General features: G+C 41.8%; 1 protein-coding gene across 3 annotated transcripts; it reads right to left on the bottom strand.

Moving 5' to 3' along the window:
• Positions 1 to 17,087: 17,087 nt before the first annotated feature.
• NCK2 (NCK adaptor protein 2) lies at positions 17,088 to 106,323 on the bottom strand. 3 transcript variants are annotated; one of them, XM_063458231.1, is made up of 4 exons: positions 106,197 to 106,323; positions 51,414 to 51,655; positions 37,628 to 38,349; positions 17,088 to 18,151 (listed from the first exon to the last, which is right to left on the bottom strand). In XM_063458231.1, the coding sequence occupies exons 2-4, from the start codon at positions 51,637 to 51,639 to the stop codon at positions 17,957 to 17,959; spliced, it is 1,143 nt and encodes a 380-aa protein (XP_063314301.1). In that variant the 5' UTR covers positions 51,640 to 51,655; positions 106,197 to 106,323; the 3' UTR covers positions 17,088 to 17,956. The 3 variants fall into 3 exon arrangements, with proteins under 3 accessions (XP_063314301.1, XP_063314310.1, XP_063314317.1); XM_063458240.1 differs by lacking the exon at positions 106,197 to 106,323 and adding an exon at positions 85,178 to 85,256; XM_063458247.1 differs by lacking the exon at positions 106,197 to 106,323 and adding an exon at positions 77,091 to 77,123.
• Between the last annotated feature and the right edge of the window lie 37,856 nt (positions 106,324 to 144,179).

The following is a 144,179-nucleotide window of genomic DNA, read 5'->3' on the forward strand; positions in this document are numbered from 1 at the left end:
GCCCCCTGAGTCCGAGATCCCTATGCCGCCCCCTTATTTCCCTGTAGAGGAAGGTGATACAAGTACAGGAAGTTCCACACCCCCTCCCCCGTTGTCCCCATCTACTTCCACTTCCTCCGCCAGCTCAGAATCCACCCCACGCCATAATAAACCTCCCCTTCCGACACCAGCCCCCGTTAAGTCCATCTATTCCGATTTGGCGCCATTTCAAGCTTCCGGTCAGGTTTCTTCTAGCCCGGCTCGGAATATTTTATTCACTGGCCTTCCCCATGATAAAGCTTCTCTATCCGCACGTCTTATTACCCCCCGACCGGAACCTCTAACCGACGCCCCTCCACGAAGCCCTATACTAACCCGACAACTGACTGGAACCCAAAAACCTAAACATTACCAGATGCCTCTTCGTTTGAATCCTGGGTCAGCCTATCTTAATGCTTTAGGTCAAATGGTGTATGCTGACCCAGTCTTCGTATATGTCCCGTTCACGACTACTGATCTCTTGAATTGGAAGACCCACAATTCCTCGTATACTGAAAAGCCACAAGCCATGACCGACCTGTTCACCTCAATAGTCCAGACGCATAATCCAACTTGGGCTGATTGCCAACAATTATTAATGACATTGTTTAACAACGAGGAGAGGACTAGGATAAATCAAGCGGCTATTAAAGCACTGGAGGAAGAAGCCCGTACTTTAAACCAAGCAAATCCAGCAGCATGGGCCGCGACTCATTATCCTAATACCGATCCCGACTGGAATGTTAATGGCGCAGATATGGTTCAACTAAAAGCCTATAGAGACGCTATAATTGCTGGCATGAAAGCCGGAGGGAAGAAAGCCATAAATATGTCAAAGACGGTTGAGGTGATTCAGAAAAGTGATGAAGCGCCTAGTGTCTTTTATGACCGATTATTGGAGGCATACCGTTTGTATACCCCCTTTAATCCGGAAGACACTGAGAATTCCCGAATGGTAAACTCTGCCTTTGTCAGCCAAGCTTACGGAGATATTAAGCGCAAGCTACAGAAGTTAGAAGGGTTTGCAGGAATGTCCATCACCCAACTAATGGAGGTAGCAAATAAGATGTACATGAATAGGGAATCAGAAAGTAAGAAAGAGGAAGAGCGCAAGATGCGTAAAAAGGCGGATATGCTAGCGGTAGCGATCGCAGGCGTAGATAGACGGGGCCCAGATAGAGGCGATAGTAGGTGGAATAGGGAACCCCTGAGTGCGCGTATTGTAGAGAAGAAGGGCATTGGAGAAGCGAGTGTCCAAAAAGAGAGCAATACGAGAGAGACCCACCCAGGGCAGGTTATGGGAACTTTAGAGGCAGAGCGAGAGGTAGAGGAGGCCCCGGAGGAAGTAATGGTAATAGAGGGAGTAATGGTAACAGAGGAAGTGTAAGAGAAGACAGGTACTATCCAGCAGCGCAAAGGTCCCGCGATAGAGAAGATAGGGACTTTGGAGGATTGGCTGACACGGTCATGGAGAGCTATTGATACCGACCGGGCTCCATCCCCCTTGGTCGAGCGGAGCCTATGGTCGATGTATCAATAGGGGGAAAAAGGAGTGCATTCATGATCGACACTGGTGCTGAACATTCGGTGGTGACTGACCTAGTTGCTCCTCCATCTGGAAGAACTATTACCGTAATAGGAGCAACTGGAAGGAGTGCTGCAAAACCGGTTCTTAAAAGTCGACTCTGTACATTGGGAGGCCACGTAGTAAAACATCAATTCCTTTACATGCCTGAATGTCCAGTCCAATTGTTGGGACGTGATATGCTATCCAAATTACAAGCGCAGATTACGTTCCTACCAAACGGAACAACATCCTTAAAGTTTAATGTACCTTCAGGTATTATGACATTATCCGTACCAAAGGAAGAAGAGTGGCGACTTTATACAGCGTTGACTAGCCAAAACCCTAAGAGTGATGAATCCTTATTCAACATACCAGGAGTTTGGGCAGAGAACAACCCACCAGGACTGGCCCGCAACATTCCACCCATTCGAATTGAACAAAGCTTGGGGTTTATCAGGGCCGGACTGGGAATGAAAAGCAGCCCTGGAAAAAAATTCCATACCAGCCCCGTAATGCATCGCGCCAGCATAGTGCGCAGATATGGAAGTGGGAAAAAAACTGAAAACTAGCACTCAAACATGAAAGAAATCGTTTGTGCATGGAGGGGTGCTGTGTGCGTGAAGGGGTGCTGTGTGCGTAAAGAGGTGCTGTGTGCGTAAAGAGGTGCTGTGTGCGTAAAGAGGTGCTGTGTGCGTAAAGGGGTGCTTTTTATGTGTGGAGGAGTTCTGCGTGCGTGAAGGTGTTCTGTGTGTGTGGGGGGGGTTCTGTGTGTGTGGAGGGGTGCTGTTGGTGGGGGGGAGGAGTGTAGTGTGTGTATGGGGGGGGTTATAGCATTGATATATTTATATAAAAAAATAACTTTTTTTAATCCCCTCTCCCTTTACCTTTGGTCAGGGCCCAGGGGAGAGGGGGAACTTTTCAATCCCTGGTGGTGCGTGCTGTTCAGCCTGCAGCTCCTCTGGCTGCAGGCTGACTTCGCTCTTCTCCCGCGAGAACGGCAGGCAGGTCGGAGCGTTGCCATGGTAATGCACGGCAACGCTCCAACCTGCCTGCTCGCGGGAGGAGCGTTCTCGCTTGCAGGTTCCTGTCAGACCTCCCCTACCCAGTGGCATACACATGACCTATGGGGCCCCCCCGCACGCTTACTCTGCGCAGGCCGGGGCCGCAACACATGGCGGCGGGCACCTGGTCGCAGGGGTTGCGACCCCGGTATGTACACCAGTGCATGCAGATGCACACACATTTAACGTCCATAGGAAAGCATTGAGTAATGCTTTCCTATGGGCGGTTTGAATGCGCGCACAGCTCTTGCCGTGCATGCGCATTCGGAGCTGAGCGGCGGAGGGATCCCCAGCGCCAAGGGAGTCCGGCGCTGGAGAAAGGTAAGTGCTGAAGACACACACACACTCACACTCTCACGAACAGACGCATACACACTAGCTAACAGACACACACATTTACTGACAGAGACACACTCAGCGACAGACATACATACACACTCACTGACAAAACACACTCTCACTGACAAACACACACTCACTAACAGACATCAAACAGACTCACTAACAGACATCAAACAGACTCACTAACACAAACACACTCAGTAACAGACTCACTGACACTCACTAGCAGACACACACTCACTGACACCAACACTCATAGTAACACTAACACACACAGTAACACACACACTAACACTCACAGTAACACTAACACACTAACACTCACAGTAACACACACACTAACATTCAGAGTAACACTAACACACACACACTCACAGTAACACTAACACACACACACTAACACTCACAGTAACACTAACACACACACACACACTAACACTCACAGTAACACTAACACACACACACACACTAACACTCACAGTAACACTAACACTCTCACACACACACACACACTAACACTCACAGTAACACTAACACACACACACACTAACACTCACAGTAACACTCACAGTAACACTCACAGTAACACTAACACTCACAGTAACACTCACTAACACTCACACTAACACATGTTTTTTTTTATTTAATCCCCCCAGCCTCCTTACCTTTTGGAGTGCTGAGGGGATTCCCTGGGGTCCAGTGGTGTTGCTGGGCTCCAGGGGGGCCGGTCACCTGGCGGGCAGGCAGGCTGGCCGGTGCGCGAGGGAGCACTCTCCCCTGAGTGCTTCCTCTTCAGCTCCCTCGCGCACCGCGTACTGATACCGGCGCCGGAAGATGACGTCATCTTCCGGCTCCGGTATCATTGCGGTGCGCGAGGGAGCTGAAGAGGAAGCACTCAGGGGAGAGTGCTCCCTTGCGCACCGGCCAGCCTGCCTGCCCGCCGGGTGTAAGCAGGGCCAGCCTCGGGGGGCCCCCCAGGAGAAGAGGCTGGCCCAGTGCCACTGCCCCTACCCGGTCTGCCAGCTCGGCCACGCTGCATTCTGTGACCGGCAGGAGGGGAGCGCATCCCCTCCTGCCGGTCACCCTGTAATTGCGGCCCGGGCTGGTGCACACTAGGCGGACGCGCACCGGCCACCTAGTGTGCCGGCCCACCGGGAAATTTCCCGGTGTCCCGGTCGGCCAGTCCGGCTCTGGGGTTTATCCAGTGAGCCTACGGCAATATCACATCCCGCAGAAGGCTAAGAAAAATATTCAATCTTATCTGGATAAGTTCATACGGTATGGTATCCTAAAATTCTGTACTTCCCCCTGGAACACCCCATTGCTGCCTGTTCAAAAGCCCGGAACAGATGAGTATCGTCCTGTGCAGAACTTGAGAGCAGTCAATGATGCGGTTGTTGGTATACACCCAGTTGTGCCCAATCCGTATAACCTGCGTGCTTTAATTCCGGGCGGGGCTACCTATTTTACAGTCCTAGACCTCAAAGATGCCTTCTTTTGCCTCCGAATTGCCGCAGAAAGCCAATGTATCTTCGCTTTCCAATGGGAAAATGCTGTAACGGGCTCGAAACGCCAGATGACTTGGACAAGACTGCCCCAAGGGTTTAAAAACTCACCGACCCCATTTGGTTCAGCTCTGAGTCAAGATCTACTGGATTTCAAGTCCATCCCAGGAGAGTGTGTACTATTACAATATGTAGACGACTTGTTGATAGCAGCAGTTACTAGAGAAATATGTCAGCAAGCAACACACGATCTACTACACATTCTCTGGAAGGCAGGATACAAGGTGTCTAGAAAGAAGGCTCAGTTGTGTTTGCCAACTGTCAAATATCTGGGATTCCATATCTCTGAAGGTCAAAGAATAATGGGGCCAGAGAGAAAAGAAGCTGTGTGCCAAATACCAACACCCAAGAATAGAAGACAAGTGCGAGAATTCTTGGGGGCAGCAGGCTTCCGTAGGATATGGATTCCCAGTTATGCGATATTGGCGAAACCTCTGTATACAGCTATCAAGGGTACAGAACACGACCCCTTCCTATGGACTCAAGAACAGCAAACGGCATTTGAAGATGGCTTTGATGAGTGCCCCAGCATTAGGTCTACCTGATCACACACGACCATTCTACCTGTATGTACACGAGCAAAGAAGAATGGCTGTGGGAGTATTGACACAGTACTTGGGATCATGGCAAAGACCTGTTGCCTATATGTCTAAGCAACTGGATGCAGTGGCCAGCGGTCTTCCACCTTGTCTAAGAGCCGTAGCTGCAGCCGCCCTGCTGGTAGCTGAAGCCGATAAACTCACTCTGGGTCAAGAACTTTATGTACGAGTTCCACACGAGTTCCGGGGTTTATAAAGTGTGATGTAGAAGGGGTGCGAGGGAAAAAAGTGAAAGATATGGCGGAATGTGCATGACCTGAAGCTGGAATACCCAGAGGAAGGTTAGTGGAACAGTGTTAGACGTTTACCATATTGTAAGTCTTTAATTAATAAACTTAAAAGAAGACATAATTGTGGACATCATCATGGGCGTCCGCCCCCCTTCCCCCCCTTATTTTTCAGCTTGTATATTTTTTGTGTGAGATTGAAAATGAACTGCAATAGCTGTGCTGGCCAGAAGGTGGCGCTGTGTGTGGAGAGAAACAGGGATAGGAAACTACATCTTATCCCTGCTTCTCTCTGCTGACTGAAACCGCAGGGGAGCAGCTCCTGCAGGCAGCAGAGACAGCCTACAGATGAGGTAAGTGAGGGATGGGGGGGGAAGATAGCCTACAGATTAGGGAAGTGTGGCATGGGGGGGGGGGGGGGGAGGTGGGCAGCCTATAGATTAGGGAAGTGAGGCATGGGGAGGCAGCCTATAAATTAGGGAAGTGAAGGATGGGGAAGACAGCCTACATGAAGATTCAGCAAGGAGCAGGAAGGTAAAGTAAGATAAGGCGCAGAAAAGAGAAAGAACAGAAATGAGCAGGAAGGGGCAGCAAGGAGCTGGAAGGGACAGCAAGAAGCCCAAAAGGTAAAGTAAGAGATGGAGCAAAAAGGAACAGAAATGAGCAGGAAGGGTCTGCAAGGAGCTGGAAGGTAAAGCAGCACAAAAGTAAAGTAGAAGGAGCAGAAAGGGTCAGAAATAAGCTGGAAGGGGCAGAAGGAGCACAAACGTAAAGTAGGAGAAGGAGCGGAAATGAGCAGGAAGGGTCTGCAAGGAGCAGGAAATGTCAGCAAGGGGCAGGAAGGGTCTGCAAGAAGAAGGAAGGGTCTGCAAAGAGCAAAAAGGGACAGGAGGAGCACAAAAGTAAAGGAGCGAAAAGAATCAGAAGTAGCACAAAGGTAAAGTAGGAGAAGGATCAGAAAGGGACAGCAAGGAGCACAAAGGTAAAGTAGAAGAATGAGCAGAAAGGTAAAGGAGCAGAAGGAGTGAAGGATAGAAGACAGTGTCAGAAGAAAAAGAAGACTGTCAAATGAAGGAGGAGAAAATGAGATTGTAGCAGGAAGGACAAATGAAGTGAACCCTCCACTTTATTCTGGACACCACATCATAAGGCTTTGGTACCTGGGCCTGGCAGGAAAACTCTGGACCTTCTCATCTCGACAGGTAAAAAAAATATCAGTGTTAATGTGTTTACTTTTAGTTACTGAGTGTCAGGAAGCACAGAGTGCCGCTGGATAGGGGTGTTGCTGATTGGCTAGAGCGGTCAGCTGGCACTCTAAGCCAATCAGTAGCTCCCCATTCATAAAAAAGTAAAACATTTTTATGAACTGGGAACTAGCGATTGGCTTAGAGCCAATGCCAGACGTCAATCTGCACTTCCTGACACTCTGTTTCAGAAGTCGAATACCACTGAACGACCTGGAGCTGGAGGAAGCCTTTGGGGTTAAACCATTTGAGAGCGGTTTAACCCCTTAAAGGAAAGAGAGAGGATCCAGGGACTTCCTGGCATCATAGCATTTTCATTTAGATGGTGTTGTTATGGTGACCAGAATGTTCCTTTAATTTGTTTAAAGGAACACTATAGTGTCAGAAATACAAACATGTTTTCCTGACACCATAGTTGTGAAAACGCTATTCACCCTGGTTTTATGTGATAATGACTATGCCCCTTCCCTTTCATGACACTGTCAAAAAGGTCCTGCGGATGCCCATGGACATCATCCCATAATTGTTTTGGATATACCGTATATACTCGAGTATAAGCCGACCCGAATATAAGCCGAGGCCCCTAATTTTATCCCAAAAAACTGGGAAAACTTATTGACTCGAGTATAAGACTAGGGTGGGAAATGCAGCAGCTACTGGTAAATTTCTAAATAAAATTCGATCCTAAAAAAAATATATTAATTGAATATTTATTTACAGTGTGTGTATAATGAATGCAGTGTGTGCGTATGTGTGTGTGTATGAGTGCAGCGTGTGTGTATGAGTGCAGTGTGTGTATGAGTGCAGTGTGTGTGCATGAATGCAGTGTGTGTGTGTATGAATGCAGTGTGTGAATGCAGTGTGTGCAGGGCCGGTGCAAGGATATTTGCCGCCGTAGGCAAAACATTTTTTGCCGCCCCCTCCCCCCCCCATATGTCCTGACTTCCCCTCCTCCTCCCTCAGTGGTCCTTACCTCCCCACCCCCGTGTTCCTTCACCCCCCCCCCCCCCCAGTGGTCCTGACTCACCCCTCCCCTAGTGGTCCTTATCCCCCCTCCCTCTCATAGTGGTCCTTATCCCCCTTCTCCCTCCCATAGTGGTCCATATACCCCCCCCTCCCTCCCATAGTGGTCCATATACCCCCCCCTCCCTCCCATAGTGGTCCTTATACCCCCCTCCCTCCCATAGTGGTCCTTATCCCACCCCCTCCCTCCCATAGTGGTCCTTATACCCCCCTCCCTCCAATAGTGGTCCTTATCCCCCCCTCCCTCCCATAGTGGTCCATATACCCCCCCTCCCTCCCATAGTGGTCCTTATACCCCCCCTCCCTCCCATAGTGGTCCTTATACCCCCCTCCCTCCCATAGTGGTCCTTATACCCCCTCCCTCCAATAGTGGTCCTTATCCCCCCCCCCTCCCTCCCATAGTGGTCCTTATACCCCCCTCCCTCCCATAGTGGTCCTTTTTCCCCCCTCTCCCTCCCATAGTGGTCCTTATCCCCCCCCTCCCTCCCATAGTGGTCCTTATCCCCCCCCTCCCTCCCATAGTGGTCCTTATACCCCCCCTCCCTCCCATAGCGGTCCTTATACCCCCCCTCCCTCCCATAGTGGTCCTTAACTCACCCCCACCCTCCCATAGTGGTCCTTATACCCCCCCCCCCCTCCCATAGTGGTCCTTATACCCCCCTCCCTCCCATAGTGGTCCTTAACTCACCCCCACCCTCCCATAGTGGTCCTTATAACCCTTTTTTTGTTATTATTAATTTTTTTTTATTCTTATTATTTTTATATTATTATTTCTTATTTTATTTATATATTTTTTTTTTCGTCCCCCCTCCCTGCTTGATATATGGCAGGGAGGGGGGCTCTCCTTCCCTGGTGGTCCAGTGGCAGTTCAGTGGGGGGAGAGGGGGGCTGGCAGAGCTGTAACTTACCTTTCCTGCAGCTCCTGTCAGCTCTCTCCTCCTCCGCGCGGTCTGTGCAGCTCCCTCTGTCAGCTCCCAGTGTAAGTCTCGCGAGAGCCGCGGCTCTCGCGAGATTTACACTGGGAGCTGACCGAGGTGCTGAACGGACGGCGCAGAGGAGGAGAGAGCTGACAGGAGCTGCAGGAAAGGTAAGTACAGCTCTGCCAGCCCCCCTCTCCCCCGGTCTGTATTATGGCAATGCAAATTGCCATAATACAGACTCTGACTCGAGTATAAGCCGAGTTGGGGTTTTTCAGCCCAAAAAATGGGCTGAAAAACTCGGCTTATACTCGAGTATATACGGTACTTTGAATTTTTTTAAAATGATTTACGGTTTTGAAAAATATTTTCATATTTTTTGTTTTATTGAGACATATATATATATATATATATATATATATATATATATATATATATATAGTTTATTATGACATTATATTTTATCAAATGTAATTCATAAATAGATTAATTTAAAAGGTTGCTTATGATAGATATATATATATATATATATTCAGGCACGAAAAAAAGATTACATTTTACTCACGTGTGCCACATAGTGGCTGTTTTGTACTATGCAGGGATAAAATTGAAAAGGAAAATACACACACACACACATATATATATATATATATATATATATATATATATATATATATATATATATATGTGTGTGTGTGTGTATTTTCCTTTTCAATTTTATCCCTGCATAGTACAAAACAGCCACTATGTGGCACACGTGAGTAAAATGTAATCTTTTTTTCGTGCCTGAATTCTGAACCTCACAGGAATTTCCATTTCCATCTCTAGTTTATCTCAAGTTCACCTCTCTAGGACACATGTTCCTGTCGTCCCTTTTTATCTTGGTGTCTTTGGCTGTATTTTCCACAAAATATCAAATTAAAGAATAAATTAATATATTGGAGAATAGAGTTTGATTGTTTTTATAGTAATTAAACTGCTTAAGATTTACTTATACGTGAATGTTTTTTGATCTTCACACTAGACACTACACGGTGTATGAATAAAGATAAAAAGAACTCCATGGTTTCCTTCCAACACTGTGTCTGGGATTACTCCGAGTGGGAATCTGGATCATGAAGTATCTAGCCGCTGCGTACTTTGGGAACGCTATTATTTGCTTAGCACCTTTATCTTGGTTACAGGTTAACCCTTTTGGCAATATACTTGCCTCTGCAGTACTCTATATGTAACTTTGTATTTTGACACAGTGTCCAGATGGCACGTATACCTAACTGGTTTGTGATATATAATGTTATAACCATAACTTGATTTGAAATACATTGAGGCCGCAGATGGTTTTAACCCCTTAAGGACACATGACATGTCATGACACCCTTTTATTCCAGAAGTTTGGTCCTTAATATGTTAATATTAATATGCTAGTATGCTCTCAAATGTTTGATATGCCACTTATACTGTACTACAATATTATGCTGCTGTGGGGATCTGTGGCTATTTTGTGATGTTCAATCTGGACTGCCATTATTGCGGTCCAGATTGTACTCTCTCTTTTCCAATGGTATATTTTTCTCTCTTTCTGCTGTAGTGCATACATAGGAGATTCATTCAATATAAATTGTACTTCTTTCTTTTTCACTTCTTGTCTCTTTGTACTCTGTGGTGTTCACCAAATGTGAGGCTTAGTTGATGTTACTATAGGACAGGGTACTTACCTGTCCTCGTCATGAGATCGAGGAGTGTGATGTCATCATGCTCTTTTTCGGCTTGGAACTGGGCACCTATTTAAGTGTTGGTTTATTTTTTCTGCACTTTCTTGACAAAAGTCCCATTGATGACTAAAACGGTGTGGCGAACATAACCTCTCTATGGGCTCCTGGAGGAGCCTGCTTGCCAGCCTCCTGTCTCAGGACTATGGGCCTTGCAAGGTACACTGTAAAATACACTTTAAAAGGCTATGCTCGTGTGATTTGGGATTATATTGTTCAGGAACCAAACAACCGCACGAACCAGAGACCACCCGTGTGCTTGTTAAGCCCAATTGACACCTTGTAACAAGTTCCACCACAGTGTTCTAATTGTTTGTCTTGATGGAAGCAATTCGTATGAACGATGACGAGGTGGTGGCCATCTTGTTCGCACGAACGCAGGCAGCAGTGTTTGGTCGTTTAGTTCATGGAACTGAAACCGGACACAAACTCCCGAACTCCGCTGGACTTCCATAATCACCTGTGTTCGGTTTTATACAACTTAGAAGGGCACTGTTCGGTGGAATCGTTCCCACGAACAAGGTGAACAAGCTATACATGTTAACTATGGATTCTGTTCGGTATTTTATGCACTTTTATACTCCAGAAAGAGACCAATTGTTAGCACTGATTTCATGGAACTGTTTTGGGCATAGGACCATATGTGCAATCTGGGTCATTTTTGGATATGTTGGTCACCCAGATCGGGACTATCCGAGAATGTAACTGGGGTTTGTGGAGTTTCTATGGATTTTGGGGGTACTTTTGGGATGTTTATAAATTGTATGTTTTTTGTACCTGATAGATAATTTAATTATGTGTTTGCTTCTCAGATAATTATCTCTCAGACACAAAGGATCACGGGAGGAATTTCCCTGTATTCTTGTACTGAAAACCCCTTGCAGGGGCTTTTGCATAAAAGGTCATGTGTGGCCTCCAATAAAGCAGATTACTTCCCAGCATTAAGGCTCGGCTCATGTGTGGGGGGGATTGCGATACTGCTCTTTGGATTATTGTACCTGCTATACTCTCTTGGAGGAGAGGTCTTCCCACTGGGAGCTGGAGCCAGGTGTTGGTCCAGGGTGGGAAGGGACAGCAAGACCCCAGCCAAGCTGCAGCGGCTAAGGGGACTACAGTGCTTATAGTACTCGGTGATACTAGGAAGCACGATTGGCAGAGGTACCAAGTCGGGGTGCCAGGTGGTCTGCCACAAAACGGTGATACTGACTATGTGCTTCGATGCAAGTTGCTGAAAATTAAAAGCATTCTTGATTGTTATTAAGTCTCCTAAATGCGCTCTTACATGTGTAATATGAATTTGGTTGGAGATTTTGCACCTGGAACAAGTACCATTGTATTAGTGAAACATTGAGTGCAGGAACCTGTATGTAAATATACACATACAAACACACAGTTTTATTTGTGGTTATATCTAAAAACAGCTTGCATAAACTGCAGTCCTCTTGTTTGCTACCTTTGTAAGCCCTCCCATTCTTCTCCAGTCGAGACTTTTTGTGGCTGTCCAATCACAGACTTCCCATAATTCAGCTCAATGAGAAGTCTTTGCAAGGCAGGTGCTGAGCAATTGTCTGTCTCTTGAAGTTAGCTCCACTGTGCTAAACAAACCAGGACAGTTTCTCTACTTAAAAGTCATGTTGGATGTAACAAAAGTTAATTTATAAAAGTAAAGAAAATACAATATATATATATAAAAACCACAGAGCACTATTAAAGTGAGTAAAGAATACATAAATGTGCGTTTCCTGGTATACCTCACTAATACACCCAGAAAAAAATAAAATATAAAAGATATAGGAGTGTTTTCATATATATTTTGTATATTTAATTTATGAGTTACAAATTCTTTTTTAAATCTGCACTTTTTATAAACTTTAAAAAAGAAAAAAAAAAGAAAAAGACATTCCTAACAGACATTTCAGCATGATAAAATGCTTTTGTGATGTGTCAAAACCGAGGGTCAGATAGGACTGAAAAAAAGAGGACCCACCTTAGAATGGTAAATTGATAAGAATAATAATGAGGGTGGGCAACAAATGAACCGTGACGACCAGGAAGAGGAAGGCTACTACATACACACACACATATATATATATATACACACATACACATACATACATACATACCACCTGCATGGTTTCCAAAAAAAAAAATATATATATATATGTGTGTGTGTGTGTGTATAAACATGCAGACACGGTACAGTGCTAAAATCAGTACTACATTTATGAGTTGTGAAATCTGGGGTTGGAAGAAATTTATTTGGCCAAAATTACAATTTAGAGCAGATCTTTCATTTGTGGTATTTTATGTGTATATTGCAAAGACTTTCAAAAGTGACAATTTTGCTTAAGGTGCAGTGGAATGTAGGTATGCTTACTTGAATCTGTCCTTAGTGGCTGCCACCATCCTACAGACTATCTTCAGCTCCTGGAGCTTCATCTGCCAGGAGATGCCAGAGTACAACACTGACTTCTATAGTGGATCCCAGTAGCCTTCATAGATCACATATCATGATGGGCGAGACAATGCATCATTTCCACTGCCATAGCTTGCAACATCTGCTGGGATTTGACAGCGCAGCTTCAACTTTTGTCAACATCAGGAATACTCATATGAGGAAGTAGTCATATATCACAACACAGAAAACATGACCATCTTACATAGAGCATATATTTATAAAAAAAACTTAAGTGACATAGCTTCTTTATAGATGAGATGAAAACACTCAGAATGCATTAACCCATAGCAGGTCACACATGAGGTGGACGACAGCACAGTAACATGGTGTATATTACAGAAATAAATACAAAATATGTGAATACACACTAACTCTTACCTTTAAAAAATGTGGTCTGATAAGCAGTGCTTAGGATGAAAGAAACAGATATGCACAGTTGTAATCAAAATTAGTTTATCCAAAAATATTAAATAATTTGAAAATCTTATTCAGAAATCTTAAATCAGGGCCCATGTTATGTTATTCATGGGAAGAAAGAATTCCACACAGAGAGACAAACATGCCATAATAATAAAAAAACCAAAAACAAATTCAAGTAAATATACATTTGTAATCAAAATTATTCAACCCCTATTAGAAATCATTTTTTGTGTGTCAAACTTTACAGACTTTCAGCTGTTTGTAATGAACAAATCAAACAAATGCAATTGAAATAGCTCAACACAATGAATGTGTCAAGTAGTTTCCCTAAATTCAAATGAAAATGCAACTTATAATGACTTCTCCAGTCTCAAATTTATAAAACAGTGGGTAAAAGTGATAATTTAATAAACTATTTTATAAAAACCACGCAGTTGCAGATTATAGAAATGGTTTAACTGACACATACCACATTTATTATATTATTTATGTAGTCAAACCGTTTTAGAATGATTCACATACCTGGCATCCAACTGATGCCTCTACAACCTATAGGAAAGCCAGAAGCCTTCTGATAAGATAAACAAAGAGATGCAGGTCTAAGCTCTCTGGCTGAGAGTGATCAGCTGATGCTCTCAGCCAATGATCTAGCCCTACATTGCCTTCTCGTCGCTCAGGAGAGCTAACAGAAGCTCTACAATAGGGGGCAACAACTAAATCTGTCAGAGCGATCCCCTGGCTCGCAGGGGCCTGATTCCTCAGAGGGGGACTGCCTGGGATGTCATCATCTAGTCCCCCCAGCCCTCACACCTAGCCTCCCTAAATATAGTAAAATCTTACTTGTATTCAATTCTGCAGCTGCTGCCTCTGTCTGTGAACTGCCTCTGACATCATCAGAAGTGATTCTCTTCGCCAATCACAATGCTTTCCCATAGGATTGGCGGAGACGGTCAACGAGGCAGATCAGGGGGAGAGCCAAGACAAGTCAAACACAGCCCTGGTCAATCAGCATCTCCTCATAGAGATGCATTGAATCAATGCATCTCTATGAGAAAAGTTTAGTGTCTCCATGCAGAGGGTGGAGAAACAATGGCAGTGCTGGAGTAATCACTAGCCTGTAATGTAAACACTGATTTTTTTTCTGAGAAGACAGTGTTTACTGCAAAAAGCCTGAAGGGAATGAACAAATTCAATAAGCTAAAGTTGTTCTGGTGACTATAGTGTCCCTTTAAATTTGAAATGGTCTTTGAATTCACACTTTAGTGAATAATCCTGATAGTCTATCTTCTTCTTGGCTGCCAATAAATTTACATACATTTTTTTTATTGCATACATAAAGTTCCTAATGTTCTCCAAAAAAATAAATTGTTTTAGTGACATTGGTTGCAGGCAACATAACATTTGAAATGCACTGCAGATTAACTATATGCCATGTCGATGATTATACTGTTTGTTTATCACTCTTCTTGTAAATGCTGTTGTGGCTCAACAAGCTTACTGTTACTCCATGCACAATATAAAGATTGACAAAAAAAAAAAAACCCCGGTTGGGGAACAAAAATTAGCTCTTTTTGCTGATGATGCACTTTTATTTGTATCAAAACCTAAAGAATCATTACCGTATTTAGTTAAACTGTTGGAAAGATTTAGTATGATCTCCTATTATAAAAATAATGTTAAAAAAACCCAGGCGATAAATCAATTAGCAGGTACTTACTCGTTCGATTGGCGCAAAGATTTTCTAACATACCTGGGCATAAAACTTACTAAAACGAGATCTCTTTTAATTAAGCATAATCATATTCCTGTATTACATAAATTAAAAGATCAGTTAGAAAATTGGGGGACTTTGGGGACATCTTGGTTAGGGCGTGTACACACAATTAAAATGATGGCCTTACCCCATATATTGTATCTTTTTCGAACTATTCCTATGGCTGTGCCAAAAAATTTATTAAAAAAATTTCAACTTATGTTTAACTCATACATATGAAAAAAAAAAACGCCAAGGGTGGCAGCTAGGCTTACAGAGCTTCCATATCTACAAGGCGGATTGGGTATTCCTAACATTATTAAATATTATCAGGCATCTATGTTGTCCTATGCTTTGGCAGTACTTTTCCGTTTAAATTCACCAGTATGGTTAAAACTGGAACAAGCTTGCGCTAAACCCTATTTAATAGAAAAGCTTTTATGGGAGACCTTAATGAATGGTCAATAGGCAAAAACATGCTTTCTACGACAAAATTAATGCTCTATCATTGGTCAAAATGGACTCCTAAATTGCTAAAAGGTGTAAAGCGATTAGTCTTAGCACCATTATATGTAATAAAGTACTTTATACAAGATTTAAATTTGAATACTTGGGAAACTAATGGCATTAGTAAAGTGCATGTTATATAATGAGGCAGGGCTCAAATCATATCCTAGTTTGCAGGCAGAGTTTGCCCTTCCGAATAAAGAGGTATTTTCGTATTTAAGGATCAAGAATTTTTTGTTAGAAAATAAGCTGTTAAAATTAGATATGGCCTTAGTGACTTGGTTGGGTAAATTCTGTTTGAACCCTAATATGGAGAGTAAACCTCTTTCAATATGCTACAAAAGCCTTTTATATGTAAATGGGGAAGAAAAGTTGCCTTATATGATATTATGGGAACGAGACCTATCAAAAACCTTTGATCTATCCCATTGGTATCAAACTATAAAAATTACTAAACAAATATCTCACAGCCTTACATATTGGGAAGCTTATAGCAAAATATTAATGCGTTGGTACTTAGTTCCCGCAAAAGTGTCTCGAATGTATGAAGCTGCCTCTGACAGGTGCTGGAGGTGTCAAAGGGAGAAGGGAACTTTATTACATATTTTTTGGGGATGCTCTCGTCTTGTACAGTTTTGGAACGATGTTAAATTAGTAATTCAAATTGTAATGGATACAGTGATACCAAATTTCCCTGAGTTCTATCTTTTACATATATACCAAGAGTGGAGTCGAATAAAAAATAATGTAGTTATTATTCATATATTAATCGCTGCAAAGATAAGCATTGCTCAAAATTGGAAAAAATCAATCCCACCATATATTTTGGAAGTGCAGGAAAGAGTAGACAAGACGTATGAATATGAGAGAATAGTAAATAAAATAGAAGGAAGAGAAGGTGGCCATGAAAAAGCATGGCAAGATTGGTTAGCATATAGGTGTAAGGTATAAATAGAGGTTATAGCAAAAGGAGGAATAGCCTAAAACAGATATGAGGTTAAAGCATGTACATTATTGCATATTAATGAATAATTGATAGGGTATGACTGCAAAGCTGAAAGATTTAGGTAAAATAGTGTTAAAACTGTTAAAACAGGACGAATATGCTGAGCATTCCGCTTGTGAGTAAGAACTAATTGTCAATGTCAATTATTTTTACTTTGCATACTGGTATAAGTTGAATATAAGGATTATAAATTAAATCAAGGTAATAGCAAAGAAAAGTAAAATTGAATTTATTTTGTTTATGTATTTTTATTTTTATTCTATTTAGTTTTATGTTATTGTGTTTTGTGTTTATGGCTTGTGTTGTTTTTTCTGTGTGTGTAAGAAATAAAAAATTAACAATGAAAAAAAAAAAAAGATTGACAAAAAACAAAAATCTATATAAAAAAAATGTACGTCTTACCTGATATATTCCTTTCTTTCTTGATCGTGACAAGCCACAAGTATCAACATATGGTAACGACTCCCTGTTGAATGGATGATGTAGGAAAAACCACAATGCAATGCTTTTTTATGGGCATAGTGGCTACGGTATAATGGAGTGATGTGCTGCCATATTGAAAAACTATGAAATTAGACATTTGCATCACAACAAAAATAATACATCATTGGTCTCAAAAAGATCAGTTTTATTATTTATCTGTATTAGCATTGACAATCTGCTACACATACATATTACTTTCATAATTAAATACATAATTGTTTCATTATAACAAGCAGGAGGGCAAGAGAAAAAAATGTGGATGGCACATTTGGTTAACTTTTATTTAAAACTTGGAATCAAATAATTGTTTGCTCATGAACTATTTTTGTTGTAATTACATATCAAATACACTATGTACTACAATCAATTTTACCAAAGTAGTTTATAATTTACTGCTACAATACTTTGTGTACTCTGCAGAGAAGTCAAAAGAGGTAATGTGGTAGCAGAATACAGTACAGTGTAATAGTGGCTCTAGTGACAATGGACATTTGTATATACTACTTGGTAAGCAACAAGGCTACAGAATTCACAGCCACAACTGATACAGCATGTCTACAATATTAATTGCTGCAGCTTCAGTGCATATCAACTGTGCCCTAAAGTATTTCAATAAAGTATTCTTACATTATTAAATGTTGGAGTATATTAACACTGTTTCAAGTTAACTCCTACTCCTCTTGCTAGCTATGTACTGTAAACATATGCAGAATAGGAGACTTCAAACCAAGGCATGACAGTGAGTGCTTACAATGGTCACTTAAGTGAGGTTTGTAACCTGAGGGCAAGATGACTTACAAACAGAAAAGACAAAACAAACACAAATAAAAAAGATAAAGTACTATGCAGAGAGTGTCTGTGGTATAAGAGGAGCCATGATTCTTAAGATTGCTTCCTTTGTATGTAATAATGGCTCTGTTCCATGGAAGTAATATTTTGGAACTAAGGCTTGACGTTTGTGAGGCCAATGGGAATTAGGCAATCACTGGATTTGATGTCACTGCAGTGCTTTTACAAGATATAGTTTATCTCCATGCTCACTAGTGAAGATGGGTGCTTTTTTGTAATGTTCCACTAGTTCATCCATGCTCTTAAATCGTCGTTGCCCAATGCAATAAACATTGTCCACCAGCTGCACTTTAAAGTGTTTATTCTTTCCTGATGCTTTTAATGATATGGAAAAGTCACTGGGCTGTGGAAGAAAAGTAAGACCATATATTAAAAATGCAATATAAAAAAGTCTGCCTGTTACACAAACAAATGTATACACTACTTCTAAATCAAGAAGTTACCAAAACATGATTATTCCAAAATCATGCATGTCCCAATCAAGGTGCTGCTCCAAAAATAAAGGAACCCTAATAAATTATACATTACAAATGTAAAGATGGATGCACCTTTTGTCTTTCATATATATATATATATTTCTTTATTTTTGTCGTGACATATGCAATAGGAAATAAAACAGTCAGACACAGAGTGGCTTGCGCAGAAGCCGATATGATCAAAATGCTCAGTTACCCTCTGGGTACATGGCTAGAATATGCGTAAACCGTCACGATTTTTACCTTGTGATATAAAATTCTTAATAAATAATAAGAAATAGAATCACATAAACAAGACGCTGAGAAAAGGTTATGTACCATTGAGTGAGGCCGTTACCCCTCCAACTGTTCCCATAAGTCCCAAACTTTGTGGAAGGAGGTCATTGTGTTTCATACCTGCGCTGTTAGCTTATCCATCAAATAATTATCCCTAAGCTTCGTTATGATCAGGTCTGTGTGGAGTGTTTCTGGTTTTCCAGTTTTGAGCCAAGGCGCTGCGGGCTGCTATGTATACCGTATTTAGTAATCTTTGTGTATGCTTATCCAATCCTTCGGTAGGCCTGGACAAGAGGCATGCCCAGGGGTCTAGTGTGAGCCTTATTTGTAGGATATGAGAGCTGAGGTCCACCACACCCCACCAATACTCTTGGACCACATGTGAATGCAGCTGCCCTTGTCCCCGCACAGGCACCAACAGGTGTCTGTAGGGCTGGCATTCAGGTGGTGCTGTTTGGCGGGGGTGGTGTACCAATGGAATAGCGTCTTTTACGCTTGTTCCTGCAGTGTGGTGCAAATGGAGGCTTTCACACAGGCCTCCCATATGTCCCTCCACTCCGTCCCCCAGGTCCTCCTAACACCGGTTTGTGTATCGCAAGGTACCCTCCGCCTCTGATTCTGAGCTCAGGTGGTCATAGAGTAGGGCGATTAGCCTTGTGAGTTCTCTTTGAGGCATATGTTTTCGAAAAAGGTTGCTCGCTTCCCAGCTGTCGTCTTTGCGTCATCGGTTAGTGCAAAGTCCCTGAGCTATATGTAACAAAAGAAGTATTGAGGTTTCATGTCTGCTAGTGTGCGTAAGTGTCCATATGTCACTACCTTGTCCTTAACATAAAGGTGTATGTATCGTTGCAGTCCTGTGGCTTCGATGCCCTTAAAGTCTCTTGCCCTCATACTTGGGGGGAGGCTCTATTCTTCAGCACTGGGGTCAAGGGTGAGGGGTTGTGAGCGAGCTTGTATTTCTGAGCTACCTTGTCCCATATGTCCTAGGAGTTAAGGATGGACGGGCAGGTTGTTCTGGGGAGTGCCCTGTGTTCCCTTGGGGTCCATATGTAAAACCGGGGTAGGTCCGTGCACCTTAATAGGGATTCGATGTCCACCCACCTACTGTGTTCCAGAGGGAAGTGCCAGTAGGCAACCTGAGCCAATTGCGCCACCAGGTTATATAGGAATAGGTGGGGTAGCCCCAGGACCCCCCTCTACTTCGGTCTATAGAGTATAGCGTGGGCCACCCTGGGTCGCTTCCTCTGCCAGATGAAAGTGTCAATTTCCTTCTGGATGTCAGCCAAGTCACTTCTTGTCACCCGCACTGGAACAGCCTGGGACATGAAAAGTAGTCTAGGCATGATGTTCATTTTCACGGCGTGCAGGCGTCTCAGTCAGGATATTGGCTTGTCTGTCCAGTTGTCTAGGTCCCTTTTGAGTGTGGTGAATGTGGCGGAACCAACCTCGCCACTGGGCATTGGAGAAGCCTGTTTGCCCGCCTCCTGTCTGCTGACTATGGCCCCTGGGAGATTTGACATTTTAAATACAGGATTTGGGCATGTTGTATTGTATTATGCTGCTACTGGCCCTTTAAGAACCATCTGGGGACTTACTGTGGAGTTACTGGGTGGCCACCATTTCATGTATCAGAGGCACATGGTGAGAACAATGGATGAAGCACATGGTGAGAACAATGGATTGCGGCCATTTTAACTCACAGACACTGTTGTGACTTTTCTACAGGGTGCCATCTCGCGCGGTAGTTTTAAACTATACAACAGGGAACACATTATACAGTAATTATTTTTTATATAATCTGTATATCTTCTGCGGAATCTGCATTAAACTGTATCTTCCAAACTACTGAACGGATCTGGGTGAATTTTGGATATGTGGTTCACCCAGATCCCCCGGTTCTGAGGATATACTTTTTATGGGGCTATTGCATGTTTTGGGGTCCCTGTGATATGTTTTATAAAACTATTTCTCTGTCTGTGATAATTATATTACCCATTGTGTTCAGTAATCATATCACAGGCAGAGGGGAGGATTTTGTGTGGGAGTGTCTGTGTGTATTGTACATATTGATTGGTTGTTCTGTAAAACCCTGTGGGCAGTACTATGTTTGTGGATTGGGAATAAAAGAGGCTATATGTGCCAGTACAGTCAGTTCTGCTTGACCTCAAAACGAAGTGTCGTCTCGTTATTGGGGGAATTGGATTGTATGCTGATTCCTAGGAGTGTAAGCTGATTGTATGCTTTTCCGGTTCAGCTGTTTACACCCGATAGTGACCCGATAGTGTTTAACCCACCATTAATAAAACCCACCTTATTTCCAGCGCTGCGTGGGCCCATCGGCGCTGGCCCCCGATAGGAAAAGCATTGGATTGGCTAAAATCGGCAAGGGGGCGGGGCAAAAAAACATTTTGACGCTAATGCATCTATATAAAGAAAATTCAGTGTCCCCATGCAGAGTGTGGAGACGCTGAACGGCACTGCTGCCTACTGTGCAGCACTGAGCCGGGAAGCACCTCCAGTAGCCATCTGAGGAGTGGCCACCTTGAGGTGTTCCTAGGAGCAATGTAAACACCGCCTTTTCATGAAAATGCCTGCATACAATGATTATACTCACCAGAACAACTACATTAAGCTATAGTTGTTCTAGTGGCTATAGTGTCCATTTAACTGGAACCCTGTAATGAGGTGCAAACCAGAAGTTTGATTATACTCTCATATAATATATGAAAGACCTAAGCCGACGATGTATTGCTGACAATCACGGACCCAATAAGGTCCATGACCAGACTAACCACGCTGCCAGAAGAATACGGGGCGGTATCGAGTTATACAGTAAACCTCTACAAATCAATAGCAATGCCCATCAACATGACAGACCAGGACATAACGTGCATCAGACAAGCACATCAGATTAAGATTGCCACAGACGCATTCACCTACCTGGGGGTACAACTCACAGCAGACCCCGCGGCTCTTTACAGGCACAACTACACACCCTTATTCACTGTAACGGATCGACGGGCACCCTGACTGGGTACCTCCGATGAAGGATGCTCCTAGCGCTTCCTGAGGAATTAAAGCACTGCAGCAGACACCACAACCACCAAACCGGAGAAGCATATGAATGCTCTCAAGCATATGAATGCTCTCAAGCATATGAATGCTCCCAAGCATATGAAGCATTCATATGCTTGAGAGCATTCATATGCTTCTCCGGTTTGGTGGTTGTGGTGTCTGCTGCAGTGCTTTAATTCCTCAGGAAGCGCTAGGAGCATCCTTCATCGGAGGTATCCAGTCAGGGTGCCCGTCGATCCGTTACAGTGAATAAGGGTGTGTAGTTGTGCCTGTAAAGAGCCGCGGGGTCTGCTGTGAGTTGTACCCCCAGGTAGGTGAATGCGTCTGTGGCAATCTTAATCTGATGTGCTTGTCTGATGCACGTTATGTCCTGGTCTGTCATGTTGATGGGCATTGCTATTGATTTGTAGAGGTTTACTGTATAACTCGATACCGCCCCGTATTCTTCTGGCAGCGTGGTTAGTCTGGTCATGGACCTTATTGGGTCCGTGATTGTCAGCAATACATCGTCGGCTTAGGTCTTTCATATATTATATGAGAGTATAATCAAACTTCTGGTTTGCACCTCATTACAGGGTTCCAGTTAAATGGACACTATAGCCACTAGAACAACTATAGCTTAATGTAGTTGTTCTGGTGAGTATAATCATTGTATGCAGGCATTTTCATGAAAAGGCGGTGTTTACATTGCTCCTAGGAACACCTCAAGGTGGCCACTCCTCAGATGGCTACTGGAGGTGCTTCCCGGCTCAGTGCTGCACAGTAGGCAGCAGTGCCGTTCAGCGTCTCCACACTCTGCATGGGGACACTGAATTTTCTTTATATAGATGCATTAGCGTCAAAATGTTTTTTTGCCCCGCCCCCTTGCCGATTTTAGCCAATCCAATGCTTTTCCTATCGGGGGCCAGCGCCGACGGGCCCACGCAGCGCTGGAAATAAGGTGGGTTTTATTAATGGTGGGTTAAACACTATCGGGTCAGGAATACATGTTTGTGGTCCTGACCCTGTAGTGTTCCTTTAAACCTTGCACTGCAGAGAAGCCCAAGAGGATCATTGTACTGTAAGTGGGCTAATGTGATAATAGTAGCCATTAAAACATTAGGTTGGTAAAGAACAAGACTTGCTAAAAATGGCTTGTTGCAAGCATATGAAAGATATATTCATACCTTTTAACTAATAGTATTTTAACCCGTTCACGCCGTTACGGCGTGCTATGCCGTCCCGGCGTTTATGGGCTTAAACGCCTTCATGGCGGCATAGCACGCTGCGGCGTTTTAGCCCACCCACATGTCTCCGATCCCTCCCAAACTGCAGATCACGGTTGGGGGACCTGCCTGGGTCCCTGTGGCCAATCCGTGGTGATCTGCAGTTTGTGATCGCAGTGACAGCCAGTCACTGCGATCACTGTTACAATGTGTCAGCCAATGATTTTAAATCACTGGCTGACACATGGTCTCTGCCCCTCTCCTCACCTCACTTCGATCTGAGAGAGAGAGGCAGAGAGATCGTTGCTGGAGAGTCCTGTGTCCTGAAAATTGTTAAAAAATAAAGAAAAAGTAAAAAATAAATAAAAATTTTTTAACCCTTCCAGTGCTGGTCACAGCATTTAACACTGATCAGCCTGTTTAGGGATTTTAGTACATTTGTACTATTATTAATTGTATTTTTTTTTAGGGTCAAAACAATTTTTTACATTTCTTTTTGACCCTTCGTCAGCTGCAGCAACCCAAATCTCCCTTAACCCTTTCCCCGCTGCCGTGATCACTATACTGTACAGTATCGCTACTGTACAGTATTGTACCAGTGATCACTGTGATCAGAGGGCTCTCTGATCAGGCTGACTTTTTGAGGGGGTTATTTTTATTAAAAACAAAAAACAAAAAATAAAATAAAAATTAACCCTTTCTGCACTGGTCACAGCAGCCTAAACTGTGATCAGTACATTTATTTTATTTTTTGTGGGTTTTTGAGGGTGGGTAGTAGGGTGTTAGGCAGGTAGGAATTTAGTAATTTCCCCCCTCCCTTTTTTTAAAATTAATTATTGAGTAGTCCCCCCTAGAATGGCACGTCGCTACTCGGCCGAGGAGGCGTACGCCATTCTGGCAGGCAGTGATAGTGAACTCTATCACTGCCTCTGACATTGAGGCTATGACTGACTCCTCTAGTGATGGTGCCCCACCACCACCAACAAGAGGACGCTCAGCAACCCCAATGCCAGATGGAGACTGGGTGCCCCCAAACCCAACGGCCCCAGATATTCCCCCATTTACGGCGACCCCCGGTTATGGTGGATGCTTGGGAGCGCCTAAAATATTTTGATTTGTTTATGTCAGAGGACGTATTTCAGTTATTGGTTGAGCAAACCAATTTATTTGCCAACCAATATCTGACTGCGAATCCGGGGTCACATTACAATCGGCATAATATGTGGCACCCCACGGATCTCGCAGAAATGCGCAAATTTTGGGCTCTAGTTATGGGCATTGTCAAAAAGCAGAGTATCAGGTCCTACTGGTACAAGCACCCCATCCTGGCGACCACTCTTTTCCCTGGGGTTATGAAGAGGGATTGCTATGAGCAGCTGCTGCGTTTCCTCCACTTCAACGACAACACACCGTGCCCCCCAAGAAACGACCCATTGTTTGACAGGCTGTACAAAATTCGGCCCCTAATTGAACTCATGTCAGACAAATTCTCCCAAAATTATGTTCCTGAAGAAAATATTTGTATAGATGAGTCCTTAATGAAATTTAAGGGTAGATTACTTTTTAAACAGTATATCCCTTCTAAACGGTCCCGATACGGTGTAAAATTTGATAAATTGTGTGAATCAAAATCTGGATATACATGGGCATTTCGTATTTATAAGGATAGCCATCTTGACCCACCAGTATGCCCTGATTCTGTGGGTACATGGGGCAAGATAGTATGGGACCTAATCCTTCCCTTGTTAAATAAGCGATACAGGCTATGGGTTGACAACTATTACACAAGCATAGAGTTATTTAAAACTCTATTTTGCTTGGAGACCGTAGCCTGTGGCACAGTGCGTAAGAATCGTAGAGGTTTCCCCCAAACCCTGGCAAGAGGTAGACGCAGTAGGGGCTCCCTTTCAGCGCTCCGCCAGGATGAGTTGCTTGCCCTTCGCTTCACCGATAGGAAAGATGTGTACATGTTGTCTACAATGCACGACGAAACTTCAGTGCCAGTGTCTGTGAGAGGTGGAACTGAGCAGCTGGAGAAGCCGAAGTGCATTGTAGACTACAGCAAGTTTATGGGGGGAGTAGACTTGGCTGATCAGTGCATACAGCCCTATCTGGTGAACCGGAAGAGTAGGACCTGGTACAAGAAAATTGCAATCTACATAACCCAGATTGCAATTTTCAATGCCTATGTGCTTTATAAAAAGGAAGCCATAGGTAGACCATGCCCATTTCTAGAGTTTATGGTCCAAATTTTGTCTCAAATTATATTTGCCCAGACCCCAAATCCTAACCCTCCTTTGGAATCAGAAGATGTCCAACGACTTTTCAGCAAACATTTCCCTTCCCGAATCCCCCCCACACCCTGTAAAAGGTCACCCCAACGAAAATGCCGTGTTTGCTGGAAAAGAGGAGTCCAAAAGGACTCCAGTTATTATTGCCCCTCCTGTCCATCCCTACCCGCCCTCTGCATAACAGACTGTTTCAAAGTCTACCATACAGAGCTGAACTACTAAATCACTCTGTATGGTACTTTGGCAGTTTGTTTGCTTGATTTCCCTGGATTCCCTGACCTCGGCTTGTCCTGACTATGCTTCGTTAGCTGCCTGTACCGACCCATTGGCTAGTTTTATCGACTACTCTGATTTCTGGATTCCCCTGACCTTGGCCTGTCCCTGTTTATGCTAGCCATTCTAAAGTGGCTACACCAAACAACTCAAAATACTACATTTGTTGTACTTGAAATGTGCCTTCTCAAAAAAAAGCTCAAAACTAATCACAGGGTTAATGCTACAGTATCTGAGTCAAAGATCTACCTGCCTCTCTCTGCCTTCAGATCAAAGTGTATGTGGGGGTACTGTACTATTCCTGTGATATACTAAAAACCTGGAAACATTGTACATGTAGGTATCGTTATATTCAGAAGACAGTGTTAAATCAAAATACCGAGGTTTTAGTGCACTAACTAATACCAGGATTATGACATTTCTAGTGAAAATGCAATTTACCGTATTTTTTGCTCCATAAGACGCACTTTTTTACCCCTCAAAAGTGAGGGGAAATGTCTTAGCGTCTTATGGAGCGAATATGAAGCTTTACTTACCTGTCTTGCAGCGTTGGCCGGCAGCACAGGGCGCACCGCGGTAGTGGAACTTGAATTTCATGTTCCGGTTTCCGGCGGGACTGAAAGGAAGTGTGCACAAGCTGAGTGCGCACTTCCTTTCAGTCCCGCCGGAAACCGGAACATGAAATTCAAGTTCCACTACCGCGGTGCGCCCTGTGCTGCTGGCCAATGCTACAAGACAGGTAAGTAATTATGGGACAAGGGGAGGGGGACAGTAAGGGGAGGGGGACAGTAAGGGGGGGGATGAAGTCTATGGGGGGGATGAAGTCTATGAAGGGGGGGGATGAAGTCTATGGAGGGGGGGATGAAGTCTATGGAGGGGGGGATGAAGTCTATGGGGAGGGGGGATGAAGTCTATGGGGAGGGGGGGATGAAGTCTATGGGGAGGGGGGGATGAAGTCTATGGGGAGGGGGGGATGAAGTCTATGGGGAGGGGGGGATGAAGTCTATGGGGAGGGGGGGGATGAAGTCTATGGGGAGGGGGGGGATGAAGTCTATGGGGAGGGGAGGGATGAAGACTATGGGGAGGGGGGGGATGAAGACTATGGGGAGGGGGGGGATGAAGACTATGGGGAGGGGGGGGATGAAGACTATGGGGAGGGGGTGGATGAAGACTATGGGGAGGGGGTGGATGAAGACTATGGGGATGGGGGGATGAAGACTATGGGGAGGGGGTGGATGAAGACTATGGGGAGGGGGTGGATGAAGTCTATGGGGAGGGGGTGGATGAAGACTATGGGGAGGGGGGGATGAAGACTACGGGGAGGGGGTGGATGAAGACTATGGGGAGGGGGTGGATGAAGTCTATGGGGAGGGGGTGGATGAAGTCTATGGGGAGGGGGTGGATGAAGTCTATGGGGAGGGGGTGGGTGAAGACTATGGGGAGGGGGTGAGTGAAGACTATGGGAGAGAGGAGAAGACTATGGGAGGGGGGGACACTATGGGACAGGGGAGAAAAAAAATATTCTGTACAAACTGTCCCATAGTAAGAAACACTATGGGACAGTTTGTTCAGAATATTTTTTTTCTGGGTTTCTTCCTCTAAAAACTAGGTGCGTCTTATGGTGAGGTGCGTCTTATGGAGCGAAAAATACGGTATATGATTAAAAAGACAAAAATAAAAGTAGAAATTGCTACATGGGCCCATCATTTCTGTTAAAATTGCTAGACCAAACATCTCAAGGTCTGCCATTTGTTGTACTCTGGGTTGCCTACTTTTGAAAATGGTATGCCATAACGGTGGAAATGTTATTACCCAGGCTGCCATGCTCTTTAAATAGCCACATAGGCCCAGCAAATCACTTTGTCAAACTTACAAGCTAAAAGGGCATCTAATATAGTTTGCCTTGTACTTATTGGAAAAAATCTGAAATAATGATACGTGGTGGTACCGTTATATTCAGAAGACAGTGTTAAATCAAAATACTGAGGTTTTAGTGCACTAATACCAAGATTATGACATTTCTAGTGTAAACGCAATTTATGTGATTAAAAAGACAAAAATAAAAGTAGAAATTGCTACATGGGCCCATCATTTCTGTTAAAATGGCTAGACCAAACATCTCAAGGTCTGCCATTTGTTGTACTCTGGGTTGCCTACTTTTGAAAATGGTATGCCATAACGGTGGAAATGTTATTACCCAGGCTACCATGCTCTCTAAATAGGCACATAGGCCCAGCAAATCACTTTGTCAAATTTCGAACTTTGAAATGGACATCTAATATATCTGTCCCTGTGACTTCCCCCAAAAAACAGAAAATCCAGTACATGGGGGTAGTGTTATATTCAGGAGACAATGTTAAAAAAAAATAAAATTGTGAGGCTTTGTTGCAATAACTCATACCAGGAATAAGAAATGTCCTGTGAAAAGTGAGTTCATGTGTGGGAAAAAAGCACAAATAAAACTATTACTGCTATGTGGGCCCTTCATTTCTGATAAAGTGGTTCGACCAAACATCTTAAAATGCACCATTTGAAATACTCTGGGTTGCCTACTTTTGAAAATGGTATGCCATAATAGTGGAAATGTTATTACCCAGGCTGCCATGCTCTCTCAAAGGCGAAATAGGCCCAGGAAATCACCTTGTCAAATTTCCAACTTTGAAATGGACATCTAATATATTTGTCCCTGTGACTTCCCCCCCAAAAAACAGAAAATCCGGTACATGGGGGTACTGTTATATTTAGGAGACAATGTTAAAAAAAAAATTGTATGGCTTTGTTGCAATAACTCCTACCAGGAATAAGCAATGTCCTGTGAAAAGTGAGTTCATGTGTGGAAAAAAGCACAAATGAAACTATTACCGCTATGTGGGGCCTTCATTTTAGATCAAACATCTTAAAATGCACCATTTGAAATACTCTGGGTTGCCTACTTTTAAAAATGGTATGCCATAATAGTGGAAATGTTATTACCCAGGCTGCCATGCTCTCTCAAAGGCAAGATAGGCCCAGAAAATCGCTTTGCCAATTTTCAATGTGTAAAACCAAAAATGGACAAGCGTATATATGACCCTGTAACTTTTGAAAACCCCATAAAACCTATACATGGGGGGTACCTTAGCGCTTGTAAGACATCACTAAACAGAACTAGGAGTGTTTCAGGGCAGTAAACTATATACTGACGTTAATATCAGTAAAAGTACAGTTTTTATGTGAAAAATGCAAAAAAAAACAAAAAAAAAAACTAACACTAACTTTGGCTAGCATTTGTGCCCAAGTGGCTACTACAAAAGACTGGCCATACCCCATTTTGAATACACTGGGATGTCTACTTTTTCAAATGGTATGCCATTAAGGGGTAATTTTCATTTCTTGGCTGCCATACGGTCTCAAAGGCAGCCTAAACACAGCAAACTAATCTCACAAATTTCATTGTGAAAAAGCATAAATGGATAAGCCGTATATATGACCCTGTAACGTTCAAAAAACGCTTAAAACCTATACATAGGGGGTACCGTGCCGCTTGTGAGACATCACTGAATAGAACTAGGAGTGTTTCAGGGCAGTAAACTACCGTATATACTCGAGTATAAGCCGAGTTTTTCAGCACATTGTTTGTGCTGAAAAACCCCAACTCGGCTTATACTCGAGTCACTGTCTGTATTATGGCAACTTACATTGCCATAATACAGACTGGGGGCTGTGGGGGCTGTAGAGCGTTTACTTACCTCTCCTGCAGCTCCTTTCTCCTCCGTGCCGGTCTGTTCAGCACCTCTGTCAGCTCCCAGTGTAAGTCTCGCGAGAGCCGCGGGGTCATAGTGCGGCTCTCGCGAGACTCACAGTGTAAGCTGACAGGGGAGCTGACCGGAACGGCGCGGAGGAGGAGGGAGCTGACAGGAGAGGTACGTAACAGCTCTGCCAGCCCCCTCCCCCCCCACTGAACTGCCAATGCCACTGGACCACCAGGGAAGGAGAGCCCCCCTCCCTGCCATGTATCAAGCAGGGAGGGGGGATGAAAAAAATAAATATAATAATAAAATGTTAAAAATAATAATTAAAAAAAATAATATAACAAAAAAAAAAAATAATAATTAATAAAATAAATAATAATAGAACAAAAAAATGATTAAAATAATAGTTAATAAAATAACAATAATCAAAATGCCCACCCCCCCACCAACACATACACACACTGCATTCATACACACGCACTGCACACACGCTGCATTCATACACACACTGCACTCATAAGCACACACTGCATTCATTATATACACACACTGTAAATAAATATTCAATTAATATAATTTTTTTAGGATCTAATTTTATTTAGAAATTTACCAGTAGCTGCTGCATTTCCCACCCTAGTCTTTTTCCAAGTTTTTTGGGGTAAAATTAGGGGCCTCGGCTTATATTCGGGTTGGCTTATACTCGAGTATATACGGTATACACTGACAATAATATTATCAGTAAAAGTACAGTTTTTATGTGAAAAATGCAAAAAAAAAACAAAAAACGAACACTAACTTTGGCTAGCATTTGTGCCCAAGTGGCTACTACAAAAGACTGGCCATACCCCATTTTGAATACCCTGGGATGTCTAATTTTTCAAATGGTATGCCATTAAGTGGTAATTTTCATTTCTTGGCTGCAATATGGTCTCAAAAGCAGCCTAGACACAGCAAACCAATCTGACAAATTTCATTGTGAAAAAGCATATATGGATAAGCCGTATATATGACCCTGCAACTTTCAAAAACCCCATAAAACCTATACATGGGGGGTACCGTGGCGCTTGTGAGACATCACTGAATAGAACTAGGAGTGTTTCAGGGCAGTAAACTATACACTGACAATAATATTTTCAGTAAAAGTACAGTTTTTATTTGAAAAATGAAAAAAAACACAAAAAAAAAACGAACACTAACTTTGGCTAGCGTTTATGCCCAAGTGGCTACTACAAAAGACTGGGCATACCCCATTTTGAATACCCTGGGATGTCTACTTTTTCAAATGGTATGCCATGATGGGGTAACTTACATTTCTTGGCTGCCATACGGTCTCAGAGGCAACCTAGGTCCAGCAAACCAATCTGTGAAATTTCTATGTAAAAAATAAATAAATAGACAAGACGTATATTTGACCCTGTAACTTTCCAAAACACCATAAAACCTATACATGGGGGTTACTGTTTTACTCATGAGACATTTCTGAATACAAATATGTATGTTTTATTGCAGTAAAACCAAACAGTATTGTGACATTAACCGTTAAATTGACATGCAGAAATTGAAAAATATCAACATTTCTTAAATTTTTCAAACTTTTTTTTAGATTTTATTCATATAAAATGTAGTTCTATATATGAATGTTTGATATGGAATGAAAGCCCTGTTTCCCCTGAACAAACCGATATATAATAAGTGTGGGTGCACTTAGTATGAAAGAGGTAAATTATAGTTGAACAGACATAGAGCCAAATTTTGTGGTTTGTTTACGTTTTGTTTTGATCACAACTTGTACATTTGGCTCCATCCTTACCCCTTCAGGACCGCTGACGGTTCAGGACCGTCAGCGGTAAAATGTGCGTTTGGACCGCTGACGGTCCTGAACCGTCATAACGGTCTGGGGCTACTTACCTGATCGCCGTCGGTCCCACGGCGGCGATCAGCGCTCCTCCCGGTCATGGGGGACTGCCTGTCTGCCCGGGCAGTCTCCCCTCGGCAGATCAAGACCCCACGGCCACGTGATCACTCGATCACATGACCGCAATAGGGGTCCATGTGGCTGCCTGCAGGGGGACTGTCTGTGCTGACAGGCAGTCTCCCTGCATCTGTAAAATCATAAAATAAAGTAAAAAAAATAGCAATCAGTGTAAAAACATAATAATATGTATATATATATGATATATATACACACATGTATTATATCTATATATAATATATGTATATGTATCATATATATCAGTGATGGCGAACCTATGGCACGCGTGCCACGCCGGGCCCGCTCTGTTGGCACGCGCCCATAGGTCGCCGGGAGAGGGGGCCGCTGGCTGTCTGCAGAGTAGGCACCTGCCTGCCCGAAACGGCAGGCGCCTGCTCTGCTTCCGGGTCGGGAGGCAGGGGGAGGGCTCTAGGAAGCAGCTCCCCTGTCCTCCCGCGCGATGCTGTGTGGAGCGTTGCCGCGCGTTACCATTGCAACACTCCACACAGTATCGCGCTGGAGGATAGGGTAGCTGTTTCCTAGCCGCCACCAACATACTTACCACCGGACCACCAGGGATGGCTGTCCCCCGTCTCCCCCCCCAAGGTAAGAGGAAGGGAGGGGGGGATACAGCATTAATATATCTTTTTTTTTAATGTATTTACCCCTTTACCCCTACCACCTACAGCACCCCTTACCCCCACAGCACACCTACAAACCACAGCACCCCTTACCCCCCCAGCACCCCTGCCACCTACAGCACCCCTTACCCCCCCCCAGCACCCCTACCCCCCACCACCCACAGCACCCCTTACCCCCCCAGCACCCCTACCCCCCACCACCCCTTACCCCCACAGCACCCCTACCACCCACAGCACCCCTACCCCCTACAGCACCCCTACCCCATACAGCACCCCTTACCCCCTACAGCACCCCTTACCCCCACAGCACACCTACAAACCACAGCACCCCTTACCCCCCCAGCACCCCTACCACCTACAGAACCCCCTACACCCCCAGCACCCCTACCCCCACCACCCCTTACCCCCCCAGCACCCCTACCCCCCACCACCCCTTACCCCCACAGCACCCCTACCACCCACAGCACCCTTACCCCCTACAGCACCCCTTACCCCCTAAAGCACCCCTTACCCCCTAAAGCACCCCTTACCCCCTACAGCACCCCTTACCCCCTACAGCACCCCTCACCCCCTACAGCACCCCTTACCCCCACAGCACCCCTACCACCCATAGCACCCCTACCCCCCACAAAGCACCCGTACCCCCCACACACACAGCACCCGTACCTCCCTACACACACACAGCACCCGTACCTCCCTACACACAGCAACCGTACCCACCCACACACACACACAGCACACCCCACACACACTGCACTCCACACCCTTACACACAAACACATACACTGCACCCCTCAATGCAGTATGTGTGTGTATTCAGCAGTCTGTGTGTGTATTCAGCAGTCTGTCTGTGTGTGTATTCAGCAGTCTGTCTGTGTGTGTATTCAGCAGTCTGTCTGTGTGTGTATTCAGCAGTCTGTCTGTGTGTGTATTCAGCAGTCTGTCTGTGTATTCAGCAGTCTGTCTGTGTGTGTATTCAGCAGTCTGTCTGTGTGTGTATTCAGCAGTCTGTCTGTGTGTGTATTCAGCAGTCTGTCTGTGCGTGTATTCAGCAGTCTGTCTGTGCGTGTACTCAGCGGACTGTGCGTGTACTCAGCGGACTGTGCGTGTACTCAGCGGACTGTGCGTGTACTCAGCGGACTGTGCGTGTACTCAGCGGACTGTGCGTGTACTCAGCGGACTGTGCGTGTACTCAGCGGACTGTGCGTGTACTCAGCGGACTGTGCGTGTACTCAGCGGACTGTGCGTGTACTCAGCGGACTGTGCGTGTACTCAGCGGACTGTGCGTGTACTCAGCGGACTGTGCGTGTACTCAGCGGACTGTGCGTGTACTCAGCGGACTGTGCGTGTACTCAGCGGACTGTGTGTACTCAGCGGACTGTGTGTGTACTCAGCGGACTGTGTGTGTACTCAGCGGACTGTGTGTGTACTCAGCGGACTGTGTGTACTCAGCGGACTGTGTGTACTCAGCGGACTGTGTGTACTCAGCGGACTGTGTGTGTACTCAGCGGACTGTGTGTGTACTCAGCGGACTGTGTGTGTACTCAGCGGACTGTGTGTGTACTCAGCGGACTGTGTGTGTACTCAGCGGACTGTGTGTGTACTCAGCGGACTGTGTGTGTACTCAGCGGACTGTGTGTGTACTCAGCGGACTGTGTGTGTACTCAGCGGACTGTGTGTGTACTCAGCGGACTGTGTGTGTGTACTCAGCGGACTGTGTGTGTACTCAGCGGACTGTGTGTGTACTCAGCGGACTGTGTGTGTATTCAGCGGACTGTGTGTATTCAGCGGACTGTGTGTGTATTCAGCGGACTGTGTGTGTATTCAGCGGACTGTGTGTGTATTCAGCGGACTGTGTGTGTATTCAGCGGACTGTGTGTGTATTCAGCGGACTGTGTGTGTATTCAGCGGACTGTGTGTGTATTCAGCGGACTGTGTGTGTATTTAGCGGACGGTGTGTGTGTGTATGTATTTAGCGGACGGTGTGAGAATGTGTTCTGCAGTCTGTGTCTAATAAATATAAGCTGCATTTTATCTATTTATATCATTATTTAAAATTTGTATAATTGAACTCTCTGTTGTGTTCTTTTAAAACAAAAGTTGTTAATTAGTTCGGACAACTGTACAAGTTGTTTTTTCTAAATTTAAACCTCAGTATTCAGGTTTAATTGCAGTGTTGGCACTTTGAGGAAAAAAAAAGTTGGCATGTATTGCGGTTTGGGCACTCGGTCTCAAAAAGGTTCGCCATCACTGATATATATATAATGTCATACTAAGTGTATTTTTATATTTATAAATACGTATATTAATATAAAAATACACTTATATTTAAATTACACACAAATATATCCAATATATATAATTACTATATATATGGTATATATATATATATTATTATAAAATACAAATAATATGTTAATAAAAATAAATAACAAAAAATAAAAATAATTTTTAATAATTAAAAAAATTATATATATGCAATTTTATTCTAACAGCATTTTGATATTGATATATATATATTTATATAAAAATACACTTAGAATGTAATGATATATATATCTATGTATAAATAAATAAAAATAATACGAAATATACATATGTCCATATACATAATTACATATATAATTTCATAAATATACACGTAGACGTCAAATATATAAATATGTATATATATTACAATTCTACGTGCATATTTATGTAATATTTTTACCTAATTAAGTAATTTTAATGATTGCAATTTGAGGGACCTGCCTGCCAACCCAGGCCGAAAGTCCAGATAATTTAATTTGCTAGCACTGTGTTTAACCCTGTAACTTTCTATGACACCCTAAAACCTGTACATGGGGGTACTGTTTTACTCGGGAGACTTCGCTGAACACAAATATTAGTGTTTCAAAACAGTAAAACATATCACAGAGATGATATTGTCAGTGAAAGTGAAGTTTTCTGCATTTTTCACACACAAACAGCACTTTCACTGAGGATATTATTGCTGTGATACATTTTACTGTTCTAATACAATAATATTTGTGTTCAGCGAAGTCTCCTGAGTATAACAGTACCCCACATGTAGAGGTTTTATAGTGTTTGTAAAAGTTACAGGGTCAAATATAATTCTTAATTTTACTTTTTTTTTATTGAAATTTGTCAGATTGGTTAGGTTGCCTTTGAGAGCGTATGGTAGCCAAGGAATGTGAATTAGCCCCATGATGGCATACCATTTGCAAAAGAAGACAACCCAAGGTATTGCAAATGGGGTATGTTCAGCCTTTTTTAGTAGCCACTTAGTCACAAACACCGGCCAAAGTTAGCGTTTTTTGCATTTTTAACACACAAACAAATATAAATGCTAACTTTGGCCAGTGTTTGTGACTAGGTGGCTACTAAAAAAGACTGGACATACCCCATTTTGAATACCCTGGGTTGTCTACTTTAAAAAAATATGTACATGTGAGGTGTGATTCGGGGATTTATGACAGATAACGGTGTTACAATGTCACTATTTATACATTTAAAATATATATATCTTGAAACAGCAATGTCCTACTTGTATTTATAGGCCTATAACTTGCACAAAAAAAAAGCAATAAAGCATGTAAACACTGGGTGTTTTTAAACTCGGGACAAAATTTTGAATCTATTTAGCAGTTTTTTTCATTAGCTTTTGTAGATAAGTAAAAGATTTTTCAAGTAAAAGTCCAAAAACATGTTTTTTTTTAATTTTTCACCATATTTTATTATTTTTTTTAAATACAATATATTACATAATACAAATAATGGTATGTAAAGAAAGCCCTTCTTGTCTTGAAAAAAACAATATATAACTTGTATGGGAACCGTAAATGAGAGAGCGGAAAATTACAGCTAAACACAAACACCACAAAAAAACACAGTTAAAACTGCCCTGGTCCTTAACGTACAAACATCGCAAAAACAGGCCGGTCCTTAAGGAGTTAAGGGGTTACGTGAGGTGATTTTAAAAAAGAAAAAACTTTGAAGTTTATTTCTTTCTTTCTAAAGTTCAGCGTGCCATATTTTGTATTTTCTACCAAGTGGTCTCAGCAGCACACTTGATGGATGACAGGTTCTCCAAATAAATATGCCGACTAATTTTGTAGTATTGCTAATATTTGCCACTTATAAATTAAAGGAAAACTATAATATTTTTTCATTATTTAAAATAAAAGATTATACATATAATAGTCTCTGGATGTATTATATCGTAAGATACCTCTTTTCAGTGCATTATTTTTTGTCTTACTCTTTCTCGAGGAGGTGGAGATTACCAAGACCTCTTTTGTTAGAAGCACAGCCTATCTGACCAAAAATTGTGCAAATGGGTGAGTTAGCATGCATTTACATATGCTGACACCATGCACAGGTGCCAGACATCTCAAAAATGCATTTCTGGCCAAAGGAAGCATAATTTAGGAAATAGACTGGAAAAAAAATGTCTTGCAAAATCTTGCAACAAATACTGTATTTGTGCAAGTCACTTACTACAGTTAATGGATGTGTTCTAATAATCATGAGGTGTTTTGTCAAATGCTGGTAAGTACAATCTAGGAGCAAAAACTAGCTGATGAACCATAATGGATTTGTGCATCAACAAGCAGGACGAAGAGGCAGTCCAAACATCAACATTTGTACAAGATGGAGAAAATCTTGAGGCAGCTGTTCCCAGAGGCTTCAGTACCGTAACACCAGCCAAATAGAGCTGTATTTCTTGTAGCACAGACAAATACAACTACCCACCATTGCATACTGTTTCAATGCATGAGCTGTCCTTCACAGTACTAGAAGAAATACAACTGCATTCACACTAGACAGCAAGTATATTGTACCCACCTGAAGATGGGTAAATGCTCACTGGCTCTTTGAATCACATTTAATCATTTCTATACACACAGACAGAATTGAACTTTTAGCTGGGCATTAACATGCTTGTATGCAAAGTATAACGCACAAAACTATTGATATATTAATTTACTTAACCAATTACCATTCCAATTATTTTTACATACCTATTGATTTTTTTTCTAAAGCCCTTGAAGCTTTAGAATCTGAATAATTGTGTTATATTGCAGATTTTATTTGATATAGCATGGTGTCCATATCTACACATATATTCAATTGTACTGTCTCTCCAAGTCTTTTCTGTGTGTACACCAATTGATTCTAAATCCACTTTGAAATTCCGACTTCAGTGACTCGATCGCTAACCCTCCACACACATATACATATGTATTTACGCACTCACTGACCTTCTACAATGGCAAAACTGGTATGCACTTCAATTTAAGTTTTTCATCTATTTTTTGAATCCACCGCAAACACTGTTTTAAAGGCTGAGCTTGATGGACTATTTTTCAGTCTTTTACTTTGTCGCTCGATCCTCTGCTTAGACCTCTATGCATTCAACATAAAGAGGCCTATGCTGAAAATTGGCTGACAGGTAACAAAAGGGCCAAAGTTTTAATGAATGCTAAATTAACTTATTAACATTTACTAGCACAACATATAAATGAAATATAATTTTCTTTAATTTAAACCTAAGCTTTATGTACACATTAACTGAAAACATTTTATGAATAATTCTAAATGAAACACATTTGCCTTTATAAATGTAATATATTACTCACTTTTATGTTGATATATACTGAAACTAATGATTAGCTGTGCCCGGATCTTAATCAAAACTCTACACGCCTAAAATTAATGGGATTAGGTTTGTCACATACAATTTTGACTACAAAATAAGAACAGAAGGTGGTTACCCTTCCCTTATATACAATGACATGAGTGCCAGATATGTGTATACCAATTATATAATACATAAATCACAGTTTCAAATAAGAGAGAAATTAAATACTACTCACCGAAGACTCACTGTCTCTAATAAGAAAGTCTCCCTCCATTCCTCTTTCATTCAGAGCACATTCTGCTTGATGTCTGGTAATGCCCCCATAATACCATCCTTTACCAGCAAAACGTCCTATACAAGAAGGCCCTGTGTAGCTTATTTGATTAATATGTGGAGTGTTCATGGATGGACCATCATTCAAAATTACAACATAGTTTTTTGGAACAAGACCAATTTGCCCACTGGAGTTTTTACATTTCCACCATTCAGGGTCATTTTCTGGTTTCTCAATGACTTCCATAATTTCACCTTTTTCAAAGTTCAGCTCTTCTTCCGTTACAGAACTGAATGGGTATAGTGTCTGAACAATATGGAGGACTTTAGTGTTTTGACCATTGCTCACACAGGCCCCTTTCCTTAAACTAAGAAAACTAGGGGAGTCTGCTGTTGCTTCATCAACTTCCTCCACTACGTAGTTTGAAGGAAACCACCCAACTTGTCCATTGTAAGCCCCACGCCACCAACCATCACTACATTTTTCCATAACGATGACCCTTGATCCTTTCACAAGAGACAGTTCATCATCTCTTTCTGCTATATATGCAAACTTTACATATGCTGGAATGTTTAAATCATAGATTCGGTCAGCATTACTACCATTGGATGGGTACTCTGCATCAGTGCTAGGGGTGGGTGATGCATCTCTGTTGCTGGTCTTTCTTTTTGTTTTCCCTAGGCCTGAAAAAATAAGATTTATTTTACTGTTATCTTTGCAACATGCTTTTAAAATGAAAATGATAAAGCAGGTTAAAATAATCCTTTAGTAATAAAACTGATAAACAGATGAGATAGAATTTATTGTTTGAGACATTCACAGATTATATGGTATACACCTTAGCCTGTGGTCATATTATGTATCTACCCTGCTTTGTTTATTGCACATCTCACACCAATTATCACTGCAGATCTAAAGATAGCCCATCAGAGCTGTTAATGAAGCACCTGGAATGCTCCATTTTGGCTGCCTGATACCAGTTTTATTCATCATGCACATGTGGAAATGGTACACACACTTTGAGCTGAGCTCTCTCCTTCCTGGAAAGAGTGCCAAGCCATGAAGCATCCATGTGTGGATCATTGCTTTGACAATCACAGCACATGGCCTGGTTCACTAAATAGGAAACCGTTCTAGAAAATTACTAAATTACAAGGACCACAAAGGACATCTCTCAGGGCAAATCTCCAAAATGGTTATGTCCCAGAGTTCTTGCCGATGGCACCAAACATTTTACATCAGGCACTTATTAAAAGAAAACACCATAACCACTATAGCCTACTGTACATGAATTAAACAAATCTAGTAAAGATCCCAGGTTGCACCTTCTCAGATGTCAGACAGCCAGATGCAGTGGCAGAACTAATGTATAGAGGGTCGAGGTGCAAGAATTTTTTTTGGGCCGTCTCTTGCACAAAGGTTGCCCCATCTGTTGAACTCCCAACATTGCTATGCATGCTGGTGTTTACCATTAGCCCAAGACTTGACAAATCCCAGGCGCTAGGTCGCCATGGTGACTAGAAATTGTGCCCTGGAGTCTGGGATTTGCCAGCTCTCTAGTTAGTGTGGTCGCCAAGGGAACTTTGACGGAGGCAGACACGGGAAAATATCGGAGCCAGTCCTGACGAGCATTGAGGCAGCCACCGCCCTGAGGAGCATTGTGGGCGGCGCAGAAGGAGCAGTACTCTGCCTGCAGCTGCTCTCTCGCACTGTCTAATGATGCCGGGAGCCGCAATATGACGTCATTCCGGCCCCAGCATCATTACAGAGCGCGATGGAGCAGAGAGGAGCTACACAGGCAGAGTACTGCTCCTTTGCACACAGAAGGAGAGCAGCCCCACTGGACTCCAGGGAAGACCCACTCAGATCTCCCAAAGGTAGGGAGGCTGAGTGGATTTCAATTAAAACAAAAATGTGTTTGAGAGCCTGATAGAGTGAGTGTGAGCCTGTCATGTCAGAGTGTGAGCCTGTCATGTCAGAGTGTGGGTGTGTGTGAGCCTGTCAAGAGTTTGTGTGTGCGTGCGTGCGTGCGTGAGCCGGTCAGAATGTGTGTGTCTGAGAGCCTGTCAGAGTGTGTGTTTGTTTAGGTACCTGGCCCCTCCAATCGCATAAGGAAGGTGTTTTTACTCACCTTTTTCCCAATTTTCCCACGCCGTGACAGTTTTTGCCATGGCTGAGATTATCAATCTTTATGATCTCAGCTAAGCCAATGTTATCCCTTAAGAAAGCATTGGGAGGATTTTGTGCATGTGCAGCAAATGTACCAATTTGCAGCTCCTCATAGAGGTGCATTACATTTATGAATCTCTATGAGGAACATTCAGCGTCTCCATGCAGAGCTTGGAGACACTAAACCTGGGTGCTGCACTAGGACTCTCTAGTGGCCGTCTGAGTGACTGTCACTAGAGGTGTTACTACGCAGCAATGTAAACTCTGCCTTTTTGTGTCCCTTTAAGAATTGCATTTTCTCGTAGTAAATGACTGGCTTCTAACTGTTTAGCTGGCTCCTAGATTCCAAACAAATTTGTCAAGTCCTGCATTAGCCCATCCTTGCATGGTTGTGAGCAGTGTTTGTGCATGTGAATGTAAACATATTTTTGTATAGAGTATGTGTGTGTGCATCTAGGGGTGTATTTGTATGTGGTTTGTTACCACTGAAATGTAGAAGAGGTACTTGTATGTAGTGTTTATGTTTGAATGCAGGGGTGTGTTTGTATGTAGTGTTGGCTTTTACATGCAGGTGTACTTTTGTGTGTAGAGTTGGTCTTTGCATATAATTTTTGTGTTTTAACACAGGGGTGTGTTTGTTTGTAATGTCTGCGTTTGAATACGGGGTTATGTTTGTATGTAGTGTTGGCTTTTCAATGCAGATGTTTGAATGAAGGGGTGTGTTTACATACAAACACACCCCTGCATCCAAATTCTAAAATTATATGCAATGTTTGTTTTTGATTGCAGGGATGTGTTGCATGTTGTGTTGGTGTGTAAACATATATACACTGCCAAATACATACAAACTTACACAGATATTCATACACACACACACACTGACAGAAACACACGCCTGACAGACAGATATAAACACTGACACATACTATATATATATATATATATATATATATATATATATATATATATATATATATATATATATATATATGTAAATATATATGTGTAGCCACCCTCCTGTTAACATACCTTTTGTGTGCAAGTGGCTTCCTTGGGGTCCTGCTGATGCTGGTGAGGTTGATATGAGTGCAGCTGGCTCTCTCTTCGGTCCTCTCCACTCCTGTGCCTTTTCTGACTCCCTCTGATTGTGGGAGAAAGTGACCAGCTGTAGCACAAAGTGGAAGGCAATGCTTCTCTGTGAGAAACACTACACGTGCAGTACAGTGAAGGCCACACGTGCCCTGCCCCCCCAATGGTTCTCTGTGAGAAGCACTGGATTGACTCGGAGACAGTAAGTACTGATCATCTCTTAGAAGAAGAATGGAGCTGCAGCAAGGGTCCCTGCTTGCTGCTGGATTTGAGGTACGTTTAATCATTTAATTAACATAATGTTAAGGGCTAGTGTAATGGGATAGTGATCTAAATGGCATTTTACTCACTCCAGCGTTTTGAATAAAGGTTTTTATCTTGAATGCTAGTGTTCCTTTAAATATATGTGCCTTGGAAATTGTCCCATTGATGTGAGTCCAGAAAAGGTTAGAAACTACTGGTTGAAGGAACACTAAAAAGGGTTAGTTTTAAAGGTGCTGTTTTTACATTACTGTTCACAGTACTTATATCTGTCAAGCCATCAGCTTATGAAACATTAAACATGATCACAGTTGCTCTTTAACAGAAGTGGAAAAGGTTTTTTATGATCAAAGTGGGAAAAATAATTTAAAAATAATGGAATAACATGCTCTGAAATTAACAATCATGGTCAGAGAATAGTGTACTTATTAAAAAGTAAACATACGTTTGCTACCCAGGTTGTATTGGGTTGCTTCCAGACCATCTGTCCTTATGCTAAAATGGAGATGATAATGATCCCAAGGCACACCAAGGTTTGTACATAAAAAAAAGCATTTACTCATGCATTGAAAAAATACATCAATAGGTTTTGACAGAAAGAAATTGCATAAAGTAGTGCATATCCAATCTATAATACCAATACCACAATAATAATATATTAATAAAGTACCAAATGAAAATACCCATTAAAAAGGTATACTTCCACTGGGGGGCCTTAGAACTTATGTGCAAACCTTGGTGTGCCTTGGGATCATTAATATCTCTATTGTATATATATATATACATCCGGTGTGGGAACGGATTTTTCCTTGAAGAGCACCCAGTACTTTTTATACTACATCACTTCTCACTTCTTTCACTAGAGCTTTTCTTATAATTATATATTGATATGTAAAATATTTGGATTAGAAATTAGTTACATCAGTATAATCAAATTGGAGCTATTGTGGTTCAATAGAATTAGTATGCATTTGAACAGTCAACGTGATAAAGGATATGAGAAAATGAAAATGAATAAGTGGGGCTTACAATTTCTACACCACTAGCCAAGTTTTAAAAGGTAGATGCCGCTTCAATCCTGGAGTATCCCTGTACCACTCGCCATGGCTAAATTTCCACTCACCAATGGCGAGTGGAAATTTTTAACTTCCGCGACCCATGACAGTTCCTCGCTCAGTGCATTGGAAGCACCTTTAGTGGCTGAAACACAGAGTCACTAGAGGTGAATTTAACCCTGCAATCTAAAACTGCAGTTCTATAGATGGTCACTGCATCCAGACCATTTCAGTGAGATTAAGTGGTTTGGGTGCCCCTTTAAACAAGTAAGCAAGCAATATCAGTGTGGCTTCCATAGCACATATAAATGGTGCTATGATATAGCACATATCAAAGGCAATAAATAAATAAACAGTGTGACTACAGGTGCTTAAATGAATAGTTCTCCACTTTCTAGCAAAATAATATCCAGGAGCACATATAAAATTGGGGAAAACACTTTGCCATTATGCTGAGCATGCCTTCTCGCGATAATACGCAACACTTTCAAGATTTTGTGATATAGTCAAAATGCATATAGTAAGATACAGATTTTACACCTGCATATCCATCCTCCTTTCTAGATACACTGCAATTTCCCATTAAAATGTTTAGTCAGCAAATAAGGCAATTAGAAACATAGAAACATAGAATGTGGCGGCAGATAAGAACCATTCGGCCCATCTAGTCTGCCCAGTTTTCTAAATACTTTCATTAGTCCCTGGCCTTATCTTATAGTTAGGATAGCCTTATGCCTATCCCATGCATGCTTAAACTCCTTTACGGTGTTAACCTCTACCACTTCAGCTGGAAGGCTATTCCATGCATCCACTACCCTCTCAGTAAAGTAATACTTCCTGATATTTTTAAACCTCTGCCCCTCTAATTTAAGACCTCTTGTTGTGGTAGTTTTTCTTCTTTTAAATATAGTCTCCTCCTTTACTGTGTTGATTCCCTTTATGTATTTAAATGTTTCTATCATATCCACCCTGTCTCGTCTTTCCTCCAAGCTATACATGTTAAGATCCTTTAACCTTTCCTGGTAAGTTTTATCCTGCAATCCATGAACCAGTTTAGTAGCCCTTCTTTGAACTCTCTCTAAGGTATCAATATCCTTCTGAAGATAGGGTCTCCAGTACTCCAAGTGAGGTCTCACCAGTGTTCTGTACAATGGCATGAGCACTTCCCTCTTTCTACTGCTAATACCTCTCCCTATACAACCAAGCATTCTGCTAGCATTTCCTGCTGCTCTATTACATTGTCTGCCTACCTTTAAGTCCTCAGAAATAATCACCCCTAAATTCCTTTCCTCAGATGTTGAGGTTAGGACTCTATCAAATATTCTGTACTCTGCCCTTGGGTTTTTACGTCCAAGATGCATTATCTTGCACTTATCCACATTAAATGTCAGTTGCCACAACTCTGACCATTTTTCTAGTTTACCTAAATCATTTTCCATTTGGCTTATCCCTCCGGGAACATCAACCCTGTTACATATCTTAGTATCATCCGCAAAAAGATACACCTTACCATCAAGACCTTCTGCAATATCACAATTAAAAATATTAAAGAGAATGGGTCCAAGTACAGATCTCTGAGGTACCCCACTGGTGACAAGCCCAAGCTTCGAATATACTCCATTGACTACAACCCTTTGTTGCCTGTCACTCAGCCACTGCCTTACCCATTCAACAATATTGGAATCCAAACTCAAAGATTGTAGTTTATTGATAAGCCTTCTATGTGCAACAGTGTCAAAATCCTTACTGAAATCTAGGTAAGCAATGTCTACTGCACCACCCTGATCTATAATTTTAGTTACCCAATCAAAAAAATCAATAACATTAGTTTGGCATGATCTCCCTGAAGTAAACCCATGTTGTCTCTGATCTTGAAATCCATGTGTTTTTTAGATGTTCAACAATCCTACCCTTTAACATGGTTTCCATCACTTTACCCACTACTGAAGTAAGGCTTACTGGCCTATAGTTGCCCGACTCCTCCCTACTACCTTTCTTGTGAATGGGCACAACATTCGCTAACTTCCAATCTTCTGGGACTACTCCTGTTATCAATGATTGGTTAAATAAATCTGTTAATGGTTTTGCTAGTACACCACTAAGCTCTTTTAATAGCTTTGGGTGTATTCCATCAGGTCCCATTGACTTATTTTTCTTTACTTTTGACAGTTGAAATAGAACCTCTTCCTCTGTAAACTCACGTGTAATAAATGACTCATTTATCCTTTTTCTTAACTGAGGTCCCTTTCCTTAACCCCTTCAGGACCGGCCTGTTTTTGCGATGTTTGTACGTTAAGGACCAGAGCAGTTTTAACACTTTTGTGGTGTTTGTGTTTAGCTGTAATTTTCCGCTCTCTCATTTACGGTTCCCATACAAGTTATATATTGTTTTTTTCAAGACAAGAAGGGCTTTCTTTACATACCAGTATTTATATTATGTCATATATTGTATTTAAAAAAAATAATGAAATATGGTGAAAAAAAAAAAAAAAAAAAACATGTTTTTGGACTTTTACTTGAAAAATCTTTTACTTATCTACAAAAGCTAATGAAAAAAACTGCTAAATAGATTCAAAATTTTGTCCCGAGTTTAAAAACACCCAGTGTTTACATGCTTTATTGCTTTTTTTTGCAAGTTATAGGCCTATAAATACAAGTAGGAAATTGCTGTTTCAATATATATATATTTTAAATGTATCAATAGTGACATTGTTACACCGTTATCTGTCATAAATCCCCGAAACACACCTAACATGTACATATTTTTTAAAGTAGACAACCCAGGGTATTTAAAATGGGGTATGTCCAGTCTTTTTTAGTAGCCACCTAGTCACAAACACTGGCCAAAGTTAGCATTTATATTTGTTTGTGTGTTAAAAATGCAAAAACCGCTAACTTTGGCCGGTGTTTGTGACTAAGTGGCTACTAAAAAAGGCTGAACATACCCCATTTGCAATACCTTGGGTTGTCTTCTTTTGTAAATGGTATGCCATCATGGGGCTAATTCTCATTCCTTGGCTACCATACGCTGTCAAAGGCAACCTAACCAATCTGACAAATTTCAATAAAAAAAATCAAGCCTTATATTTGACCCTGTAACTTTCACAAACACTATAAAACCTCTACATGTGGGGTACTGTTATACTCAGGAGACTTCGCTGAACACAAATATTAGTGTATCAGAACAGTAAAATATATCACAGCAATAATATCCTCAGTGAAAGAGCTGTTTGTGTGTGAAAAATGCAAAAAACTTCACTTTCACTGACAATATCATCGCTGTGATATGTTTTACTGTTTTGAAACACTAATTTTTGTGTTCAGCGAAGTCTCCCGAGTAAAACAGTACCCCCATGTACAGGATTTAGGGTGTCATAGAAAGTTACAGGGTTAAGCACAGTGCTAGCAAATTAAATTATCTGGACTTTTGGCCTGGGTTGGCAGGCAGGTCCCTCAAATTGCAATCATTAAAATTACTTAATTAGGTAAAAATATTACATAAATATGCACGTAGAATTTTAATATATATACATATTTATATATTTGACGTCTACGTGTATATTTATGAAATTATTAATGTAATTTTGTATGTGGACATATGTATATTTCGTATTATTTTTATTTATTTATTTATACATAGATATATATATCATTACATTCTAAGTGTATTTTGATATAAATATATATATATCAATATCAAAATACTGTTAGAATAAAATTGAATATATATAATTTTTTTTTAATTATTAAAAATTATTTTTATTTTTTGTTATTTATTTTTATTAACATATTATTTGTATTTTATAATAATATATATATACCATATATATAGTTATTATATATATTGTATATATTCGTGTGTAATTTAAATATAAGTGTATTTTTATATTAATATACGTATATATAAATATAAAAATACACTTAGTGTGACATTATATATATGATACATATACATATATTATATATATAGATATAATACATGTATATATATCATATATATATACACATATTATAATTTTTTTTACACTGATTGTTTTTTTTTTTAACTTTATTTTTTTGATTTTTCACTTGCAGGGAGACTGCCTGTCAGCACAGACAGTCCCCCTGCAGGCAGATACAAAGACCCCTATTGCGGTCATGTGATCGAGTGATCACATGGCCGTGGGGTCCTGATCTGCCGAGGGGGGACTGCCCGGGCAGACAGGCAGTCCCCCTGGACCGGGAGGAGAGCTGATCGCCGCCGTGGGACCGACGGCGATCAGGTAAGTAGCCCAAAACCGTTATGACGGTTCAGGACCGTCAGCGGTCCAAACGCACGTTTTACCGCTGACGGTCCTGAACCGTCAGCGGTCCTGAAGGGGTTAATTTTCTTTCCTTTTTTTTTTTTAATTCTTTATTTTTGCGTGCATAATGATGACAAACATTCCGGCACTGCCACAACAGCAGGTACTTAATTTTCATCTGTAAATACCGAACAAAAATATTCATTGAGGCAGTCAGCTAGACCTTTATCCTCATCTACATACCTTCCTTCTTTTGTTTTTAATCTAACTAATCCTTGTTTTACTTTTCTTTTCTCATTTATGTATCTAAAAAAAGTTTGTCCCCCTTTTTTTACTGACTGTGCTATTTTCTCTTCTGTGTGTGATTTGGAAGCTCTTATAACTTGCTTAGCCTCTTTCTGCCTAATCTTATAGGTTACATAGTTACATAGTTAGATAGCTGAAAAGAGACTTGCGTCCATCAAGTTCAGCCTTCCTCACACCTGTTTTTTGCTGTTGATCCAAAAGGCAAAAAAAAAAAAAAAAAACCCCAGTTTGAAGCACAATTTTGCAACAAGCTAGGACAAAAAATTCCTTCTTGACCCCAGAATGGCAGTCAGATTTATCCTTGAATCAAGCAGTTATTACCCTACATTGAAAGATTATATCCTTGAATATTCTGTCTTTGCAAGTATGCATCTAGTAGCTGTTTGAACATCTGTATGGACTCTGATAAAACCACTTCTTCAGGCAAGTGGTCATTCTGTCTTCCTCATTCTGTTTTTTTTTTATAATTACTAAATGCTAACTTTTTGTTTTTTACTTTTTTGGCCAAATCTGCGGTGTACCACAGTGGTTTCTTGAATCTTTTGCTTTTACTGACAAGCCTAATGCAATTTTCTGTTGCCTTCAGTAGTGCAACTTTTAAATAATCCCATTTCTTGTGGACTCCATTTAAATGGCTCCAGTCTGATAATGACTCCTTTACACATATTCTAATTTTAGAAAAGTCTGTTTTTCTAAAGTCTAAAACTTTTGTTTTTGTGTGGTGTGACTCAGTCACTGTTCTTATATTAAACCACACTGACTGATGATCACTGGATCCTAAACTTTCACCTACAGTAATATCTGATACCAAATCTCCATTTGTTAACACTAAATCTAGTATGGCCTCTTTACGAATTGGCTCCTCAACGACTTGTTTTAGAGACAATCCCAGTAGGGAGTTTAGAATATGTGTGCTCCTGGCACAAGTAGCTATTTTTGTTTTCCAATTCACATCAGGAAGATTAAAGTCACCCATGATGATAACTTCCCCCTTCATTGTCATTTTAGCCATTTCTTCAACTAGTAGTTATCTAACTCTTCAATTTGTCCTGGGGGCCTATAAATCACACCTACACGAGTTACTGTGTGATTACCAAATTCTAACGTAACCCAAACGGACTCTATGTTCGCCTCACTAACCTTTATTAGGCTAGATTTTATGCTATCCTTTACATACAGGGCCACCCCTCCCCCTTTCTTGCCTTCCCTGTCTTTTCTATATAAAGAGTACCCTGGTATTGCTATGTCCCAGTCATTTTTCTCATTATACCATGTCTCAGTAACAGCGACTAAATCTATACTATCAGTTGCCATTATTGCCACAAGTTCATGGATCTTCTTCCCTAAACTGCGAGCATTTGTAGACATGACTCTAAGCTTATCATTTTTTAACACACTTGACTTGCTACAGACACCTTCTGTCCTTGTTTTGGGGGACAATTGGATTGATGTTTTATCACCCTTTTGGCCCCCCCCCCTCCTAGTTTAAACACGTCCTAGCAAAGCCTCTGAACTGCTCACTGAGAACATTTGTTCCCTTTTGAGAAAGATGCAAACCATCTTTTTGTACAGTTTATTTCCATTCCAAACAGAGCTACCATGAGCAATAAAGCCAAATCCTTGCTCCCGACACCATTCACCAAGCCACAAGTTAAAGTCCCTAATACGCATCCGCCTGTCGTTCTGAGTGTTATGCACAGGCAGAACTTCAGAGAATGACAGTGTGGAAGCAACCTGCCGAATATCATTGGCAAAAACACTAAAAACTTCCTTAACCTCTGAAACCTCATTGCAAGCCAAGTCATTTGTCCTTAAATGGACAAGTACATCCAATTCCCCTTCCTGCTTTGCTTGCTTAACAATATTACAGATACGTCTCCTGTCTCTGTGAGCAGTAGCTCCGGGAAGACACCTCACAAGACCACCATTGTCCATCTCCACACCTCTTATGATGGAATCCCCCAACAACTGCTTTATATTAGGCCTCACCATAGTCTTCAAGCCTCTCTGCACAACACCACTAGCCTCAGTGCCTCTCTGCACAACACCACTAGCCTCAGTGCCTCTCTGCACAACACCACTAGCCTCAGTGCCTCTCTGCACAACACCACTAGCCTCAGTGCCTCTCTGCACAACACCACTAGCCTCAGTGCCTCTCTGCACAACACCACTAGCCTCAGTGCCTCTCTGCACAACACCACTAGCCTCAGTGCCTCTCTGCACAACACCACTAGCCTCAGTGCCTCTCTGCACAACACCACTAGCCTCAGTGCCTCTCTGCACAACACCACTAGCCTCAGTGCCTCTCTGCACAACACCACTAGCCTCAGTGTCTCTCTGCACAACACCACTAGCCTCAGTGCCTCTCTCCACAACACCACTAGCCTCAGTGCCTCTCTGCACAACACCACTAGCCTCAGTTCCTCTCTGCACAACACCACTAGCCTCAGTGTCTCTCTCCACGACACCACTACACTCTGAAAGTGCAGAAAATGAATTATGTAGAGCAACAGACTGTGCAATATGCCTTTTATCCACAACTCCAAGTCTACCAGATCCTACAGTAATCCATCTGCCATTCCTAGTATGTCTCTGCGGCAGTGGCTTTGCAGCAGTTCCAGCCTGAGTTTGTTTACCAGATAATTTACAAATCTCAGACTTCAAAAATACAATCTCCTGCTGCAAGATAGAGAACTGTCTACAGATTAGACAACAACCAAACCTCCAAAAAGTGGAACGTGAAACAAATGCAAAGCAACTATTACACTGAACTAAGTCTGCCATTCCAATGAGGTGAATAATTTAAATCAAACAAACCTTAACTTTTTATTTATCCTCCTGAATACCTCAGATTACCTCCAGGTTATCTCCAGAATATCTCCAACCACACACACACTTAGAAGCAACACTTAGATGAAGCAACACTTAAATTAATCCAAAGGTATAACAGCTGGGGATCTCACACCCCCTTGACACACAGTGACTAAGACAAGCAGACAAAAAACCCTGCCAAGAAACGCAGGTACAGACTAGCCACAAACTCAGTCAGACCCACCGAAGGGACGACCCTGGAACAGCAGGTCCTGAAATCGTAAGAGACACCCAGCCCCACAGGCAGACGAGAGGCAATAGACCCAGGCAGCAACAGTCACCCCCAGACAGGGCGTGAAACCCGAAAGATGGTTGATTATACCCCTATGCCTCCCTGCCTCCCTTCCCCCCCCCCCCCCCCCCCAAAACGATAAAAACTGTCAAATTGAAAATAATAATAAAAAATGTTTAGTCAAACAACAATTAGGACATACATGTCATGGCCGGTCCAAGATTTATGACGGTTATGCTCCTGGGCAGCAGCTACTATTTATTGCTGGCAATTTAATTTCAGTCAACTTCGGGTAATTTTAAGGCTGGATAGGAGACTACATTCTGCTATTCAAACAGAGTTGTTGACGGTAGGGCCTAAGCTAAGATAAAAGAAACACTAACCCTAAAATAAATGTAATAAAAAGGTACACGTAAAATGCATTCAAGTCTGTGTTAATAGAAAATAATAACTCTGGGATAACATGTTCCAAAAACATGAGTGTTGGCTGTTTTTGGTGAAATAATTTATGTACCGTATATACTCGAGTATAAGCCAAGTTTTTCGGCACATTTTTTTGTGCTGAAAAAGCCCCCCTCGGCTTATACTCGAGTCACTGTCTGTATTATGGCAACTTACAAAGGCAACGTGCACCATTGTTAGCACCATGGTTAGCTTAGAGAACAAGCAAATACACTAATATAATTTACTGATGGTGTAACAGAGTTCCCTGTACCCCGGCTGGGTACCTCTGCCAAAGGCCGATTCCTAGCTGGAACAGGAGACAAACCGCATTGCTTCTGCCTCTCCAGTCGCCGTGACTTTATCTGTAAGAGCTGTTTGGCCGCTTCTGGACGGCCATAGAGGTAAACAGAGCTGCAACCCTGTCTCGGGATCTGATGGGCGGTCGGAGACGCGGAAGCCGGAGAATGAGTTGGACACCCTTGGACGCAACCTTGGCAAAGAAGCCTGATAATCTTGACTCTGGCCCGTCTAGGCCTGAGGCCAACAAGGGTGCTGCCCCTGTGCATCATCCATGTAAGTGGAGAACCGATTGCCACAGGCGGCGGAGGAGCAGCAAGGCCTTCAGCTTTTCCCCGGTTGTAAAAGACTCGGACTCCAAAAGAGTTAGTGGCCCCAGCGATGCCGACCTTCAATCAGGCCTGGAGCTGGGGGGATGACCTGGCTTGCTACAGGCTACCCACTACTATCTACTAAGACCCTACACCACTGCCACGATTCCCCATTTTTGGTATCGGATGAACGAGCTCGGTGTGGTTGCTTTTTTGCCACCCAGCGGAATTTCCCCTTATATGTCCGGACGCTTTCCTGACCCAACAAGCTGCCAACAAGTTATCAGATTCAGCAATTCTCCTAAACTGACTCATAATCCTGCAGACTGTGAGGAATTAATCAAATGTGTTAAATAATTATGTAGATTTCCTGTGAGAAGCTTGATGATAACATCCTTATTTAAAAAAAAAAAAAAAAAGATGTCTTACCCAACGTATCCTTCAAATTTTTAACAAGGGATCCTTTTTTTAAGCTATTCTTTCGTTCAACATAGTTTGATGGCACATATCCAGTTTTGTTTGCAGCATTCCTTACTCTCCACCATGTTTTGGAGTCATCAAGTAGCCACAGGCGTTCATTTTTTTTTATAGCAAGTTCTTGATCCTGTTGTGCCGTATAATCCCACTTGGCAATGACAATGACCTCCTCTGTCATCTTTCATGGAGTCAATCTGCCAAGAAGACATTAAAACCTTTTGTTTATTTACATACAAATATACACACAAATATATAAAATAAATAATATATATATATATATATATATATATACACACACACACAAACATGCTCCATATTACACTACATTGTATAACAATTATTAGTTGAAAAATTCCAATAACAAAAACACAGTACTTTATAAATGTAAGCACATGTATTACAGAATGCATCATACATTTTCTGAACGTAAAGGGATACTCCAAGTTCCATGACCACTTTAATAATGTGAAATGGTCATAGCGCCTGGAGTCTGAATGTGGGCCGTTTTGCTGTGGAACGCTTAATGCTGCACATACAGAATTTAACCTCTATGCTGCCGGAGGTGTAACTTCAGCAACACCTTTGTGGCGTCATTAGTAAGCCAGAAATAAGAATTTTGGACCGGCTAATGTGAAATCTGTGCACATTTAGCACAGCATGTTAGACAGCACTTTCCCTTTAGCCACCCATTTCCTCCCCTAAGCCCCTGGCAATCAGACAGATCAACGGAGGAGAAGCGGGTGGAGGGGAGAACTTGGCTCTGGAGCAGAGGTACGTTTATGCAAAAGTTACTCTAACCAAAACCAGTTATTTCAAGTATTTTCTTTTTTTTTTTTTAAATGGATTTTGATTGGAGTAACCCTCTAAAGGTTTTGAAGAGTCATTCAAAATGTAATTCTTTGGAAACAAAAAATTAAAGAAAAAAAAATGCCTGACACAGAGTTATTAGCATTAAAGCGACACCGTCATGGCCAAATCCCGTTTTTTTTAACCCGCCTCCACTATCTCTAATTGACCCCCTAGTCACCCAAAATGCCCCTAAGCCCCCCATATTACCTATTTTTATTTTTATTTTTTTCTGCCCAGATCTATATTCAGGGCGCCGCCATCTTGGTGTGGGTAGATCAAGTCCCTGTGGGACAAGTCATCTGCCCACACTAGATAGCACTGAGATTCCCGCACATGCCCAGTTAAACACTTGGACATGCGAACGGGAATTTCATCTATTCATTCATTCATCAGAAAGACGTATGAACGACTAGGAATTTCAGACGAACAAACTAACACTGAGTATCAGTGTTCGTTTTTTCGTGCAGTTTATTACAAGGAGGGAGCTACCGGCGCGCAGCTCCCTCCTTGAAATCCATCCAATCACAGTGCTCTGTGTAATTTTACACAGTGTGGGAAAGTTCTTTGGAATTTTCCCACGCTGTGTAAAATGACAAAGAGCACTCTGATTGGCTTAAACCAACCAATCAGAGTGTTCTTAGCCTAATTGCAGGGCGGAGCAAGGCTTTATAAGCCTTCCCCCGCCCTGCAGAGCTCAGTCTGCGCGGAGCCCTCCATGGGTGAAGATGGATTAATATTTTTAGCGTCTGTTTTTTTCTTTTTCATCGGGATTTTTTTTTGCGCTCAGGTTTTTTATTTTATTTTAAGTTCGACGGGTATGATGGCTTTTTATTTGGCCCTTTTTGGGGCTGAAAAATGAAGATTTTAGAAAAAAGAAGACGTCAAATGGCAAGTTTAATTTTTGTTTACAGGTTAGTTATTTTATTGCCCCCTCACTATTTTTAGGGTGAAGGGGTAGATATGGGATAGTTTTATTTGGGGGGGGGGGGGGTGACTAGGGGCTTGGGACCTCTAGTCACCTTGAATGTGGAGGGGATTTTTCTTTAGGGCCCCCACCTGCCGCTCAGGGGTGGGGGCCGTGGACAGTAGGTCCCCCCCTTATTGTTTTTTTTTTTTTAGGGCCCCCACCCACCGCTCAGGGGTGGGGGCCAGGGGAGGAGGACAGTAGGTCCCTCCCTTATTGTTTTTTATGGCCCCCACCCACTGCTCAGGGGTGGGGACCAGGGGGGGAGGACAGTAGGCCCCCCCACCATTCTTATATAGGGCCCCCACCCATCACTCAGGGGTGTGGGCCGGGGGGGAGGACAGTAGGCCCCCCCTATTGTATTTTAGGGCCCCCACCCACCGCTCAGGGGTGGGGACCAGGGGGGAGGACAGTAGGCCCCCCACCATTCTTATATAGGGCCCCCACCCACCGCTCAGGGGTGTGGGCCGGGGGGGAGGACAGAAGGTCTCCCCCCCCCTTATTGTGTTTTAGGGCCCCCACCCACCGCTCAGGGGTGGGGGCCAGGGGGGGAGGACAGTAGGTCTCTCCCCCCCCCACCCCCCCCTTATAGTTTTTTTTTTTTTTTTTTTTAACAGTGAGCAGCCACCGGTTGCTCACTGTTTAATAGACATGCCCCTACTCGCAGTATAGCAAATAGGGGCTGAATTTACTAATACCAAGTAATCAATTTAGGTATTTCAGCCTTGTAGTAGATAACTCCCTAATACCGTGGGAATTAGGGAGTTATCTACTAAGCAGCTGCAAGATGCAGCCACAGCACGAATAGGATTGGAGTTTCATTCATTCGAACAAAGTCCCGAATTGCTTCCTAACACGAATGGAGAAACTGTTCTCATTCTGTTAGGATGCAATTCGGCAGTTTTGCCGGCGTTCTGTCTAAGTGACAGGACGTTCGGCAATACTGACAGGAAGCATCGTGGGAACAGGGAGGAAAGGTGAGAATTGTGGGAAAATTGCTCTGACCAGCAGAAATGAAGCACACTTTGCTCCTCCGCTGGTCAAAGCTGGTCAAGCGGAGGAAACCTCCATAAGGCAAAGAGTCCCTACTTTGTCTTATGATTTTAAAGAAAACTAAAGAAGACAGTAAGAAAAGAAGAACAGATCCTGAGAGAGGGGGAGAAGAGGAAGAGATTGAGGAAAGGTAAGTTCAGCATGACAGTGCCGCTTTAAAGCAATACTATAGTGTCAGGAACACACACATAACAAGAATAACTATTTAAGTGTCCGGCACCCCCACTGTGCAGTAAAACAGTGTTTAAGCTAATTTTTTCTTCCACACCGTGCGGGTCTTGCTGCAGCTGGCAATGCCTCTACAGCTGAGATCAAACTTTATGAATTTAGCCAATCTAGTGCTTTCCCACAGAAAAGTATTAGGAGGCTATTGTGCATGCGCGGCAAAAAGCTGTGCAGCGCCAATTAGCATCGCCTCATAGAGATGCATTGATTCAATGCATCTCTATTAGGAACGTTCGCCATCTCCATGCAAGACACTATGCAGCACTGGTCTAGGAAGCACCTCTAGTGGCCACTAAAGGTGTTCCTAGGCAGCAGGCAGAGTTTACATTAAAAAGCATGCAGGGACAGGCTATAGACACCAGAAACACTATGTTAAGCTGTAGTGGTTCTGTTACCCTAGTGTCCTTTTAAGTCATTCTTAGCCCTGCAATGACATTTAAAAACTAATTAAAAACAATACAATAAAAACAAAATCCGTAACTCAAAAGAAGAAGTACAGAAACAGAAACAAAGCTTTGAGTGATGCATTGCTTCTGTTACTGCAGTTAATTTCTATGAAACTTTAACCTTTACGTTATTTATTGAGGCAGACAGGCATATATTATGGGACATTTAAATGTCACAAACCTTTAGTTCCACAGGCTTAGCTCACTGGAGCGTGCATTTCTTGAATATGTGAATTAGGTAAACAAGTAAAACATTTTTGAGTAAATAATTATGAATGATCTATCAAAAAAGGAACAAGATGAATAGTTTGTAATATTTACAAACCAATTGGAAGAAGAGTTATGTATTTTGCTATGTTATGAACTAAAGAAATGCATGATTTATAGTGGTTTTACATTAGCTTTAGGTCTGATGAAGTGTCCATTGTGCTCTCAACAAATCAAATAAAAATCATCACATTGACCATAAACTGATACATAATGGATTGAATAAATGTACAGCTTAAATCATGCTGTAGTGGTTATAATGCAAGAAGAGCCCTGGGGTTTAGTTTGACTTCTTACATGAATTTGGCAAAGCACTACTCCCTGCCTCCTCACAGTTGGAAACTCTGCCAATGAGTTAAAGGAACACTATAGTCACCTAAATTACTTTAGCTAAATAAAGCAGTTTTAGTGTATAGATCATTCCCCATGCAATTTCACTGCTCAATTCACTGTCATTTAGGAGTTAAATCACGTTGTTTCTGTTTATGCAGCCCGAGCCACACCTCCCCTGGCTATGATTGACAGAGCCTGCATGAAAAAAAAAAACTGGTTTCACTTTCAAACAAATGTAATTTACCTTAAATAATTGTATCTTAATCTCTAAATTGGACTTTAATCACATAAAGGAGGCTCTTGCAGGGTCTAGCAAGCTATTAACATAGCAGGGGATAAGAAAATCTTAATTAAACAGAACTTGCAATAAAGAAAGCCTAAATAGGGCTCTCTTTACATGAAGTGTTTATGGAAGGCTGTGCAAGTCACATGGAGGGAGGTGTGACTAGGGTTCATAAACAAAGGGATTTAACTCCTAAATGGAAGAGGATTGAGCAGTGAGGCTGCAGGGGCATGTTCTATACACCAAAACTGCTTCATTAAGCTAAAGTTGTTCAGGTGACTATAGTGTCCGTTTAAGCACGGTGGTTACTAAACAATCTGACTACTTCATTGGAGTGCACGCTGGCTCCATAACCAATACAAACTGTTGTAGTGGTTATGGTGCTTGGAGTGTTCCTTTAACATCTACCTTAAAAATCTCTAACTGCAAACTCAGATTTTTTGGCATGTGAAATGTGCTACAATGGTTTCTACCAACCTCATTATTAGGAGCATCAGAAAACAATCGTCCAGGTCATGTCAAAGACTAAATCAGGACCTAGATCATCAAACCTGGCCCTGCAATTCAAGTAATAGCCCACCAAAGTTGTCAAACCCAATAGAGCAGCAAGTAGGATGGTGCTGGTTACTCATATATGATATTCAGAAAAAAATATGTCTTAATATAAGAAAAAAAATATTCATCATAAATATAATATTCTAAGAAATACATAGCTAGATGCTATATTCTATATGCTCAGTTTGCTGTATATTTAATATACATGCCGTGTTTAATGCCCAGTGGAAGATTACTAGCCATTTATTTACACACATAATTAAATCTTATTTAGAATTATTCTAAATTATATAGATATTTCAAATCGAAACTATCCCTGGTGAGAATAAAACCACCACTGGTGAGTAATGCTATGGTTTTCAGTGGCGAGTAACTTTTACTGTCTGGTTAGTAGCATACGACTATTTTTTTTTTTTGCCCTCTTATATAGATTGCATCACGTTGCATCGTGCAACAGCAGGTGTTCTGAATTTTAACTGACAAAAGAAGAAAAAGAAATACACCTAAACTGCACAAAGATCTACAGGAAAACCACAATCTTGAAGCTTAAACGTGTGAGTATGGGAGTATTTTACACAAGCCGAAATTAGGGAAATGCCATTAGATCCTGCCTAGTAAAACATTCTAGCAAGTATATATTCACTATGAACTTTATTTACAAAACAGTGAGTTGACAATATCCTTAGACATCCTAGATGAGACTTGGAGATTTTTCCAATTTGGTTATTTCACCCAATATTTAGCAATTCAGAGTTTAATAAATAATCTCAACTATTTAGTGAATAAACTCTTGTGTTTTTCAAATAATATTTCAATTCATCATTTCAGCCATCAGAACTATATTCTAGTCTGGTTGTACCGGTCAGTGGAGGTGGAGTACAAAGAAAAGCTAGAACGTCGCAGCTGTCAACTAATCAGAGGGATTTCCAGTAGCAATTAAAGATGTACTGTACTTATACAAAAGTTTCTTGAAGAAGAAGAAAAAACTACTAAATCTTTTTCTCTAAACCAATGTTGTAATTGTTATGATGCCAAGAGTACCCTGGCCTGGTTCATCGATAATGGGGCAAACCACTTAGCAATGTTTTTCCCTATTACCTGGGTCCCTGAGGCTCCTTTAGAAGCCTGAGGCCAATGATGGTCCCACGGTGCATCAATATCTGCACATAATCAGCATTAGCCAACCAGAGCTCTTCTGTGGATTAATGACGGCCCAATGCCATAGCTAGAGGTGGAGATACACCTCTGACAGCAAAGGGGTTAAACTCAGTACATACAAACTATAGGCACCATGGCAATTTCAAATCACTACTGAATAGCTACTTGAGTCTTAAATTTTAAATTCTCTTAGAAATTCTCACTTGAGAAAATAACCCTGATAATGTACCATCATGCAGACTGAGCATAATCTTTAGTTCTAACTGCCCATTCAAAACAACAGTTTTTATTTAGGTCTGTTTGAATTGGTAATAAAAATGGCAGTCAGCATAAGATAATTTGTAGTTAAGGGCATCTTGTTTTGTATGGAGCCATATTGGTTATAGAAAGACCATTTAGGACATACCTTCTCCATACTTCACAGTTACACACTTGCATTAGCAGCATAGGTGCATATAATTAATCAATTTCAAATAACTCTTGCACACAGTAACTTTCTAAGAATCACTCCTGCTTCATACCTGTGTAGTCTGGGTAACTTAATACTGAGAGTAAAAGCATAACACAGTTTGGCGAGATTACGTTTTTTTTAAATTGTGGTACATTTGCTGTAAAAGTGAACATTTGCCAGTGCAAAATATTTGTGACATAATTACAGACAATAATTAGTGAAATAAGGGATTATATATATATATGCAATTAAACTGTGAATTGTTTGGCATTTGTTATTTCTTAAAATGGATTATAGTAAAAGAGTAAACAGAGAAAAGGGCACAAAATAACAGTGAAGTATTGCATAAAACCAATTATACGTGGTAATATAGGCACCAATTGGGAGCAGTTCTGATAAACTTTTGTTGGATAGGAATTCTCCAAATAATAGAGTAGAGAAAAAAAAAAAAAGTATAATTCCCATAATTATAGAGTGCCTTTTTATGCCAGTTACAACATACTCTCTTTTAAAAACGCACAGGAATTAATCTATACAATGTTCTAGCAGATTTCCTAGGCTTTGTAGAGACTGGGATAACAACGTGTTAAAAAAAATGTCTTTCTGGGGGGGCGGAGCCTGAACACCGAAGCGAACGGTCACAAGCATGGAGAGCTCCAAGACTCACACGGGGAAAAACGCTCAGAATAACCTCCCTCACACTCCAACCAAACGGCAAACACCCTAGTACCACATGGGGAGAAAGGGGAAGAAAACGATACCAAACAAGCTCACCCGGGACACACGATCGGGGAGATGTGGAGGCAAACACGAGGAGCCACTGAAACAAGCATGGCGGCGTTACATGGCGGGTGCTCGGATTTCTCGGAGGATATGTCTGACGACGCAGAGGAGGAGCACCCACAGCCCTCTAACCCACCACGGAAGATGAAACACTGAGGACTGGAGGCAGGCTCAGAACCGATTACCACAGCGGTTATGAAAGCACTGCTAGCAGATCTGAAAAAAAGCTTCCACGAAGATGTCACAGCGCTCTGCGCAGACCTGACAGGCCGCATCACCAAACCATCGCCACACTGCAACACACCATGCTAGACCTGAAACAGCTAACCCAGCAATACGAACACCGCCTCGCTAATCTGGAGGATGCCAGGCGGAGCTCCAACATCAAAATCAGGGGATTCCCTGAGGACATCCCAGAGGCCGAACTACCGACAATATTAACTGCCTATTACCGACAATATTGATAAACAGACAGACCACCATAACCACCCCAGAAGAAGGCTTCAGAGTCCCTAAACCAAAAAGCGCACCACCCCCAGCCATGAGGGATGTCATTGTCACCCTCCGCAGAGGCAGAGACAAGGCAGCGATCATGGCTTCCCTCCGCGGCAGAACACCCTACCGCTTTGAGAGCATGAATCTCTCGTTTTATGCAGACCTGTCCAATGGCACCCTGGCCTGGTGCAGATCGCTCACCTCAGTACTCCGCGCCCGCAAGATAGATTACCGCTGGCGACCCTCCAGAGCACTGATGGTACAACGAGGATCGAACATACACACCATCCGAGATATCCAGGACGCTCCGGCCATGCTGCAATCCTTGGGTCTGCCTCAGGATTTGTTACCCCCAGAAGGACCAACTGACAACAATAAAAGCTCCCCAACCCGCACCCACATCTGGAATCCAGAATGGATCACCCCATTCCTCCCCCAAAGCTCCACACCTGACACATATGCGGCGATCACAACCTAAGGACACAGGCCACTTACCCGCAGAAGACTATAACTCGCCACCAGACTCCGGCAAGGATGCAACGCAACACTACAGAGAACACCAGCAGGGATCCATGCAGGAACAGACAGCTGCCAGACTACCTTACACCACAACATATGTACCCCAAGCTCTGGACTTCCCCCCACTGCCGGGCAACCTCCCCTCCCCTGCCCCGGCTAGGTCAGCTGAACAGAACCCTGTTGGGACTCAGGAGACTATTTTTGCTTTCACTGTACACTCCCCAATTTTGGATTCTTGTTTTATTTTTATTTACTGATGGCCCCAAGTAGGTAGAAAACCCACACTTGAAACAAGGGGCACACCGAACATGGAGAATCGCAAAAGAGGACTTTGTACACCCCACTGAGTTCACGTCCACACGGATTTGGGACCTGGCTCCACTTCCCCTAAGAGGCACTGTGCTGGACGCAACAATCTGCACGGTGGGACCGCGCTCAGCCCTGCAGGACGTGGGCCGACAGAAACCGGGTGATGTGACTATCGGGCAAGCTGCCTATTGCATATTTCCTAACCCAGATTAAATAACCATAGGTGCTCAATATAGGCTACAGAGACTCCACTGATCATTTGCAAGGTGGATCGAAGGGAGGGGGAACCATTAGCATTCCCACTTATTATTATCATCTAGTTGCTTAAATGTCAACTGAACTTACAAAAGGTACACCACCCATAACACCGCATGTACACCCACACGCTTCCAAACTTAGAAAGTTACGTGAGTCCTCTTATACAAGCATTAACCCATGTACACACCCCGGTCTCATAACGAACACATTCCAGGGCACTAATCTACACACCTGCTCATGTAGACATCGATCCTATGCACCTACATTTTTATACTCACATGATGTGTTATGACGGGGCACCCAGGGGACCACTTTCACGAGAAATACTAAGAAAGCACAACTGAATAGTCTGCAGTATGATGAAAGCTTTACACCCAGTTATCACGCTAAAACCCTAGTAAAGCATAGCAATAAAGGTGTCCAACTATTGCCTGCACTCAAAGTTACCCCACGTGTTACTTATTATTAGTTTATGCTCAGCAAGGCTTAACTCGCATATCTCCCTGGCATTCAAATACCACTTACATGTATACTACATTTTAACACACACTCATTGGTTAACATAAGAATATCTATATCTCACAAAAATTACGTTAAGACACAAGATAGATATCATATGCTAGGTCAGATATGTCAGACATGCTTAGGAGAGATGAATATACGCCTCAACAAAACACTACTGCCACAGAGCTTAACTACTCTAACCTGATTTTTTACCTAGCAGTGTACACCTGCATTCTCTTCCTTCCAGCTACTTAACTGCTAGTTTAAGCAAAACAGCAGCCACTCACTCCCTACCTAGCCAGACAAGGGTTGTCTGCCTTATTAATCAGTCTAGCATATACTTAATCCTACTGCCTTGTTTATGTTATGACTGTATATATCATCATGTTTTCCTTCTTGGTCACTCCTTTGACTACTCTTCTCTGACATATGCATATTGCTAACTTACTCAAACAAAACGAGAACCTAAACTGTGGAAATATCGATCTCTTTAAACTTAAAATGTGCCCGACTATCGAACGTATTGCAAATGTTTGCCAATTTACCCTGATGTCGCTGATGTGACACACCAAGTGTATGTGTTTATTAAGTGCACAACAAAAATAAAGAATAATAAAAAAATAAAAAAAATAGGTCTTAATGCAAAGAATTGACCCACAAGGGAGAGCAGAAAACACCGCCCACATATAGTCTATCTTCTCTCCCAAATATAACAGCCACAGCACGGTTACTATGCTAACTGCTTAGCCAACGCTGCTAGTGTTGACTAGGGTGTATAGGAACAACAGGCATGCTGTCTGTGGCAAACGTGCCTATGCCACAAGCTCCTGCAGGAGCCTGCTAGCTAGCCTCCTGCCCAAGGACTATGGGCCGTATCCAAAGACCCCGTTCAGGAGTTCACCTGCCCGGCCTCTCCAAGCAGCTTTGCCTCGCTGCACCTGGTTCGGAACTTTCCCTTCTTTGGAGCTGAACCGACCGCTAGCTCCCTGGCGGCCGATCGCATGAAGAAACCCACGAATGGTCCCCCGCTATGGAACTAATTTCAGCATGAGGACTTAGTGGGTCCCCGGTCACCTCAGCAGTACTTAGCCATGAATGGTATGGAGCTGTTTTCAGCATTAGATGACCATGCGGTTCACAGACAACTTGGTCCAGGGTTTTGAACCACTTTCCAACCAGTCAGGAGAGCGATTTTTGGAAGGTGCTTGAGAGTAAGGGGAACAAACGCTACCTGAGAGCCAGATGGAGCACCCCGGATTTCAGCTGCAAGAGCTCCTGAAAGTTGACCCGAAAGTCAATAGCACCAAACGCGCTAGAACTATTTTAGGCATAGGACCACAGGAGTGGCTGGTCAGAAATTTAACACAGTGGCGTTTCCCCGACACTGCATGAATCTGTACACTATTTGGAGAACTCGGGTGCTCTGATCAGGGATAATTGGGGATGTATGATATGTTTGGTTACTGTATATTTTTATGATGTTTTGGGGTATTTTTATATTTAATGTATTTGTGTTTGCCTTTCCTGGGAGATAATTAGCTTACCAATCTTTAACGCAATTATCTCCCAGGTACAGAGATCTCTGGGAAGGGATGGTCTTGTATTGAACGGAGCCCCATGCTGGGGCTGTGTATATAAGCAGGCAACTTGGATTTAACTAACCAGTTTATTTTCACCCTTCACTCTGTCTCGACCAGTGCTTGGGTGGAACAGCTATACAGCTAAACTCTCTGCAGGAGAGCTTTAATCACTTGAACTTGGATCCAGGACCCTGTTCCAGGGTGGAAGCGAAGGTGATACTCCGGCCAAGCTGTGGCAGCTAGGGACTGGAACATTGCTGGTGTCCTGGTGATCGCTAGGGAGCGTGTTTGGAAGAGGTACCCAGTTGGAGTACCAGGCGGTCCGGCACACTGACAAATTAAGCCAGCGTGTCGGGTTCACGGAGGACACATGCCCTGCTTGGAGAACAAGGGGCAGGGCGCATAAAAGAAGACTGCAGGAGGAGTGAGGCTGGACCAGAGTACCACCCACAAAAATGAGGAAATGGCGGCACTGGAATAGAGGGGAGTATATCTCAATATTTTATATTGACGGCATCGTATATATCTGTGATACATGGATGTACTCAATGAATTTAGGGACTGCTTAGCTCAACTTAAAAAAAAAATAATAATAATATATATATATATATATATATATATATATATATATATATATATATATTCATTAAGTTGTCAGGAATATTATAATTTTTCTAAAGATATTACAATACCTATTCCAATATATATTTGTAGTTGGGGACAATAAGCCGAGTCGCGATACTGAATATGGGTCGGGTATATACAAGTCGGTTGTGGTGTGCCGGGACTGACGTTCAGGTAGGCCTGTAAATAAAGAGGGCCTACCAAAAATGATTAGTTTGAAAAAGGGGAGCGGTGGGTGGGCTGAACCAGGCGTGAACGGCCCAGTGAGAGGGGTGGCCCGAGTTTATATAGCAGATATGTTTGTAGTGGGCCTGTTGGGGAGTTTGTGGTGCAATTCCTTCTGTGACAAGTAATATGATGAGAGAAATAAAGCATAATGTGGCAGCCGTGAAGTAGGAGTGTAACCCTGCATCAACTGGCAACTTTCTTAATGCCGAATGGCGAAGAAATTACCTGAATCAGGGGAAGGTGAGGCCCTACTAATTGCCAAGTGGCTATGAGAGGCTCTAGCTATGAATTTGACCGGGGGACTGAGGCCACCGAACCAAGTGGCGGGTATGTAGGCCTCTCGGTGACAAGTAAGAGATTCAAAACGTGTGGCCGTGACGGGTGAGGCCCTATCTAATAACCTGAAGAGGTTGAAGCAAGGCTCTAGCTAGGAGTTGGGCCGATGGGCGAATACCTCCGTGTGAGGATGGGAGTTGGCCTTGCAGGACAGAACTATGATTAAACTAGAATATGGCAAGCACCAACACCCTTTTCAGCCAGTTGATCTATCCCTAAGGAAAGTAGGGAAATAAGAACGTAGTGATTTGGGAAGTATGAGGAACGTATGTACCTGACTAATATGTGATTGAGCTTGTGGCAGGAATCTTTTACAGAGGAACCTAAAGACCCAATGGGACTGTTAATGGGAATATATCCAGTAAGGTATAAGTGCTAGCGGAAATAATGGAATAACATACCATAGGTAACGATTAAACTTCAACAGGATGAAAAGTAGAGATGGTCAACTAGATAAAAGGGGGCAATGACATATGTCGATTAACCTATTGACATATATATGTATAGGGAAGAGACACCTACTTGACTCACCTAGGTGAGTTCCTGCTGTCGACCATTCACCAGAAGAACCTGAAATATGTATGAAATATGTATGAAGTATGTTGGACACCGCTAGGGCGGAGTCGCACGCACCCTATCTGAGGTAACGGACGCACCATCCTACCCCAAAGAGGCCCCACTGCTAAAGAACCGAAAACCGCACTGCAGACATCCCCGAAAAATCCCACAACCTATTTCCCAACTCACCCGATCCCACGACAAAGACTTACGAGAAATGAACCTCGTACCAGCGACACTACCCCACACAATTGAAGACACAATACCACACAACCCACAACACATACACCATACAGCTTTGCTCTCTATATGGAACTCAAATTCCAAGTTACATAACTACCCCAAGTTACATTTAACACACCACTATATCTGTAGAACAGTGCCAATGTTGTTTTTGTATTTTTCTTTAACGATTCCTATTTTGTGTAACTGTATTTGTTAATAAAAAATGCAGCAATGGTACCAGTAGACTGCAAAGCTAATATTCATATTTGTATTAGACCTCATATTGCATGCTAGAATGCTTGCTGCAATGCCTTCATGCAAAAATTTTATTTGAATGTTGCACTGATGTTCCAATCGCGCTAAGCCGGTGAGCACAATCGTTTTAGTTTACTAATCTATCTCATGCCGCAGAATTGACAGTAACACTTGCTACATATTTTTTTTTCTTCTCTTTATTGATTCTCGTGTTTGAGACGTTGCTCTGCATAACATACACACAAAGTGCAGTTGTTTCTTCTGATATCTACTACCCAATTGTACTTGTGTTTTTCTGCAACAATTATGTAACCTACTCCTACTCACCATCTATACCTCGGAGTAGGTTAACTGTTGTTTATATTTATGCCACAGTGATATCTCAAAGCAACCCAAAAAAATAATTACAAAATAAGAAAGCTATTTATGTTCTTTTAAAAACTATATATAATTGTATAAACCACCTTTAAAAGGGAAACCCTTAAAATTACAGAGGAACAAACAAATAGCGCAAATTCTAGGTTTTGTTTTGCTTTATATCTTGGACAATCGCTTCTGTCCTTAAAGCAGGACCAGTCATGCCGAACTTACCTTTACCCAATCGATTTCTCCCTCCCTCTCTCAGGATCTGTTCTTCATTTCTTCTGGTCTGCTCTAGTTTTCTTTAAAACATAAGACAAAGTAGGGACTATTTTGTCTTATGTAGGTTTCCTACGCCTGACCAGCTATGACCAGCGGAGTGTACTTCATTTCCTGTGGTCAGAGTGATTTCCCACAATTCTCACCTTTCCTCTGTGATCTTGCGATGCTTCCTGTCAGTATTCCTGAACATCCTGTCACTTAGACAGAACGCCGACGAAACTACCGAATTTTGTCCTAACAGAATGAGAACAGTTTCTCCATTCATGTTAGGATGCAATTCGGGACTTTGTTTGGATCAGAATTTCATTTGAATGAATGAAATTCTTATCTATTTGTGCTGCGGCAGCTAAGATTACTTAGTATTAGTAAATTCTGCCCCTACTCGCTAGATCGCATGGAGGGGCATGTCTACTAAACAGTCAGCAGCCTGTGGCTGCTCACTGTAAAAAAAAAAAAAAAAAAAAAAAAAAAGGCCACTAGTGTTCCCCCTCCCGAGCCACGAGAGTGGGGGCTATTAAACTGAACGGGGACCTAGCATTTACCATCCCCCCTGGTCCCCACCCACGAGCGGCTGGTGGGGGCCCTAAATGAAAACGGGGACACATGACCTATTGTCCTACCTCCTCTCCCCCATGGGCGGCGTGTGGGTGCTAAATGTAAACCCCCCCCCCCCCCAGCAGGTGAAATGAAGTCCCCAAGCCCCTAGTCACCCCTGCACCCCAAAAAATAAAAATAAAGCCCTACCTACCCCCCTCACCCTACAAATAGTGAGGGGGGGGGGGGGGGGCAATAAAACTAAATACCTGTAAATAATAATAAAAAAAAACCAAAAAACTTACCATTTGATGTCTTTTTTCTAAAACCTTTTTTCAGTCCCCAAAAAGGCAAAACCAAACAAAAAAAACAAAACATAATACCCGTTGAACTTTGAAAATAAAATAAAAAACCAGAGCGCAAAAAAAATGTTTAAAAAAATAATACGATGAAAAAAAAACAATTCCAGAATCTCAAAAAAATGGCACCGCGCAGACTGAGCTTTATAAAGCCTTTCCACGCACTGCATTTGACGTAGAGCACTCTGATTGGTTGATTCTAAGCCATCCAATCAGAGTGCTCTGAGAGGTAAATGAAGAGACTGACAGCTATTTTGGGGTCAAGAAGGAATTTTTTCCTAGTTTGTTGCAAAATTGGAAGCGCTTCAGACTGGGTTTTTTGCCTTCTTTTGGATCAACAGCAAAAGCATATGTGAGGAAGGCTGAACTTGATGGACGCAAGTCTCTTTTCAGCTATGTAACTATGTAACTATGTGACTGGTAAGTCTCTACATTTACCAGTCACAGCACTCTGATTGGTTGGCTTAGAATCCAACCAGAGTGCTCTGAGTAATTTTACACAGCATGGGAACGTTCTTTTGAATTTTCCCATGCTGTGTAGTTTAACTCATTACAACACTCTGATTGGTTTCTTTCAATCAACCAATCAGAGAGTTATGAGTCAAATTACACAGCATGGGAAAATTGTCATTTAGGGCCCCTACCCGCCGCTCATGGGTGGGGGCTGGGGGGAGGATAATGCCTCGCCACCATTTTCATTTTGGGCCCCCACCTCCCGCTTTGGGCCCCCACCCACCGCATGAATGAATAGATTAAATTCCTGTTCGAATGAAGTGTTTGACTGGACATGCACGGGAATTTCACATCGCTAGAAAAGTCCAACAGGGACTTCATCTACCCACACAAAGACGACGGCGCCCAGGACCTAGGTCCAGGGACCAAATAAAGATGAAAAAATAAGTTACAATTGGGGGGGTGGGGGGAGTGGAGTCAGGAGGGGGTTCAAAAAAACTAAACTGGATTCGACCATGACAGTGCCGCTTTAAGGGTTAACCTTCATTTACAGTGATGCACCACCAAGAGATTTCCTAACTCTGGCCCTGTACAGGTAAACTACATCACAAAGCATAAATAGTTATATACATACATACTGACATTATCACTTCTATTTATTCCTAAAATAATACTTCCACTAACAAGTGATCTAGTGACCACATAACAAGATGGGGATTAGTAAACAGTCATTTACTGCCACAGTGACTGTCTGAAGTGTCATAGATTCACTAACACATCATTACACTGGTCTAGACAAATGTTCTCTGTAATAATGGCCTTCAGCCTGAGTAAAGCTGATATAACTTAATTCCACTTGGATATGTAACAAAACAGAATACAAGCTTCTATTATGTCTAAAAACTGTGGCCCTGACCTGCTATGACTCCTTAAACAATGAATGTTACAAAGCAAAATCGGGATTAAAAGGCAAACACTTTTGCACTGCTTTCACATGAATATTTGTACCATTTAAGAGGTTACACCATTGTGCATTGTTTGGGTAAAGGGGACACAAATGAAAGGAACTGATGCTAATTGTGATACATATGCAAATACAAAATACTTGCACTTAAAGCTCCTAAAGCTGCTTCACTAGCACAGGCAAGTGTCAGCAAAAGAGACGCCTCCCTGACCAGGGTCTAACAATCAAAATCCTCTCATTTTAGTCTGAGATCTGATCTTATTCCACAAACCTCTATCCAGCTGAAATTTTAAGTTTATCCCCCAGTCACTGTGCCACTCACCACAGGGTGGCATGTACATAAGCTCACACAGAAAAGAGTGAAACAAATATTCCTTTTAACGCATCATACCCATATGGACTCAAGAATGTATAATTACAGTGATTGTTTCAAAATTCCTGCAGTTATGTACCACTCTCTGCAAGTAGACAGGGTGCAAAGTATACTCTACACCGTAACCTTTGCAATAATGCAACCGTTTTATGATGGTCCCTGACGAAAGTGCAAACGCTGTGCACCGAAAAGCGTGTCGGGCATTATATCGCAGGGCACTAAACACTTTAAAGGAACACTACAGGGTCAGGAACACAAACATGTATTCCTGACCCTTTAGGGTTAAAACCACCATCTAGCCACCCTAGTCCCCTCTTGCCTCCTTAAATATAGTCAAATCTTACTGTATTACTGTATTAAAGTCTGCAGCTGCTTACTTTGTCCCTGTTTCATTTTGACCTGCCCACTGCCATCAACAGAAGTGGTGGCCTGATCCAATCACAATGCTTCCCCGTATTATTGGCTGAGACTGACAAGGAGGCAGGGGCAGAGCCAGCACAATTCAAGCACAGTCCTGGCCAATCAGCATCTCCTCATAGAGATGAATTAAATCAATGCATCTCTATGAGGAAAGTTCAGTGTCTGCATGCAGAGGGTGGAAACACTGAATGTTTGGATACATTTTAGGCAGCCATGACGCAGGAAGGATCTCTAACAGCCATCTAATGAGTGGCCAGTGAAGTTATCCCTAGACTGTAATGTAAACACTGCATTTTCTCTAAAAAGACTGTGTTTACAGCAAATAGGCCTGAAGGTAATGATTCTGCTCACCATAACAAATTCAATAAGCTATAGTTGTTCTGGTGCCTATAGTGTCCCTTTAAACACAATGGTGTAGTAAACCAAGGTAATTAGAAGCATGGTTTTGATTTATTAACATTTAAAACTTGTATTTTATTTGTTTTCCTTCATTCCTCTGACTATCTAGTAAGATTAAAAGGGAGGCTTTTTCTATATCTACTTTTTTCCCCAATCTATTTAAATTATTTGATTACAGCTTGAATAGCTGTAATTTTAAGCTGATATATAATGAGCAAAAGAGGCTCATTTATGACTAGTAGAATAATCTCTCAACTTGTCTCAACATACTGGAGAACTCTGTAGAGATCCTAAGTGAGCATTGCAATTCTATTCAATCTTATTCTATTTTAATCTATTCTAATGAACTAAATGTGTGGCTGCAGATTTTGAGCAAGGGCTTAATCATTATAACAGCTCTACCTTTTATACTCTGCTTGTCTCAATACTGGAGACACTTGTAGAGACCTTAAAGTTTGCATTGCAATTCTATTCAAACTTATCCTATGCTTAGTTTATTCCAATGAACTAAATGTGTGGCTGCAGAAAAGGCTAAACTTCTATACTGGCTCTGCTTACTCTAAAACAGTGAAGGTGTGACTGCAGATTTTGAGCAACTATCTATTTCCATATCAGTTCTATTTACGATTATCTGTAAACCTCAAAATCAGTCTCCACATATAGGAGATACTTACCTCAGAATTTTCAAAATAGATATCACGCCCTCTCCCTGCCTTCCTTCCCACTTAGAAATCTTAATTCATACCCAACTCCCCTACATAGGCAATCACAAATAAAGCTTGATTAGTTAGGGGATTTGGGATTCATGTCACAGTCTTCAATAGTCAGAGGCTTAGCCTAGTAGGCTTTGGATTCCAAACCTGACCTTTATTAGATTTCGGTGAAGTGTTTATTCTATGATTGTGTACTTTACATTATTTTTCAAGGTAACACCTACATACAAAGTTTTCTTTTTGTGAGTGTTACAGTTTAATTCACGATAGAAGTAGGGATTAAAAGGATAACGTAGGCACTATAACCAATACATCAAATGTAATTAGGTACAGAGATAAGAGTCCCCTGGCACGGTCCCCCCTTTCAGTATTAAATTATTTTCAAGCAGTTTAACACTGAATGCAGATGCCTGACTTTCATTAGCCCCAAATTGGATGTGTGGCTAAGCCAGAGATTAAACACTTTCTTCTAGCCATACTGATTCATGACACTCTCAGCCAATCATAGCTGCCCTTTACTGCTCAGGCCAATGCTTCATTATTAGCCAAGGCAGCAGAGGGTGGGTTGAGCTGCTGGGAGCTTTGTTATAGTATTAAAACATTAAAAATGGTTTAATGTTGAATGGACTAATGGTGCTAGGGGATTCGAAACACTGTAAGCACTTCAATGAAATGAAGCAGCTTATAATGCCTACAGTGTTCCTTTAATGGTCTGGTGTTGCTTATTTATTCGGAAAGCATAAAGCTAACTGGTTTAAACCCATTCCTAATAAACAAATATATAATCCGTGTGGCCACTTTAACAATAAGTTGCTGCTATGAAACAGCACTGAAGGCAGTAGAGCAGGCTTCCCCAAACTCCGGCCCCCCAGATGTTGCTCAATTACAACTCCCATGATTCATTCATAGAATCATGGGAGTTGTAGTTCAGCAACAACTAGAGGGCCGGAGTTTGGGGAAGCCTGCAGTAGAGAGTCCATTGCACAACATATGCACTGCTGCACCTAAAGGCTGAGTGAAAAATCTTACATACACAGGAACTTATTTTTGTGAGTGCTACTTTTAACTCTTTTTAACTGCCTTTTACGTTTTTAACTGCCTTTTACAACTTTTTAACTGCCTTTTACGTTTTTTATAATGCGCTGAAGAAAAACAACAAAGAAAACAAAAAAATAGGCAGACCAAGTGATGATATTACACACACAGTTAAAGGGACACTATAGTCACCACAACAACTACAGCTCTTTGAATTTGTTCTGATAAATAGAATCATTCCCTTCAGGCTTTTTGCTGTAAACACTGTATTTTCAGAGAAAATGCAGTGTTTACATTACAGCCTAGTGATAACTTCACTGGCCACTCCTCAGATGGCTGTTAGAGATCATTCCTGGGTCATGGCTGCCTAAAATGCATCCAAACATTCAGTATCTCCTCCCTCTGCATGCAGACACTGAACTTTCCTCAGAGATTCATTGATTCAACTCATCTCTATGAGGAGATGCTGATTGGTCAGGGCTGTGTTTGAATCATGCTGGCTCTGCCCCTGCCTCCTTGTCAGTCTCAGCCAATCCTATGGGGAATCATTGAGATTGGATCAGGCCACCACTTCTGATGATGACCGCTTGTTTTTCTGAGGCAAACAGTATGCAGATCTACAGCTTTAGGCTTGAATACAGTAAGATTTTGCTATATTTATGGAGGCATGAGGGGCCCAGAGGGGCTAGATGGTGGTTTTAACACAATAGGGTCAGGAATACAGGTTTGTGTTCCTGACCCTATAGCGATCCTTTAAAGGGACCTATAGTGTTAAAAATTATATTTGTTTTACCATGACCTCTGCCCATCCACTTATATTTTGAAAAAAGCTATTTAAGTATATTTTACTCACCTGCCTTTGCTGCTGCCCGCTCCACCTCTGTCAGCATGCACACTCCAATTCAATGCTTCTCATAACGAAGCACTGGAGACAAGAAGCACATGTGCGGGAAACCCTGCACTCCTCCAATCACAAGATCTCTATGAGAAGTAATGAATAAGGAACAACTTCTAACACGGTTATTGCTGCAGATGACAGCCACTATAGGTGCGTTTAATTCTGCAATGAAAACATTGCAGTATCTATACAGCATTGCAGGACTAAAACTACAGGGCCACTGCACACAGACTACTACATATATTTATGCGCAGCCCTGAAAAAAAAATAGAACTATTTACTTAGCTCTGTGTTTAACTGCATTCACTATTTAAAATTATGAAATATATAATAAAAAAAAATTACCCTTTTTAAGATTTTTTTGTAGTAGCAAAATAATTGAGTTGATTCAACTGCATTCATGTATCAAATATGCCTGTAATATGAACCGAAGAAATGTTTGCATACAAACAGCATTGCCCTGAGGTGTTTTTACTTTCAAATAAGTTGGTCTCCTGAATAATCTATGGCACTGTAGTCCTTCAATAGTGTACTAGCAACACTAAGCACCAAGAATAATTGTGGAGGTTAACAAAAGTACTCACAAAGATATAATGAGACTACATGGGCAGAAATAGCTCACTGGTGAACACCACTTGAGTTGTGTTTGCTTGTGTCTAAGAATCTTTACGTACTAAAGCTTATTTAACAAAATGCATAAACTGTAATGTACTTAAAAAAACAAATTGCTTTATTTAGGTTGAAATAGCTGTGACTATAGCTAAAATAAGCTATTCTGCGTCAATGGGACATGCATCCATTTAAAAAAAAAAAAAAAGTAATTTACAAGATATGCTTTAAATCAGACATGTGTCTCATTCTGAGACAGTCTGAAAAAGCAGATAAATATAATTTATTTTTATTCATATCTACCTGCTTCTTTGCCCTTGTGTTTTCCATGCCATTCCTAAGGTTACGTTATTGTGACTTTGCCAGGCATACGGAATTGAAAGATATGGCGGGAATTGAGGAGGCCAATGGCCATGAATGTTGATTATGAGTTTTCTTGGTCAACAAATCATCTAGATCAAGGGTTCCCAATTAATTTTTCCTGTGGAAAAAATTGACCCAGTATATCGACATAGTGTATCAACATCGTGGAGCTCCAACACCCGTCAAAAAACAGTAATTTTACTTACCGTAAATTCCTTTTTTCTTAGTATAGTGGCAGTACTTACAAGTGGGATGTTCCTTCCGGTGTTGGACAAGAAGCTCCCCCTTCTTTGAATATTATAGCTGTGCTCCGCCTGCTGCCTCCATATAACCTGCAAGATTGAATCACCCGCCAGTAATAAAAAAGAACCAAACGGAGACAGACTAATGCAAAAAACATTTAATCCAAATGAAAGAGGAGGGAAACCCAGAACTGCCACTATACTAAGAAAAAAGGAATTTACGGTAAGTAAAATTACTGTTTTTCTCTTCGTATAGTGGCAGTACTTACAAGTGGGATATAGCAAGACCCCTGCATACAACAAAGGGTGGGGACTCAGCAGGCCACAGCTTGCAGCACCTTACACCCAAAAGCAGCCTCAGAAGATGAAAATATGTCCAGCCTATAATGCTTGATGAAGGTATGCAAGGAAGACCAAGTAGCCGCTTTGCAGATGTCTTCAGGTGATGCTGCTGCTCTTTCAGCCCAGGAGGTTGCCATAGCCCTAGTGGAATGAGCTTTCAACGGGAATCTGAGAGGAACCCCTTTGGAGTGATAAGCCAACTTGATGGTATCTGTAAGCCATCTAGCCAGAGAGGGTCCGGAAACAGCACGACCCTTGTACTTGCCTTGAAAGTAGACAAAGAGATGATCTGAGGATCTAAACCCCTGAGTCCTCTGAAGGTAGATCTTCAGGGATCTTCTGACATCCAGGAGATGCCACTTTCTTTCCAGATCCGATGTAGGAGATTGACAAAAGGACGGCAGAATAATAGGTTGGTTAATCGCAGCCCTAGAGATAACTTTAGGCAAAAAAGAAGGCCTGGGGTGCAGGACCACTTTTTCTTGATGGAATATGGTGAACTCCGGAGAAGATGACAGAGCTCGGATCTCACCAATTCTCCTAGCGGAGGTGATAGCCACCAGGAAAGCCGTCTTGAAGGTTAGTAGCTTGATGGGGACCTGAATCAATGGTTCAAACGGTGGTTCACAAAGGGCTTGAAGAACCAGCGACAAATCCCAGGTAGGAAAAGACAATAATCTGGGAGGCCTCTTCAACCGTATGGACTTAACAAACCTTCGGACAAGTATGTTTGAGGTAATGTCACGAACCAGGAAGTGACTTAGAGCCGAAATTTGGCCCTTGAGTGTAGAGACCCCTAGGCCGGCTTCAAAACCATCCTGCAAAAAAGAAAGGATTTCCGGGATAGATGTTCTGGCAGGATCCGAACCTCGAAGAGAACACCAGGTTCATGAAGTTTCGGCTCGTTTATCCATTGGGTCTTTGAGTCCTGAGACTTCGCCAATGGGTATAGTGGTTTTCTTAGATAGCTGGGCAATCTGAATATCTACTTTAGGAAGATCTTCCCACTTTTCTTCCGACTGTAGTTTGAACAGCAGTTTAAATTGTTTAGAAATAAATGCACGTCTTTCAGGATTCTTCCATTCTCTATGAAGGAGATCCAAGATTTTAGGTGACATCGGGAAACCTTTAACCTTACCCTTGGTAGGTTCCGTTTCTTGTACAGCTGATGTTACTTCCTTAATAAAAAATTTCAGCTCTTCTGGTGGGAAGCCCTCCTCCACACTGGAAGCTAGGCTGGAAATATCCGAAGGCGAAGAAATAGAGCATTCTCCTGAAGAAACGTCAGACACCGAAGGAGATCTATTCCTTCCACGTTTCTTAGGCTTCTCTTGTATAGCCGGTTCTTGCTTCACAGAATCTTTAAAAGACTCAAACGTCTGGGACAAATTTTCCTGAAACCAGCCCAGGAAGGATGCCATATCAGTCTGCTTAGCTTTCTCTAGCAATTCCGCAGAGCACTGATTACACGTCTTTTTGCGACATCCGTCAGGCAGAGGTACAGCACATTCCAGACAACATAAGTGCTTAGATTTGCTTGTGGCTTTTTTAGGGACAGATGCTGACATCTTGTCCTTATCCGCTTTGTCTGGGGGAATAGGACTGGACATATCTGTGGATCAAACAACAAAAAAAAAAAAAATGTTTCAATAGAAATAGACATATAAACAGACGCATGCATAATAATAGATGAATGAAAGGAGAGATTCATAAAATCTCACCTTAAATCACCTAATGTCCGTGTAGGAGGGCTGGTGACACGGAGAACCAGAGCTGTACACCCACCCTTGGGGTCAGAAAGGTTCTGCACAGTTTATATACCAAATTATAAAAACCAAAAAAAAAAAATGTAAATTTTAAATTTGGCGCCAAAACCCCGGTTTCGCGCATGCACAGTTGCGTGATTCCGTGTTTGGTGGAACGCAACGCCTCCCGGCGTGCGTTCCACCACTGTGCGCATGCGAAAAGCAATCGAGGAGGACCGCCCGGGAACTCATCTTAGCAGCCACAAAAGGGAAGTACCCGGTCGCGTTCCGTAACGCTAGACCGGAAGTACTGCGCCACTCAGTTCCCACCCGGGGAACCATCGGGCAATTACCTCCCCGATCAGCAGCCTGTGCTGATCGCACCTTCTCCACCTGAACTGGGGAACCTGTCCGTCCCGTTGCCGGGACAAGAAGAACTGGCGGGTGATTCAATCTTGCAGGTTATATGGAGGCAGCAGGCGGAGCACAGCTATAATATTCAAAGAAGGGGGAGCTTCTTGTCCAACACCGGAAGGAACATCCCACTTGTAAGTACTGCCACTATACGAAGGGAAAAATGTTTGCGCTGTAGCATAAACGTTTCAAATAGCAGCGCGTAAGGTGTTTTTTCCCCCGCAAATTTTGTTTTCTGCTTTATATACACTAATGTACTTAGAAGCAGGTGTGTTTCTGTGTGTAGAGCTGGTGTCCGTATATAATTTTAGCATTAAAATACAGGGATGTGTTTGTATAAAATGTTTGCATTTGCATGCAGAGGTGTGTTTGGATGTAGTGTTGGATAAATGCGGATGTACATTTGCGTGTAGTATTGGTGTTTGAGTGTTTGTATATAATTTTAGAGTTCAAGTTCAGGGGTATCTTTGTATGTCATGTTTGCGTTTGCAGGAGTGTGTGTTGTGTTGGTGTTTGATTGCTGGGATGTCTGTACATGCACTGCCACATACATACTTACACAACACATACACAGTCATATACACACTAACACATAGAAACACAGACACACACATTGACACAAATATACACACTGGCAGACACACACACACACACACACACACAGAGATAGATACAGATACACAGACACATACTGGCAGATACACACCTTGACTCACAGGTACACAAACGGGCACATACACAAACACACACTGGCAGATCAACACACTGACATACAGATACACACTGGCAACTACACACACACACACACACACACACACACACACACAGATACACACACTGGTACAATGATACACACATTGGTACATACACACACTGGCACACAGTTGCACATACACACACTGCACTGACAGATACATTGACACAGATACACACATTGAAAAACAAATACACACACCTTTACACATAGATACACAAACGGGCAGATACACACACTGACACATACACACCTTGACACACAGACCCATAATAAAGGGGCCCGGTCGCGGTCCTAAACGGCCGCCGTGCCTGACCAGTCCCCTGTTTAGCCAAACCCATCGGGTGGCCCTAAGTGGTTGGGCTACCCTATGTGCAAATCGACACAGAACCCCAATTTTGTTCTCGCGGAACCACCAGTTGGGAAATAATGCCCTAGATCAGGGATAGGCAACCTTCTGCACTCCAGATGTTGTGGACTTCATCCACCATAATGCTCTTACACCCATAATGCTGTCAAAGCATCATGGGAGGTGTAATCCAAAACATCTGGAGTGCCGAAGGTTGCCTATGCCTGCCCTAGATAATGAGCTCTGAGGGGATTATTTTTTCTAGTCTTGAATAAATTCCAAGTCAGGACTGATACAGTTATACTTTGTTGCTAGTTGCGAAGTGTGATTAAAGGCAACTTTTCTGAAACAGTTACTAAGCCCCACAAGCGAACGCTTAGTAACTGTTTCAGAAATGCATGGAGAAAGAGACACACACTAAATGCCATAGTTTAAGTGGTGAAGCTCTGATTGGTAGAAATATTTCATCACCAATGACATAATATTATAGTACACTTTGAGATTACTTCTTGTTTAGAACATTTGATACACTTATGTAAAATTAGTAAATATGTCACTTTAGTTGGCATCATCTAGAATCCTTGCAAAAGATGTATGTGTTTTTCTTGTTTTGGTTGTGTACAGACCAACTTGTCAAAGTTTGGATAAATGTAATAAACTGTATTACTTTTCAGATGTGTCTTTTAAATGCACAATAGCAAAAGTATTTTTTAGTTGAAAATTGCAGTAAATGTTTATGTAGAATATAGAAAATATTACTTACACGCGCCACATTAGCCTATTTGTAAACAAGAAAAATTCACAGGAATTTTTTTTTGTAGTTTTAGGGCAAATCAATTGTGCTGAAAATGTTTAGTAAGAACATTACTGTACATTCATATGTTGCAACATCATCTGAATTCAGTTATAAGACGTTACTAAATTACACAGGACCCGAGTACAACTGCCCACTTGAAAATGTAAAGGATCTTTTCAGTGACCCTATCCACTTAAAGGAACACTATAGCATTAGGAATACAAATATGTATTCCTAACGCCATAGAGCCCTAGTGACCTAAACGATGACTAGGGCCCCGTTCCGCGGCAAATAAATTGTTAATTAACCATTAGTTGCTTACCTTAATGCAGCGCCGCGTTCCCTCGGTGCTGGTGATCTCACCTCCTCCATCGATGTCAGTTCCAGAGTGGAGCCAAATGCGCATGCGCGGTCAGAGGCGTGTGTGCATTCAAACCCGCCCACTGGAAAGCATTAGTCAATGCTATGGGGATCTTTTTTGATGCTGGATTCCGTGAGGATGTCCAGCATCAAATAAGTGTGATTTACTCAGTGTAAATCGCGGAAGCGCCTCTAGTGGCTGCCAGGGAGACAGCCACTGGAGCCTGGATTAACCTGGCAGTGTAAGCATAGCAATTTCTCTGAAACTGCTGTTTTCAGCTGCAGGGTTAAAACTAGGGGGACCTGGCACCCAGACCACTTCATTGAGCTGAAGTGGTCTGGGTGCCTATAGTGGTCCTTTAAGTAATTTGGGGAAGTCTAGATTCCCCACTAAGCACTAATTAGGGTTTACACTAACCTAGAAATTGTCAAGGAAAATCCATATTTAAAAAAAAAAAAAGGATTATTTAGTCATAACCTCATAATTTTGTTTTGTAAATAACCTTGTAAATTATAACGAATATATATCTAACCCTAAAAAAAATTACTGCTATATAAAATAGGTACAATAAAATAGAATATATATATACTGTATTATTCAATGTATTCAAAAACTAGTGCTTTGTTTTCATTTCTTTAGAAACCAAAAGCTACAAAATATTTAAAAACAAATGAATTTCAGTCATTTGAACTCCAAAAAAAAGATAACTTATAAATACAATTTCTGCTGTATGCTGCATAAGCAATGTTACAAAACAAAGTTCTACTAATAAATAATTGCAGATAACTATTCCAATTGGCCAGAGAACATCAAGCTACAGATGGTGGACAAGTCTGCACCTAACTCTTATTAAAGATTACTATAAACATCTGGCTTACAGTCAAATCTAGTTATAATTATGCTTCTAGCTTGTCTTGTCATGCAATTCCTGTGGGCATACATGGCAGGCAACAGTCTCACAATGATCTGGAATGCTTTACTTCTGCAAAAATAAATTGATTTTGAGCTATATTTTCCTGTGCATGCAAATACTTTTAATATCAAACCATTGCTTGCTCTGGAGTCTAAAGCTATGAGTAACATTTATAACAAGGATAAGGGAATTTTCCCTGCAAGCTTACCCACATGTTTGGTCATATCCCAATAGAACTGCTGAAATCGGAGAAGCATAGTAGAAACACAATTACTAAGAGGGTTATTCACAAAGTGAGAATCCAACATGAATTTCAGATTTAAGGTCAAAATACTGGAAACATTTTCTAAGTTAGCTTTGCTTCTTTGACCCATGATTAAAAAAATACTGAATATACACTTTAGTGAATAACTAAGAAAGCAAGCGCACGTAAATCGCATATATTTTGCCATTTCGAGTGAGTGCTGCAATTGCTCTCAACACGTTTATACTATCAATGTACTGCAAAAAAGTTAACACAGGGATAAAACTGGAAAGTAAAAATGTTAAAGGGACATGCATCATATGACAATCAAATGTACAAACAAGCAAGCAAATACATTTAAACATATATACAACCCAAAAAAAGCAAGAAAAACCTTGAAAAGTATTTATAAACTTACTAAAAACCTGGTTAGATTGCATTGTTAGGCACACATCTCAGATAGGATTTTTTTTTTCCTTTCCCCCCTTACTAACTAATCTCAATTTCATACCATTACACTAATTACACCTCCCCAACCTCATCTGGATGTTGCAAGAAAAAGAGATCTTATCAACTGCATATGTGAAAATCTGTCAGGCATTTCGAGCATTCTTAGGGATAGGACACTGACTGGTCTCCTCTCTCCCCCTCACCTCCCACCCCCAGAAGTGGGTGTGGAAAGCAAAGGAAAGAAAAATTAGTAAACATAAAATAAAAAATACACTTTTTATATTTACCTGCTTTTTTCAGCCTGCAGAGTGAGGCAATTGAGTAATTCATAGCGAATTCTTTTGAATAAGTTGTCTCAAAGTAATGCATGTCCCTTTAAGTAAAAAACAATGCTAAAGAAAATGGATGCAGGCTGGGGCGCAGTAGACAGAGCACAGAGGACAGAAGACACTGCACAGAGGACAGAGAAGTGAGGGCGACAACATGCAGACCAAGTGATGTACCATAAAAGCTGCTGGTAATGTGAAAGATGCAATTGTACTTCATAGTATGTGGATCAGATAGAAATTGTGTGTAAATGAGTCAGTGTTTGACTATGGAGTGTGTATATAAGTCATTATGTGTTTGTGGGTACGTGTGTCAGAGTGTGCAGTGTACATTGGTGGGTGGGTGTGTGTGTGTAAATGCACAGTATGTGAGTCAGTAACCGTGTGTTGCATTGTGTATGCCAAATAAAGTGTGTATGTAGGGTTCCGTTTAAAGGACAAGTTTTAATTAAAAATTCAATAATTTTACTCAATTTATGGGAATTTTGCATGTATTATGCATATATACATATACGCACGTACACTGGTCAGACATGCTTTTAAAACCACCTGCTTAATATTGTATAGGCTCCCCACGTGTTGTCAAAACAGCTATGATAATTCGTGGCATGGACTTCAATCTCTGAACATGTCCAGTGGTAACTGGCACCAAAACATTAGCAGCAGATCCTTTAAGTTGTGCAAGCTGCGAGGTGGGGCCTCTATAGAATGGATTTGTTATGCCTGCACATCCCACAGATGCTCAATCAGATTGAGATCTGGGGAATATGGAGGCCAAGGCAAAACCTTGAACTCTTTTTCGTGTTGCTCAAACGTATACTGAACAGTTTTTGCAGTGTGGTAGGGTGCATTTTATCCTGCTAAAAGAGGACAATGCCATCAGGAAAAACCTCTGCCATGTCTGCAACAATTTCTAGGTTTGTGGTATGTTTCAAAGTAACATCCAAATGAATGCCAAGACCCAGCAGAACATTGCCCAGAGCATAACACTGCCTCCACCAGATATCTGCCAAACCCAGACTCACCCATCAGGCTGCCCAACAGAGATGCGTGATTCTTCTCTCCACAGACCATTTTACAACTGCTCCAGAGTTTAGTGGTGGCACACTTTAAACCACTCAATCCAATGCTTGGTTATGTGAGGCTTGCATGCAGTTGCTCGGCCATGAAAACACATTCCATGATGCACCCGCTGCACAGTTTTTGTGCTGATATTAATGCCAGGGAACACTCTTCAGCTATGGAATCAGCAGAGCGTTTGTGACTTTTACACACCTTGCGCCTCAGCACTTGGTAACCCTGCTCTGTGACTTACTGTCTCTATACACTGGTTGATGGGTGGGAGCCCTAATATTAATAAAATTGGTGGGAGGACCTAGTGCCCTCAGCCCCCACAGATGGGGGCTGTAATTATACAATGAGGGGGTGACATGCCACCCCCCTAAAAAGTTTTATGTCAATCTCCCTGGGTGGCCAAGGGATTCCAATCACCTAGCCATGCCACCTAAAATAAATCAAAGTCTCTAGCTACAACCCCTCATCCCAATAAGAATGTAAAAGGCAATAAATCTTAAAACCTGTCAAAAAATGTATACTTACCATCATTCTTTCTTCTTCTAATTCTTCTGTTCTTTAGCCCCAAAATGCCAAATACAAATCATAATTCCTTACGCAGCTAATGAAAATTGTAAAATACTTGAATCGGAAAAAATGTAAATAAAAAATCCAGCCAAAAATTAAAAAACAAAAAACGCATCGCAAATAAAAGTACCCCATCTTCACCCAAGGTGGGCTCATCACAGACTGGGTGCGGATTACGAGGAAAGCCATTATATAAGCTTTGCCACGCTATGTCAGCTATTGCAAGGTGTAGGAATATTTCCCACACTTTGCAATAAAAGTTAGAACTAAGTCAACCAATCAGGGCACTCTAACAGCCAAATCTTAAAATAAGTCTTACCCCACCCTCCCCCAATGAATAATAGACTAAACCCCACCTGATGTCTCCCCACCCTTTATTTTACAAGTACCATCTAGCGACTGGGTGCGGTGTATATTTTTTCTATTATAGTAATATCTGTGTCTTATTGCCTTGCATAGGCTTTTTATTTACTTATTATTATTTCATTCTTTTTACTTTAATTTACTTTTATTTTGTTGTGGTGGTTGGCTAGCAAGCACTGGCCATTCAGGTGCAGCATTTGAGCTGAAATCCGGACCAAATTCAGATAAGTAGAGAAGTCAAGATAAGTGGATTAGACTAGCACTTTAGTTCCTTGGACAAGTAGATTAACAAAAAAATATCAACACCTTTAGATTTCCTAAGTACAGACTACTTAGTCTTATTGTAAACCTGAGGTTGACAAAAAGGCAGGATTGGCCACAGGTAGTTCCCTCCATCTCACTACACAAAAAGGCGAAAAGGGTAGACACTATTTACCTAGTACCTAACCTACAGTGATTTTCACAACATCCTGTACATATGGAACATAGTACACCCAAAGTCTTAAAAAAAAAAAAAAAAAAGACGTGCTCACCATCATGTGGAGGAGAAAGAGTAAATCTTTCTCAATTTAAAAGTGATTTTTTTTTTTTTTACTATGTTATAGTTACAAACATTGGTGCACTCATAACTTATCGCTTACTCTGTGTTTTTGTTTTCTTACTGGTGTTGCATTAAAGGAACACTATAGGGTCAGGAACACAAACATGTATTCCTGACCCTACAGTGTTAAAACCACCAACAAGCCCCACTGCCCCACCCTTGCATCCTAAATACAGTAAAATCTTACTTGTATCCAAGTCTGAAGCTGCTGCCTTTGTCTGTGAACTGCCTCTGACATTATCAGAAGTGATTCTCTCAACCAATCACAATGCTTTCCCATAGGACTGGCTGAGTTTGTCAAAGAGGCAGATCCAGGGCAGAACCAGCACAAGTCAAACACAATCCTGGCCAATCAGCATCTCCTCATAGAGATAAATTGAACCAATGTATCTGTATGAGGAAAATTCAGTGTCTGCATGCAGAGGGTGGAGACATTGAATGTTGTGATGCACACTAGGCAGCACTGCCCCAGGAAGCACCTCTAGTAGCCAGCTGAGGAGTGGCCAGTAACATTATCACTAGGCTGTAATATAAACACTGCATTTTCTCTTAAAAGACAATGTTTACTGCAAAAGGCCTGGAGGTAATGATTCTACTCACCAGAACAAATGCAATAAGTTGTTGTTCTGGTGACTTACACTTACAATTCAGAACAGTGTTTCAGAAGATTTTCTGACTTCCAAGTGTAAATCATTTTCCAAGTTATTCTGGTTTTAAAGCTGAATAGAAAATTGACCCCCTAGGCTGGATAGTAACATTGAGACGCCAGGTTATATTTAAAAATTATTATTACATTCTGAAAATAAACTGTGGAAATGGTATTGCTTAGTTTCAGAAAACCTGGCTGATAACATATTTGGTGGATTAAAGTGATATTTTAAAGGCATTACTCACAATGCTATTTACATCTACAATTCATTAACAGAGTCATTCATACCATATTTATAGTTGCATTTAATTACACAAGTTGGTGAAAAAGCAAATTAAAATCAGGTTTCTCAAGATGACATTTTCACACAAGACTGTGTGACAACCATTTACATTTAAACAGATCAGCCTAATCTGAATGTTCCAATTACTGCCCACACACAGTTCAAGCCGCCTACAGTGAAGGACAACTTGACCATGATGGTCTAAAATGTGAATCTTATTGCAAAATGGGCTAAGCAGAACTGTTCTTTTATTAAACTTACTAATTTTAGTATATAGCTGGTGGCAATTTAAACAGAAGATAAAATTATCTCTCAAAACAGTGAAAATCACGACAAAAAAAGCCCATGTTTATTCTTCAATTAATGGATTACATTTTACATAGGTTTCATATTCCCAGCCTTGATAAATACAGGTTTATCTAGAATTACATTGTGGTTGCCAAAAACAAAACCAGATAGTCAAACTACTATAATCTTCTAAAAGTAATTCCTAAATTAAATACAGGTTTCAATTATAGCCGTGTTCCTGGGATAGCAGGTATTTGTTTTAAAAACATAAAACTGTCTATAGCTGTAAAAGTGCTCCTCCACCAAGTAATTTACATTCAAATACAGGCAGTATTTATGGCAATATTGCAGAAAAATGAGTAATTAGTGATTTCATAACCAGAGACTTACAGGGAACACAGGAAAGTGACAAATAACTAATACAGCACTCTGTAGTGGTTATGGTGCTAAGACCATCCCTTTAAATAATGGCACCAAATGGAATGAGACAGCTTAAACATGCCAACAATTCCTTTTTTTGTACTATTTAAATAAATGGTTAGATCTATTAGAAGTCTTGTGGGATACGGGTAGTTTGTGATTTTCATAAAGATAAAGGATACTAGAAAGCTAGGGTGAATAATCAGGTGTCTAATACGGATGTGATGTATTTTGCATTCTGATGATGGATTACTATTTTGGAGTGTAAAATCCACAACACACTGTCTGCAAAACACAACTATAGCCTTTTTTTAATTACTTTTTAAGGCACTCTGGATAAGAGCGCTATTTCAGAACTATAGCATAAATAAAGCACAATTTACAAACGTGTACCAAATCCTCAACTGATAAACTGCTTTTCATCTTTTCAGCAGTGATTACACTGACATTTTTTGTACACAACAGTAATCAACGGTAATCTTTTTACATATACAAACAGAGACTGAAGTCAGGAAGATCACCTCCCCTAACTAGAACGGTGTGCTTGGTAAAGATTAACCAAGGAACTATGTGTACACTAGCCAATAAAAATGCACAAAACAAAAAACATGAATTCACAACTTTAGAAAACCAAATGTAGATTGACACAATATGAATTGCACAAATAAATTGGAACATTATTAACTCACTATTCTAACTCATCTGGGAAGAAAGCAGTGTCCTCCCTGGCATTTACTAGCACGGAAGGAACATTGTGGAGACACAATATTGGGAGCAACTGATAAATCTGAAGTGCGCACAGGTCCTTCCCAGTGTCCCCAATGTACCAATCACTCCATTTAGCAAACCAAAAAAGTGCAAGGCTTAGCTCAGGAGAACGAACATAAGATCCTAAGCAGGAGCTACCGGCTCTCCGTGTCAGAGAAATAGAGGCATGGAGCAATTCCCGGGAGCCCCAGATAAGAAGTCAAACCTTTCTAAACGGGGTAATAACCAAAATCTGTAAGACAACAAATTTCAAATTACAATCTCTTTTGCCAGCTTTGTTTCTTTAATAGAAGCAAAAGTTAAATGTGTGTTGCTGACTGAGCAGTGTAAAACCTGATGCCACATGAGAGGTGCTCTGCCAGCTGGTATATTTGAAGATACATTCTATTAAGCAATGACGTTGATGATGACCTGGAGGCATAGATTAATTGAGGATGTCAGTATCATCAAGCTATTGTAAATGCAGCAATCAGTTAAATTTAGTAGCAAAATGAGAGAATTTTCATGTGACAAAAATTAAAATAAAAAAAAATTACCACAACAGTAAAGGCAATTTAGTTAAGGTCCCTTCACAGATTCCATATAAAATCAAGTCACAGACTTTTAGGTACATCTGCAATGACTTACAGATCTGAAAGGAAACTATAGTGCCAGGAAAATGGGAAAGTTGTTTTCCTGGCACTATAGCTCCCTATATGGCTACCCTCGGTGCAGAAGATGTTAAAGAGCCCCCCTTCTGTCACTTACCTGATTCTTACGCATAAGTCCCTCTGCACTGGTTCAGGCTCCTTCCCGCTACTCCCCTTCAGAAGTCAGCCAGCAGGGGGGACCTAACATGCATGCAAGGCGAGTGCCGAACTCGCATTACGACTTCCTCCATTGGAAAGCTTGCATAGGTTTGCACCATCCCTCCTCTGATAGGAAACCAAAGATCAACAAATGCACTGGCATCTACTTTTACTGGGATTAAAAAAAATGAAAAAATAAAATTATATTGTGGCTTCAGTTAACTTGCACTTCACTCTTTTTACAGAGGCATGCAAACATAATGGTTTGGGTGTGCTCCCTGCATTGAATTCTGAAGCAATTCTTTCAGCTGCTATTCATTGAATGAATGCACTGTTTAAAACACTGACCTTTGAGGCTACATTACCACCATTCATTGATTATCTAGTTACCAATTCAACTTTTGCACTTTAAAATCATTACATTAAACTCCCGTCATCAAATAATATCAGTTAATCTGGTGCTGGGACTAGTAATGTTTTCTAAATAAACTGGTAAAATACAGAGAATCGAGTGAGCACATGTAATGATAAATGTAGCATATTACTTAGCTATTATTTACAATTTGAATTAAAGACAGGTGGTTATATGCGAATTGTCATTTTTCTAGGAGAGAGAGAGAGAGAGAGGGGTTTGTTCTATTTTGCCCCCTTTCGATTTTGCTTTCTGCATGGAGAAGGAAATGGCCCCTGGGATTTAAAGGGACACTGTAGGCAGCTAAACATGTTTAGCTTAAATTTTTATTAACAAATTTTATTTAAGACACAGAGGCTCCTATTATGCTGCACTCTTTCGTTATTTCCCTCAGCAGCAAAGAAAAAATAACATTAAATCAGTATAATAAACAATCCATAACATAAGAGGTATATCTTCCCAGCAACAGGAACAGCCAATCAGATTCCACTCTCTAACATAATAATAGCTCAGACAAAGCCACCGGCTGTAGTTGTAATGGAGCTGACCCAATGGAACCTTGAAAGAAGTGAAACCATTCTAAAATGGTTTTACTACTTACAATAGGGTGGCACTGGCAAGTGAAGTGTCCCTTTCACCTGTTTTTCATGTGACTAGACACTTCCAATACAGATCAACACATCTACAGGATGTATGATTTCTCATACACATGTAGGGTGAACATGTTTTTTTTTTATATATTTCTTTTATTTTCAAACTACAGCGTACATGACTGTAAACAGTGAGCATTCGTACAACAAATAAAGGTTTCAATTGTTACAAAATGCGACAGGGTTAGCACACTACTTCATAACATTGTAAACTGAGGATCAACTCGAGTGGTGTTATTCACTGGTGTGGTTTGACTCTTCATATTCTTATACTAATCACCTGTGGTGAGTGTGTGTAGGGAGTAGTTGATGTGTTGTTGAGTATTGTGAAGAGTATGGTCTTTGTCTGATGAGCATATCATGAACTTCTCTTGTTTGCTCTTTTCAGTGTGCCCAATGCATCGTGGACGCCACGCCCTGTGTACCCAGGCAGGGTGCCACCGTGGGGCTAGGCAGAGTAAAGCATGGGGTGGGGAGGGGATTGGGGGTCGGGGTTCACTGTTCACGGGAAAACTACAACATAGCATACCACTATCTGTCAAGGGGGGGTCAGTCCCTAGATGGTAGCTAAGTAAGTCTGGACGGGGTCGGCCTTTCAGTCCCCATGGTCAGTGAAGGTGCCACTCGTGCAGTGTTTTGACACCCATTTTTCCCAGTGGGCCCATCCCTCCAGCTTCCGGTGGGTTCTTGTCGAGCTCAGGTGTGCCATTTGCTCGTAGTGCCCATTAGTGGAGACCTGAGTTATGATTTCTTCCCTACTAGAGATCTTGGTCGATTTCCACTTTCAAGCAATGAGCAAGTTCGCGGATACCAGGATGAGGAAAGCAAGGGTTTTTTGAGCTAGTGTTAGACTCTTGGGTAACATGAATAGGACAAAGGACTCGATAGAGTTAGGTATCGGTTTGCCTATGACGTCCGTCAGTAGGGTGGCCACCATTTCCCAATATGGCCGTAGGGTGGAACATTCCCACCAGATGTGTGACATGTTTCCCCCTCCTTCTCCACATCTCCAACACGTGTCCCTTATGTTATGGTAAGCTTTGGCTAATTTCGTAGGCACCATAAACCATCTCGTTAGGATCTTCCTGATAAGTTCAATGTGAGAGGTGCAGTGGGTGAGGGTTTTGTGTACATTAAAGGCTGTGAGCCACTGTTCCCGTGGTATGATAGAGCCTAATTCCTTTTCCCATGCGGATGTGTAGGTCGGTAATTGCCATGTGGTTTTTTTTGTCAGTACGTCATAACAGGTCGATATCACACCTATACACATTTTTTCAATGAGTGACATATCGTGGTGCTGGTTATCGGTCTCTGGTGTCTTATGTTGTACTTGGCATGTCAGTGATTGTATTTGGAGGTATGATATGTATTGTCCTTTGGGGATGTCATGGCTCGAACACAGTTGCGTGAACTGTGTTAGGGAGTTCCCTGACCATAAGTGGTGGAGGTGCGTGAGGCCGCGATTTTCCCATCCTCTACTGTCAAATGTTGGGGCGAGGTATTTGAGACAACGGAGCGGTGTGGCTAGGGAGAGTGGGAGAGGAATGAACGGTATGGGCGTCCCACGTCTTTAGCATCACTGCCGTCATAGGCAGTAGGTGTTGTGTTTTAGGGCATCCATAGAAGGAGGTGGACCCCCTCCGGTAATGACCAGTGGGATTATATCTCTGCCCATGGTGGTCTGTTATTTCCGTCATGTGTGCTAATAGCCTGTGTGAGGAGTGTAGCCTTATAATATGCGTGGATGTCAGGACAGCCCAATCCCCCTTCCCTTCATTTTTTATATGCCGTCGATTTGGGGATTCTGGCTTTGCGTTGGCCATTGATAAAGCGATCTAATTGTCTTTGTAGGGTGGTGAAGAATGTCTTAGGGATGGCTATCGGTAGGAATCTAAATAAGAATTGGAGTTTCAAGAGTAGCATAATTTTGAAGGCAGCTGCGCACCCCAGCCAGGAAACGTATTTGCCCTTCCAGTTTTCCATTTGTGTCGTAATGTTCGTGGCCGTTTTTGAGTAGTTAGCTTTATGTAGATTGCTAGAGCATTTTGTGATTGTTATCCCCAGGTATGTGAGGTTGTCTGACCTCCAGTCCAGATCGTGATGGTGTCGTAGTGTGTGTAGTAATGCTCGGTGTATGTTGATTGGCAGCGCCTGCGTTTTGGTTTTGTTGAGTTTGTAGTCTGACATACTACCGTATGTGTCTATTAAATTCATAAGGGATGGGAGGGACGTCTCTGGTTCCGAAATGGTTAAGAGCACGTCGTCGGCGAAAAGGCTAGGCTTATGTTTGGACCTTCCTATGTGTATTTCCTTAATGTTAGCGTTTGTGCGAATTAGAGTTGCCAATGGCTCGAGTGCCAGAACGTAGAGCAAAGGGGAAAGGGGGCATCCCTGACGTGTACCATTTGAGATGATGAACCGCTCGGACATAAAGCCTCCGTAGAGTACCCGTGCTGTAGGCTGTTTGTATAAGGCCTTGACCGCTGCTACAAACTGGGCAGGGAACCCATATTTGGCTAACACTGCCTCCATGAAGTTCCAACTCAGCCGGTCAAAAGCTTTCTCTGCGTCCAGAGAAAGCATGAGATCAGATCTCCCTCCTCTTCTCATGGATTCTACCACATCTATCACACGTCTGGTGTTACCAGTACCCTGTCAACCTTTGACAAAACCTGACTGGTCAGTATGTACTAGGGTGGCAAGGATGTCTGACATTCTGTTTGCAATGATCTTGGCGAACAGTTTGGCATCTGAATTGAGGAGGGATATAGGACGGAAGTTTTTACATCAGTCTGGGGCTTTGCCAGGTTTGGGCAGAGTTACAATTGTGGATCCCAGCATTGCTTGGGGCAATTGTGTGTTGTGGTTTGCGGCATTAAATAGTGATTGGAGATGCGGGATCAGGAGTTTGCGGAATGTTTTATAGTAGCCGTTGGGTAATCCGTCCGGGCCCGGCGACTTGTGGGCTGGCATTTGAGCAATTGCGCGTTCTATTTCCTTCCTATCTATGGGGCTTGCCAGTGCCTTCTTTTGTGTTTCTGTTAATGCCGTGGTTTGTATTTGTGCCAGGTATTCCGCGGCCTCTTCCACTGTAGCGTGGTGTAGTGAGGCATCTTCTGAAAGATTGTAAAGGGAACTGTAGAATTTAGCAAACGTGTTCCCTATGTCTATTGGTGATATGATTTTGTTGTTAAGATCGTCCATAATGTATGGGATTCTAGATTTTTGCTTGTGCGCTTTTTAGTGTATTAGTCAGTATTTTCCCCGCTTTGTTTCCTTGTGTGTATTGTACCTGCTTGAGTTTGTGCATGAGTAGGCTAGTTTTCTTTATATGTGCTTCTCTTATTTTCGTTTGGAGGAGTGTGATTTCTGTCTTTGTGCGGTCTGACGGCCCCTGTGTGTTGACCTTGTTAAGGTCTTTCAGGGTCACCTCCCAGTCCCGCATCTGCCTATCTGACTTTCGTTTAAGGTATGATGCTTGTTTGATAAACAGGCCTCTCACTACAGCCTTGTGTGCGAGCCATAATGTGTGCCCTGGCATATCAGGGGTGTCGTTAGTGGTAAAGTATTGCGTCAGCTGGTCAGTCACATAGTTGACAAAGGAGGGATTACGCAGTAGTGTTTCGTTTAATCTCCATGGGGGTTTGTGTTTGAAGGCAAAATTATTTTTTAATGTCAGGGTTATGGGGGCATGGTCTGACCACGTCATGTCACCTATATCGCAGTTCTGTACTCGGTCAAAGTGTGGACCCCCTACATAGAATCTGTCAATCCTCGTGTAGCAGTTATGCACTGCTGAAAGGTAAGAATATTGAGAACCTGAAGGGTATATGGTTCTCCATACGTCATATAGGTTATGCTTAGTGAGTATAGTGGTTAAACGTTTTGCTTCTCTCTTGAGCTGAGCTATCCTCGTGGGTGTTTTGCTGAAGGTGGAATCTAATGTGTGGTCTTGCACGCAATTGAAGTCACCTCCAATTAGTAGAATCCCTTCCCGTACTCTGTCGATTTTGTCTAGAACAAGAGCTAGAAATTGTGTTTGTTTCTCATTTGGGGTATAGGTTAGCTATAGTGTATACCTGGTCATTGATCTTGGCCACAATTATTAGGTACCTGCCTTCTGCATCCGCCACCTTCTTGATCAGGGAGAAGGATAAGTGAGTGCTAAAGAGTCGCCACACCTTTAGATTTAGATTGTGCCGTGGCGTGGAATTGGTAGGGGTAGTGACGAACTTGTAGTCTGTGTGGATCGGTGTGCCTAAAATGTGTCTCCTGGAGACACAATACATCACCCTGTAATTGTTTGGCCTCCCTGTAAAGTGCATGGCGTTTTGCCGGTGTATTTAGCCCTTTGACATTATATGAAATAATTTTCATTGCAGCTGGTGTCTCGGTGCCCTTGGGTGTAGCTTATGCGGGTCGTGTCTCCTCTGGCGAGGTGCTATGTGTGTACTGGGGAAGGGCAGGGGGGGTAAGGAATTAAGGGGGGGGAATGATATGTGGGGTCAGTGAGGTGGGACGTCGGTTATACCCGATAGGGTAACCGATTCTGCCAGTCGGCGGGTTAATGTTGGATCCGGTCGTGCCGAGTGAAGCGCCCGGTCTCTCGGGGTTTAAGTGCAGCGGCTCAGGTAGCTGCACTCGACACGGGCGGAACAATGAGCATCTATAACATTAAGAATCCATAACATTTAGATTCGTCCTGCCCGACACATTTTTCAATATACAATGCAATCAACGGATTGTGAACAGCAGATAAGCACATTAAACATATCCTACATTAAGTCACATACTGTGCGGATTATTGAACAATTGTCCGCTACGCTGTGGTGGCCCCCACGGAGTGTTTCCTCATTAGCATGGAGTGACCATATCCAACCTCTGTAAGGTGATAGTGTCTATGGGATATAGGGGTGAGGTGGGTATTCAGCCGCTATACAGGCCATGTGGGAAACTCACACCCTTCCTACCCTCCACGCCTGTTAGAGTCCACCCAGCAAGACAGTATCGCCCTGTACCTTAAGTTCCAGATAGTAGATTATCAGGTAATAGGTTTGTTGCGAATCCGTGGTACATGGGCGTCCTGTACAGCTCGCTTAGTTAGCACTGTGAGGTTGTCGGTTGAGCGATCCTCGGCTTGTGAGATGCACATTGATGTAGGCTGTTGATCTCGGGCCGTCCGGTGTGGATAGGCGAAGCGGGTGTCACACCTCAGCGGGGGCAGGCGTGGAGGATTGTAGTACATCCCAGGTTCATGACGGTTGACGCCGGGTGTCCAGGGCGTCATTTTTGTAGGTCAGCTGTGGTCCTATTTGCCACGAGGTATTCCATGGGAGTTATTGTAGGGCTCGCGTGTTAGTGCACCTTTGGCCTCCTTCCTTGCGGTGCGCCCGTCGTTGGTCTGTGAGGTGAGGAGGAAGACCCCAACAGGGGTATATCCTATTCCTGTAGGAGTTGGAGTCCATCTTCTGGGGTGTAGACGACTGTGGTTTGCCCGTTCCTGGTCACTAGCAATTTGGTGGGGAAGCCCCAGCGGTATGAAATCTGCTGGCTCCTCAGTGCCCCCGTTATCGCTGCAAACCCTCTCCTTTGTGCCAATGTCGCAGGAGACACGTCCGCGAAAATTTGAATGCTCCTGAATTTTTCAGCCATGTTGTTGGTGTTGCGGCTGGCCTTCAGTATTTCTTCTTTTATGTGATGGTAATGGGCTCTCAGTAACACATCTCTGGGCGCTGTTGGCGGTGCTGTTCTGGCTTTCGCCACCCTGTGTATTCTGTCTAGCAGGAACATTGCACCTGGGATATCTGGGCACAGGTTGTGGAACAGATCTGCCGCGTATACTTGCAGGTCGCTTATGGGCACTGTTTCTGGAATCCCCCTCAATCGCAGATTGTTCCGACGGGAACGGTCTTCAAGGTCGGTAAGTTTTGTTTCATGCATGACCAGCCGAGATTCCATATGTTATAGCCGCGCAGACAGTGAGTCGTGTGCTGCGGCCTGCTCCTCCGATTTTCCCTCCAGGGCTGTTGTTCTGGAGGTGACATCTTGGATGTCTTTTTGTATGCCTGCAATGGAGGTTTGGAATTGGGCTATCAGTTGTGCTGATTGTGCATCCAGCATTGTTTGGAGCCTAGATTCCGTCAGCTGGGTTTCGTACCTCTTAGGGCCGTGGGAATGGGCAAAGGCGTCTCGGCTTCCCTCTGAGTCTTGGTCGCCATCTTCCTCCAGGCCTTCTTGCCGGTGCTGCGTTTTCGCTTGTTTTTTCGCCGTGAAGAACGTAGCCTTATCGTTCTTCTGCTTGGGTTTGTGTTGCGACATCGTTCATAGGGTGATCTCTCACTTGTGGTCAGGTTATCTGCCGTTTGTGTCGGGCAGGAGCCGCTTGTTTTGTCCGCCCGTGGAGGAACTGATAGATTAAGCGGCCATTCCTCGTGGCGTTCGGCTCCGCCCCCCTGAACATGTTTTTTTAAAAAGAAAATATATACACAAGATAATAAAAGCTGTAGTAATAAACTTATGTAACTACTGCTTGGAAATCTATTCAGAATTCTGATCAGATGTTTAGTAACTCCATAAGAAGTAAAAGGTTACCAGAACTTGCGTTTTTTTCCCCCAACCATCCAGGACATTTTTCCAAACAGGACATTCAATAATGGATGTCGTCTTTATTTAATTTATGGTCTGTGTAATGCATAAAAAGGCAGGGTAAATAAACCCCAGAGAGACCATCTAGCATGTGAGACACTGTAAAATAAACAGACTCACTTGTTTATATTGTATCCAATTGGAAAGCTTTTAGAACAGCTGTGCTTGTCGCAAGCTGTGCAGGAACTTTCTGGCTATAGACAAAAATGCTACAAATCTCAGTATATTTTGAGGTTAATTTTCTATGCAATCTTGCTGTAGGAGGGAAATAAACCCTACTATCTATATGTAATATTTGATTACATGCAACTCTGTTCCTCCTGAATACCAATGTTTTTTTCAATTATGTGGCACCCATAAATAGCAACATAGTCCCACAATTACACTTTCAGGCTTACTGACTCACATTTTTGTTGCACATGACCCCGTGCATTCCAGCTTTTACCATGAGTACCAATTGCATCACAAACAAACGGGAGGAGTTCCAGAGTATGGGAAGCATGTTTTGTACAATGTTTTATCTGCAATGCTCTGCCCAGATAAAAGTTTTGTATTGAGACTAAAATGTTGACTTTTCTTTTTTTTTGCACTGGCATAGACTGTGACAGAACAAATTAGAAGGCTTGTGCAAAAGCCACGTCACGGTATATGCAATGTTGTAGATATGATACAGAAAGGAAAAAAATATGTATTTAATACATGCAGTACGTCGTACAATGGTGATTGGCTTGTTCACAGTCTGTCAAACTTTTTGTATTAATAAAAATTAGAAAATAAACAATGAAAAACTTGCTCTATGAAAACGGAGGGGTTGTGTCTCCACTCTTTCTTTGGTAGAGACTGGGGATTGGTGTGGGTGTGAGGATCACCATGTTTTCTCCAGTGTGTCAAACAGGTAATTCCTCATATTGTTCCCATAGCTCCCATACATTGTTAAAAGTTGCGGTGGTATTGCAGACTTGTGCTGTTAACTTGTAGTTGTCCCTGATTTTTGCTATTACTATGGATATATGTGGCAACTCAGGGCTCTCCCATGTTTGTGTCAATGTCCTTCGCATTGCTAGGTAAATCATGTTCAATAATTTTTGTTCATGCCTGTTAAGACCATTGGTGGGTCTGGAGAGAAAGCAACCCCATGGGTCTACCACTTTTCCCCAGAATTCCCTCACTCTTGGGCATTGCCACCACATGTGTATATGTGTATATTCCTTATCACCGCAAAGGTGTCAGCAGGTATCAGTGGGACTCAGTTTCATGTGACATTGCTTAACTGGCGTTGTGTACAGCCTAAATAATGTTTTGTAGCATTGTTCCTGTAGCGTTACACACATGGACACTTTGGTACAAGCCTCCCATATATCCGCTGCTGCTTGGATCTCCTTGGTGCATGCAAAGTGAAATGTTGACTTTTTAAGAAGCTACAATAAAAGTTGTGTTATTTTCAAAAACTTTAACAAGACCCTGGAGCGCTTTCATGGTTTGCTATATTATTGACATTCACAGTACCCCACCTATCCACTAAAGCAGGGCTCGACAAATCCTAGGCGCCAGGTTGCCATGGCGAACAGGAAATTTGTCCTGGCACCTGGGATTTGTGAGCCTGTTTAGCCCCCGAGGTGACCAGCTCCATGAGAGCAGCCGGATCATCGAGGGCTGAGGCAGGCTGCTGACTGAGGGAGGCGGGCGGCCAGCTCATTGAGAAGTAAGAGAGGGAGTCCGGCACATGGAGAGCTGTGAGAGGGAGGCGGGTGGCTGACAGAGGGAGTTGGGCCCGCCGGCTAATTTATTGCTGAGTGAGGGGGGAGGCCAGCCTATGGAGAGCTGAGTGAGGCGGACAGCTGACAGAGGGGGAGGCCGGGTAATGGAGAGCAGAGGGAGGTGGGAAGATGGATGATTTAATGCCGCGGAGAGGGAGCTTTAATCGCTCTGCTCCCTCGCACGACTTGTAGTGATGCCGGGTTATGACATCACTCCAGCCCCCGGCTCACTAAACAGTGCGTGAAAGAAAGCAGAGCAGGGAGATGACAGCAGCCCCACTGGACCCCAGGGAAAGCCTATCCACTACAGCACTCCTGAGAGAAAGGAGGCTGGGTAGATTTAAATAAAGTAATTACTTGTAAGTGTGTTTGTTTGTATGTCTGTGAGTGTGACTTTGTGTGTCTGTATGTCTGAGTGTTTTTACTCATCTTTTTTTCCCACGCCATGCTGATGACGCTGCGGCTGGCCCCACATCCATGGCTGAGATCAATCTTGACGATCTCAGCCAATCCAATGCTTCCCCATAGGAAAGTATTGGAAGACTATTGCGCATGCACGGCAAAATGCCACTGCACCAATTTAACTTCTCATAGAGGTGCATTGAATCAATGCATCTCTATGTGGAACATTAACGTAGGTGCTGCACATTGTGAAGCACTGACCCAGGAAGCATCTCTAGAGGCCGTCTGAGTGACTGTCACTAGAGATGTTACCAGGCAGCTATGTAAACACTGCCTTTTGTCTGAAAAGTCAGTGTTTACAGTGAAAAGCATTCAGGGACAGGATATAGACTTCAGAACAACTGCATTAAGATGTAATGGTTCTGGTGACTATAGTGTCCCTTTAAAATTTTTATTTTTTTTGCATTGATTTCTCTGGTTTTTAACTTTTCTAGCTGGCTCCTAGATTCCAAAAGCAAATTTGTCAAGCCCTGTACTAAAGGTACCCCTTTGGAAGTGACCAAAGGAAAGCATAAACTGAGCTGTCTATGGAAGCTGTTTAAGAAGTCAGTACTGAAAGTTATTATGTAAATCTCCCATGTTAAAATTAGTGTACGACCCACCAATATTGTGGTATTGTGACGTAGTGGTGGAATTAACACAATATGGCCATATGGCGTAACAGAAACCCCATTCTTGTTTGCCAAGATAGATTTTAAGTAGCCTTATAAAACTTCAAAAACAGTAATTTTGTCTGTGTTCACTGTTCATTTAACAGTGTTTTTGTGTGTATAATTTAGTCTATACAACTGCTTAGAAATGCATGTTCTGGGTGTGCCCCCAATGCCCATTTTATTCACAGTTAAAATACTTTAGATTTTATTCATATTCAATTGTGTCCATATATAAATATTTGATGTGAACTGAAAGACCTATTTATTCTGAACAAAGTGTGGGTGCACTTAATATGAAATAGGTAAATTATGGTTCAACAGACATATAGCTCAAATTCTAGGTTTTTTGTTTTTTTTTTGGTTCAGAACTTGGACAATTTCCTCCATCCTTAAAGGGACACTCCAGGCACCCAGACCACTTCTGCTCATTGGAGTGGTCTGGGTGCCAACTCCCACTACCCTTAACCCTGCAACTGTAATTATTGCAGTTTTTCATAAACTGCAATATTTACATTGCAGGGTTAACTCCACCTCTAGTGGCTGTCTATTAGACAGCCACTAGAGGTCACTTCCTTGTTTCTAGCACAGGTTTCCTGTGCTAGAGCGTCGCTGGACGTCCTCACGCTGTGTGAGGACCTCCTCACGCTGTGTGAGGACCTCCAGCGTCGCTCAAAACCCCATAGGAAAGCATTGAAATGATTTTTCAATGCTTTCCTATGGGGAGACGTAATGCGCATGCGCGGCATTTCCGCGCATGCGCATTAGGTCTCCTCGGCCGGTGAGCGAGATTAGTCTCGCCCACCGGCCGACGTAATCACTAGGAGGAGCGTCGCGGAGGCGGAGACAGCGGCGAGGGACATCGCCGCTGTCCCAGGTAAGTGACTGAAGGGGTTTTTACCCCTTCAGTAACCGGGGATTGGTGGGTGGGAGGGAGAGGGACCCTCCAGTGCCAGAAAAACAGATCGTTTTTCTGGCACTGGAGTTTCCCTTTAAGGGGTTCAACATTTGAATTATCTATAAAATAATTAATTATCCTGAAATACTGTGCATGCATACCAGACCCAATGATGAGACATTGCACATGTTCATGCTAACAGGACATGACAATAATTTTACAAAGAGTTATTAAAGTCACTCAATCGCAAAACTTAAACATTTAGACTTTGCACACCCACATTATTACTTTTAATATGGTCAGTTACTCAACTCACTTGAGTAATTATATTTAGTAACTGTTTATTGAAATAGTTTGAATAATCACTGCAACACTATAGGTATCATTAAAGGGACACTATAGTCACCTGAACAACTACAGCTTAATGTATTTGTTCAGGTGAGATCTATAGCTCCCTGCAGGCAATCTAATGTAAACACTGCATTTTCAGAGAAAATACAGTGTTTACATTGATTGATAGGAATACCTCTAGTGGCCGTCACTCAGACGGCCACCAGAGGGACTTCCTATCATGCAGGGCCCTAAAGAGGCCCTGTACACATCAGACGTATTAAGATACGTCTGACGTGTGCAGGAGAGAGAAGGCGCGCCTTCTCTCTCCAGCCTGTCAGCAGAGGAGGGGGCCGGGCAAAGACTGCGAGCTGAGCTGTCAGTCAGCTCAGCTCGCGGCCACGCACACCGCGTGCATGCGCGGTAGTGCGCTCAGGACTTCAGAGGGCGACATGAATGCCGCCCTCTGAAGTCTGTGCCCATGTGTGGCGAAGTCGCGCATGCGCACAAGGGAGCAATGACGCTTCTCTCTGAGAGAAGCGTCCTATTGGGCCCCGCGATTTCGTCATTTTGACGAAAAAGGGGGTGCGGCATGGCTGGGAGCTCGGTGCTGGAACGGAGGTAAGTTTCTAATATAAAAAAGCATCGAAAATTATTTTTTATATTTGAAAGTACATATAAAAGCAAGAAGAAAGGCTGGGGGACCGGTCTTTCTTGCTTTTATATGTAGACTATATAGTACCTTTAACTAGGTACTTCACTCTATGGCACTGGTTTGTATACCTAGGAAAAGGTACATATAACACCGTGAACCGAGCTAATGCCACTATATGTTATTTACTGTAGCTGCATTTCCCAGTACAGAGAAGATTCCTTTGATTGTAGAAGTTCAATCATGGAATTTTCAAATGATTTTTATGTGAATTATGTAACACTCAAATAGGTAGGGTCATTGTGATCAGTTTTCAATTGAGGAATGAGCTATCAAGCTAATTCTGTGTTTGTGAATTTGGCCCATTGCAACAATAAAGTTACAGTATCTCACAAAATTGAGTACACCCCTCCCGTTTTTTTTAAACATTTTATTATATCTTTTCATGTGACAACACTGAAGAAATGACACTCTGCTACAATGTAAAGTAGTAAGTGTACAGCCTTTATAACAGTATAAATTTGCTGTCCCCTCAAAATAACTCCGCACACAGCTATTAATGTCTAAACTTTTGGCAACAAAAGTGAGTACACCAGTAAGTGGAAATGTCCAAATTGGGCCCAAAGTGTCAATATTTTGTGTGGCCACCATTATTTTCCAGCACTGCCTTAGCCGCATGGGCATGAAGTTCACCAGAGCTTCACAGGATGCCACTGGAATCCTCTTCCACTCCTCCATGACGACATCATGGAGCTGGTGGATGTTAGGGACCTTGCGCTCCCCCACCTTCCGTTTGAGGATGCCCCACAGATGCTCAATAGGGTTTAGGTCTGGAGACATGCTGGGCCAGTCCCTTACCTTTACCATCAGCTTCTTTAGCAAGGCAGTGGTCGTCGTGGAGGTGTGTTTGGGGTCATTATCATGTTGGAATACTGCCCTGCTGCCCAGTCTCCGAAGTGAGGGGATCATGCTCTGCTTCAGTTTGTCACAGTACATGTTGGCATTCATGGTTCCCTTTAACCCCTTAAGGACACATGACGTGTGTGACACGTCATGATTCCCTTTTATTCCAGAAGTTTGGTCCTTAAGGGGTTAAAGGACCACTCTAGGCACCCAGACCACTTCAGCTTAATGAGGTGGTCTGGGTGCCAGGTCCTTCTAGGGTTAACCCATTTTTTCATAAACATAGCAGTTTCAGAGAAACTGCTATGTTTATGAATGGGTTAAGCCTTCCCCCTATGTCCTCTAGTGGCTGTCTCATTGACAGCCGCTAGAGGCGCTTGCGTGCTTCTCACTGTGATTTTCACAGTGAGAGCACGCCAGCGTCCATAGGAAAGCATTGTGAATGCTTTCCTATGTGACCGGCTGAATGCGCGCGCAGCTCTTGCCGCGCGTGCGCATTCAGCCGACGGGGAGGAGAAGAGGAGGATCGGAGGAGGAGAGCAGGAGGAGATCTCTCCGCCCAGCGCTGGAAAAAGGTAAGATTTAACCCCTTTCCCCTTTCCAGAGCCGGGCGGGAGGGCACTCTAGTGCCAGGAAAACGAGTATGCTTTCCTGGCACTAGAGTGGTCCTTTAATGAACTGTAGCTCCCCAGTGCTGGCAGCACCCATGCAGGCCCAGACCATGATACTCCCACCACCATGCTTGACTGTAGGCAAGACACACTTATCTTTGTAATCCTCACCTGGTTGCCTCCACACACACTTGACAACATCTGAACCAAATAGGTTTATCTTGGTCTCATTGGATCACAGGACATGGTTCCAGTAATCCATGTCCTTAGTCTGATTGTCTTCAGCAAACTGTTTGTGGGCTTTCTTGTGTATCATCTTTAGAAGAAGTTTCCTTCTGGGACGACAGCCATGCAGACCAGTTTGATGCAGTGTGCAGGTTATGGACTGAGCATTGACAGACTGAGGCCCCCCCCCTTCAACCTCTGCCGTAATGCTGGCAGCACACATATGTCAATTTCTCAAAGACAACCTCTGGATAGGACGCTGAGCAGCACGTGCACTTAACTTCTTTGGTCAACCATGGTGAGCCCTGTTCTGAGTGGAACCTGTCCTGTGAAACTGCTGTATGGTTTTGCCCACGGTGCTGTAGCTAAGTTTCAGGGTCTTGTCAATCTTCTTATAGCCTAGGCGATCTTTATGTAGAACAACAATTATTTTTTTTCAGATCCCCAGAGAGTTCTTTGCCATGAGGTGCCATGTTGAACTTCCAGTGACTAGTATGAGAGTGTGTGAGAGCGATAACACCAAATTTAACACACCTGCTCCCTATTCACACCGGAGACCTTGTAACACTAACGAGTCACATGACATCGGGGAGGAAAAATGTCTAATTGGGCCCAATTTGGACATTTTCACTTAGGGGTGTACTCACTTTTGTTGCCAACGGTTTAGACCAGTGGTTCCTAAACTTTTTAGGTACAAGGCGCCCTTAAAATTTCAATATTTTTCAAAAACAATTTTCTAGGTTCTATATATGTACAGTGCTGCGGCATATACTGGGCCCCTAATCTTTGGGAGTGGCACTGGTAGATTATTTAAAGAAACAATCCAGCCACACTACGTTGTAGTGGTTATGATGTAGTGGTTATGGTGCCAGTAGCGCCCTCCCAGGGTAAGTAGTCATACTGTTTAAGAACAGTTTGACAACTTATCTGGGGTCTGCAGGGATAGGGGCTGTAGTGTGTGTGTCTGAGGGGTGCAATATGTGTGTGAGATACAGTGTGTGTATGGGGGGTAGTTGTGTGTATAATTGTGTGTTTATGTGGGATAATGTGTGTGTATGGGGTCTGTGGGGGTACGAGGGCAAATTAATAAATATATACTTAACTTTTTTTTTTTTTTTTTAAATATAAAAATGATATCATCCCCCTCCCTGCTTACCTTTGCCTGGGAGGGGGGGCATTTCCTGCAATCTCTCCTAGTCCCAGTGGAGAGAGTGAACTCTAGCAGCCTCAGGAGCTGCTAGAGTTCACTCTCGCAAGATTTGGAGGGGAGAGCACAGTTCATGGTGCTATCATCATAGCACCGGGAAAAAAACTTGCGGCACACAGTTTGGGAACCGCTGGTTTAGACATTTATAGCTGTGTGTTGAGTTATTTTGAGGGGACAGCAAATTTCCACTGTTATACAGGATGAACACTTACTACTTAATGTTGTAGCAGACTGTCATTTTTTCAGTGTTGTCACATGAAAAGATATAATAAAATATTTACAAAAATGTGAGGGGTGTACTCACTTTTGTGAGATACTGTAAGTAACACTGCTCTAAAAAAAGTGTATCAACACATGATTAGTTATTACTCCCAATATGTACCTCCTTAAAACACCATTATTATTAAAGTTTTATGTGTGGCATGCACTGTACACACAATTTGAAATGAGGTTGTCAAGGAGGGAAAAAATAAAAATTTGCAACTTTTCAGGTTTCGAGTGAAGTACACTTTATGATTACATATTAGACAATACAGTTCTTCAAACATTGTGGTAGCAGTTTGGTAATATAGCCCTGTTGCAAACTCCTATTTTTACCAGAGTTTGCCAGCCTTCTGCCTACAGACTATGGGCCCTGCAGGGAAACCTGTAAAAGACTACCAAACTTAACCGACTGTTCGCACGGATTTCCTTGGAACTGTTTTGAGCATAGGACTATGTGCACGGTCGGTCAAAATGCTGGGAAGTGAGAGTTCCTCAAAGTTTATGAGCCTCTCTTTGTTTTACTCCTTGTGTCTCTTACGTCTTTTTTGCTTTTTACTGGCCTCCCTTTTTAGGTATCTCTTTCTGCATCTGTCCTGTCTTTTTCCAAACCCCTTATGCTTTAGCCTCATATTTATTAAATCCCGCTTTATTTCCTAGACCTCTTTTTTATTCACGGAGGTATAATGGATAGGAGTGAGAATCTACAATTAATAGCCTACTCAGTTCTTTCAATCTCTGATCCATTCTGAAACAGTGAGTGGGGAAATGAGAGAGACCTGGAATACTACATCACTTATATCCTAGTGCCATGCAGAAGACACAGGGCACAACAGAGCAGAGAGAGACAGAGCTTAGTTATCCTGCTTTAGGCACCAAGGAGACAGGGAATTGTAGTTCCTCTGCTGCATAGGTGCTAGCACAGAGGCCAAGTGAGCACGTGACAGTCAGATGCTGATGTGGGAAGAGTGGAACTAAGTTTCACTGTACTTTACTTCAGTGGGCCTGATATGTGAACGCAGGAGACCACATCCAGTCCATGTAGATTTTACACTCTTAGTGTAAAGTTTTCCTAGAGTAGTGGATTTAACACCAATGTGGGGTTAATTCTCTATTAATGCCCGAATTACTCAGTTCTTGGCAAGCTGTTGTCCATATTCTTTTAGTTATGTACTATATATTTTTTTTAAATTAGTAAAAATATTTGGGTTTTCTTCCTTCAAAATATGTGTGAATTTGCCAGTCTAAAGACTATATTCTTTTGAATTTTCAAACAAACAAACAAAAAAAACATTTAATTTTAATATAGCCACATGATGTGTTAATACAAAGTTACCAAGAAGCAACAACCTCTTTGGTGTTTTACCCATTGATTCTATGATGCACTTGTCACTAAAACATTGTGCTGCAATCTCAAGACAGATCAGCCACCTGCTGTTGTAAAGAGATAAGAAATTGCAGCCACAACAACTGATTCCATGAATGAGAAAAGAAAATGGGTAAGATCATTAAAAAAATGTTTTTTTTTAAAATAACATGGTCAATGTGATTACAAAATATATACACTAAGTAGAACTAATAATAATCAGTGCCCTAGAATCCACACCAGCACTAGGACTGGCATAGGGCTTAACCCTTACAAATACTATCACAGTGAGTAATCCTATATTAATAGAACCTAAAAACGTAATAAAATTATTACAGTAGATACTAATGTTACCAGATATAAAGCAAACAAGAAGAATAAACAAATATATACAAAATTACCCTTTATAGCATGGGTGTCAAACCTTTTAGCGTCCCTTGGCCGCATTGAACGCAGAGGAATTGCCTTGGGCCACACATAAAATCGATAATATAATGAATGTAATAAAACTTCAAAACCCCTTTTTCTTAATTTTGATATTTCAATTGTTTAGTAGATAATCCCCTTATGTGGGATTGCCATATTTAAGGATACCAAATTAGGGAGCTATCTACTAAACATATACACATGTAAATGCATATGCACACATAACCACAGACATACACACACAATCACAAAACTATACACAGATAATCACAAAAACACATACAATCGCAGACCTATACACACACAATCACAGATGTGTACACACAGACATGCACATACAATCACAGACCCACACACATACAATCCCGTACCTATACACACACAATTATAAATACACACACACATACAGTTACAGACCTATACAGATAGTAACATACATACAATCACATACATTCACACACAATTACATACATAATCGCAGATATACACAAACACACATGCACATACAATCACAGACCCCCCCTCCCTCACACACACACACTACATGAGATATATATATATATACACACGCTCAATACAAACAAGTGCACCGACAGACAAACATACAAGCTCGCTCACAAGCAGGCACATGCACACAAAGTCACTGACAAACTGAAGCTTACCTGATGAATGCAACATGGTATCAGAAAATACACATTCTACTGCATGAAGGCTGCCCTTGGCTTTCCAGCATGACAATGTCCCTAAGCACAAGGCCAAATTGACCCTCCAGTGGTAAAAGCAGAAAAATTTGAAGGTTCTGGAGTGACCATCACAGTCTCCTGACCTGAATACCATCGAGCCACTCTGGGGAGATCTCAAACGTGCGATACATGCAAGACAACCAAAGACTTTGCATGACCTGGAGGAATTACACAGTAATAAGAACTAGGGATATGCAGACTTTTGATCAGGAGTCATTTCATTTTTATTTTTTGTTGCCATGTTTTGTTTTAGGATTGTGCCATTCTGTTATAACCTACAGTTCAATATGAATCCCATAAGAAGAAAAAAAAAAGATTTGTTTTGCCTGCCCACTCATGCTTTCTTTTAAACAGGTACATATATTACCAATTCTCCAAGGGTATGCAAACCTTGAGCACAACTGTAAGTATATTCTCCTTATAACAGTCCTATGAAGTTAATGTAGGTCCCAGGTCTCACTTTTCTAATTGAGATATTGATCATGTGATATAGGCATTTTTTTATTACCCGTATATCCAATTTAGGGCATTGTAGGTCCCAGGTGCTATTTTCCTGGTGACTGGGGTATTGAGTACGAGAAAGGGGAATATCTTCTTAAAATCGCTATCATACTTTGGGATTACATAGGTCCCAGGATTTTTCACCATTGTGACAGGTATAGAGTGTAAACTATAGGTATATATTTCTGAGGTATTACAATTAAAGACCTTCCTTTGGTCACTGATATACTTGGTTTTCTCCTTTTATTCATATGCAGAACTGGATCCCCGATCTTTGTATAGGATTACAAAGGACATACGGCATACAATATATATATCAGTCAGAGTTTAAGTTATACGGATCAAGCTTAGAATGCTTAAATAAAGAAAATGTCCTTCCTACATCCCTTCTCAGCGTTCCCCCACATTGTATAGCCATGGTTTAATACTTACTCCTCTGTATTTAGGAAGAAAAAGGGACGGATGACAGGACAGGGGTTATTCATGCATTTTTGCATATTTACATAGTCCCAACCAATTATTTATGGTGAAGCCTATATTAGCTTTGTACAAGTGATAATAAAGAATGGTCTCATAACGGCTCTATACAGTAATAAAGTCAGAATAGAGAGACCATCTGTTTTTATTTTTGAGTTAGGTAACTAGGCATATAGTAAATAGTTTGCTATAGGGGTAATTTTGTATATTTTGTTTCTGCTCTTTTATCTCTTTTATTCTGATTATATTATGTACTGCAAGACTTTCATTAGGTTTTTAGATGTTTACAAAAAACTTAATATAAATACAGTGGACATTACTTATTACATGTACAATTCATCTGCTTTGTGTCATATTAATCATTTCAAATTACAACACATAAAAGGATTTTCTATGAAAAAGTCAAGAAAGGTTCCTGATACGCACATTATGCCAAATAAAAATAAAACATATATTACACTAATAATAACCCAAAGGAATACAACATGAAGCTTTGAAAACAAAATGTGATTTTCCAGGATCTGCTGAATTGACAGCACTCTTCTTTTATTAGAATTACTTCTCTGCTAAGTAAATATAGTCCAATGCAAAACAGGTGGTCTAGGGCAAGAGATGCTTTTCCATCCTAGGACAATGTGGGCCACTAGAGGGCATCTGAGGTATCCATCAAATACAAGCTACTTTTTAAACTAGAAGCATTACATTACCAGTAAGTTCATATTTGAGTAGGAGGAGATATATATACACACACACACACACACACATTAAAAAAGGAATCCATAAATTTGATATAATCATATAACCACCATGTAATGTATTATATTAATGCTTAGTCAGTCTAATCAGTATTGATAAATTTGGATTAGACCATTAAATGTCAGTCCTATCGGTTTTCCAGACTCACAAATCACACACCAAACTTAACGCAATAATTTCTCCAAAAACACAAAAAATAAATGTAGACATAACTGGCAAAGGATTGCCTTTAGCAACATAATGCTTGTATTATACACACTGAGTGCCTGGCATGTCACATGAGGACAAGCCATAATGGAGATAACCCTTACTGGGAGAGTTGAAGATAGTGAAGGGGACCTGCACACAAGAACAAATGTGTGTTGTACACAAGAAGAAGAAGGGGTGAGCAGTATATAGGAGGATGAGTTAGCAGACAGGAGCATGGAGGGCTCTGCATAGGAAGGAATCAGCACACAAGGGGGGCTGTATACACCTGAAGCAAAGGAAGAGTGTGTACACATGGTAATGGGGTTTGTATGCTATATAAGGAGTGTGTACACATGGTAATGGGGTCTGCGTGCTATATAAGGAGTGTGTACACATGGTAATGGGGTCTGCGTGCTATATAAGGAGTGTGTACACATGGTAATGGGGTTTGTATGCTATATAAGGAGTGTGTACACATGGTAATGGGGTTTGTATGCTATATAAGGAGTGTGTACACATGGTAATGGGGTTTGTATGCTATATAAGGAGTGTGTACACATGGTAATGGGGTCTGTACACATGAGAATGAAGAGGGGAGGGGTCTGCATGCACCACACGGAGTTTGCACACAAGAGGTGGTCAGCACATTAGTGTTAATGGGGGTATAAACACAAAACAAGCCCGAGGAGTGCACCCAGGGTCACTCTGTGTGAGGAGAGGGAGCAGCTCGGGCTGGGGATGCTCACAGTGTGGGGAGAGCTGGGGTCACGGTTAGCGGACTATGCCGGGGCAGGTACATGGCAGCCAGTCGGACACAGAGCCCCATCCCACCCCCTCCATCACACAGGCCGCCTCACCTCTTATTATTCACACAGACCCTGTCCGCCGAGCTGCACTCCCTGTTCTTTTGTTCTTGTCTCCGTCCGCAGGCCCGGGATGAGCCCCTTTCTCTCTCTCTGTGTGTCCTCGCTCCCTTCCCGCTGATCCCTGCCCACCTCTCTCCCCTCTCTCTCCTCCTCCTCCTCGCGCCTGCCAACCGACCCAGCGCGAGCTAGCTAGCGTCACCTCCCGCCTGCGCGCGCCCGCTCACCACCGCCGCCGCTACCACAGCCGTGCGCGCGCGCGCCTCCCAACTAGTTCGAGTCCGACTCCGGCCCGCGGAACTCCCGTGGGACCTTCTGGTCACGTGTCAAAGCGCTGGGCTCTCTGTGTGTGCAGACAGTCACCGGGCGGGATCTCGGTCACTGTGTATGCTGTCTGTCCTCCTCTCACCGGCAGCATGGCTCCACCACAGCTGGTTATTGTGTAATAATAATAATAATAATATGTAGCCCGGCTGTGAGAGAGACAGTCTGCAGCCTATCAAGTGCTCTAACAGTTTTGAGAGTTAAAACAAACTTGTCCCCTACCGCCATATCGTTTCCATTTTTGTTACAGAAAATAATGCTTAAATTCGGTTTGGGCACGGTTATTCACTAAACACCGAACTTTAGTCAATTAAAGGAACACTTGAAGGCACCAGAATCGCTACAGTGGTTATGATGTATGGAGTGCCCTGGAGCCCTCACAATGCAAAGTGTGAAACTGTTTGTTAAATAAGGGTAGGACAATTTATTTATGTCCCCTGGGCGTCAGCGCTGCATCCATATATTCCTGCAGTTTCCCGATCTACAATTGGATGAGAGCGCCAAGATTATGTTTATTGGATGAGAGCGCAGGAAAGGTGCTCCAATACGCAGTACAGACAAGGTCACAAGCAGAAGGATAGTTTAGGGATAGCCGAAGTCAAAGGATGCCAGAGGTTAGGATAAACGAAGACAGAAGCCGTTCAAGAGACTAGAACACAGGAACAGAACACATACACCAGGATCAAAGAACTGACAAAGTTCTCAGGGCAAGGAAGTGCTTAAATACCCGGTTGATAAGCAATCTGCCTCAGATGAAGCACAGGGAATAGCCACAGAAGAAGTCCATCCCCCAGTGCTGCAGACATTGCCAGGTATAACAAGGATAGAACTACTCAAAAGAACAGAATCTGCTGTGGCTTAGAGGCAGCATAGCAGGCCCAGGAAAATAACACCTCACAATCCACCTTGAAGGACTGGAAGGACGTGCGGCTACCATCAAATCTTTCAGGCATGATAACGAATGGCTAAGAATAAGCAGGCTCCTGGTTGGGCGTACAGTGCCTTTAAGGATCAGAACGTCATGCTGCAGCTCCAAAACAGTGTGGGCCAGGCTGGATACTTGCTGAGCAAGGGAGGTGAGCAGCTTACACTGTGGCTAAGAGGCAATATGGCAGGCCCAGGACATGAAGGTCCCAGGTTCAAATCCCCCTGCTACACCTTGCTGTCTGGATGGCACGGGAAAACCGTGACAAGCTCTCAGATAATTATTGGATGAGAGCGCTAAGATGATGCTTATTGGATGAGAGTGCTTTTGGCTAATGACTGCAGCCCTGCATGGTCCTACTTGGTTGAACAACCTGGCAGTGGGTAGTGAAGTGCCCAGTGGGATGCAAAAATGGTTTTACAAATAACTTTGTGAGCGCCCTGTAGATAGAGCAAAGCAGTTGCTGAAGGCACTAATTGGGACTTTAATAAATTGTCAATCTGTAGTGATATAGTTAGATGTGTGGGATGGTGGGATACAGTGGGATGGTGCCAGGGCACTCCTAGCACCAAAACAGAAGGTTGTAGTGTTTACGGTAATTAGATTGTTCCTCACAAATTAATACTTATAGGGCAATTGAACTTATGCACCCCTAAAGTATGCTTTATTTATACAAATTCCTCAATCTCAAAATCACTCATTTTTATTAGCAGCCTTGGAACAGATATTTTTTCCCAATGCTTATTTATGAGAAGCATTCTGTTGGACAATGCCCAGCATTAAAAGGGAAGTAAAGTAAGGGTTGAGCATAAAGAGAGTGGATTCAGAGCCGGGTAAAGGCTGCCCAGGCCCTAGTCAGGGTGCCAAATTTGGTCCCACTCCTAGAGCCCTTGAATGTATTTCTGTGAGCACGGCTGTCTTTAACACGGGGCAAACGGGGCAGCTGCCCCAGGCCCAATTGCTCCTGGGGGGCCCCAGAGCAGCTGCCCCGTGATTTGAGCAGCCCCCATAGATCCGGCGGTGCGGCTGCACAGAGCCGCACTAACCCGCACACTAAAGAGGGCCCCGGGGTGGCCCATGCACAAAGGGCCACACGGTGGGCATGTGTCAGCAGGGGCCCACCCCTTCCTGTTTGGCAGCCGGCTGGGAGGAAGTGAGTGCTGCGTCACTTCCTCCCACCGGAGATCAGAGCCAGGAGGGAGGAGGGGAGTTCCATAGCAAAACTCCCAACTGCCTTAGCCTGCCACTGGACCCCAGGGAAACCACCCTCTAGAAAAAGGTAAGAACCTGGAGGGTGGTTAAATGTATGTCATTATGTCTGTCTGTGTGTGTGTGTGTGTATGTCAATATGTCTGAGTATTTCAGTATGTATGTCTGTGTGTGTGTATGTCAGTATGTCTTGTGTGTTTATGTGTGTGTGTATGTCAGTATGTGTGTGTGTATGTCGGTCTGTGTGTGTGTATGTCGGTATGTCTGTCTGTGTGTGTGTCAGTATGTCTGCCTGTCTGTGTGTGTGTGTCAGTATGTCTGTGTGTGTGTGTATGTCAGTATGTGTGTATGTCAGGATGTCTGTGTGTGAGTATGTCTGTGTGTGTATGTCAGTATGTCTGTGTGTGTGTGTGTGTGTTTGTCAGTATGTCTGTGTGTGTGTCAGTATGTCTGTGTGTGTGTCAGTATGCCTGTGTGTGTGTTTGTCAGTATATCTGTGTGTGTGTGAGTATGTCTGTGTGTGTATGTATGTGTATATGTCAGTATGTCTGTGTGTGTGTGTATATGTCTGTGTGTGTATGTCAGTATGTCTGTGTGTGTGTGTGTGTATGTATGTGTGTCTCTGTGTGTGTCAATATGTCTGCCAGTATATATTTATGTGTCAGTGTATGTGTTTGTCAGTATGTATTTGCGAATGTTTTATTATGTCTGTATGTGTGTGTGTGTATGTGTCAGTATGTCTGTCAGTGTGATTGGGGGTTGGGCGTAATTGGGGATGGGAGTGGCAGGGCCCAGGGGGCCCAAGAAAATCCTTCGCCCCGGGTCCTATTCATATTATAGATTGCCCTGTCTGTGAGTACTGTGGTAGTTGAGTGTTTGTGGAGGAAAGTGAGAGCTGCATGAGGGACGGTGTGGGGATTTGTGGTGTGTGTGGGTGGTGGCTGAATTGTGTGTGTATGTTCTACCTGCTTACCTTCCTTGGTAGTTCAGTGGAGTGTGTGCTGGATCCCTGTCAGTCCAGTGAGAGAGTTTCCTGATCCGCACCAATATAATACAGATTCCTGCACTCTGAGTCCCAAAGAAGCACCAGGGGGCACGAGGCTGCTCTAAGTCTGTACCTTATATTGGTACAGACCACAATGCTCCGACTTCAAAGTGAGGAAGCACGGCATCGTACAGGGAGATCTTTTTATTTCCCTTGCGACTCAAGGATGGCCTGCTCCAAGCCAAAGCTCCAGTCACAGACATGGACACAACAATATAATATATTGCAGTAGGTACAGTTTTATATTTAAAAGCTGCGCATATAGACTCCAAGCACCATGACTACTTAAAATCAATGAAGTAGTCATGGGACTTGGAGTAACCATTTCAACTAAGCTGTTAATTTTGAGTACATAGATTTGCAGAAAAACAATGGGATTAACCCCTTAAGGACCAAATGTACACGTTTTGATCAAAAGAAAACGTAAACAAAACTTGGAATTTTACTATTTCTCTGTTCAACCGTAATTCACCTCTTTTGAAACACTAATATTTGTGTTCAGTGAAGTCTCCCGAGTAAAACAGTACTCCCCATGTACAGGTTTTATGGTGTCTTGGAAAGTTACAGAGTTAAATATAGTGCTAGCAAATTAAATTCTCTGGACTTTCGGCCTGGGTTGTCAGGCAGGTCCCACAAATTGTAATTAATAAAAATGACCTAATAATGTAAAAATATTACATAAATATATAAGTAGAATTAATATATATATATTATTTTAATTTATATATAGGGGTTTAGTGATATATACATATATATTTATGGATATAGATATGTATATTATTTTGTTCTAAGTTTATTTTGATATAATATATATATATATATATAATATCAAAATACAGTTAGAACGCAATTACACACACACATATATATATATATATATATCTTCATTGTTTATTTTTCATTTTTAACATATTTATATATGTAACATAACATAATTATAATATATAAATATGTATATATTTAATTAATATCATTCTACGTGTATTTTGATATAAATATATATAATTATATATTAATATTAAAATACACTTAGACAGTGTATGTGTAAGTGTATATGTGTACTTAAATATATATATGATCTAAGTAAATATTATTTCATTTTAAACTGTGTTTTACCCCTTAAGGACTTAGCCAAATGTACACGTTGTGATTAAAACAAAACGTAAACAAAAACTTGAATTTGCGCTATATGTCTGTTCAGGCGTAATTCGCCTCTTTCATATTATGTGCACCCACACTTATTATGCATCATTTTATTCAGGGGAAACAGGGCTTTCATTTAATATCAACTATTTAGGTATGGAACATAATTTAATATTAATAAAATATTTAAAAATGGGAAAAAATAAGAATTTACATTTTTTTTTAGTTCTACATGACATTCTAACTGAGTGTCATATACTGTTTGCTTTTACTGCAATAAAATACATATATTTGTATTACAGTTACAGGGTCAAATATAGCATGTTACATGTTTCAGTTTTTTCACATTGAAATTCGCCAGATTGGTTATGTTGCCTTTGAGACCATATGGTAGCCCATGAATGAGACACTGCCCAAAGTTAGTGTTAATATTTGTGTGTGTGTGAAAAATGCAAAAAACTAATTTGAACGCCAATTTTGGCCAGTGTTTGTGACTAAGTGGCTACTGAAAAAGACTGGACATACCCTATTTGCAATACCTCGGGTTGTCTACTTTTGCAAATGGTATGCCATCATGGGTGTAATTCTCATTCCTGGGCTACCATACGGTCTCAAAGGCACCGTAACCAATCTGGCGAATTTCAATGTGAAAAAACTGAAACGCAAGCCTTATATTTGACTCTGTAACTTTTGAAAACACCATAAAACCTGTACATAAGGGGTACTGTTATATTACTGTTATACTCGGGAGACTTCGCTGAACACAAATATTAGTGTTTCAAAACAGTAAAACGTATCACAATTACATATTCCGTGTAAGTGCCATTTGTGTGTGAAAAATGTCACATTTACTGACAATATCGTCGTTCATTTTACTGTTTCGAAAGACTAATATTTGTGTTCAGAGAAGTCTTAACAGGCTATAAGTATACACACATATACACCTGGGCTTGTAGACACCCTATAAGGGATCACACTTGCTTGCACTGTATCATCTGTTTGTAAATACTTCTCAACACTTGAGGGGTTCTATACATATGTATGCGCACCAGCACTTTTCTGTTTTGTGATTGCTTCTGTACCTTATTACCTGGGTATATTGTGGGTACTGCAAACCTTTTTATATTGTATCTTAATTTTTTGCGCCAACTTATCTACTGCACATTTTTTCAATCTTTTAAATTGTGCATAGTGCAAACTTCTAGGTTTTGTTTTGGTTGCCTCTGTCCTTAAGAGTTTAATTATAATGCTCTAGAGCAGTGTTCCCCAACCCAATCCTCATGAACCACCAGAAGTCCAGGTTTTGAAAGTATCCCCATTGGAATAAAACAGGGAAATACATAAATCCTGGACTGTTGGCGGGGCTGGACTGGGAAAATTTTTTGGCCTGGGCATTTTTTATTCACAGCAGCCCACTGAAAAGGGGGCGAGGCCAGATAGGATGTCCCCAATGACAAGCATGCCTCATCTCAAAGTGAGCATGTTGGTTCAATGCTCTTCCAGGGCATGAGAAAAGGGCTCTGTATTTGTTCTGCACAGCGCAAGCAAATTTAATAACATGCTTGCATTGTGTTTGCTTAAAACTTGTCTCAGGGGTTTCCATAATTGGAATACTCGCTGTATACCATTTATGGAGGTGTTTGCTTACATGGAATCTAGTGTGTGCATAGGGGATCCAGAGTCTGTATGTCAGAAACTTCTCACTAAAATTCTCAATCTCTCTCTCTCCTCTGGTATATTTCCATCGCCCTTCAAACATGCAATTGTAACCCCAATTCTAAAGAAGCCCAATCTTGACCCTAACTCCCCATCCAACTATCGTCCTATCTCGCTACTGCCTTTTGCATTCAAGATCCTTGAAAGAATTGTTTATGCGAGATTGACAGACTTCCTCGAGTCCAACTCTCTGCTAGACCCGCTTCAGTCTGGTTTCCGCGCTAAGCACTCTGTGGAAACGGCACTGACCAAAGTATCCAATGATCTACTCGCTGCAAAATCTCGTGGTCACTACTCTATCCTAATTCTCCTTGACCTGTCTGCGGCTTTTGACACTGTTGATCATCAACAGCTTCTTCTCATCCTCCGCAATATCGGTCTACAAGATATTGCTCTCTTCTGGTGCTCCTCTTACCTCTCCCAGCGCTCTTTCAGTGTTTCTTTCTCTGGCTCTGCTTCTTCTCCCCAACTCCTCTCTGTTGGTGTCCCCCAAGGTTCAGTCATTGGTCCCCTACTGTTCTCCATCTATACTGCCTCCCTTGGTAAACTCATTAGCTCCTTTGGCTTCCAATATCATGTCTATGTAGATGACACGCAAATCTACCTGTCCTCTCCTGATCTCTCCCCGTCCCTCTTGACTAGTGTCTCTGACTGCCCCTCTGCTGTTTCTAACTGGATGGCTGCCTACTTCCTTAACCCCTTAAGGACACATGACATGTGTGACATGTCATGATTCCCTTTTATTCCAGAAGTTTGGTCCTTAAGGGGTTAAACTAAACTTTACCATAACTGAAATTCTGGTCTTTCCTCCCTCAAGTGTTGTTACTCCTGTGTCTGTCTCCCTCAAAGTCAACGGTGCTACCATCAGCTCCACCACGCAGGCTCGCTGCCTAGGTGTTCTCTTTGACTCCGACCTCTCCTTCAAGCCTCATGTTCAATCTATCGCCAAATCCTGTCATTTCCATCTCAAAAACATTGCGCGCATACGCCCCTACTTAACGCCAGATGCGACTAAGGTGTTGGTCCATTCCACTGTCCTTTCTCGCCTTGACTACTGTAATCCGCTTCTCAGTGGTCTTACATGCTCCCAACCTGCGCCGTTACCGTCCATAATGAATGCGGCGGCGAGGCTCATCTTCCTGTCCGCCCGCACCTCCCATGCCTCACCCTTCTGTCAGTCCCTACATTGGCTTCCTATAAAATATAGAGCTCAATTTAAAATTCTGGTTCTTGCTTTCAAATCGCTACATAATGCTACTCCCACCTATCTTTCCTCCCTTATACACAAGTATGTCCCGTCTAGGCCCTTACGATCTGCTGAAGACTTACGTCTATCTTCTGTCCGTACTCCCACCTCTGATGCTCGCCTTCAAGATTTCTCGAGGGCTGCACCGTTCCTGTGGAACTCGCTTCCCTCCTCCGTTAGATGCTCACCCAGTCTCCACTCATTCAAAAAATCGTTAAAAACCCACTGCTTCATAAAAGCGTATCAATTAAACTGTTAATAGCTCCCGACTGATTCCTCTTCTGCAACTGTCGCTAGTCTAATACTATCCTTACCTTTTTGTCATTTTACCCCACTCCCTCTAGCATGTAAGCTCATTGAGCAGGGCCCTCAACCCCTCTGTTCCTGTGTGTCCAACTTGTCTGGTTACAACTACATGTCTGTTCGTCCACCCATTGTAAAGCGCTGCGGAATTTGACGGCGCTCTATAAATATCATATATAATAATAATAATAAATGTAGGGGATCTAGTGTGTGTTTGAAGGAGCCAGAGTGTGTATAGGAGATCTAGTGTGTGTGTGTGTGTGTTTGTGTGTAGAGGATTCAGAGTGTATCTAGCGATCTAGTATGTGTATATCTGTAGATGATCCAGAGTTGGGTAAGGAATCTAGTGTTTATCTGGAATATAATGTGTTTAGGGGTGCAGTATGTGTGTGAGGGGTTCTGTAGTATGTATACATAAATGTTTGGAAGTATTGTGTGTGTGGTGCAGCGTGTTTGGGGGCTGCTGTGTGTATGTGTGAAGGGTGTAGTGTGTATGTATGAGGAGTGTAGTGTGTGTGTGTGTGAGGGTGCTGTGTGTGGGTGCTGTGTGTTAGGATGCTGTGTCAGGGTGATGTGTGTGTGAGGGTTCTATGTGTTAGATGGCTGTGTGAGGGTGATGAGTGTGTGAGGGTACTGTGTGTGTGTGTGAGTGAGAGTGCTGTGTGAGGGAGGGTGCTGTGTGTGTTAAGGTGCTGTATGAGTGATGGTGCTTTGTGTGTGAGGGTGCTGTATGTGTTAAGGTTCTGTGTGAGGGTGATGTGTGTGTTAGGGTGCTGTGTGTGTGTTAGGGTGCTGTGTGTGTGTGTTAGGATGTTGTGTGAGGGTGGTGTGTGTGATAGGGTGCTGTTGAGGGTGGTGTGTGTGTGTGTGTGTGTGTGTTAGGGTGCTGTGTGAGGGTGATGTGTGTGTTAGGGTGCTGTGTGATGGTGATGTGTGTGTGTGTTAGGGTGCTGTGTGAGGGTGATGTGTATGTTTGGAAGGATTGTGTGTGTTGTGTGTGTGTTGGGGGAGGCAGGTAAATTTGAAGATTTATGTATTTATTTATTTTTTATAATAAAAGAAAGCAGTCATTGTACCCCCCTCCTTTCTTACCTATAGCCTGAAAGGGGGGGTTGTGCTGCTGTCACCCATCTCTGGTGGTCCTAGTGGTGAGTGAACTCTAGCGAAACCGGCAACGGTCCGGATCTCGTGAGAGAAACCAGGCGGAGCTGCAAGATAGAGCTCCTCCGGGTTCCTCTCCTGGCTGTCTCCCTCCCTCTCTCCCCCACCGGCAGCCTCTTTTCATTACATGTGGGCCGGTGAGGGAGATCTTTGATCTCCCCACTGGTCCGTCATGGAACACAGCGGGGCTGGTGTGCTCTTGTTTGGGAGAGGATTGCAACATACACCGCTTAATTCAATTATCTTCCAGACAAAGAGCTGCACTGCACAAGCCATCCCCAAAACAGCAGTTTAATTATGAAAAAAATCATATATCCCCAGATAGTCCATACTCAAGCGCCCTATCTGGAAAAATAGCGCCCTGATCCATGGTTCGTAGGAAAAACGACACTTGTTTAAAATTTTAGGTCAGAAGGTAACGCTAGATATTCTGTGGTCGGCATGCCAAAGGTGCTGAGTGCCTTGCGGTCATGGCGCTTAAGGGCTAGATCTCCAGACAAGTTTCAATCCCCCAAGTGTAATGTCCAAATATCCGAATTGAAGATACCAAGCCCAAGGGATTATTGAATAAAGTTTTGACCGTGCTTGTCTTTGAACGGGAGCTCTTGTGGTATTGGTATTTTTCCTTATGTGAAAATTTGTATTTAACTTCCATTTCCCTGTATAAAATATACATTTCTTAGCTTTGGGCTTTTAACAATACTTATTTTAATCGTCAACCCTTCATTTGGGGGGAAGTTTCCATGGTACATTTTTTTATATTTAATTTAGCTTGCTAGCTAATTTCTTTGAGGTAATTTTGTATGTACCCTTTTGGCTTAGTTTATATATATATATATATATATATATATATATATATATATATATATACCTACATATACACACACACACACACACACACACACACACACACATGTAGCTGTAATAGGAAACAAAAAAACATTGTGAATGTTATTTAAATAGTAAAATCCTACCTTTACCAGTCAGACACACTTAGAGACATCAATTGATTGTGCACCTGTTCATGTGGAACAGCATTCAGTAATTTAGAATGACTGTCTAATGGTTGTGTTAGAGATTTACCAAACCCAATTAAGCTTACTTTCAGAATAGCCGGGTTAATAAATAACCTGGCTGAGAGAATCACCTCACCATATCTGAAACCGAAGGGACTCTGACCTGTTCTAATAAAGCTTGTACATCAGATTATAAACACTTTCCTACAAAAATCGTGAGGTAAATATTAAACATAATTACTGAATACTTAATGCTTTCTTTCTATGTGTATGGTGATATCATTGTTGACAGTGTCTTGAGAAACAGAAACAGAAAAACAGATTTCCTTTCTGAAATTATTATAAATTTAAAGTGACTTTGTCACTTTTTGGGGGGAAAGATCCTGCAAGGTAACATGCCTGCTTGTGTAAATGTGACCAAAAGGGGGAGCAATGGCATGCGCAGGTCGGGACTTTGTTGTTTTGGTGCTAAATTTGAACGGCTAGCGCTATTTAAGCTGTGCTAGACCCTCCTGTCAGCAGGATGCTGTTCAGATTGGGTCTGCCGTGTCATCAGCCCCCAACATGGCTCTGAGGTTTTTGAGGTGAGATATATTTTGTCTCTACTTTAACCCCTTAAGGACACATGACATGTGTGACATGTCATGATTCCCTTTTATTCCAGAAGTTTGGTCCTTAAGGGGTTAAAGATCTCTGTTTAATTTTCAAATTTGGAGTTTAAAGTTGATTTTTGTTCTCTTTCAGAATGTCTATTCCTGTTTCACCTGATAAAAATGTAAAAAGACACGAATCTTGCACCTGCACCCAGGAAAGTTACTGCTAACTTTTATGCTGCAGTGAATACTCTACTCCTCTACCGAATGGATAAAAGATGTAATTTATGTTTGGCTGAGAGTCTGGAAAAATCCAAGCAGAAAGACATGCAATCTTTTTTGATGATAATTTTGCTCAAACCTTTGAGTCTTTTAAGAAAACAGTCAGATCAAGTATTCCAGTAGCTGCTCATGTTACAGCTAGGAAGAAAAATAAAAGGAGAACATTGGAAATATCCTCGGGAGAATGCTCAGCCTCAGTTTTCTCAGAAACTTTTGATTCGTCATCTAGTGTGGAGATGGGTTTCCCACCAGACGAGCTGAGAAAGTTTATGAAGGAGGTATCATTGATTTTGAGTGGCCTATTAGACTCCATTGTAGTCTCTATCTAGATCTATCTAAAAAAATCTAAGGAAAAAGGTTTTCCTTTTCAGAAGAAACTGATTAACTTAATGTACAGAGAATGGAAACACCCAGAAAAGAGAGCTTTTATTTCAAGGCATTTTAAGATTTTTTTCAAGACCCAAAGTGATGATAAATGGTAAGAACTACCTAAGGTAGACATACATGTAGCTCATCTTTCAAAAAAAGACAACCATTCCAATTGGTGAAGATTCCGGCCTTAAAGATCCAATGGACAAACAGTTTCTGGCCTTCCAGTCAGCTGGTTTTCAATGTAATGCAGCCTTAGCCAGGACTTCTGCTGTTAAAGCTCAAAGCTTTTGGACACAATCTCTGGAAGATTGTTTGATGGAAGACGCTGACAAAGATTTAGCCCATATCATGAATAACTTGAAACTCTCCAATTAATTTTTTATGGATATGTCAGAAGGAATTCTGAAATTGGCAGCGTGCATTACGGATCTTTCCTCTGTAGCCATAAGGGCTACACTTTCATTGACTGGGTGGATTTTATCCCACCCACTAGATTATTGGGGAGAGATTTTTCCTCTCTATCACTCGATCCCACTTCCTGCACCCATGTCTTTGCATCATTGTTGCTGCAATTCTGACATCAACAATTTACTCATTAAGACAAACTGGTTACTACTTGTTAGACCAACTGATTAGTGCTTTTCTTCTAACCAAAGCTATTAGATATCCTTGCTGTTCTCCATATCAACTGATGTTTTATTATATCTTTTTATGTGACAACACTGAAGAAATGACACTCTGCTACAATGTAAAGTAGTAAGTGTACAGCCTGTATAACAGTGTAAATTTGCTTTCCTCTCAAAATAACTCAGCACACAGCCATTAATGTCTAAACCGTTGGCAACAAAAGTGAGTACACCCTAAGTGGAAATGTCCAAATTGGGCCCAATTACCCATTTCCTCTCCCCGGTGTCATGTGACTCGTTAGTGTTACAAGGTGTGACAGAATGCCGTCACTGAGTACTGTGCCCACTCGCTCGCCTGCTTATTGTTTTCAGGTCATCATGCTGGGGATCTCCCTATTTGTGTGGTCCCCTTGTTCCACACATCATGTTTAGGCTTGATTAGAAGATTGTGCTTGTTCCATCCTAAATATGATAAAAATGAGGCTTGAGTATTAATCTGTGGGTAGGACTTAATGTCTCTTTTGGATATGACATTGGAACACAAGGCTTGTTCATATCAAAGGACTCCTTATCTAAGAGGCAATAAGCTCTGGCCTCCCATACATTCAAACTAACCCCTTTTGAAATTAACAATATCACCTCTCCGAGGCACAGGGGAGGAGTTTGTGTGTAATTGTATGAAGACCCCCTACTGGGGGTGTGTGTATAACTTGTCTGTACCATGTCCTATTAAACAGAAGTTGAGTTGACTCCCAGGACTATGTTTCATCTGGTTACTGGGGAAATGGGCATATACTTGTGCTGATGGTTCCAGAATGGCTAAAGGAAGGTAATAGCAGAGGTAACCAATCGGGTTACCCGTGGTCCGCTACACAAGATCTCAGGTGTGAATGGGGGAGCAGGTGTGTTGAATTTGGTGTTATCGCTCTCACACTCTCTCATACTGGTCACTGGAAGTTCAACATGACGCCTCAGGGCAAAGAACTCATTGAGGATCGGAAAAATAGAATTGTTGCTCTACATAAAGATGGCCTAGGTTATAAGAAGGTTGCCAAGACCCTGAAACTGAGCTGCAGCACTGTGGGCAAGACCATACTGCAGTTTTACAGGACAGGTTCCACTGAAAACAGGCCTCACCATGGTCGCCCAAAGAAGTTGAGTGCACGTGCAAAGCGTCATATCCAAAGGTTGTCTTTGGGAAATAGAGGTATGAGTGCTGCAGAGGTTGAAGCCATGCAGACCATACGCCGCACACTGCATCAAATTGGTCTGCATGGCTGTCATCCTAGAAGGAAGCCTCTTCTAAAGATGATGCACAAGAAAGCCCGCAAACAGTTTGCTGAAGACAAGCAGACTAAGGACATGGATTACTGGAACCATGTCCGATGAGACCAAGATAAAATTATTTGTTTCAGATGGTGTCAAGCGTGTGGCGGCAACTAGGTAAGGAGTACAAAGACAAGTGTGTCTTGCCTACAGTCAAGCATGGTGGTGGGAGTGTCATCGTTTGGGCTTGCATGAGTGCTGCTGGCACTGGGGAGCTACAGTGCATTGAGGGAACCATGAATGCCAACATGTGCTGTGACATACTGAAGCAGAGCATGATCCCCTCCCTTCAGAGACTGGGCCACAGGGCAGTATTCCAACATGATAATGACTCCAAACACACCTCCAAGATGACCACTGCCTTGCTAAAGAAGCTGAAGGTGAGGGTGATGGTCTGGCCAAGCATGCCTCCAGACCTAAACCCTATTGAGCATCTGTGGGGCATCCTCAAATGGAAGGTGGGGGAGAGCAAGGTCTCTAACATCCACCAGCTCCATGATGTTATCATGGAAGGAGTGGAAGAGAACTCCAGTGGCAACCTGTGAAGCTCTGGTGAACGGTTTAGACAAAATGTGTGCTGAGTTATTTTGAGGGGACAGCAAATTTACATTGTTATACAGGCTGTACACTTACTACTTTACATTGTAGAGAGTGTCATTTCTTCAATGTTGTCACATAAAAAGATATAATAAAATATTTACAAAAATGTGAGACTCACTTTTGTGAGATAGTGTAAACATTAACAAGTAGTCCACCACACCTTCCTGAATGGTCTTTAGTTTGTTTATACACAGCCAAGTAGTAGCTTTTTGTAATTTCCACATGTCAAAACATTGCCATCCGTTCAGGTGCCAACAACCTAAGGATGAACTTTATATCTTTGATGGAGACAGGAATTATAATCACATTTCTGACTAAATATACAAATGAATGCTCAGTGACCTTGGTTATGTTAGGACAGTAGGCAAAACTCTAGATCGCCATTGCAGTAACAACATTCAAAACCACCTTCTAGCGTATATCTCCCATCCTGGTATTCAGAAAGGCAATTTAGTTTGTCTTGCTAGGTTTTTTTGTATTTATTTTAAGAATTAGCTGAGTGTTCCGAGTCACGAACGCACCCTTCTCCAAGAGTGTGTGTGACTTAGTTCTGGTGGTAACAGTGTTAACGTTCAATATTTGTCAGCTCTATACCGCAAATAATTATAAAAATCCCCCTTAACACCACCGACACTTAATTATTATAATATATGTATATTTTAATGCTGACACCACCAAGACAATTTATAAAGGAGGTGCATTGGTACCCCTGGTAAATAAGAATAAAAACCCACCAAATACAATTTAGCACAATATCTGTGCAATTGCAAAATGCTAATTAATTGGTCTCTTCAGGTAAAGTGATTATTCACCAGACAAAGGCAGAACTTAATAACAGAATATTTATTATGAACAAAAAAAGTCACAGTGCATGCAAAAATTATTTACGCCATCAAAAAAACCAAAAAGGATAATTTAACAGGAATCCTAATTACTCACTTATGTTTTAAAAGTAACAGTGTCTTTCTGTCCAGGGGATCTCTGGCAATGAAAGATGGTGACTCACTCAAAATTTGATTTTGGCCTCAAGCAAGTACACTAAACATTTACATAGCATTGGATATATACCCTATGGATTCATCTCAGGTTTCTAGGGCTAGTCCAGAGGAAATCTGGTACATTCTACAGTACATTTATCACTTTTTCTTCACAATGTACTATTACAGCCCAAGAGTCGTATTTTTCATCCTTCCTTCAGTTTTTAAATTTACCCCTATTAAATATCTACATAAGCACAAAGCACGATCACCATTTAAAAAAAATCTTGTCGGGGGCGGAGCCTGACCGGGAAGCCAGACAGACATGCTTTCTGTGAGCTCCCGAGCCTGGAACCGATTATTGGCAAAATACGGTGGATTAATCGCCCAAACCTAGACCCCAACATACCTCACCGAGAAACGCAGAAGCAGAGGAACCGGGGGACACCTTATAAGCTTAAATGACCGCAGGGAACACCGGACCAGAGGCTTGGGGCCTACACCGTGCAGAGCAGGGGAGAGACGGCCGCTCTCCCAGCTCATCAACTCGAGCAGCACCCGCAGCATCGGGCCTCCCCCCCCCCCTTTGGACCGGTGGGGGTTATTCACAACCATCGTGAACCGCAGACCAACATGGCTTGCACACACTGGCAACTACTTAGAACATGGACCTGACAGACAAACCGATGCTGGCAAAATGGCGGCCGCGGATCAGGCTGTCGAGCTCGCACCCTTACTACCCCTACACGAGCGCCTAGACGCACTGTTCAGGAGATTCTGGGAGAAATTGGAGAGCAGGGAGGCCCAACTCACCCCCACTCCGCGCAGGTTGGTGCTGCTGAAAAAATCAGGAGGGCGGAGAGGGCAGATCCCGGGCAAGGCCGCCCTAACGCTAAAGGCGGTGTGCCCATCTGGGCCGAGGGTCACCAGGAGACTCCCTCCGGGACACCGACCACACCGCAGGAAAGCCACCCGCCGCCGGCGGCGGATGACCACCTGGGCCTTCCTCAGCGCCCATAAAGGGAAAGACCCGGCCTCAAGAAGTCCCCGAGTCTGTGGCCACGTGGTGTCGACCCTCAGTAACGCCTGGAGCCGGGGAAAAAACCCCCGCCGCACACAACCCTTCTCCATGCCTCAAAAATCACGGATGACCACCACTGCAACTCCCAGCAGGACCTTCCAAACCGACGGCACCATCCTCCCTAACAAGGACCCAAGACCCATAGACCAGCGCGGCACAAACCTACATCTCAGGGTTCAAGCTGCACACCGAGATGCTGCACAGGAGGAACCCTCTCTAACAACTACTGCAGCTGAAACCAAACCCTGGAGCAAGCGGGGCATCGGCTGAATAGGCCACACTGGCGAGGCTCCAGCCCTCCAAGGCGAGGAGTGGGCAGGTTGGAGGACTGACACGCGAGCTATACATACTCGCAAATCGGGACTCTCTACTGCAGACACCGCTGACCAGGTCTTACCTAATGTGCACCCCTCAGATGTATCTGAACTAGAGCTACCATATGTTAGTTTTTATTTTTGGTTTGCATATATTGCCTGTTTAGTGCAGATCATTATGTCTCTATCTTAATGCCATGCCTACGGGGAATAGTGCTCACGCTTCTACCCAGCTAGGCAGGGTAATCACCGACCTTCCTGCACATTAGGATTAAAGCTTATTGTTAGTTCAAAGCAGGGCGACTCAACTGTTACCCAACCCAGTGGATAGGCGAGATTAGCCAGCACCTGAATTGTTTATGTCTATATAGCGAGTTGTTGGCCTGTGCCCGCCATGTCTACTAGCCTACACACCTACAGCTTAAAGCGTCTGGACATAGATATGTACACTTGTTTTATCATATGTTAGTCAATCAATCTATGCTAGCATCTACACTTGTAAACATCCCTGACACACACGATTAAAGCTCAGAAAAGCATAACTCAGCATACAAGATACCGTATATACTCGAGTATAAGCCGACCCGAATATAAGCCGAGGCCCCTAATTTTACCCCCAAAAACTGGGAAAACGTATTGACTCGGGTATAAGACTAGGGTGGGAAATGCAGCAGCTACTGGTAAATTTCTAAATAAAATTAGATCCTAAAAAAAAATATTAATTGAATATTTATTTACAGTGTGTGTATAATGAATGCAGTGTGTGTATAATGAATGCAGTGTGTGTGTATGAATGCAGTGTGTGTGTATGAATGCAGTATGTGTGTATGAAAGCAGTGTGTGTATGAGTGCAGTGTGTGTATGAGTGCAGTGTGTGTATGAATGCAGTGTGTGTGTATGAGTGCAGCGTGTGTGTATGAGTGCAGCATGTGTGTATGAGTGCAGTGTGTGTGTATGAGTGTGTGTGTGTGTGTGTGTTGCAGAGCCTTGGTGGGGAGTGGGCAATTTTTTTTAAATTTTTTTTATTATTTTAATATTTTTTTTTTATTATTTTTTTATTATTATTTATTATTATTTTTTTTATTTAGTTTAATTATTAATATTTTTAATTATTATTTATTATTTAATTTAATTATTATTTTTTTATTATTATTACTATATATTTTTTTCGTCCCCCCTCCCTGCTTGATATATGGCAGGGAGGGGGGCTCTCCTTCCCTGGTGGTCCAGCATTGGCAGTTCAGTGGGGGAGAGGGGGGCTGGCAGAGAGTTTACTTACCTTTCCTGCAGCTCCTGTCAGCTCCCTCCTCCTCCGCGCTGTCCGTTCAGCTCTTCTGTCAGCTCACACTGTAAGTCTCGCGAGAGCCGCAGCTCTCGCGAGACTTACAGTGGGAGCTGACCGAGGTGCTGAACGGACGGCGCGGAGGGGGAGGGAGCTGACAGGAGCTGCAGGACAGGTAAGTAAACTCTCTGCCAGCCCCTGTCTGTATTATGGCAATGCAAATTGCCATAATACAGACTATTGACTCGAGTATAAGCTGAGTTGGGGTTTTTCAGCACAAAAAATGTGCTGAAAAACTCGGCTTATACTCGAGTATATACGGTACTTATAAGCAATGGTTTAGCTTATGTTTAACGTAAAAATTTAAAAAATGAGGCATCAATATTCTGAAACTGTACTGTTCTGACAATACCGATGTAACTACCCTTTGATGTAACTCTCTGGTACGTTTCCCATATTTTTTCTTCTGTACCCCATCATATATGCCTTAAATAAAAGAAAGATTGACAAAAAAAAAAAAATCTTGTCTCTCACGTTTACCAGAGACAGTATGATGTGTATTACATTCCACACTGTGAGCTGGTGACAAAGTTCAAATGGCTCTAGTGATGTACCCATGGTCCTCCACTGGGTTTTCATACTTGCTGAACCAAGTAGGAGATTCAGGTAGGAAACCTCTCTGAGGTGTATTCTTGCTGCACAATGTGACTACAACCTCTGGAGGGTAATTTATCATAATATTTGTGTGAACATCTCTGCTATGTCCCACTGTTTAGCACTGATTAAGATCTCTAGTCCTTACAGGTTGCCTCTCCACAAGTTTTTATCGTCCTGGTGCTACTTCCTGTTGTGGTATCCTCTAGTTTCCTTACATTGCATATGGTTGTACAGGAATACAAACATCAACAAAAGGTGTGGTGTACTCAGATTGGGCATTCAATGTATGAAAAATACCAATGTAATAAAAAAGTGTTGCTAAATTGGCTTACATTCACTATTATGGATCTTCAAAACCTATATACAGGCATAATGATCCAAGTGTGAAGTATATCTTCCCAAATTTTATTCATTTTAAAAACTACAATATAGGGGTGAGGCCTGTCTGCTAAGATAGTGCTTTTCAATAACTCCGGCTTCTGCACGCTTCTATTGGGCTTTTTCGACTGCATCCCGCCTCGGTAGCGGCTCAGTTAGACCGTTGAAGAGAAATCTGTGGCCGAGGGGGTCACCAGCGATACCATACTCACACAGCAGCATCCAAACAGAATACCATTAGGCCATGAGGCCTGCTATGCTGCGTGGTCTACTGCTTGGGGGAAGTGGCCGATCTTCCAAAATGAGACATACCTTTAGCAGAGAAAGTGATGCAGCCCCGTTACTCCCCCCTTTGGACCCGTGGGGGTTATCACGGTCCAAGCTGGAGATACTCCTTTGCTGCAGAAGATGCTTCTACCCCTGAATGTGCCTTCAAGCATAGTGTAGTAGCTCCAATAGAGGTGTGCTTTTTTTTTTGTTTGTTTGTTTTTTAAATATATTTATCCACAGGCAGGGCAGCTGCACACTATCTGATATACCAAGCTCGATTTGGACGTGTTTTATAATACTGTTTTTTTTCTATTTGTTTTCATAAGCTGTGGAGCATTGTATTCATATTGCACTTTGAGAAATAAAACAATAAAAAACACAAAACAAAGAAATATACAAAGGAAAATATTGCACTCACAAACTCTATGGCATGGTGTCGCGGGTTTCTGTCAGTGTGACCGCACTGAAAAACAGCGGTCAAACATTTACCTTACCCGCGGCAGATCCAAACCCGTCCTCCTTCCATCTCTGCTCCCGGTGTGTGCAGCGTTAACATAGACGCCGGCTTCTGTGATTCCATTTTTAATAAAGAAATACCCTTTGCCCATATTAAAGATGGCGCTTGCGTGTGAGCGACATCACGTCATAGACGTGCACGCACATTTTGGGGTCAGAGATCACATAGCCAATTACAGCTCTAGGAGGGTTATTTAAATTTTGTATATATTGTGTATTAATATTGATTTTGTATTTTATTGTACCCTATTGTATCAATGCAATGTTTTGTGGACCCAGGACATACTTGAAAACGAGAGAAATTTCAATGTATCTTTCCTGGTAAAATATTTTATAAATAAATTACCTTTCGATCAGTGCCCTGTCATGGTTTCCCTTAGCTGGTTATCCGAAAGAGTGTTCCTGATCTTTGTATTTTTGGTATTTGAATTTGGCTTCGTTTGACTTCCCTGATTTCTGGTATTCTTGACTTTTGGCTTTCCCTCATCGCTGTGTCTCATTCTGTATCCCTGACCTCGGCAGGTATTTTGACTATTCTTGGTTACGTTCAGTCCAGCCATTCTAAGGTTTGGTTATACTTTATCCTTAGTCCTTTATCCTTAGTCCCAGGTGTGATACTATTTCTGCGTGCTGGATCAACAGTACGTCTGACACTCTGAGCCACTGAAAAGAATTGCATTCAGCTGTGAATGGCGCCAGTCTCTTGTCCGCCTATCTGCCTAGGTCCAAAGTTCCTTGCAATAGGGGAAGATCTTCTTTCCTGGTGACTGGTCAATATTCAGACTGGAATAAATCACTCCACAGCAATGCTCCAAAATCCAACCAGTTTCATCCTTTAGACTTTATCAAGGAAGAGCTTCTAAAACATCCCGCACCTGACTAGGTCAGGTGTAGGCAACCTTCAGCAATCCAGATGTTGTGGGCTACATCCCAATAATGTCCTTACAGCCATAATTTTGGCAAAGCATCAGGTGAGATGTAGTCCACAACATCTGGAGTGCCAAAGGTTGCTTAGGTGTGGAGTAGGGCCATACAGGTTGCCTTCTCCAAAGGATTCTTAAAGGGACACTATAGTCACCTGAACAACTTTAGCTTAATGAAGCAGTTTGGGCATATAGAACATGCTCCTGCAGCCTCACTGCTCAATCCTCTGCCATTTAGGAGTTAAATCCCTTTGTTTATGAACCCTAGTCACACCTCCCTGCATGTGACTTGCACAGCCTTCCATAAACACTTCCTGTAAAGAGAGCCCTATTTAGGCTTTCTTTATTGCAAGTTCTGTTTAATTAAGATTTTCTTATCCCCTGCTATGTTAATAGCTTGCTAGACCCTGCAAGAGCCTCCTGTATGTGATTAAAGTTCAATTTAGAGATTGAGATACAATTATTTAAGGTAAATTACATCTGTTTGAAAGTGAAACCAGTTTTTTTTTCATGCAGGCTCTGTCAATCATAGCCAGGGGAGGTGTGGCTAGGGCTGCATAAACAGAAACAAAGTGATTTAACTCCTAAATGACAGTGAATTGAGCAGTGAAATTGCAGGGGAATGATCTATACACTAAAACTGCTTTATTTAGATAAAGTAATTTAGGTGACTATAGTGTTCCTTTAACTCTTCTCGATGCTCCTGTATTTTAGGATCCTCCACTTTATTTTGTTTTAAAACCTTTATTTATAAGAATAAACAGCAACATTTTCAATATATGAGTTCAGAAAGAAAACAAAGATCCAGTGTTTGAGAACACAAATAATATAAAAAGATTGATACCCATCAGTAAATATCGTAATAACATCATAATATTAAAGTAACATTATATATTAGTATTTTTTCCAAAATAAGAGGATATTATGAACAATAATAAGCATATCTCATTAGCAGTATTGGTGGCAGAAGCAAGGCAAGGTGAGATAACCTCATAATCTCATCAATATAAAAATCACCATGTGGAAATCCGGCTCCAAAAAAAAAATGTAGATGTGAAAGTAAGCTTAAAAGGGAAAAAATGGAGATGAATAGAAAAAAGAGAAAAAGAACAAGAAAAAAAAACAGCATAATAAGGGGCCTGAGCTATGTCAGCCCATACATATTATATAGGGTCATTTGTCTTCAGTCCTTACCCAGTTTAAAAATTAAATTAAGCCAAGGGTGTTTCTTTTTTCATTGGTAAGTGTAGGTAAAATGATGTTCTACAATGCCCATCTAGGATATTACTTTATGTCTTTTTCTGGCGATATCCCTATAACATAGCATATAATACACAAGAAGGCCCGCACCAATAGTGAACTGGGTGACTATTTTTCCAGACAAAACTCCAATCGACAGAGAGACAGACGTTGTGACATCACAAAAACTTTTGCCAGAAAAAATATATTAATGGTAAACTTATTTCCACTAAGTTTGAGCTGAATCAAAATGTAATTGATAATTGCTAGCAAATGAAACTATGCTCACACCCCGGCAGTCCTGTTGGAGGGCTGGCAGAGAGCGTTTACTTACCTTTCCTGCAGCTCCTGTCAGCTCCCTTCTCTCACCTCCGAGAGCCGCGGGGTCACGCTCCGCGCGGCACTCACACCGCGAGACTTGCTGACAGGGGACCTGACCGGAGGTGAGAGAAGGGAGCTGACAGGAGCTGCAGGAAAGGTAAGTAAACGCTTCCTGCCAGCCCCCTCCACGGAACTGCCAATGCCACTGGACCACCAGGGAATGAGAGCCCCCCTCCCTGGCCAGCTAACAAGCAGGGAGGGGGGACAAAAAAATATAAATACATATTTAATAATAAAATAAAAATAATATATTAATAATATTCAAAAATAATAATAATAATAATATAAAAATAAAATATAATATATAAATAAAATTAAATATTAAAATAATAATTAAAAAAAATAATAAAAATGCCCACCACACACACACACTGCATTCATACACACACACTGCATTCATACACACACACACTACATTCATACACACACACACACACTGCATTCATACACACACACTGCATTCATACACACACACTACACACACTGCATTCATACACACACTGCATTATATACACACACACTGCATTCATACACACACACACACACACACGTCACTCATACACACACAAACACACACACACACACACACCGCATTCATACACACACACACACACTGCACTCATACACACACACACTGCATTCATACACACACATACACACCGCATTCATAGAAACACTGCATTATATACACACACACACTGCATTCATTATATACACACACTGTAAATAAATATTCAATTAATATAATATTTTGGGGATATAATTTTATTTAGAAATTTACCAGTAGCTGCTGCATTTCCCAACCTAGTCTTATACGCGAGTCAATAAGTTTTCCCAGTTTTTTGGGGTAAAATTAGGGGTCGACTTATACTCGAGTATATACGGTAACAATAGTGTAAAAACAATTCAACCAATCAAAGTGTATAACAGTATTATATGATGTCATCAAGCTCCTCCCAAATCCTCTTTCTTGCTGTAGCCGACGATATCCGAGTATCAACCATGTAAACCATAACTATGAACTGTGGACCAATCCGAGGTCCTGATGTAGTCAACCATGTTAACTTTCGACGGGATTGGTGAATCCATATATCACAAGCGTTGGGGTTCTTCACACTAAAGGGAAGTAGAGAAAAAACATGAGAGTATAGGTTCTTATACTAGTTGAATGCAAGTTTATGGTATGCATACTAGGAACAACAATATCAATATATTTCATGTAAAATGATGTTAAGTATATCAAACTCTTGGTTAGAGTGTTGTGGTGTAAACCTATGACAGATGAAGTGTGAATTTGTTTGAAACAGATCGACTAGAAAAAATATGTAGTAACTTATCTTAGGGCGGGTAGAAATGATAATAAAAAACAAAGAAGGGAGGGAAAATATTCGCCTCCTGTCGTTAATAAAATTTAGATTATTCAGTCACTAGGGCTAGAATAATCCCTAATTTTATGGCAAGACAGGAGGCTTCATATTTGCTGTTTTAACACTCCTATATGATAGAAGATGCAGCATGTGGCATAGGTTTGAAATAGAATGTACAAAAGGTAGACTCCCTGGACCAATCCACAGACGACAAAATGTCTGAGAGGGAGCTGCCTGCACGAAAGGCTGAGGATGCGGCTGCTCCTCTGACTAAATGCACTCAAAAAGAGGAGTCAATACCTGCTTGGGCTAGTATCCATCTGACCCACCGCGCAACAGTGGGAGCGGACACCGGTTTGTGTGGTTTGACATAGGACACGAGAAGGGGTCCTGTAGGGGGATGCAGAGTGGTTGTGGCATCTATATAGTGCCTTATGCAGAGCACCACGCAGAGTGACTGTCTATTCGGAAAGTAAGGGTACAGAGGAGGAATTAGTCTTTGTTCGCCTGGTGATGTGAAATTTAACGCCTTCAGGCGAGAAAACTACAGCGTGGAAATCAAATGCTCGAATGTCAGAGACCCTACAGAAGGATACCAGACATAGGAGTAAGGTCAGTTTGGCAGAGAGTTGACATAACGTCAAATTCTCATTAGCGGGCCAGGATTCTAAAAGGGAAAAAACCTGAGTGACATCCCAGAAATGTGAATATTTAGGAAAAGGGGGTCTGGCTAGCCTGATCCCTCATAAAAGTCTACAAACTGAAGGGTGTTTTCCAATTGATGCATTGTCAATAGGGTTGTGGGCCGCAGAAATAGCTGATCTAAAAACATTAATTGATCTATAGGACTTTCCTTGATCAAAGAGGGTAGACAGAAAATTTAGAATGATCATCAGAGGTGCTGAAAAGGGATCAGTATCCCTTTCCAAACACCAGCTGACCCATGTCCGTCATGCAGCGAGGTAAGCTTGTCTAGTGCCTGGGGCCCAGGAGTCCCATAGGAGAGCCTGAGCTGTCTCCGAAAGTCCCGAGACATTCCAGGATCCCCTGAAACGGTCCAAGCTACAAGCTGGAGCCGCCCTTGAAGGGCGAGTGGGTGAGAGTGCCCTGCTGGATTCCTGAGGATGTCGGGGAATCGAGGTAGTAGAATTGGACAATTCACAGACAGTTCTAGCAGGGTTGGAAACAAAGTCTGGGCTCTCCATAGCGGAGTGACAATAACTATCGTCACTATTAGGACTTTGACCCGGTAAAGGGTGCGCTGGATCATGGAGAAAGGCGGGAACGCATAAGCTCCTGTCTCCGCCAAGGGTGTAGAAAGGCATCGACTGCCCAGGACTGGGAATCAGGGAGCCAGCTGATAAAGGCCTCCGTCTGGCAATTCAGCCGAGATGCAAACAGGTCCAGTGTGAGGGGCCCACAAAGACAATTAATTTGATAGAACAAGCGTGGATCCAATTGCCAGTCGCTTACGTCCCTCCAATGGCGAGAGAACCAATCTACGACTAGGTTGTCCGTGCCCGGAAGATATTCCGCTCTGATGGATAAATTCCGCTCTAGGCAGAATTGATAGAGTTCCTTGGTAAGGACGGACAGTAATTTGGATCGGGAACCTCCTAACCGATTCACATAACGCACTGCAGGGGACCGCAGGGGTATGCCGACGAACTGCATACTGAATTCCTCCTAACTCTCTAGTACTATGTTCATTTTATTTGTTAAACAGTTATTCGTTGCCGAGTTCCTACTTATCCAAAATCATCCTTCACACCCTCTGTTACAAACTTTGCTAACTCAATGGGGAAATGAATCACCCCGACTAGGACGCTATCCTGATAACTCTACTCAGAGGGTATGCGACACTCGAGAGACCCCCCCCCACCCTCGACAGTATGAAACATATGTGCCATAGTTCTATGGTGGGAGGGAGCTACCTTGTACCTAGAGTATGATTTACATTTTGTTGAACACTACCTGTTAGACCTGCATGCCTACATATACATAAAAACCTCACACCACTCCGTATTTATTTATACATAATGTCTAAATAATATGCTTGCATTCATGTATACCAACGTGATTAAAAGATCATTTGTTGCATACTCACAAGTGGAGTGAGTCAAAAATAAAGAATTAAAAAAAAAAATTGAATGGTTAATTGAATGGTTTTGGTGTTTTGGTCATTTACCAGCATGTGTAACAAGTTTGTTTTCCTGGCACTTTTGTTTCCCTTTAAGCACCAAAACTGAACTACTGAGGATAGGAAACTTATATTGAACTATTATAGCTGTTATATAACTATTATATAATTTCTAGATATTGATAGATTTACACATTTAATACTCATTTAATGTTATGCATTCATTTGATGTTATGTAAAAATGACACGGATGAAGCATGAAAAGTACATTGTTATTGACATGAATATAATTTTTTTCAGTGGCCTACATGGAAGGAAATAAGCACACATCCAGCCCAGAAATGTTAAATCAGAGCCAATGAGTGTGACAGTATATGTCTGCAGGTTTCATTATGACCATCTTAAAGGGGAACCATCACTTTTTAGGATTTGTAATGTTATGTTTACATATCCTATTTATTTAATGCATGTGAGATCTCAAGAATAAAATGAAATACATATATCGGCAACATTCTACTCTGGACCTCCAAGGAACTCCACCTTGGCTTCCTGACAGTCATTGTTATAAGATTTACCCTCTTCTGCCACTGAGATTGTCAATGTAGGTGGAAACAATAGGAGAGAGTTATGAAAATGGATGCATTCATTTTCACATTTGCATTAGTTTTGTGCACATACTGCATTTTCTTGTGTAAAACCGTTACTATGTTATTGGTGACAATTTTTAAATTTTTCTGCAATATGCCTAAATAATCTGTCTTTCTGCTACCTTTTGATTTTTTTTCCTGATACTTTTACCATCAATTAACATCATACACATAATAACATAATAAAACAAATTAATCATATTACTATTCACAAGCTTTTACTAGTTTTTTTCCACCAAGGCAATGTGGTTGCACTTGGAATTAAATGGATTGTGATGTCACTTTCTAACTCTTTGAAATACATTTAAAAGAAAGCAGAGAATCTTACCAAAAATGTTAATTATAACAGGTTATATTACTAGCTGTTACACCAAAATGCAAGTTGTTATCTTATGGGAAGTCATAAAAATACTGCATCATTCTTCATCAGACATAGAAAAGCCCAGATCTGATTCCCAGACCTGCTGGAACACCAGCTTTTTCCTGATACCCTGTAAAGACCAGATACAGAATTAGGTCACCAGCTTACTGACTTTTATCAACCATTTATACAACATATGAACGTCTGGTTAAGCCTATTGTTACCTCCTAAGAGTACAAATTATATGTATTTTTGAAAGTTATCGTAAACTAATTATTTTTTTTCAAAGCTGTACATCTCATCAATGGTGCATTGAAAAAAATAAGCTAGCACATTTGTTCTCATTAACATCAAACCAGCATGTGCGATTAGAACCCCTATATCACTGTAACAAAAATGCTACCTGTGCTTCTTTGTAGTAGATAGTTAGGCACCTCCAAACTCCTTGTGTGCTTTAGTCTACACATAGTTTGCTTTACAAGCCTAGAATTTGCTGTATTCACAATAAATTTAAATACCAACAATTGGAGTTTGTCAATGTCAGAGGTGATAAACAGAGCAGATCTCATTCTAAATAGATATACATTTTTTGGAAGAATGGTCATCTTGACCACAAAGACAAAAAAAAACCAATAAGGATATGCAGTAAGTCATCAAGTTTAAAGGCCAGTACTTAAAAGTTTTGGCCCCTTTTAGATATCATTCCCTTGGTTAAGCAACAAAATGCCCAAACATTTGCTCAAACACATGGCCTTAGTTCAAACAGTGGGCCTGGAGTGTGTCTGTCCAATATGTGCATGCCACATGTCCAATGTGGGCGCGCATTGTACAGCAAAGGTTACAGTAAAACTTTAATGTTCACATCAGAATGGACAATCCTACAGTGATTTTTTTCAAATCGCTGCAGTTACAAGCCTTTTGTGTTCATGTACTCAGTGATTTTTCCAGTGATCAACCCATGTCATGATCATAGAAGGTTATGATGCATATTGTGTCCTTTCTAAACAAAAAATGCATAATTATACATGACTGCTTCTTTTTAAGAGTCCTCTTAGCAAATATGTTAATCAAAAAGCTATACTTTTGTGTTTCAGACTCCAAGGTAAATACAATTACAACTTCAGTTAATTATAGACTACTTTACCTGTAAAAACATGTTTTCTTTTCACAGTTATAATTATCACAATCCTCTTAAAATTGTTATTTGTGCTTATTTTTAGCATCTAATAAACTCAAGACATCTACTTAATTGTATTTTATTGTAAATCGTATTACCGCAATATAAAAGTTTTCATTTGTCCATAAAACAGGTTTAACAAATAATCAACATATGTAAGATATTGTTATTTTAAAACAAATAAAGACAGAATTGGCTGTTATTATGCTCCAAAGCAATAAGGGAGAGCCTTAGTACAAAACAGTACTTTGTGAAAGCTGACTTGTAAAATATAATACAATGTAACTAAGATGGATATAGTCTTCCTTTCAGCAAAATAAGAGATTCTTAGCAAATCTGCTAAAATCAGCTAAAATTCTGCTAGAATCTGCTAAAATCACCGCAATTTGCTGTTTTGTGGATTTTCTGTAAACTATTGTTGTATTATATAACCTTCTTCCAGCTAAGAACCTGCATCATTCATCTAGAAATAAACACATATTCTTGACTGTAGATCTGCAAACATCAGCGAATTTAGCCAATCTCCATACTGTTATTTAATAATGTGAGAATTGCAGGGATTTCAAAATAATTTCAAATTTATGGTCAAAATAGCTCAACTTGAAAAATTCTCACAGTTAGCTATGTTTACAGTTTGAATACTTTTGTTATTTCTATGACATTAACTTTGAATTCCCTGCAATTTTGACTTTATTGAATAGCCCCGATCGTAACTACCTTTGCTTTGCCAGATGAGCTGAAAAAGTGGTACTTATGGCGTTACAAATGCAAGTTTGAAGGTGGACCGTCACTTCCCAGGATTTTTAATATTGCGTTTACTTATCACTATATTAAACAAAATGTGACGTATGACACATAAAAAATTAAATGTAGAAATCCACCCCTCTTTATCCTGCACTGGGTGTGCTGTACAGTTAGGTCTGAAAATATTTGGATGTTGACATTTAGTTATTTTGGCTGTTTACGAAAATAAATTCAAGGTACAGATAAATAATTAATATGGGTTTAACGTGCGCTCTCTTGGCTTTAATTTGAGGGTGTTTACATCCAAATTAGAGGGAGGGTTCAGGAATTGCAACTCTTTAATAAGTAACCCTTATTTTTTTTCAAGGGACCAAAATTTATTGGACAATTGACTCAAAAGTAGTTTCATGGACAGGTGTGGTCTATTCCTTTGTTATTTTTTCATCAATTAAGCAGGTAAAAGTTCTGGAGTTGATTGCAGGTGTGACATTCACATTTGGAACTGTTGCTATGAACCCACAACATGCGTTAAAAGGAGCTCTCAGTGAAAGTGAAACCGGCCATCCTCAGGCTGCAAAAAATAAAAGATTGCAAAAACATAAGATGTGGCCAAATCAACAGTTTGGTACATTTTGAGAAAAAAAGAATGCAACACAAAAATATGTCCACAGAAAACAACAGTGGTGGATGATCATAGTATCATTTACATGGTAAAGAAAACCCTCTTCACAAGATCCAGCTAAATAAAGAACACAATCCAGGAGGTAGGCATGTCATCATCCAAGTCTACCATAATGAGAAGACTTCATGACAATAAATACAGAGTGTTCACCACAAGGTGCAAACCATTCATAAGTTTCAAGAATAGAAAGGCCAGATTAGACTTTGCCAAAAACATCTAAAAAAACAGCCCGGTTCTCGAACAGCATTCTTTGGACAAATAAAACTAAGACCAACCTGTAACAGAATGATGAGGAAAAATGTATACTAAAGGCTTAGAACAGTTCGTGATCCACAGCATATCACATAATCTGTAAACACAGTGGAGGCAGTGTAATGGTATGGGCATGCATGGCTTCCAATGGCACTGGATCACTAGTGTTTATTGATGATGTGACAGAAAACAGAAGCAGCCAGACGAATTCTGAAGTGTAGAGGGATATATTGTCTGCTCAGATTCAACCAAATTAAGCAAAGTTGATTGGATGGTGGGGTTAAGTGGCACGATGTATTTCATGTATGGGCAAAAGCAGAGACATTTATAAAAATACTTAATCGTCAGCAGGCTCGGACTGGCCATCGGGCATATCGGGCAAATGCCCAGTGGGCCGAGATGGCCATGAGCCGAGGCAGACAGGGGAGATCACAGGATCTCCCCTGTCGGCCCATACAGAACTGGCACTATCTGAGCGCTGGCCCTGCTGAGTGCCTTCATAGGCCAGTGGGGAGATCAAAGATATGCAACTGGAGGGAGGCAGGAGAAGACCCAGGGAGCTCTAGCCAGCAGCTCTGCTTGGTTCCTTTTGGAAGATCAGTTACCACGGCAATGCTCAGATCTCGCGAGACTGAACTCTAGCTCTGCACCATGGATGGCAGCACGGTTTCCCCCCCATGGCAGCACGGCTATATTTTATGCGCTGGGAAGCACCCTGGTATTTCAATAGGTTGTGTGGAAGAGGGAAGAGTGCCAGAAAACTACTATTTATATATAATATATAAAATAACACTCAGTGAGTTAACAGACAAAGAAAATTAGAAACATAGAATGTGACGGCAGATAAGAACACCCTCACACACACAGCACCCCTCTTACACACACACTGCACCCCTCACACACATGCTGCACCCTTCACACATACACACAGCACACCCAACACACTGGGCCCCTCACACATACAATACGTCAAAACACATATATATAATAATTAAAATAAAAAATCCAGCGCACTCCCTTATCCACTAAACAGCATTGAACTTAGCTAAACAACGAAATTTACGATTCTCCGTTTATAATTTATAATATAATTTTTCTGTGTAATTCTACATGTCTTATTTGTATTTTTATCTGTATCTTATTCTCTATACAACATAAGAATTATTGTCCAAATATTTTGTTATAATGTGCAGTAGAATGTCATCCTGACATATCTTAACCATAAGTTTTATTTATATCTTTTAATATTATACCTCTATATAATTTTACACCATATCTTTGTGCAATATATTAATTTTTAGGTATTCCATTTTGAAATCACCAAACCCAGATTTATCACCTTTACAGTTTATAGTTTTATTGTATAATGACTTGTTATATGCAACAATTGTAATCTATTATCAATTAATTGGATACATATTTAAATCATTGCTGAACCACCAAGCTCTATTCTATCTCTGAAGAAGTGGGTCTGACACCCACGAAACGCGTTAGACTGAAGTTAATCAAGCAGGATATGGATGCCGTTTTTGGATCCAGCAGTAGGAACCTTACCTGTACCGAAAACCTTCCACGATTTGGGGACCGATTGGCTTACAGCGTTCATCTCTCAGAGTGAGGTCTGAGACGCACGCCAACCTCAGCGGCAGCCGACAGCTAGAGAGATCACTGTGACACAGAGTATCCACATCCATCCTAGCCGGTCCCTGTGGCAAATTCAGAATAAGGACTACTGCTCTGCTGGTAACATTCTTGCACATCGTTCCTGGCTTGTATTTTTAATAATTTTAATAATTTCAATATATACATTTTTATCAATAAACTTCTTGTTATTTATAATCATCTTTTAAATTCATTTTGCAAAAGTGTTTTGTTTTTTTTAAAGCGATACCTAATCTCATTGCACTATAGAAAGCAGTTTCAAATACTGTATTTCTATTATATATGGTTTACATCTTTTTCCATAAAGTACATTATTTTGGAGTATACTTCACTTAGTCTGTCTTTAGCAGATTTAAAGACGTACACACCGTATATGGTTGCATTGCACTATACAGTCAGGATACCTAATCTTACTACATCATAGAGAACGATTCCATATACTGCTCCTCTATTTTATATGGTTTATATCTTTATTTATAAAGTATAGTACTTGGTGTATACCTTACCTATTCTGCCTATAGCAGATTTAAAGGTGCACACACCACACACAACTGCTGCACTTTTTCCTGAAATACTTGATTTTGTTTTAGTTTATTTTTGGCATTATCATACTCAATTTTAAACATAATTTTATTGGCGATATCACACAACAGCCATTTTAGGTGGACCAGCTCCTGGAACATTCACACCAACCTAGGTTTTTATTTTTATTATTGTACTTTCTCAGACAGGTTTTTGGTGAACTCCTGTCCTTATCCAGTTCTGAGCAATTCACCGAAAGTCAGACTCCCTCATCCCTGTGTGTTGCAATAGGCATACCAGACAAATATATGTTATTACTTTTGCTTGCGCTGCCCAGAACAATTACAGGGCCCTTTTCTCATGCTAGAGCTCTTCAGTGGGGCTTTGCGCATTGAACCAACATGCTCACTTTGAGATGGGGCGTGCTTGTCATTAGTGATGACAAAACACACCCTCTCTAGCCCCGCCCCCTCTCAGGGGGCCGCTGTGATTGAAAAATGCCCGGACTGAATTTTTTCCCCAGTCCGGCCCTGATCGTCAGTCTCATAGTTTAGTATGATGTCTCTAGAAGCCCTCAGTGGCATTATTTTCCCATAACACATGATTCAGTGTTCTGGATCCTCTATCTCTTTCTCTCTTAATGTCTCCTTTACAAATTCAAGCCAGAATACTTTATAATTTGCTTTGAATTTCCCCTGGCTGAAAGGAGTATGATTTTACTTTTATCTTACACTAAACCTTTTCCATCGTGTACGTCTTATATTAAGGGAAAAAAAATATTTTTTTTTTTTTTACAACAAGCAAAGGTAACCATCTTGATAAGTAATATTCCACAGCGACACAGTCATTAGTCATGCTGTGCAGTATTGTTAGCATTTCTTATCACAGGTAGCAGCAGTGCTGAAATGGAGCAGTCAATCAAACCTGCTACTTTTTCACACGTGGTTTAAGATTACATAGCTCGTTCTAATCTTCTGTTCTGTTTTGTAACCATTGTAATCGTAAATGGCTTCTATATACTGCACAACAAATGCAATCATATAAAGTAATAGTGAGGTTCTGGGTATTTCACGTAACAAAGGTGGTGATCTAAACCATCCAAGGACTTTTAATGCTATTTAATGTTCCTATATTAAATAGTATTCTAGACAAGAATAATAAAGGATAGATATTTGTCACAAAAACAAGCAAATAGATTACATGGGGTACATGGATTTATATATTCTCATCTGTACTAGGCATACATAGAACATGTCAAATTAAGTATTGTATTACTAATTTCAGAACTTACCTACCTGCAAAAATATACCATAAGCAGCTACACACAACACTCAAAGTAACACTCTACAAAGATTTACCACTGATACTGTGATACTACTTTCACATAAACATATGCTACACACAAATACATACTAGAAGTCAACATAAAATATATAAAGTTTTGAACTTTATGCAATAATGAGATATTCTTATAGCTATATAGATAGCTCCTGTCTGAGAGACCCAGGATCCCATACTTGGAAACCTCATCAGGAAAGGGCAGCAAGATCAATGCTTCAGCCTTGTGTCTTTTCCCTAGAAGGTGCCATTTTATCATTTCTCAACTTACTATATTGTAGTTGTCTTCCATTGTTTACATCTTTTTACGTGATGATCCTAAACGGTGTGTAGTTAAAGTTCTTCAACAGTATATTCAGGTTACCAAGTCCTGATCAGTTCAGTTCCTTATCTCGTATGTTGGGTCACTCAAGCCTGTGACGGTTGCTTTGATTGCTGGTAGAATTTGTTGGTGCTCATTGGCAGTGTACTGCAGCCTGGGCCCTTTTTCTTCAGATGCTTTTTTACAGGATATTCTTCAGTTGTCAGATTGGTCTAGGGAGGATAGGAGGATATGTTTTAATTATTATATTTTCAACACTCAGATCATGCTTCTTTCTTTCTTTCTGCTTTTCTTTTATCATAGCGTTAAAAAAGCAAATATGGAACCTTCTGTAGTGTTATAAAATCATGAATATACATGGAATAAAAAAAAAAACACATGTAAAAAACAGGAATAAAAACAACTAAACAGAATACAATACTATGGGAAACAAAAACAAAGAAGGGAAAATATATGCATCCATCGAAGAATAAGAGAGGTAAAGTAGACTGCAGAGGGGGAAAGGGAGAGAAAATATTTGCCTTCTGACATTATCAAAAATTTAATTATTTATTTGTCTAGGCTAGATTAACCTACAATTCTTTACTATCTATTTTCATATCTGGCTTTGCTTTATGTTGTTTTATTTCTAGTGTGATTTCTACAGAATTATCTTGCTCCACAGAGCTGTGAATTGTGCTTTACTATGTTGTACTTTATTGTGACTTTTCTTCTCCTTTACAGCTGAATTGTTTTACTTTTCTATGTTCTAATTTCATAGAGGAGGTGGCTCTTGAAGACATGCAGTTTCAACTTTATTCTGCTATTCTATTGGTTCTTTTGTTACTATGCAAATATTCACCTCCTGTCATTATTAAAATGTGGATTATTTTGTCTCCTTTGCTGGAGTAATCTGCAATTTTTAACTCTTGCAAAGGAAATTATTTTTTGTAAATTAATTTAATTTGCAAAATATATCATTACTGTAATAAAAGGTCACTTGCAAGGTCACCAGTTCAATAAAAAGTACTAATGATACATCACACAGGTGCATGGCAACTTTTGGGATATTCTTATGAATATTTAGAGGTGGCAACAGCATGCATTGATTGGCGTGCTGTCTGGCTGACCCCGGGTGCCGATGCATGCTGTCTGACTGTGCCACTAGCTCCTTGCGACGACCTCCCCCTGCTTCCAACTCGTCTCCTCATCCTCCTCTCTGTCTCCCCATCTGAACTTTCCCCCTGTTCTTCTTCTCTTCTAGCGGGCACCCACGTGACATCCACGGACGCATCACCATCATCAACCGCTTCACTTGTATCTGACAACTCAGCAAAAGAAGCAGCAGTGGGTACAACATCATCATCATCACACCGTACGTGTGTAATGCTGCCTGACTGAGACATATCCCTGTTATCTACATCCTCTGGCAATAATGGTTGCGCATCACTAATTTCTTCCAACTGATGTGTAAATAACTCCTCTGACATACCGGTGGTGCTAGTGTTGGTGGTGGCAGCAGGCGGGCGAGTGGTAACTTGAGAGGTGCCCGAAGCTAAGCTGGAGGAGGATGGTGCGTCGAGGTTCCGAGCGGAAGCTGTAGGAGATTGGGTGTCCTGTGTTAGCCAGTCAACTATGTCCTCAGAACTTTTCAAGTTCAGGGTACGTGGCTTCTGAACACCTGGCATTATTCTAGGGCCAAAGGGAATCACAGCACCACGACCACGACAGCCCCTGCGGGGTGGCCTGCCTCTGCCTGTCATTTTTTTTCGATTAGTGGTACTATGCGTGCAAGCTACTGTGACAACAGATATGAGTGGCACTGGTGTGACACTGTGCCCTGGCAGGCCCTGAAATGCACACTCGTGAAGGAAACTGACTGCTATTATATTACAGTCCAAAAAGTTTTTTTTTGTTAAATGCAAGCTATTGTGACACCAGATATGAGTGGTGGCACTGGGCAAGTGGGCACAGTGTACGCTGTGAGCCTGACACACACGCTGGCAGACAACTAACTGCTATTCAATCTATTACAGTCAAAATTTTCTTTTTTTTTTAAAAATGTGCACTACTGTTACACCAGATATGAGTTGCACTGGTGTGACACTGTGCCCTGGCAGGCCCTGAAACGCACACTCGTGAAGGATACTGACTGCTATTATATTACAGTCCAAAAAGTTTTTTTTTGTTAAATGCAAGCTATTGTGACACCAGTGAGTGAGTGGTGGCACTGGGCAGGCCCTGAAACGCACACTAGTGAAGGAAACTGACTGCTATTATATTACAGTCAAAAAAGTTTTTTTGTTTTTTTTTTAAATGCAAGCTATTGTGACACCAGTGAGTGAGTGGTGGCACTGGGTAAGTGGGCACAGTATATGCTGTGAGCCTGACACACAGGCTGGCAGGCAGGCAACTGCAATTAAATAACACAGAAAAAAAAAACAGACTGATGTTCTAGCCCTAAAAATGGCTTTTTGGGGTGCTGTCCTTACAGCAGAGATCAGATGAGTCCTTCAGGACTGTAGTGGACACTGAATACACTAGCCTAGCTATCAATTTACCTATGTGACTCAACCAATTTAACTATAATAACATTTTACTTGTCACCATGTCTGACATTTTTTCAACTCCCTGGACAGGTCACCTTTTTGGTCCAGCATCATAAGCAACTATTTTTATTGGTGTGCATTGTTATGATTTTATATAACTGAACAGTTTGCAAAGTCAGCAACTAGCCTTTTGAATTTTACGAAATGAGACCAGTATCAGCAAATGAACTGAACTGTGTAATATTAACACCTCTAATATAAATTTATAGTTATTAAAAAAAAACAAAAAACATTTATTTGAAACACGCAATCCATATTTAGCACATACTTGTAAGCTATAACATGGCTGCCTAAACATGAAAAGTATGTACATGTTCTAATATTTTCATTTGTTCATTCTTTGCAGAATTATTGGGAGAATGAAAAGCTTTAGAAATGATATGGAATCCACTGTTAGTCAGTTATACAATTCACCTGTATTAGGAATAGCAGGATGCTATTGCAAGGTCCAAAGATTATTAGTGTAGTCAGTGTGTTTAGTGTAATGAGAGATTTGCTCACCTGCTCCCTATCTGACAAAGTCTGGACACATATAGGATTATTTCCTCAAAGGAACACTATAGTCACTTTAATAACTACAGCTTATTGTATTTGTTCTGGTGAGTAGAATCATTCCTTTCAGGCTTTTTGCAAAAAAACACTGTTGTTTTTTTTCAGAGTAAATGCAGTGTTTACATTACAGCCTAGGGATACCTCCATTGGCCACTCCTCAGATGGCTACTACAGGTGCTTCCTAGGGAAGTACTGCACAGTGTGCAGCACTGCCATTCAGTGTCTCCACCCTCTGCACAGATACACTGAACTTCCTTCATAAAGATGCATTGATTCACTGCATCTCTATAAGTAAATGCTGATTGGCCAGTGCTGTGTTTGGCTTGTGCTGGCTCTGCCCCTGATCTGCCTCCTTGACAGTGTCCACCAATCCTATGTGATAGCATTGTGATTGGCTTTGGTTAACACTTCTGATGATGTCAGCCAAGCAGGCAGATCAGGGGCAGAGGCAGCAGACTAAAAAAATATAAGATTTCACTATATTTAGGGGAGCAAGGGGGACCAAAGGGGCTAGATAGTGTTTGTAACAATATAGGGTGAGGAATAGATGTTTGTGTTCCTGACCCTATAGTGTTCCTTTAAGTCCAAATGACCTCATATGCGAATGGGGCAAAATTATCCAGCTGCCTACAGGTCAATTTGGAAATTGTTCACACTATTTAAAGGATCACTATAGGGTCAGGAACACAAACCTGTATTCCTGACCCTATAATGTTAACACCACCATCTAGCCCCCCTGGTCCCCTCATGCCTCCGTAAATATAGCAAAACCTTACTGTATTCAAGCCAGAAGCTGTAACTGTGCATGCTGTTTGACTCAGAAAAACTGACATCATCAGAAGTGGTAGCCTGATCCAATCACAATGCTTCACCATAGGATTGGCTGAGACTGACAAATGGGCAGATATCACTAGGCTGTAATGTAAACACTGCATTTTCTCTGAAACTTCAGCAAAAAGCCTGAAGTTAATGATTCTACTCACCAAAACAAATTCAATAAGCTGTAGTTGTCCTGGTGACTATAGTGTCCCTTTAACAATGTAAGGCTTTTTCTTACATTTTACTGAATGAGCCTGAATTTTGTCTGGATTTCAGCCGTAGTGAATACAGCTGGACAGCTGAAATCCAGACCAGATTTTTAAAATTCTGACCTGAATGCTTCAAATCCAGGCTTGGATTTTAAAAGTTAGTTAGTTTAATAACTCTATAAAATGTAAAGTTAACAATGTGGTGGCTGGGCAGTTGTTGCCCCATAGACCTTATTATTGATTTTCATTTTAAATTTTCTTGATGTGATGACTTGCTAACAAGCACTCGTAAGCCAACACATGGTTAACCCTCACAGTGCCGAGGATTATTTAACTATTCCCCCGAGGCTGCTAGTGCTGCCAGTTGACACATAGCACTTAAAATTGCAAAGAGCAAGTGACAAATAATCTGCAAATGTTCATCCTGTCGGATGCATTAGGTCCTGAATTTTTGTAAAACCAGTGGCTTGTTAATATTCAGAATCCTTTTCTTTGTATACAGTTCGGATGGGAAAGTAATATTTTTACCTCTGACACATAGAAAGCACACCTCACACACACACACACACACACACACACACACACAAAGCACCCCTCACACACACTCAACCCCCCCACACACACACTCAGCACGCCTAACACACACAGCACCTTTCACACACTGCACCCCTCACACACACACATACATTG

The sequence above is a fragment of the Pelobates fuscus genome, chromosome 1, assembly GCF_036172605.1.
Source record: "Pelobates fuscus isolate aPelFus1 chromosome 1, aPelFus1.pri, whole genome shotgun sequence".
NCBI classification, from domain to species: domain Eukaryota; kingdom Metazoa; phylum Chordata; class Amphibia; order Anura; family Pelobatidae; genus Pelobates; species Pelobates fuscus.

Bases quoted from the DNA above. Each gene is read 5' to 3' on its own strand.
- NCK2 (XM_063458231.1), bottom strand. From the start codon at position 51,639: ATGACAGAGGAGGTCATTGTCATTGCCAAGTGGGATTATACGGCACAA. The intron at 38,350-51,413 runs GTAAGACATCTT...TTATTTTTTCAG, and splicing joins AAATTTGAAGGATACGTTGG to GCCTAGGGAAAACAAAAAGA. The intron at 18,152-37,627 runs GTGAGTAGTATT...TTTCTTCCACAG, and splicing joins TTAGAGACAGTGAGTCTTCG to CCCAGTGACTTTTCCATATC.